The sequence below is a fragment of the Melampsora larici-populina genome, assembly GCF_000204055.1.
Source record: "Melampsora larici-populina 98AG31 unplaced genomic scaffold MELLAscaffold_26, whole genome shotgun sequence".
NCBI lineage: Eukaryota > Fungi > Basidiomycota > Pucciniomycetes > Pucciniales > Melampsoraceae > Melampsora > Melampsora laricis-populina.
In genome coordinates this window covers 396758-528257 of record NW_006768790.1, presented here as the reverse complement: position 1 = coordinate 528257, position 131500 = coordinate 396758, and the positions used below count along the sequence as shown (strand labels likewise).

The following is a 131500-nucleotide window of genomic DNA, read 5'->3' as shown; positions in this document are numbered from 1 at the left end:
GCAAGAGTTTGAGCTCTAAAAAATTTTTCCGTCATGTCACTGTAAAGTTTAACAATGTTAAGAGCCAATTTCCCCCCTGTTGAGATGCTTCAACTATCCTGAATCAAAATTACCGTGTGGGACATGCAGAACAACATGGCCACCATTTGAGCCTTGGAGGACAAGATTCTTGAAGCTGGTAATTCACCTGTCATGGCTTGCCACCACAAAATTCAGTGGTATCTTGGCGGGGAATTTTGAACACATCTACCCCATCACAATGTGGCAAACAAAGGAAATCACTGACTAAAAAAACAAGACTCACCACCTATTAGGTGCAGTCGAACATATCAGAGCAAAACTGTGCCTCAAATACTAACATACCAGAGCGTATGAGATCACTATTCAGACACTCACATGACCTCTACGGTTCGGCCCTGCATTGATGCCTGAGAGCAGATAGAGATGTTCAGCAAAAAAGAGTTATTTTCATCATCACCATTGAACACCAATTCCACTGAAAATGGTGCAGCGCTTCTATTCAAGCCACACTAATGTATCATTGTTTGAACAACTCACACTCACTTCTTTTAATTTGTGTCAACCCGTCTGCACATTATGAATACAAGACCAATCACAATAAAAACAAGCCCAATCATCAAAATGAGACCAATCAGAGTGAACACAGGACTGAACACAATGAAAAGAACAAGACCAATCATCACAGTGGAAGGAACAAGCCCAATCATCACAATGAAACCAAGCGCAATCGCACTCACAACAAGAGCAATCATGGAAAGAATCCATCTTAGCCATAGATCAAAGACAGGTAAAGGGTAAGATCCAATCTCTGAAGTAATTCAATTGATTCTACAATGGATTGTGGCTTGGTTACAAAGGTGTTGAGCAGTACATGAAAAGTGAAACCGAAGTTCCTCCAACCTCTGAGGAACCTCTAACTCACAAGAAAGACTTACATTGTTGATGTACTTTCAGCTCAATTGAAAATTGATGAATGTGAGTTCTTTCTTGTTCTCATCATCTCATTTGCACCTGTAGTGTAACCAAATGTTGTTATTCCCGGCCATGCAGTTGAACATATTCTATGTCTGAACCCCTTGAGAGCACTGAGGATTTACCTCAAAGATGGTTTTACATTTGTGAGTGGTCATCAACGTAGTGTTGCTAGGTTGATGAACCCCAAGAGAGAGATAGAGACATTAATATCCAAGAATTGAAAGGTTAGCATTGTCCTTGAGTAGGAGCACGAAACAGTTAGGGAGATAACAAATTTTGGAGTGGAAGATGAAAAAATAGAACCACAGTGAAGCCAGTGAAAAATCAAATGATCTAAGAATGGTGAAGTTGGATTTTATATAAATAAGCTGGTCAAACAAATCCAAATGGGAACTGTGAGAAGCAAGATCACAAAGCTGGTGAGCGGCAACTGGTGATACGTAGTTGTGCGGCATGCCAACTCTTCAGACAGACTGAGTGCGGCACCTGTTGACACTCCATGTGAAGCTCTGGCCCCGGTGCAAAGCGCTCCCATGACGCTGTAGTGTCGCCCCCTTTCCCGGGGTGACAGGCAAATACATTTATGCTTCATTTGTTGGAACTGGCTTTGAATTAGTAGAGGTTCCAGAGTTGCAGTATCAGAGTGAAAGTTAGTTCAAAGATTCTGGTGAGTTTGAAAGCTTGGGAGTTCTTTGGACCTGTCATAAACTTCAGAAGATGACCCAAAACCTTGATGGTCAACCAAAGGGGCTGTTCGCTGTATAGTTGGACTAGAGAGGAGAGATTGTCGAGATTGAATGAGATGAGTCAAGGTGATTGTACAGGCAAAATGTTGATCTGTGGGGCTTAAAGCTTGTGAAACGTTAATCAAAAGAATCCCTAGTAGATTCACCAGCGCGTTGAATACAAGATTCTTACACTCTTTGGCTTTGCCCTTAAACCTTGAGACAAGCACCTCAAAAAACACATCAAAGGTGGTTTGTAGGAACTTGCAGATTTCAACCTCGGCAAAAATTTGAGTTTGGTTTAAATATATCCTGCAATTATTATGGCTGATCAAAAAGACAATTCCACCTGATGAGCTTGAGTGGGGCTTTGTTTTGAGTATGTGGGTTGAGCAGAAGAATGATTAAACAACAAAAGTGATTGTCAGTGGAATCAATTTTTCCCAACAAGAGTACAGAAAATCCAAACAAACATGAATTCAGCTTCAGATCTCATGGAGACACCTGCAGTTTAACCATACTTAGCACAGTTCATTCTGCAAGCTACTGGAAGATTCAAATACTTGAGTCCACAACAGCAATGTGGTTACAAATCTATGTCAATTTATGCCTCTTGATTCCCTTTGTGATGTTTCTACTTGAATGTTAATTTTTTGAGTGCTCATGGTACATGAGGGTTATGATAAAGGCTTGTTAGTCTATCGCAAAAACAAAAAAAACACCTACCCTCAACCCTGACCCTAATTCAAAAGCAAGAGTCAAATATAGCTGAATTTGGGTGAAAGAGGATACCAAAATAATGTGAGGTGGATTATGAACGGTGTGGTGTGGCTGCGGCCAGCAAACATAAACCAGTCATCAGATTGTTTTGCTCATTTTGGGGGCCCTCCTGTCACTTAAGAATATGTGCAAGGTTATGGACAATTATGTTCAAGCAGAGCTAAAGCCTTCCTGGTGTGACTACAAATTTTCCTCAATCTACAGCCTGCGCTTGTCACATACAGGTGTTGCCTGTGGTAGTCCAAGATATAAAATTTGTAAAATGTGTTCTTTTTATAATTTTTGCCCTTTTTGAAATCTACTGTGGAATAACTTTATTCCATCAAACACTCAGCATCTTTCAACAAAAAGAAATAGATTATTCAAGTTAAACCTGAACAATAGAATCAAATTAAACTTCAGGCAGCTCCATCCTTGCCTGAAACTTGATAGTAATCACATTTGCCTACTGGATGTTCTGCAGGATCTACCAAGTTATATCGCTTTTAGGAGCCAGCAGCCGAAGACACAGCAGCTCTATTCTTGCCTACATATAATTTACATTTGCCTTACTGGATGTTCTTCAGGATTTACCAAGCAACTGACCTCTTAGTACCCAACAGTCAAAGACACATACGCTCGGAGTAGTCCAAACCTTGCCTACTGAATGATCACACTTATCTTGCCAAATCCTTTCCACAACTTCCGAAGCTACGAACACATTAATTCATCAATTTGATGATTTCACTAATATTCCCTTAGCTGATTTTTCATCGCTTGCTGCTGTTGCGATCCACTACTGCCACCACTTATCCGCTTTACGTATCTGGCGTGTTCAAACAATTAGAAATGGTCAGCCCATTTGGTACTTTGCAAATGACATTCACGCTTGATGATTTTGCTATTAAGTTTAGCTAGATGACGCTTTAAAATACATCACCACCAAATTCTGAAACTATCAGTCCATCTCCTATTTCCAAGGTCTTACCTGATGATACTTGCAGGAGTTCATTTAGCATTTTTTAGTTGATATGTGCGTTTCTATGATGCATCAATGTCATATTTACTCGTGAAATTGACAACTTACCCCAATATACTAACACATTAGCATTGTGCCCCAATCACCCTGAACGTAAATGTTTGCCACTTAACCAGGAATTGCAGGAAAATGCCTTCAAGGGAGATCCAGAATTGCAAATCTGTTGGTACTTTTCTAGCTGAATATGTCACAGCCAAATCGAGTGTTTCAAATGACCGCTCCCCTTTCACACGCAGTCCAAATTATCTCAAGTGCTGTAGATGATTGATCAGTTTGATACGAAGATTGTTGAGGAAGGCTGTGTATTTACCGTCAATCGTTAACAAACAAATAGACCGTGAAGCAATTTGTTCACTCCGAAACCGCAATTTTTCTATGGTGTTATTCTATTTAGAGCGGCATGATTTTATACTGCTGCTAAATGCCGGTCCTTGTCATTTGCAGAAACATCTTGAGCATGCAGGCCAAAGTCTTCCAATTCATAAGCACTGCCAGCATAGATGCCTCGGGTTGAGAAATCCGAGGCATCATCGGAGGCAAATCCTTGGACAGACCTTGTCCGAGGTTTTCGCCCGAGGTATTTTTTTGCCCTGGAAATAACCTCGGATCAAAACCTCGGGAAGCTTCTGTCCGAGGTTTTGCATCCGAGGATACCTCGGATTTTGTAATCCGAGGTAAATATGTTGGCGGTGAAGGCACAAATTGTAATGAATGTTGATTTTGTTCCTTTTGCCTTTGAGGAATGACAATAGTGACATACATCCTCAATCTGCGGATGCCGACGTGAAGGCGGGTTGCGTATCATCAATTGCACATCCGTCTGGCGCTATTGATGGTGAATCAAGGCACATCTCTGGAATCACAGCTTGCGAAAGAAGCCACGCAAGTGAAGCTTGGCATGAGGCCCTTGTTGCCGCGCATCGCTAAGGGAGGCAATTTGTGTGGCTCCCAAACAAGTTCACTGTTGCACTGCTGTTGAAGATCTCGGCTTTTGAAGATTGCCGTCAAATGAACTACCTTAAAGGGATCCACTCCTCCAGAAAAATGATTGTCTTATCCTCAATTGTTTGTCGCTCAGTGACATTCTTATTCCTTACCCTGTAGACCGTTAATTGACTACCTTGCCATGTGATCTTTGAAACCTGGCTAAACACCAAGTTCAAATCTCAATGGTCCGTACGCCAATTCACCAAGACTTGCCCGCACAACACTGATGTTTGGACCTACTCACCTGGATCAAGTTGCTGCTACGGCCTTCCCACCAGTTTCACCCGCTCAGCAGCATCTTAAAACTGCTTCATTTCACTCAAGCCTTCCTCTGATTTTGTTAAGTCTCAGATTTCAGTTCTGATGAAACAGCATCAGGTTGTAAATATAATGCCATCAAGCTCACACCACAGGCATCAACCTGCCCCCTTCCCTTCCAACAATCAAATCACAGTCCTTCCATTAAGTTAGTGTCGTCCCGACCCCCTCAATTACCATCCTAACTAACCACACTCTTTTTTTGGTCTTCCGCACCGGATTCGATGCAACCCAACCCTCCCTTTGCTGTAGGTCAGGCATCCTGCGACGACGCAATGCTCGGTCCAATCACATCCATCAGTGTTGTATCCCCTCCACCCTGTCCTTCGCAACTACATGTGTAAGTGACATAATCCACTGACGCCGGCCATGTCAAGGATATTCAAAGCACCTCACGTGTTCATGACGACTATGAGATGGACTGTATGGAACAGCACTAGTCCACCGTGAAAGGTAATGTGTTAAGCGTACCAACCCCAACAATATTCAGTTTCTCTACGAACACCAGACACTCAACAGCACCCCAGATCTTGCCAAGGAGGTAGAAAGTGTTACACTCAAGTTCCTAAACTTGCTTTTTGGTTGATTGTCCGAAGAAGCCGATGTGCTTTCACTTGTAAGTACGTTATGATCATTCCACCGGGCTCATATGCGCACTTGGTAGTGCCCTGAGCTCAGACAGTGTTTGATGGGCCGTTGCCGCCTCATAGCCTTCTGTATTCATGTGATTCAAACTCAGGCAATGAAGCCCATATCTGTAGCTCTAAAAGTTCAACAGCTCATTTGATACTTGTCACTTTTATTTACTTCCACTTTTGCATCAAGCTGATATAGACTCCTCGTACTTCAACTTCTCTTACTCAAAGTGATATTGACTCCTTGTCTCTGTTTTCCATGTCTTTCACCTCATTTAATTCATCAACTTCAATTATGATTTCTTCGTAAAACACTTGAAAAACATATTAGCAACCAATACCTGTGCAATTACTTTTACCAGTGTATCAAGTGCAATACTCAAGTGAGTTGATAAACTAGAATAAACAATTTGCTCTTGTGTGTATCTGTCGTGTGAATACAAATGCAATGGATGTGCCACTAGATGGGTTACCCGTGCTGGCCCATTGGGTAAGATACACGTCGGGTATTCCACATTACCTGGGCAATGGGCGATGAGCATTGAACGGCGTGCTCAAATTGGACTTAAGTAGAATCAATCACCTCCATCATCTCTGCCTGACCTCAACAAGTGGAAGGTTTAATCCAGGAAGGTATGTATGTGTCTTCAAGTGTTTGCGTGATGTAGAAATCACCGTTTAACATCCAATCCACATTGCTTGTTTTGCAATTTCATTTTAAGATCCATCATGTCATCACAAGTGTCTGACCAGGGATCAATGGCCTTCAAATTGGTCTTCTTATGACTAGAATTAATCCCACTTGAATTTTCAAGATGCTCTCTATCAGTTCCAAAATTTATCAAACTTACATCCTGTGAGCTTTTGATTGTCTGAGCCATATCATACTGAACCATGTTGTCATTTGGAGCATCAGAGTTCTTTAAATAGCTACACTGATTCAATGAACCTTGCACCTTATTAAAGGGACCCTCAATCATGATACATTCTATGTTACAATCTACATATTTTTATAGCCCTCATCAAACAAATACTTTGATATTGACTTTCAACACAATCCAAATCACTAATCATCTACAATCAAATTTGATTGAATAGTCTATTCATTATCACCAGTTTGATTAAGCCAAACTCCAGCAATGAGTTGATAAAGATTGAAATTTATATTTTCTCGTTGCCAAAGATGACTATAATCATCACATTGAAAATCAATATTTTTTGACTTCAAACATCAATCATAATCCACTTTCATCACATTATAAAGCAAAATCTTCAAGCTTACAAACTCAAAACAGGAACGACCAACAGACAAAACAAAAATCAACTGCACAGGTTTGTTCCTCCATTTGGCTTTTTGATGATGAGGATGACACCCTGAACTCTATGATTCTCCTCTATATGTTGAACGGAATTCACTTAGAATTGCACACAATTATATTCCAAGGTTTTAAGGATGTGATGCATGACATTGTAACTTAAGCTCCGCATCTTGGTCTTTCTTGCAGGTTACAAGTGCCAAATTTCGACTCATCATTCTTTGCTCTCTTTCTCCTCTCTATGCTCACTGTCTCATATCAACTGATATAACTTGATCATCAATCAAGATCTTCTGGATGTCTTCATTCCCAATGAGATGAACAACTCATGTTACAGAAACGCAATCAATGAAATAATTAGGAGATATATTGTCAAATTGATTGAATTATGAATTTATGAATAGATACTCCTCACATGAACATGATTAAAGAATACAAAGATCCTATTGCAAGAGAAATTAACAAAATAGTACAAATGGTCCATGTCTTTTGTTTATTCTCAACATATTTGTGTCTTTGTTTCTATAATCAAATTTTTTTATGGTTTTCATATTCATAAACATGATATGGGAGATGACTCTCAAAGTTTTTTTCATGTATACCCTGTGAGCATTAATTCTGAGAGGTCATCATTATAGTGTGATTGATCCTGTGTACTTCAACAACCTGAGTGATATTAGACTGACTGAACATGAGAAGACAGCAGTTTGAAGTCTTCAATGAACAATTGAACTTTTTATCATCACCTTCTAATCATTTTTTGATCAATATTTGTTTGTTTGCATCATCTGAAATTTTTAGTGTGAGAGTTTTCAAAAAGAAACATCATCTTCATCAATTGTTATCTTGAAAGATTTTCTTTGAAGGATTGTGAACCTGTTGCATATACAGCTCAAACTGGAGTTGATTCACTCCAATCTCCACTCAGAAATTGGAGCTTATTGAGATCAGACATGAACTATCCTCCACAAATTTCATTCTAGGGACATACTACTCTTGAAATTATTATGTATTCTGTTGTTTAGAAAACTCAAGGTGTATCAATTGGGAGTGTTCCCAATCTGGAGCCGCAATCCATTGATTTCTTTTTTTGGCATTGAGCTTGACAGATAGGCAGAAGGACTTAAAGGCAGAGCTTCATGAAGTCTTTGAGCTATCAAAGGTGTCAGTCAATCCGCCAGACAAAGTTGGTCATTGTGGTGCACACCACCAATTGGCTATACTGTTCTAAAGACTGACAGGTAAACTTATAGTAGTGGTATATGTTGCACATGAGGAGCGTGAGGGATGAAAAATAGCAAAAAGCTTGAAGTATCGACAAAAGTATTGTGCATAAGTTGAAATACTGTGTGTCTTTCAAATTTACAAAGAGCCATATATTCAAAGACAGCACAAAATGTTTTTCTGTCAATGAGACAAAATGATACTTGATGCACTCTGATATTGAAACCATTAGGAGGCTTAGGAAGTTAGGCTTAGGGCAAGGATATCTTCACCCCACTCCAAGGGTATTTGATATTAACTCTGCTCCAAATCACCATCATTCCTCTCAGTCCTGGATCTCACAACAATCAGACCTCATAAGCAGCATGGCCACCATGCACTTCCCTGCCCCATTCCTTCCCTGTTGTGTGCTACCAGCAGCAGCAATCTAACATGCCACATTGGATTTCTTTTATTTATTTTAGTTGCCTAAACCATGAAATCCCATTCTGCTACTGTTACACAGTTCCATGAATATTGCCTGAGTAGCCATTGTGATATATGTAGTCAATATTTTGAAATGTGTGTCTCAATCTGAACAAAGTTACAGCATGTATTACACATGATTTCCTTATCTAGATGAGCAGATAACTGAGCGGACCTGTATGTAGCTGATAGCTAAGGATTTACTCAGATGTTTGCACATATGTAGTGTATGCTTTATGGCTCAGATGTGCAGTGCGAGATGATTTGATGCTCCATTCTTCTCTCAATGATATTCCCAGCCTAGGTCATGTTCCGACCAGGGAACCTATTTAATGCTGGGCAGTGTAAGCTCATTTTTTTTGGTCAATCAATATCCCCAGAAAACATTGTCATGAACAAGAACAAATGTATCAATAATGTCTCAGATGCAGTAGACATGGATACAGTGATCTCTAAGGGTTTTTGACACTGGCAACCTACTGACCAGAAATCACATTCTGTGAAATTTTTGATGCAAAAATGGAACAGTCGTACAAGCAGGAAAACTTTGTTAACATTTGGTTGGATGTAAATGCAACAAAATGCATTTCATAAACTCTTAGGGTGCGTTCACTTAAGGAATTTCTGACCAGAAATCACATTCTGCAAATTTTAAAGTGTCCATTTGGTGGTGCATGTTTCATTTTTGCCTTGAAAACTTTACAGAATGTGATTTCTGGTCAGAAATTCCTTAAGTGAACGCACCCTAAGAGTTTATGAAATGCATTTTGTTGCATTTACATCCAACCAAATGTTAACAAAGTTTTCCTGCTTGTACGACTGCGGCGCCCGCCACCCAATTTGGCTAGTGCTTGTAGATATAATTAGGTTGCCAGTGTCAAAAACCTCTGTATCAGAAAACTGGATGAGGTCTACTGCATCTGAGACATTATTGATACATTTGTTCTTGTTCATGACAATGTTTTCTGGGGATATTGATTGACCAAAAAAAATGAGCTCTGGTGTTGTCAGTATTGGGGTTCATCAAGTGTTTTTTCTCTTGATTGCCCAAAGCAACTCTTGGTGCTTTTGGATTTGGTGAAGTTGGGTCTTGTGAAGCGCTCTTATGTTTACCCTCAACTTCCTCTTAAGCCCAATGATCAATTTGTCAAAAGACCTCAGACTGCCCCTCTCAATTGCCTCAGAGGAGAAAATATTGAAGACATCCTCTAAGTGTTGCGTTATTTGGCACCAAACATATTTGTACAATCATTGGCAATGACCAAGCCGTGCCTTGTTGATATCTGCACCAAAATTGTCCACAATGAGGAACCGAGTACTCCTCTCATACCTGGGTTCCATTACACCATTTTGCAGCTATCAGTCGCTCATTTTGAACAAACGTGACATCTTCATGTACAGCAGAATTCTTTTGCATTCATGCTTCTTCCTTTTGATATCTGTATAGTAATTTCAAGAAGAACTGAGTGATTCTTATTTCAGAATAACCAAATAGGCATGTTACTCTGATGTGCCACCTCAGTTCTCCAACTGAGTGGCTTAGGAGTTACTCAGGGGTTTCGAATTGGTCCTCATACTTCAACCCTCTTCCAATTCAATGTCTCACCTACATGTCGAACCAAACACATGTGTATTTTTTGTATTTCTTCTTCTAAATTCCTTTTAAGAGTCCTCTTCAGTCATTGGTGAATTTCCAGATGCCTCCGGAATTCACTGTTTCCGGGCAGCCTTTTTTTGACTCAATAAACACACTTTATTCTTTGCATATCTTTTTTCTACTTCCTTCTCAAGTATCTGAACAACTCAACAATAGTTATATGAATTTTCCCTTATCGCAACATCAGCTTTGAAATCAATATCCTTCATTCTCACTTTTGATTGTGCCATTTGATGCCTCAGCGTCAAACGCAAACCAAACAAACACATTGAGTAGTATGCAACATCGGGCCAATGCTTTGCTCCCAGTGAGCAACTTTGGGCAACACAAAGCAACGGCCATGGAGGGCAACATGGGGCAAAGCAATGGATCGGGCCATTGCCCAATGCGTTGCCCCATTTGGCCCGGATTCTTGTGGCGTTGCAATGTGTTGTGGCCCCAGTACCAGCAATGCAACATAGCAACGGGCGGGTAAGGGTAGGTCCCCTCGCTTTCTTCCAATCTTACTCATGAGCTCAGCATTTCCCAATTCAATCATTGACCCCTTGCTTCAATGCAAATATGGCCTGGACCAGCAGCCCCTTACCTCGATCTGGACTCAATTACTCCAATTCAAGTACTCAACCCAATGGAATCCTTTGAATACACAGCACAAGTCCAACTCAACACCGATTCTGTTCCTTCAGTCCCGACTTCAAATTCACTCATTATTTTCAATCTATATCTTCAGTTTTGTCATTTTTTTTCCCGCAATTCCATCAAACTCTTTCTAATCTTCTTTATTTTGATTGTTTACCACTTTTCTTAATCATGCCTAGCAGTCCCAATTCAACCTCCTATTCTCAACAACCAACTGACTTGGAGTCATGCTTGTCCACACCACTCCGGCGCTCCACTAGACCACCAACTCCTTGTAAGAACTTACTAGGAATGGTCAATCCTTCCTCTGATAGCCGAAGAATGATACCTCTTCCACAAGCCACTGGTTCAACCCAACAAACGCAAACATTGTCCAGAACCTCACAGATTCAGATTTGCTCAAGCTCTCCTGGACTCAATTGTTTGAAAGAATCAGCTCCAGCTCCAGCACCTTGCAGGAAACGGCTGCAAGGCCATCACAGGTGAGTAGCAGTAGTAGTAGTACTAAGTGGCTTATCAACATACATATCACCAATCCCACATCAATTTCTGATAGCCTACTTGTGACAGTTTGCCACCCAAATCCAAAATGAATCAAGATTTGGATGATGACCTCACGTTTTGTCAAAAGGCCAAGCAAACCAAAGTACTCAAAGTGAGCAGCGATGATGGACACCAGGAGCAAGAGTATACTCCTGTGCCTGAGTCTTTCGGACCACCTGAATCTTCAAAATAAGATGTAGGTTTCTTCATTTCCACTTTTACTTGTCATAATCCACACTTGAGTATACTTAAATTATTAAACTTTGACCACTCAACAGTTAGAGAAAGGGTTACCGCCGCTTTCATACCCATGTCTTTGGTGTAAAAATTTTTTTCAAGTCGCCCCTGATTTGCTCGGAAACCTCAAAATCCATTGCGACGGACATGGCATAGGACATCGTCGATTGCCATGTACTAAGCGTCAGGAGCCAATCAACAGTGGTATGAAACTTCCATACCTTGGAATCAAGTCAAGGATTCCTTACTTCGCCTTGCATCTCAATATGCTCAGCGGGATGCAAAGGTATTGAACAACTTGGGTTGCAAGAGAGGCCGCTGGTATGTATGCCTCGTTTCAAGACACAGTGTTGAAGGAAATAAAAGTAAGTCATTTGTATTATATCAATACCTATCTATAAAAGAATTGTAATCTGACACCAACATCTCTTGTCAAGGACAATGCAGGGAAGTTTACTTTAATACACAACAGTTGGACAACACACAACAACATTCACACCTTTTTAGGGGCCCCAGTCACCTTCATTGACGCTGATTGGAATTACCAAGTTTGCCATTTGACCTTGGAACTTACCGCTTGGCATTGTAAGGGTGTTTGGGTAGCTCAGGCATGGGTGCACTTTATGAAAAAGCACCAACTCCAATATAAGATAAGTACATTTAATTACATGTCCTTTTGTTTAAGTTTTTTTCTTTTGTTCTCTTAATTCAGCTGTTCTTGGAGCTGACCAAGCAGATGGAGGGGGACGGTCCCACCAGCTGCTTGGTCATTCCAGAATTTTATCCTCTTAAGGTTCATCTGGCTTCAATGCTCAGCAAGCTATCTTTGGAAGAACCATAAGCTACGTTGGTTCTTAAGCCCACAGGTAGCAGCAAGAGGTGGCCGCTGATACCGACGGTTCAAAATACTGGAGGGAGAAATTTCCCTCACAAGAATTTCTCCCCTCCTGTATTACTCAGTCCACCACCGAACAGCTGCAACACACCACTATCTCACGTAATCATATCACACATATCTTTTTGTCTCATAAATATTTGTTGAAGTGATATTAACCTTGTTGAAGATAATCATGGAAGGAAGACTAGCAAATGCAGACACAAGAATAACAAGAGCGAGATCCACAGCTTTAGGCGCACAGCAGGGACAAAACCTAGAAAACCAAAAGAGAAGCTGTAGAAGAGCACCAGGACTAACCGGAGACGTAGAAGAAGAGAACAATGTGGTGAAGGCAAAAGAGAAGAAGAAGAAAGAGGTGGAAATGGTAGAGTAGGAGAAGGAAACCCAAACGGAAACCGAGGAGAGGCAGGGGACTTGGCACCAGAATCCGATGACAATGACAATTCATGGAAACCTCCAGCCGGCGAGGAGGACCACCAAAGCGGAGATGAGTCCAGAGAAGGGGACTTCACGACCCAAGGCGACGGCAGCTCAGGTAAGGCTAACGTTTTCTACCCCACACTCCAAAACACACCTCCTATACGGCCAAAACAGAAGAAGATTCAGTCAACAAAAGAGAAGAAGCACCGCACAGAGGGGAGAGACCAGATCCCACACCAGAAAGGTGCAGCTCACCCAGCTAGTCGAATAGGACAGTCTCAAGACGGGTGATATCCCGTGGCCTGCGTTTGCGGGTGCCTTGGGACCTATAGGGTCCCTGGAGGGCATAGCTTCCCCTGGCTAGAAGAACAGGGTGGCAGAAGAGTTAAAACGGACCTAGAAAGGAAGACACAAAGAAGCATGAAAGACAGTTGCTGACTCACATGCGGTCTTATTTCCAACTGACAGTGGTTGATGGGGATTGGATAATCAACATCCAAGCCCAGATTGACGAGCTATACCTCAGAGGAGACAACACAGACGCGGCAGCACTCCTAGCCCAATTCATGGACTCTTTCATGACTTGGGAGAGAACGGTATCAGTTGCAGCGAGAAGCAAAACCTCAGCGCAAAGACCAAGGACCGGAGATGCTCCTCCCCTGGCAAGAGCAGTCCAGGCTCCACCACGGCTGTCCACCCCAACCCCCTACCGACTCATCCAAGACAACATCACAGAGTCATCAGTCAACGGAAATGAGCGGCAGGACCAAGGAGGACCAAAACGGCCAAGACCAACATCCCCGTCCAAACAACCAGACAGACCAAAATCGACACGGACCACAATAGATAAGTCAGAAGTGGAACTGGTGGAAGCGCTACTCCTGTCTGGGAAACGAAGGATGGAGTTGGCCAATGGAGATGTAGTTGAGAATGGTTGCCTCATAGTCCTCAACGATTTGACACAAATGGAGAAGTCCCTACCTGAATTGTCACCAGTGTTGACAACGTACATGCAAACATTCAAGGCATACGTGCCGTTGACGGTCTTCAAACGTGATTTCTTGAGACAAGACGCCAAAGGGTGGAGCACGAAAGAAGCCCCAACGACTTCAAAGATCCTAGAGGGAAACGGAGTACGGGTGTACGGCGGCGAACCTCCCGCGGAGGAACTCACCATGCAATACGAGCAATGGCTAGATACCATAACCCTCTTCATCAGATAAGTTAAGAAAGCCAGATGGCAGACACAGTCTGAGAGATTTGAAGGACATAAGATGGTGGTGATGGAACTCAGGGAAAATGTTGGCTGGATGGTGGCGCTGCGTTACTGCCAACAAGTGCAACAAGGGGTGATGCGCTCGACAGCGGACAACAAAATCTACAACATCACAAAAGTGCAGCAAGTTCTTCTCGACAAAGTAAAGCTGATCTGCGAACACTTTGGCAAGAGGGCATACCAAACAAATCTGGACGCACCAGACGGAAACTGGTTTAACTAAAGAAAACCAGTTTAGCAAGAGAACGTTTGCGCCGCAAGGAAACACCCCCTATAACGCGGCCTCGACATCATCCCTGCACACAAACCCAGCGAGGACGGAACCCTGGCTTCCAAAGGCCGAATACAAGGCAAAGAAGGCTGCCAAAGGGCAAGCAGCGAGGGACCAAGGAAACGATTGAGGCAGGAGCCAAGAGCGAGGCTATGATCTCCGGGATGACCGTTGAAGAGAGAGAGGCAGGATGTGAGCCTACTAGCGTCTGTTGGGCTAATAGATTGAATAAAAAAGAGGATAGAAGTTTAAACAAACTTCTACTAGACTCGTGGGGATTAGTATCCACAAGTTTGAGCGGGTAAAGACGTGGGCGTAGGAGCTTTACTTGGAATAAACAAGTAAAGACTTCAGTTAGTTGACCTTTAAACAAAGGATTTAGCCCAGGAATTTTGGGTTAAGTATTGTCCTTGCAATAATTAAAAATAAGAGCAACTGACGCGCAGTTCTCAATCCTAAATTGATCCTCTTCTTATTCAAAGAAAGGTCAAAGAAGGTGGTGTTAAAGTCTTTTATAACACCAGGAACTTTACACTCTGACTAATAGAGATTTCCCCGTAGATTAAGAGTTTCTCATATCAGATGAATCCCAAATCTGATATAAGCAGCACTCAAGGACTACTTCCTTATACATAATTCCACTGTATGGTTATTACAAAAACTACTGATTAAGGAATCTAATCAGACAGAAACAAGGGTTGATGTGCACACAATAAAGTCAACAAGACACAAGGTTGAGGTTTCAAGGTTTGTAGAATCAAGCTTTTAAAGTTTGTAGATGTTAAACAAAGTTTAAAAGTTCTAGGAAGATGAAGTGAGCAAATTTTAATGATTGTTGAATAATAATGTGATGATTCAAAAACTGGTGGGATCTTCAGGGTTTATATAGTCTGAACCCTGGGAATCTTTGGACTACAAGTGCGCACAATTTGTGGTTCTAAGGTTAGGTTGATTACAGTAACACGGTTACTATTGGGTTAAAGTATATTTCACTTGTTACTTACATGTTACATCTGTGAAACATATGTAGCTTTGGTTCACATCAAAGTTGTGTACGTACACACTCTTTGATGTAAGTTTTGCACATGTTACATATGCCAAATCATACGTAACTTGACTCTTGAAACTGAGCCTTGAGTTGTAATTGTTGTTTTTAAGGTTTTTTATTGTATTTGTCGCCCATTGGTACGCTGGTTTAGTACTCAGGGCTCACCCAGGAGCCCGGAAAAAGGCTACCATGCGAGGAAGTTTGAGAAGTACAAAAAGTACAATCAAGACAATAAGCGTAGCTAGTGAGTGTGAAAATAGACATCCTACGCAATAAACCGGAAATTACAACCATGTGCCCTGAAATTCAGAGAGATGTACCCATGTTACAAGGGGATGAGATTGTACCTTGACCTGACCTGAGTAAACACTTGCCCTGTTTTTGTACCTGTTTGTTGCAGTGGAGATGAAGTACCTCACAATCCTATGAGAGACAGCCCGGCCACAAATGCGCCAAAACCAAGATGGTGCCTTGTACCATTGTCCCCACTGAGACGTTGAGATCATGAGAAAGAGAAGAGAGAAAGCCTAGACAAATACCCACTGAGAATTACGGCTAGAGAGTCGAGAGGGCCAAAACAGGTGAGATGTGAGATGAATATATATTGATGGAGGCCGGATTTAGAGAGAGCAGTCATCTTGAAAGAATCCGAGAAGATATTAGCCGGTTTCACCCATGGTTTCCATCAAGGAATACCCAAAGAACCAGTAGAAGGACATAGATTCTTTTGCCCACCGAATCACTCATCAGCCCTCTCCGCCCGGGAAAAGATAGAAAAGAGTATGTCGAAAGAAGTAGAAGAAGGACGCATGTTTGGAGGAAGTATACCGGGAGCTGGGTTTCTTTTCAAGGAGCCCATTGGGAGCGGTGACCAACGGATATGGATCTCTCAGACCAATAAACAATCTATCCTTCCCTAGAAATGATTTGATGATAAAATCTGTCAACGCAAGAGTCCATAAAAACAAGTTTGAAACATCATGGGACAACTTTGAAAAAGTTGCGCTGTTCTTACTAAGTTCAACAGGACCCGTCCTTCTTGGCATATACGACTGGGCCCACGCCTGTAGGCAAATCCCAACGATGATGTGCCAATGGCCTTACTTGATGGTCCTAGGTTTTGATGGTGGAGTCTACGTCGATACTAGGATAATGTTTGGTGGGGTGGCCGGATGCGCAGTGTTTGGGCAGGTGGCAGATGCTTGGAAGCATATCATAACAAGTCAAATGGGTTTCTCAAAGGCATTTCGTTGGGTAGATGATACCCTATTTATGAATCTGGCAGACGGATCCAACAGAACTCAATGCAAGATGTAGTAAAGCTGAGTGAAGAGCTAGGCGTCGTGACAAACTCAAAGAAGTGGAAAGAGTTCAGCTACAAACAGGAATACCTTGATTTCTTATGGGATGGCCTCAATAAAACGGTGCAAGTCCCGCAGGAAAAACGACTGGAGCGGCTTGAACAAATCAAGACATTCAGAAGTCAGAAAAGAGCTTTGCGGAAAGCGGCAGAGAAAATGGTTGGTCGGCTTAGTCACCTGACCTTGGTATATCCACAACTAAAGTGCCACTGTATGGCCATCTACCATTGGCTTGCTGAATGGGTGAACCATCTTGCCTTGAGAGATATTCCAGAGGAGATATTTGAGGACCTTGACACCTGGACCAAAGTGCTCACGACTGCCGAACCGAGACGCCTGATCCCGAGACCAGGAATAAGAACCCTCTAGGATCTTTGAAGTCGTTGGGGCTTCTTTCGTGCTCCACCCTTTGGCGTCTTGTCTCAAGAAATCACGTTTGAAGACCGTCAACGGCACGTATGCCTTGAATGTTTGCATGTACGTCGTCAACACTGGTGACAATTCAGGTAGGGACTTCTCCATTTGTGTCAAATCGTTGAGGACTATGAGGCAACCATTCTCAACTACATCTCCATTGGCCAACTCCATCCTTCGTTTCCCAGACAGGAGTAGCGCTTCCACCAGTTCCAACGTGGCATGGGTAGGCAATGCCTCATTGTCATATGGGATAGAAATAGTAATAGGCAAGAAATGGTCTTGATGCCGGTCAAGAAGAGGTTGGGACCTAGAAGAGAGAGATGGCTTGAGGAGGGAGATCGGAAACAGTTGCTTTAAGACTTGGGTTACTGATGCTAGAATCACTGATGGAAGTCAGAGGATCAGAATTCCTAGTCTTGACGGATAACGTAGTAACAGAAGGAGCGGTTAGAAATGGAAAGTCAAGGAATAGGTGGGTGAATAGAGAATGGAAAAAGATACAGGATGAAACATTCAGACTCAACTGTAGGATCAACCAGAAACAAGTGAGATCTGAGGACAATACCGCCAATCGGCTGTCACGAGGGTACGACTCTTCGAAACGAGTCAGAGACCTAGTGCAAGTAAAGATACCTGCGGACCTAGAAAAGTTCATTGTCCAGGAATGAGCAGAGAGTCACTCTAAATCAGAATCCATCATTGCAATAATGCCACCGGCACTTCCAAAACATTTCAAAGTAGCTAAGATTAAATCAAAATTGCAGACAGGACATCATGTAGCCTTGAGTGGATGGGCCGCAACAACACTGAAGGGATATTCAAGTGGAATGTCAAAATTTATAGAGTTCAAAGAAAAAAACCTCAGAAGGTTTTGATGAAGACGTACCAATCACAGACAAAGATATCTATGATTTTATTGCATGGGCAGGACAATCAAAATCAGAAAAAGAGAACGGCCCAAAGAGAGAAGTGTCAGCGGTGACTATAAAGAAGTACCTAGACGGCATTTGAGCCTGGCACATTGTCAAACACACGACTTGACCAAACGTAGACAGAGAAAGAAACAAAGAAGAAGCGGCCTTGGTAACAAAGAAGCAACCGATTATGATCAGACAACTTTCCAAACGCTTACGTTATGCACACGGGAGATCATGAGAACATGAACTCGCAGCAGACATTGCTATCATCGCCTTCTGGGGGATGGCAAGGCTTGGGGAACTCCTTTGAGAAAAACCAAGGGACGGCGCATTGCTGAGGTGACATGTAGAATTTGGCAAAAAGAACGGGTCCAGATTAGCGGAGTTGAAGTTGAGGAAAGCCAAAACAGCCGATCGTAGTGAAATCCAAACTATCCGACTGCAAGAACAATTCAACGTTCTAGACCCAGTAGCGGCGCTAGAAAGAACAATGCAAGCCAACACAACAGCTGATTGAGACAACCTTTTATTTGCTTGGGAAAGTCTAAATGGAATTCGACCATTGACAAAAGGGAGATTTGTAAAGTTACTCAAAGAGAGCTGGGGAGGAGCAGGCATAGGAACTTGGTCAGGACACTCTTTCAGAGTAGGAGGAGCATCAATTTGTTACAACCTAGGAACTCCAATGAAGACAATAGCAAAACAAGGGAGATGGAAGTCGCTGACTTACCTGAGGTACCTGAAGTCCTACACTAAAGAAGAGATAGAAACTACTGAGAGATTCTTGAGAGTGATTGACGAGAGAGGCGTTGCAGAATGATAAAAATAGAAACGATAATGGCAATGCAAGTGATAAGAAAATAGAGGAAACCAAGAAAAGCTAGAGCCATTGAGACCACAACAGAAAGAGTGAGTGTAAGAGAGCTGAAAAGGAGAGTAGTGAACCCGTGAGCAGGGGCCAATAGAAACAAGGGGGATGATGATCTACACACGAGTGGCGACGCCACCAAACAAGGTGGCGTAGATCAGCAGAACCTTAAATCCCCCCCAAAATCCGTTTCCTACCTCACGTTTTTTGTCCCTCTCAGACTACCATCTACCCGTTGAGAATGGGGAGGTTTGGGCGTGCTAGGGTGAGCCTGGAAGGCTTGGCGCCAAACCCGGCAGCCAAGTGATGGGTTCCCAATCTCACCCTGGTAGACGCCTGGCCCCAAAACCCCAGGAGGGTGGGTGGGCTCTGTAGGGCAAGGCCAGTCCAAATCTCATTGGTTCAGAGAAACCAAGTTTGGGGATGAGGCTTTGCCACTCTTGCAAACCCGCACTTCCTGACCTGAGGGTGAGGAAGTGCACAAGGTGGAGTTTCACGCACGCCCTCGTGCGTACCAGGTGATCAAAAGATCACCAAAAGACATCCAGGAACGAAACCACCCTCAACACCATCAGCTGTGAGAGGAGTGGGTTGGATGATGCTCCGTTCCCTATGATCCACTCAATGCAAGTCCGGGTAGATAGATATTTAGATGAAGCTCTGCAGTGCGACACAACTGTCTTGGCGACCATCCTCAACCCATTCTTCCGATTGCAATTTTTTGAACATGCTTTTGGACCAGATCACAAAATCACCGGCCAAGCACAAAAACTCCTTCAAGAAACTTTTGCTAATTGCAAGACCAAACTGGACGCTGTTACAGTAACTTCAAGCAAAGAGTCTCAGCCTCCATCAAATTCAAATCAGCCGAGTGCTAACAATCTCTTTCAGCTTTTCAAGGCTCAAGGACCCAAGGTAGAGTCCAATGAAGTTGCTGCTTACCTCAAAGGTACACATCCCTGTCAGTCAATGATAATGCTTGAGAAACCAAAGCGGTGTTGCCATGGTGGCGGGTATGTATCAGCAACGCTGCGAACCACAACAAGCACATCCAGCGCAGCGTTGCTCCACAAAAAAACCCGACTTTTTCAAAGTCCGGTGGCGTAGCAGGCTTCAAAACCAAAGAGCAACGCTACACCGTCAGTGTTGCTTTTTGATGCTGGGCAACGGGCGCAACAGCAACGCAACTCACTAAAACGTATAAAAACATGAAAAACAAGGTGAATAAACAGATACCAAAGATAGTTATGAATTGGATTGATGTTTTTTAAACACTGTCAAATATAAACAAGAGTAAGGAAAAAACCAAAAAGAAAAATGAAAAAAATCGAGCAAAAATCGAGTCATGGTCAAGTCATGGGTATATCTATGGCTTGTACTTAACCAAACCCTGCTCAATGCCTAGTTCAACAATCAAAAATCTCAACCCTATCATTCAAAAACAAAAAACCACATACTTTATGTCAGACCAATCTCACAAACCTTTTTGAGCTTATAAGAAGGTTAAAGAGGTTAGTTTTGAAGTCAATCCAACTTACATACATTTGTTTCTTGGTTTATATTTCCAACTTCTTTCTCTATTTCACCGACTTTATTTTTGTTCCTTTGGCAGCTCTTTCAATCTTGTGTTCTTTCAATTTCTTTATCATTCTAAATTGATCTGTCTAACAAACCAAAAAAAACAAGTCAAGAGATGAGTTATTAAAGAGAGTCAAACAATATTGGTAAGATGGTGATAGGCATTGTTTTGGAATAAAAAATTGGATGAAGATTATATCAATAAGACGGTTAGAGGAAACAAAAGAGGGGATAAAAAAGCAAATCAAACACAAATTGGGAGGCCTCCAACTTCTAAATGTCCGGGGCGAAGGGTGTTTTCAAGTTTGATCTGAGTTTGGGTATAGGCTTTTGATCTCCTGTGCTGTACTTGACCACAGCCATTGTAAATTGTCCAGATACGTCGATATTGTTTCCAAATTGATTTGTGTAGTATGTATAACAGAGGGTCAAGGAATGATTGTGTGGCGTAAATGTTCCAACAGAATGAATAACCTTCATGGCCCCGTAACACCCGCAACAGTTGCGGTCTGCAGTGCTACAGAGGCGTCTGCATTGCTCTTTTGATAAAACCTACTTTTACAATTGTAGGAAGCTCTGCGGGGTCTTGCACCCAGAGTGCTACGCTGCACGGAAGCGCAGCTCTGTCTGGAAACCGCAATGCCGCGTTGCGCAACAGCAACGGTAAGCGTTGCTTACCCAGTGTTGATATCAGTCTGACTTGTTTGAATCAATGTTTTGTGCATTCACTGATCATTCTCGTATTTATAGATGCACGCAAGTCATCTGGGATCTTGTGTGATTCTCCCTGTGAGTATACATCTATTATTTGTGGACGCATCGGAGTATGGATCTGATTTGATTTATTAATCATATGAACGATGTAGCAAGCCGCCAGTTGACCCATCACCATCCCAGTTTACTTATGATGAGATCCATTTATTGGCTCAAGCAGGTCATCCTTTGAGGTAAAATGGAAGAACCAAGATACAAACGGTTCTTGTCCACCCTTCCATACTGCAACCACGCTTAGAATTGATATATATGGTATGCCTTTGTGAGGCTATGCACATATCTTGGATCCGATTAGATCCATCTGTCAGCAAAATCAGGTAACCCTCCGAGGTGAGATAGAAGAACCAAGATGGAAACCTTCTTTTTCCAGTTTCCCCACTCCAACAAAGCTCAACGTCAAGATTAATGTTATGCCTATGTGAGGTACGCATTGTCAATGACTGCCCGCTTGACCCCTTGTCTGAACTACTTGAAATTCACACTTATCTCCTTGTACTTGACCATTTTGTATTGTCGACAAGTCAAATTAATTTACAACTATATAATCTGATCAGACCAAGTATCCCGTTTTGATCACTCACACCAATCCGCACTTTCTAGATTTTACGAATATCCAGTAGCTTCATTGTACCGACCTTTGATTATATAACACTTCAGTTATCTCTTCATGGACAGGCTGGGATCTAATGTTTCCGATGTAAGCTTACCACAAGCTCAGAATCTTGGTGGGTATGTTCAATCTTTCTTCATTGATACACACCTTTTGATGAATTTCTCCAAATCAACTTCAGCAAATTCTCAAGATAGTTTGGCAGTTAAGATTCACGAAAAAGCCTCCACTTCACCCACCAAGAGCGGCGAAGATGATGTGAAAACAATTTGCACACTTGAAAAACATGGTGGGTTGACATTCAATACCCCGTTTGTAATTTGTTTCAATCAATTAATCAAACTTGCGATCTAGTTTCAGATATGACCAAATTAATCTTTTGTACCAAAAGGGTGATGGAGAATGGTGAGGAGGTTTCATTCTTACATGGCCCTGGATTTTCTGGTAAGGGAAACTGAAGATACTCCACCTCTCTTCAAAGCAATGATATACGTTGACAGAATTCAGAAAAAGTTTGAAGATTTGGAAGTAGATGTCATAGATGTTCAGCTAAACTCAGATTCAAACCGAATCAATCTCAGACGCCATGAAAGAGTGCTTGAAAAGATCTTAGGTCCAGATAGTCATCTTCTTCATGATCACTATGATTCTCATTCTGATGACAACACTCTGCAACAAAATTCTTCTCAAAATGATGAAAGTAGTGTTGTTAGCCAGGACTTGAATTAAAATACTTGATTTGAAATGTGTTTACAACGAATTTCCTGCTTCTCTATTTGCCCTCTCAATACTATATCTCTAAGAATTTCAGTTTGTGACAAACAAATGTTTTGGTATATATTTACATCCACAGGATTCCCACTGTGTACGGATAAATTATCATAAAGCTTGTATCCTCAAATGATTTGGTATAGCTTTACATCCTAGGGTTACCTCTGTAAGGATATATCATCATAACCCTGATGTATCATAGAGAGAGCTGCAATTTGTTCCTTTGGGTTCAACCTGCCATGCGGATTTCAACCCAATTAAAACATATCTGATGTCCTACTCAACCACACTACTTGCGTCAAATCAGAGTAACTATCAGTGATTCTTTATGGTTGCTAGCACGCTTGGTAATCAAAGCTTGTGCCAAATTATACATGTATAGATTGCAAAATGATTTTAGTTCAAGATATGAGGCTTGTACTCTATCTACAGATGAATGGCCAAATCCACGACACCAAGATAGCTCTCAAGAAGCACAATGCGTTGGTAAGACTTCTTGGAAAGATATCAAGACGATCCTCTGGGTTCCTCACTGTGATTTCCTGAGCAGTAGGTCAAATTTAAGCTCAATCCAGACAATCCTGCCAAGAACTGTACCAAACAAGGTCATATTGAATGGATGTTACATTGAGTTTGGATAGCAATTGGAACTTGAGGCGGCTGGCAGTCCAAGTGTTTGGGCTTTGAGTGGACTGGATCAAATTCAGGATGCCCTGGTATCTTGGGAAGTGATTGGGTAGCTGGCAGTCCAAGTGTTTGGGCTTGGCGTGGACTGGCTCAGATTCATGAGGATGCCCCAGGTGTCTCTGGAAGTCATTGGGTAGAGGGACGGTGGGGAGTCGGGACCTGTAAAGCTGTTCAGCCCTTTCTACGGTATCAAAAGTGGAGCTTGATCATTTTCCTCAAAACTCCATACCCTTGTTGTTAAATACGAATGAATCACTCTGTCAAATAACTCAAGTCAGATCTTGTACTAGGACCTTGAAGCCGCTGATTGATCCAACAAACTTCCATCACGAAAATGATTGTTCCTCCCCTTCTCAAGATTCTTTCTCACCATCTCTGGTTCTTGATACCTTGTCCCTTTTTGCGCTGGGTCTCTGTTTCCCTAATCTCGTCTGTTTTGGTCTTGATTTATTATTTCAACAACAACTTAAAACATTGTTTGAAATAAATCAAGATAGTATTATAGTTATCTAGTTATCATAATACCTTCATCGTTTAAACTTTCTTGAAAAGCCTTTTACAATCATCAAATTCTTTGTTTTGTCCATCCTCATTCAAAAATATCAGACAAACCAAATAGAAGTGGGAAGAAGACCAGCAAAGGTACCAACGGATTGATCATGGACATGTTAACCAACAATCAAGAAGATCAATTCGATTCTGCTAATCAGTCAGGCCAAGGAGGTTCATCTACAAACCTTGGCACCGATCGGTCCTGCCCAGGAGGTTCATCAACAAATCTCACCACTCATCTGTCTCAAAAAGGCCAAGGCGATCTATCTCAAACTCCTGACATTGCGATTCTTTTGAACCAAGCAAACTCAATGAATACCAACAGTTTGGGTTCTAGTCATGCCCAAGGGGATCCTGCTATCACTGCAGGTCCTGGAGCAAACCAACCAGTCACTCCTCAAGGAAGTTCTGTTAAGGACCTCGATAAGTCAACAAGCAATCAACCTTCAAGTAAGTTAAGGAATCTGATATCAATGATTCAAATGTGGTATTGAAATTTTTTCCTGCGGAGCAAGATTCGGAAATCAGCCTTTCAAATCCGCCAAACCTTGATGAACCAAATGGCTTCTTTGCCGCAAAACCAAATAGTGTTGTGGAATCAACTACCAAATTGGCTAAAACATCACTGAACGACCAACAAGAACAAGCCCGTGATACAAATATCAATCAGGATAGTTCTCAAGATATCAGCTCTTCTCATACAAATTCTCTGAACCGGATTAACAGTGTTGTGGAAGCAACTACCAAATCCGCTAAAACATTATTCAACAGCCAACAAGAAGAAGCCAGCAATACAAATATCAATCAAAATAATCTTCACGATGTCAGCTCTTCTCATCCGAATTCTCCGGACCGTATTGAAAAGTCTACTCCTTTCACCAGTACAACAGATGGAAATTAGGACAAAGATACCTTTATTTCAGACAGGCTAGCGTATGAAATTGAGAAAGCTGGGAAGTCTCTGGCTCACTCAGATTTTTCCTCAGCGGATACAGGAAACATTAACTCTTCTTCTTTGACCAACAACTCCAATGATCAAGTGGAAACACCTTCTCAATCTCATCCAGCTTCAACACCTCAGGCCAATCAGAAGAGCAGTGCGACTGTTGAAGACACTAGTTATCAAAGAAATATCAGACCAAGACTAGCAACGTCTGATACCCCAATTCCGTCTAATCAGCACTCTGATGCTGCCTCAAAACCCCATTTGCTCTCTGAAACTCTGACCCCGGCAAAAGCGGCTTCTGACTCGACAGCCACAATTCCCAATACTATTGAACAAGCAACAAGTCATTCTCTTGGAAGTTGTGTCTTAGATATCAGTGAAGACTTGAATCATCAAGAAGAAATCCAGAGCAACCACAAGCAATCACAATTGACTTCTTTTGACATCTCTACCTTAAAAAGGGATGTTCGAGCAAGAGTCGAGGTTGATAGTACTTCTATTCAATCACCGCAGCAGAGCTCAGAGAAGAAACCTTTGTATGCATCAACTGCCATTCCCATTTACTCTAAGCTCATGGCTGCTTTAGAAGAAGCAAAGCTGTCCAATTGTTGGACTGCTCCAATTGCAATCCAACTGGAGGAACTTGCTTCCAAGTGTATGAAAACCGGCAATGGTATGTCTCTTTGACTTTGAGGGTATTAACTCATTTACTTTTACTAATTTATTTGTTTTGTCAAAATAGCAATAATACAGAAGAAACCCCTTCCCCCCAAAGACGAGGTGATAATGATCCCGGACAATGAGGACGAAGACCTACTCACAAAATACGGAATTTCTCTTCAACTCTTCAATATTGACAATGGCCAACTCAATCCGATTGCAAGTACCAGCCAAAATAATTCAACATACAACGTGACGAAAGGGCCACTTGGAGGGGAAGAGAATCACGACCGCCTGGTCGACTTGAAGAATGTAGCGCTTGAAAACAAGGAGATCCTTGAGGATAATCATGACACGCTTGAAGTTTCTCAGACCGAAGTTATAGGCGATAAGAGGAAGGGTGGGAAAGATGGATTTGCGGTCTCAACTTCACCTAACCCTACTTGCGAACATCAGATTCACAACGTCAATGATATATGTAGTGAACCTAATCAAGCTACACCGACAAACCTACCTGATAAACAAACTCAAGAGTCAGCTTGTCTGTATGATCAAGCCTGTGATCAAGACCCACCAAACACATCTGACAAACGAACTGAAGATTCAGCTGCTATCAACGATCAAGACTGGCCAGCCCTATCTGCAGAGCAAACTGAACAGTCACCACCTGTGGATGATCAAGCACGGTCCACCCTTTCCAAAGAACGAATTGACAATTCAACTCCTATGGACAATCAAGGTAATCAGTCAAACAATCAAATAACCAATTCAGAGGGTCCGGTTGAAGAAGATGTTCACCAAATCAATAAAAGAAATTTGTGAACAAGAAGAACACCTTTTGTTGTCGTTGTCATTCCAAAAGCTAGCGATAGAAACAAGCCCGCCAAGACTTCAGCCGTTTTAGAAAACCAACAAAACCAGCAACATTCAACAGCAGTAGGTGTGAAAGAGAAAGAAGTGGAAGTAAAAGGAAAAAATAATGTAGGAACAAAGAGAAAGAAAAATGAAGTGATAGAGAAGGAGAGCCTTGCTCCAGGTGAGATTCAGTTCAGTTCATCTCATTCACACAATTGTTTTCTGACTTGTGTTATAAAAGGAAACAAGTTTTTCCTAGGAACGGGGCCAATGGAGAAGGAGCTGAAGGAAATGTTATCACCGTACAACAGTAATCAAACTAGTAAGGTAGCAAAATTGGCGGCCTGGGATGCATTGATTTCCTTATTAAATCATAGACGGTCAGGCAAACCGTTGGATCAAATCTTCTTAGGTTTTATTGAAGGTGGAACAAGCAATGTAATCATAAGGACACAATTCAATGCACAAACACTACACAAAATATAATATTTTCTGGGCAGAAAATTAAATTATTGATACACAAAAATATTGAGAGGCCAGGAGAAGGGCAAAAAATAAATAAAAATATGCATCTTGTTCCCTGCGGTGAGAGCTTCACTCTCCATATTTTTCCATATTTTTACAGTCCGTATTGATAAGTGTACTAACAATAAACCTTCATAATCATCCAATTACAACCTGTAACAAGCACTGAAATTTGGCTCATTAGTGTTTAGAGAAACTTTTGATTTCTGAAAACACCTATAGCTTTCTCAAATCCGCCTCAAAACACTCGATTTTGAGTGCATTAGAAAGCTGAACTCTTCCTCTCGAACTTTCATAAGATCAAGAACTATGTAGCTAGTATGACAATCATTCTATGGATCTGTATGTACAAATGTATAAAAAAGATGATATCTTTTTTAGCAGACCAGCATGCTGTGTGGTCCAAAAAAGATGATATCTTTTTTAGCAGACCAGCATGCTGTGTGGTCCCATTATGAATTATTTGGAGGACAATTCCAGCTTACCAATGCACCCAAAATCGAGCGTTTTGGACCGGAATTGAAAAAGTTATGAGTATTTTCAGAAATCAAAAGTTTCTCTAAACACTAATGAGCCAAATTTCAGTGCTTGTTACAGGTTGTAATTGGATGATTGTGAAGGTTTATTGTTAGTACACTTATCAATATGGACTGTAAAAATACGGAAAAATATGCAGAGTGAAGTTCTCAACGCAGGGAACAAGATGCATATTTTTATTCATTTTTTGCTCTCCTCCTGGCCTCTCAATATTTTTGTGTATCAATAATTTAATTTTCTGCCCAGAAAATATTATCTTTCTTGTAGTGAAAACTGGTTCCAGACAGTAGGCTTGACAAGTCAGTTTCCACATAGTTTGATTTATAGATAACAATAATCAGAGATGCTAATACTGTGCTGGTGTAGTGCCCAAGCTTTTCAATTCTCATGAGGGAGAGCCGGCTCACGCATTGGGAATTTTCAACACCGTACATTTGCAGAATGAAGCCCTTGCAGATAAAGTGCCTGAAGGAGTACCAGCGGTCTGGCACCAAACCTGGCAATCTATGCGGATGTTGATTCGACCTTCATCAAACCGAGTCGCTGTGTTCCTCAAGATTTTGCTTGACTGTTGTCTTCTCACTGGAAAGGCATTCTTCAAGGAACCTCCTGCATCAGAACAAGAGATGGCAATGACCGGTTTAGGAGCTGTTTGCCAGGCAATACAATGGCTAGATTCACAGAGAAGTCTGAAAGCTCCTAATCCTGGCACTGTCCACTTTCTTGAATTCAACAATTCCCACTCCCTTGTTGATATTGGTATGATACAGCAATGGCAAGAAGTTTTCTTCAAAGTTCTTGATGCGTACGTTGTTGAGTACTTTGAAGCTAATTACATTCTGAACAAAGATGAAAGTCCAGAGGACAAAACAGCGGCAATCAAGTTCAAGAAGAATTGGAAAGGGGACTCAATGAAAACCCCAACACTGGGATATTTGACAATTTTTGCTTGTTGTGGAATTCGAGGGCTAATCTGTTGCACAAATGATGTTGACATCACTCCAGCCGGTCAAATGCTCAGTTTCACGGTCCTTTCAGAATGGGTCTGTCAACAACCTCCAAATTTTCAAGTTAAGGAGCCAGTTTTCAAGTGAAGCAATCAAATGCTCATGAAACTTATTGACAGGCTCTTTGATAAAGATGGTCATTTTGTCAAGCCAGAAATTACAGGGTACAATGCAGCAAAAAATTTGTGTTTTGATTATCTATCATATTGGTTTCTGGTGGCTGGCAAACTTTCAGCGGGGGGGAGCTTAGTCTTCCCAAAGTCTTCTGTGTTTTCTGGAAAAAACCAAATCATAAAGTTTTCATAAGATTAACAAATTTTGTGTCTTTCACTCCCACTTTGAAATTCTTGTTTTAACTCTACTTATTGACGAGAAACACACAACTTAGATGAGATTTGCTTTGATCTATGTGTAGCTACTGCTTGGATTGGCTTGAAATCATCTGTATAAATTTTATTTGTGATGAGGATGTTTGAACCTTGATGTAACATGTTTCAAAGGGAATAATATTGAACATTGTATTTTGTCCCTAAATCTGACTTTTGTTTGACAATAGATTTTCTTATCATGAACGTTCAGCTGCTGTCTCTGCTGTTGCTCAATACAGCAGAATCAAAGGTTTATCAGCTGAATCAACAGCTAGCACAAGCAAACTGCAAAGTTCAAAGGAGTAGCCCTTTGTATCTTATCTCAGTTATGTTCTAACTAAGGCGCTCATAGGACTATGTAATCCTTTCTCAGCACCATCTGAGCACCCTTGAGCCTCAGTTTACACCACTGAGGGAGCGTATGGGTATCAAGGTCTTGATACCCATATATATAGAGGCAATTATCTCTCATGTGCTTCATTGACTTCTTACAATATCTATATATCGTGTTCACTTTTGATTGATCCCATCCAGCAGAATCTCAGACATAAACCATCACTGATCAGATCCAACATGAATCAAAACAAACTCCTATGTACACCTAGCACTCAAAAGCATCCAATGACTATTAAACTGGAGGAAGCAAGGAACTCAAAGCATTTACAGAAACTGGTTGCGCTTGACAAGGATGTGGATTATAACCATATCCTCTGAAGTAAAGGAAGGCTCCGGGAAATGATGGATGATTAGGTGTTGGTCAAGGAGACCTTGTGACGAGGTCAAAGAAGGACGAAATAGTCAGACACTACAGACAATATGCTTCACCTTTGGTTGATCAATATCTCCCCAATACACCAGCTATTCCAGTCTCATGTTGAAATGAAGATATTACAATGAATGAACCTTCCACCTTCAAAAAGAAAACAAAAGAACCTTCCACCTCCAAAAAGAAGATGAAAGAACCTCCCACCTCCAAAACAAAAATATCTAATGCTACACCTGAATCCTCCACTGATGATCTACAAACACCATGCCGTGTACCAAAATTGAAGTCAAATGTTACTGAGCTCCGTGAAGGCCTTGTAAAGAGCTTCGACAAGATGGCCTCTCGTCAATTCACCCAGAGTCAACTTGTTAAACTTAAATCACATGTTACGGGTAAACAGAGCAAAGGCGTCATGCAACCCGGAGATTATCAGAGACCTCACATAGTTTCTTTGGAAGAAACGTCGAAAAAAGATCGTGACACCATCCGAAAAGCCTTACACTGTTACTGTCCCCAGTTATGGATCCCCCTCAATGTAGCAGAAAGTCGTCCTATGTTACTGGCTCTCTACAATCATTGTCTCCTGGATGAGGAGGAGCCAACCCTATGTCAAGGAGTACATTATGATATATTTCCAATTGAGTAGCTGAACATGGACGGTTACATCAGTTTCTGATTAGTTATCATTTAATTTGTATAATTTGCTTTGTTTATGTTGTCAAAGTCAGTCAAATTTTTATTTTTGTTGTATCTGTTTTTCAGAAGATCAGTAAAGGATCTGAATTCAGTGCTCTGGGACAAAAGAAAGACTTTGTATCATATCTAGCCACATAATTCAAACCATGTACACAATGGTAAGTTTTTGCTTTTGAATTTGCAATATTCATCTTATATTTCAATCTCTGAGGATCTGGTTCATGCTCAGCGCTGAATTCTCCATCCATACTCTTGTTCAAACTGGTTTTATGGGTTAGATTATAACATGACCCTGATCCCTGCAGGTACTCTATAATTTGAGTACTAGCATGATTGTTGTTAATTTTTTACAATCAAGGAATTGAATTTGCGCATCTAATTGAAGCATTTTATGATTCTCATACCACATGCTTTCATTTCCCTTCAAAAATGATAAATTAAAGCTGTTCATAAATGTATAATCTTCAGTGATAAACAAGTACTATCATCTTCTACATTAATCCCACATTTTAAGGTCGAAACAGTCCCTTTTCCCATCAGAGCTGCTTGATTGGGAATTTTACAAGTTCTTGTTCTAAAAGAATGACATGCTTGTCCAAAAACGTGTGGTTTATAGCTTGGGAATTGGGTTATTTCAATTTAACTGTAATTTAACCTAAATCAATGATCAGTAATCATATTAATTTGTTTGCTTGATACATATCCTTTGCACAGGGGCCAAAATTGATGCTCACATGTATGTGAGCGTTGTAGACTTTCTTGAAGTCTCCAAAAAAGATTCATTTTCTTTCAGATTCATTCAATTCACAATTTTGGTTGTGTTCAGGTGATCAGCCTGTTTTGCTCACATTTTGCTTGACATTTCTTGAGAAGGCTCATTTTGTGAGGAGTCAGCAACTGTTGGGCTGACTCTTCACTAAGAAAGGTAAGGAGTAGTCAAAGATTAAGCCTTCACTTGTTACACCCAAGTGAAGACTACAGTTAGTTGACCTCTAACGAGAGGATTTATGGCCAGTGGGATGGCTGAGTAGTCCTTCTAAGGATCTTACTCTGAGCTTGGGTTGATCTTACAACTACCAAGCCTGCAGTACTTTAGACTCTGAAGAATCAGAGGTGCCACTGGGTACTTTAGACTCTCTAATGAGGTGCCCTTTGTAAATTCCAAGCTTGTTCTGTTAGCTATTGATCCCACAAGCTCAGAACACTACTTGAGGTTTTACAATGACCTGGATGAAAACAGAACTATAATAATCAAGATACAACAAAATGACTATACTCAATATTCTATGTAAACAATCAAGTAAGATTGTGATGAGTAGTTGTGGTATGATATGAAGTTGTTCTTCTTCCAGAGTGGGAAGAAGAGGGTTTTATATATTCCAGACCTAGGCGTCAACTTGTGGTTGGCACTTAGGTTTGCTTTTCTTTTGAGTTAGGTTTGGGTTAGGTTTACTATGAGGTTAAGTCGTAGTAAGTCTTGTTACTTAAGTGACTCTTGAAACTGAGCCATGAGTTGTAATTCTTATGGTTTTAAACAAGTTTCATATATTTACATATTATTTACATATGTATTACATGTGTTTACATGTGTGTTTGTTAGTCCGTGGTCCTGTACACAGGGCTCAGGGCTGACATTCCCCACCACCAGTGAAGGTTATCCTTCTACTGAATTGCTGTATCTCTCTTAGCTGCTCTAAAAGCTCTAAGAGTTACTTTTGAGTTAGGTACTTTATCTCCTGGGAGCCATTCGTCTCCATCAGCTCCTTTACCTTTATATCTCACCAGGTATAAGATGGTGTCCTTACCATCCTTGTCTTTGACCCTTTTATCTTTAAGTATCTTTAGAAATTCTTTCTCTCCTTCTGGCTCATACGGAGGTATGACCACTACTGGTACTGTCTTCGTTTGTCTAATATCACTAGCCTCAGGTGGAGTGTACTTCTTAATCAAGGACACTGGAAACCCAGGATGCCTCCTTTCCAACTCGCCATGTAATATCAGTTCAACTGCATTTGTGCCAACTAGTTTTGATATCACAAAAGGTCCCACAAATTGATCTCGTAATTTCTTAGGTCCCTGGATATTATTGAAATTTACAGTGGAAAGCAGGACTTGTTCCCCAACAGAAAATTCAGGCTCTCGATGCGACTTATCCCATCTCTTTTTGTTATATTCTACTGACTCTCTGACACACCTAGTAGCATATTCCCTTGCTCTATTTAGCATTGTTGCAAAACTTAAAGAGGTAGGGTGAATATCCACATCCCTACTCCGAAATTTGTCCCTGGGAAGTCTAGGACAGAACCCTCTTTCCACTTCAAAAGGACTCTTTTTTGTGCTACTGTGTATACTGCTGTTGTAAGCTATCTCCAAGGCAGGCAGTAAGCTTTTCCAGTCATGTGTAATCCCGTCTTTGTCTTTGTATTCGAGTCCAAATGCACAATACCTTCTTACCATTTCTGATAAGGTCTGAATCATTTTCTCTGCAAGCCCATCTGTTTGTGGGTGGTGTGCGGTAGAGAATGCTAATTTGGTCCCCATTAGACTGTAAAGTCCTTTCCAAAATTCTGAAGTAAACTTAGGATCTCTATCACTGATGATGACTCTTGGAAGTCCCACATCACTTATCAGTCTTTCCCAAAATAGAAGCGCAATATCCATTGCTGTGGACTCCTTGTAACACGGCAGAAATCTGGCTCGTCTTGAAAACCTATCAACAATAACCAGGCAAGCATCATAGTTCTCTACTCCTGCTGGTGGAAGTGCTGTGACGAAATCCATATTAATTATCTCCCACGGGTATGTTGGCTCTTGGATGTGTTGTAATAGGCCATACCTCTTTCCAGTAGCTTTATTAGCCTTCTGGCATCTTTCACAGCTGTTAACATACATCTTGGTATCCAGGTTTCTCTTGATCCACCATGCCGTAGTACAAACTTTTTCTAGTGTTTTATCTTCACCCATGTGTCCTGCAAGTATCTCATCATGGCATACTTTGAGCACTTGTTCTTTATGAGCTTTATCCACAAGTACTATTACAGAGGTATGCTTTTCTCTGTAATAGAGTAATCCAGATTGCAAAGAAAATTTTCCTTCAGCGTAAAGTTCCTTCCATGGAGAATCCAAACTGGTAACTAAAGACATATCTATTTTATCTTGACTCATAATCTTAATCAACTGTGTGGTGTTAGGATCGTTATTATAACTCTTCTGAATTTCTTCAAAAAATTCATCACTAAGTTCAGCCAAACTCAATCCCATCACTGGGATGTCAAGTTCTACCTCCTCAGGCTCCCATGCTGGATTGGATTCATCATTGGGTAAAGCCATTCTGCTCAATCCATCTGCATTGTTGTGCATTTTTCCAGGTCTATGTGTAATGGTCATATAAGGCCGATATTCCTGGATTGCAAGCATCCATCTAAGCATATGCCTATTTGGAGTTTTGATATTCATCAAAGACCTGACTCCTGTGCAGTCAGTGATGACCTCAAAGTACGCTCCATCCAAATAATAGTGGAGTTTCTCAAGCGCCCAGACTAATCCCAGAGCTTCAAGTTGTGGAGACCCATATCTGGTTTCACTGTCTTTCAGTTTGCGTGATATGAACACAATTGGTCCCTCTTGCAACCTCCCATCAATGATCCTGGATTGATGAAGTGCTGCTCCTAAACCATCAAAAGAAGCATCTACATAGAGTTTGAAAGGTTTAGTGAAATCTGGTTGCAATAATAGTGGAGCACTACTAATCATCTGTTTAATAGTGGCCCACACCTCTGTCCTTTCCTTGGTCATTTCAAATGCAACACCCTTGCCTAAAAGTTTGTATAAACTACTGGAGATTTTCCCGTAATCTTGCAAGTAATTCCTATAGTAGCTTGCAAATCCCAAAAAGGCTTGCAGTTCACTAATATTCTGTGGACATTGTTTGTTCAGAACTGCTGCTACTCTGTTCTGATCTATGGCAATCCATAAACCAGACACAATATGGCCCAAAGCTTTTACACTGTTAAAACCAAAATGACTCTTTTTAAGGGAAATAGTCATACCCATCTCTCGCACTTTCTGTAGAATCCTTTCTACTCCTTTGATATGATCCTCCCAGTTATCATGAAAGATGATGATATCATCAATGTATATGATGACCCAGCCTTCCCGTAATTCTTGAGAAAACTCTATGTCCATCATCCTCTGGAAAAATGCTGGTGCATTCTTGATTCCAAATGGCATCCTCAGATATTCGAAAATACCTAGATAGCAGATGATTCTCAGGAATTTTCTGCTATCTTCTGCTACTATATTCTGATGGAAACCTTTCATTACATCCATGAGTGTAATATACAAAGCCTTTCCAAGGTTCGTGAGCGCATACTCAATACAAGGAAGTGGGTATCTATCTGGCACTGTGTATGTGTTCAATGCTTGAAAATCACCACATAGCCTTGATTTACCGTTATGCCAGGCTATTATGACTGGTGTAGTTATATCTACTTCTTCATCCTCTCCTACTTTACGGATAACTCCATATTGCAGCAGCTCTTCAATATGCTTTTCAATCTCTACTCTATTCCTGGGGCTAGCGGGATAAGCTGCTTTCCTCAGAATAGGCGGGTAAGGCTTCTCAATATTGAGTTGAACATGGACAGGATGGCTTTTGATGCTTCCTAAAGGGGAATCTCCTAGCCCAAATTCTTTACAATACTCATGAATAAGCTTTACAAACTTTCCTTTTCGCTCTGGCTCAAGCTTAGGTGAGAAAGCTGCTTCTTTGATTCCTTCTTCAACCTTCTGCATTTGAGACATCTGTGTCCCCACAGGTTCAATTTCAGGCTGGTCTTCAGACTGAGTGACCCTTAGTCCTGCTAAGATTGGTCTTTGGAGTGGTAGTCCAAACTTCTTTTTCTTAACATCATTTCCAATGGTGAAATACTTTTCTCTGCTGTGGAAAATATCAATACCATATGCGCCAAGGTAATCATCTCCAAGGATGAAGTACTTTGTGTGTGAGTTTTCCATAACTACAAACTCTGCGTCAATGCGGACCCCTCCTTGTTTATGGGGAAATATTGCTTTCAAGTTAATAACACCTAAAGGAAACAAACTTCCTCCGCATCCGGTGAATTTCATGTTATCATTACATGGCATAAGTTTGTGTTTCCAATCAGGAACAATGGTGCCCAGATAAATGCTCCCCACCACAGAACAAGATGCTCCGCTGTCCAAAAGCATCTCCGCTTCTACACCTTCGACAATCACTCTTGTAAGACTATGGAAGCCTAATGTGTGAGCTCTGCCTGCTGATGGTTTTGATTTGAGCAACTTAGCATCTGAGATGTGTTGTATACCATCTTTAGTATGGCCAATTATGGGCATGTCTGCTTCCACTCGTAACTGAGAAATATCTACGTCAGTGCAAAAATTACTTTCAATGACTTCCACTTCTCCGTCCTGGAGTAACCCAAAGATATCTTCTTCGTCACTAACATATTCCACAAACTCCATGCCTACTTCTGCAATGTCTTGATCATGTGTCTCTTCAGTATCAACCTCATTTATAGCTTTGTGTTTACCTTTACAAGTTTTCCACACATGTGTAGGATGTGTGCTCCCACATGTGTGACATGCTTTACCGCTCTTCTTGTCAGCTGATCCAACAGTTGCTCTGGCACTGCTGTTGGTTGGAGGTTCAGCTGTCCTTGGAATAAAGGGTCTACCCTTGATTACTGCTTGGGTATTCCTTCTTTCTGACAATGTTTTGCAAATGTCCTCTAAAGCCAGCAAAAAGTCAGTCCATCTGGCTGGCTCTTTAAGTTTGCTTGTGACAAATATCCTCATGCTTCCTGGTAACTGCCACAAGACTTTTTCAACAAGCTCTTCTTGTGTGGCTGTGGGCAGGAAAGCTTGCACCCGCTGCTTCTGTTTATTTGCCCACTTAACACAATCCACATTTGACCTTGGTATAAACTGGTCAGACATATATAATTTTTGCATTTTATTCTTCCACGCTTGATTCCCAAATCTTTCATGCATGGCTGTTCTCCATTCCGCCCAGGTATGAAGATCTTCATCTTTTGACAAATCTATGAACCATTGTCTGGCCACTCCTTGGAACACAATGCCCAGTTTAGCTACAATAAGCTCATCCGGCGTTTGCATGGCTTTGGACGTTCTGTCAACCCAATCAATAAATTCTTGATGGTTGTATTCACCTTCCCCATCAAATGTGGGCCAGTCTTTAGGCCAGTCCCGGCGCAAAGCTTTGCTGATAGCTGCTTTGTATTCCTGTGCCTCACTGTTCTCTTTGACTACCAATGAGGGTTCTCTCCCTCCACGCTCAATAGCTGCAATCTGCTCTTTCAGATCACTGAGTAAGTGTCTCACATCCTCAGGATTCTTCCCCGTTGCAGGTGAAGCAACCATCTCCTCATCTTTTCTCCAAAGACTTTCTTTTTGAAAGTTCCTCGAAGGGGTCTCCCCCAACACCATATCTTGTGCTTTTCCTGCACTAGGATTTAAATTCACAGCATCTTTAATCTGCACAACTTCCTTTAATATATGATCTCTCTGGATCTTTCCTGTTTGATCCATATCCTTAAGATAATTTTCCAAATAATCCAACCTGGAATGTAAAATTTTCTCAGCTTGCAATTGTTGTTCAAGCAAGTCTTTGTTCGTGATTCCCCCTTCCAATTTATTGCTCAAATTTCTGATCAAGTGTTTCTCCCAACAACGAGTCAAATTTTTCATCAAGGGCTTTCTTCATCTGATGACTTAACTTACTCAACACTTCTTTCTCCAAGCTATCTGGTGCTGATAGTGAAGGACTGCTTCGGTTTTTCAAAGCAGGTCCGAGTTTCTCCTCCAGTAGCATTCCAATCTCACTACTTACCATGTTGCACATCTCAACTAAAGATTCCCTATCTAAAGGAATTTTTTGGATGTCAAATAAATCCAATAACTCACTGTGGCACTTCGCATTTTCACTAACTAAATCTTGGTGTTGTATTTCAAGATGATGAACAAGGTCTGACAGAATAGAGTTATAGTTATTTAAACCATAAGCTACTTTACTATGGACTACTTTAACATTCTCATGTACTTTCTTCACACATTCAGTAAAATAAGCAATGTGCTCCTTATCCTTAATGGACCTATGCACAACGGGTTGACACTGTGAAAATAATGTGTTTCTCCCTGGTGAAAAATGATTGCATTTTTGGAAAAATGATTGACAAAAAATTGTACCTGGAATTGTGGGCCCAGTTGTGGCCCAAAACGCTTGGGAAAAGATCTGGAGAGAGATACAACACTCTTTGTCCTGCAACATTTTTTTGGGGTTGCTTAGAGCCTCATACTCAGCATGAACCCAGCAAGCAATTTTTCATGTTTTTACCAGCTTTTTCCCTCTCAAAGAAGTTCAAAAAATCCAGAAAAATCAGGAGAGATCAGAAATCCCCTTTGTGATGTGTGGTGTTTTTTTCGGATTTTTTGATGCCTTTGTCTTGGATACATGCAGGTTAGAACATTAAAAGTCTGCCAAATAAAGTTCAAATGCATTTTGGTTCACAGGGGCATCAAAATTCCACACACTGTCTCCAAACCATGTACAGATGATCTTGCATCCTTTGTTGTGCTGCAAAATTTTTTTTGGGTGGTTTTGGAGCCTTGTACATATGGCAGTAGCATTCAAGTACCTAAAATTACACACATGTGATGACTTGCATACTGAGCCAGAAAAATTCTGAAAAAAACGTTCAACAAAGGGGATATTGTCCTCCACTTGTAGTTTTTTTTTCAGATTTTTCTTGTCACTATTGAAGGGTGAATTTAGTGCTTCGGTGCTTCATATTTATGTGTTGTTCCACAAAAATTTTGAACATCACCAAACTGAGTGCTAGAATTTTTTTACAATGACCAAAATCTCCCAACTGGGAGAAAATAGCACATTTTGCCTTACCAGATTTTTTCAGATTTTTTGGGCCAATATCAAGCAAGGCATTTTAAATGCTAGAATCAATCATTTTTTGCCATGGAAAAACACATTATTTTTGCAGTGTGAATGGCCAAATCGATCTTATTAGTCCATCTTTCCACTAGATCTCAATCAAGAATGGAACGAAATAAACTTACTAACCTCTCATCTTTGAGAGTTAATTGCCGTGGTTGAAGCGGCCGCGGGTTTCTTGCCTGATTAGGTAGTGACCCATAGCTGCTTGAGCCTTCATCACAGCTTCGGAGTTTGAGACTGACGATCGCTTCTTGCAATCGTTTTCCCAATGATTGGATCGATTGTAGGATCGTCTCTTCTTGTTGAGGTGAGTCGGATTGTTTTGATGAGGTTGGAGTTTTTGAATCTCCTCGTCCGTTGACTCCCTGAATTCGAAGGGGTTGATCCAAATTGGGCGCCATTGTTGGGTACCAGGGCGTAGCCATTTGCTCACCTCCATGGCTATGACCTCGTCCGAGTAGCTGTGGTTGAACACTAGCTTTCGCCAAGCTCGGCGAGCCTCAAAAACCGACTCCTTCCAGATGCGTTTCGTGTCTGGAAGGGTTCGATCCATCGCCTTCGCCCCTTCCCACCTCAGATACTGAGCGTGCAGGGAATTCCAGAGGTACGTGACCTCTGGATCCAATCGCACTGGTGCTCGGGGCTGGGGCACTGGCTCGATTGGTACGCCCTATAGCAGGATAGTCAGTTCCTGCACGTAATGGGGTTGAGGTAAAAGGACCTCTCCTCTTACTTCGGGTCGTTGACCTGCCGCGCTCGCTGGTTCTACCACCATCGGTTGAACCTCGACCGATTGGTTCACTTGCTCGGGTGGGATCGCTGGGGCGCTCGGTACCTGTGGTTGGTTGATTTGCACGTTTTCTTGATTCACTACGTGTACGAGGTTGATCAGACATGGTTAGATCTCGTTTTCAAGTGTAAACAAAAAAAATACAGAAACAAAATAAGAAGTTAACTCTTACTTTGGTTTTCCAAATGATGAACTGCCTCTATTTGATCTGGGATTCAGAATCAGAACAAAATCAGAAAGAGAAAAAAAAAATTAGGAAATTGGATTTGAAAAATAGAATGTTGTATTAATGTAAAAGAGCAATTTACCCGGCTCTTGAATGTAATCTAAAATGTTACCTAAAGGTGTTGGTGTAACAGGTGTTGCTTCCGGTTGGAATCTGGGTGGCAGAGGGGTAGTCTCCGAAATAACAGACTGCCCGTCGATTGATGTGATTGTTCCGTTGATTGCTGGACAGACATTCCCTGGTTGACCACCTACTTCACTCGCAACGTCGTGAATTCGATTCGCTAGATCTCAAAACAAAGATTGATTGTTGCAATCTAATGGATCCACTTGAAGATGACAAAAATTGAGATAAAATAAAGGATAAAAATGATAATTAAAGCTCAGAGAAAAATCAAAACTTGAAGTTGAAAAAGATCAAACCAAAGTTGACTACTGACTGTTGTAACTACTTGTAGTTCTGCTTTGATGGCTTGTAGGCCAGATTTTGATTGCAATCTAAAGGAATTAAATGATCAAAAAGGAATTGAAAAGTAAAAAAAAAATCAAATAGTTTTAATATAACGATTCAAGTGATTGTTAATTAGGACAATCTGAGAAACACTAACAAGTAAGGAAGCCTGTTGGTTGTGATGTGATTCAAGGACCAAAATCTCTGGCAAAAGTAATTTCTATTGGGGATAACCAACAGGCTTTTTATATCTTCTGAGTGTATTGTTCAGGGTGTTCTCGTCTGGAAACTTCCAGAACAAGTAAAAAAGGTCCCTAAAAGAAAAGAGAACAAATAGAGTGATTTCAATTACTTCTTCAATAATGAGAGAAGATAATAATAAAACTAGATGATAGTCGAATTGTTTCCTTACTAAGCTTCTTTGTTTTCCAAATTTTAATAATGAGAAAGGAAGATTGACCTGTTCTGTTATGATACGTATTGTTCTCTATGTTGATTTGATACGACTTGTTGTTGACTTCAATTGTCCGATAATTATCGGCTTTGTATGTCCGATAATGATGGTAGTGATGCGTAAGGGAGGTCGACGTCGTGGTTTGATGATTACCACAATGGTTTGTTGAGTTAGCGGGCTAGCGAAGATTACCTTGTCCTCCTAAGACACAAGTTTGTGACAATTAAGTCAAAGCTGTCAATTGTTGACACTTGACACTGTTATAAAGCTACTATGCTTATGTAAGTTGCTATCTCGACTTCTGAACAGTCTGAGAATGGAATTTCAAGGTGTATGTATATTACACTACACTTCCTTGACCCGCTGTGTAATAAACCACACACGTGCTCTGTCTACTATATTGGACAAGTAATTCAACAAAATGGGGAATTACTACTGCCCACAGACTGTAATATATATGTAGCACAATTACTGAAAGACAAAGTAGTATAAAAATGCTATATATGTATGTAATGGCTTGTTGATTTTCTTCTCTCAGTGTGTAAATAAGTATCCCACTGATTGATTTCAATTAAATCAACAAATGGGGTGTCTTTGATGGTAATTGAGTAGTTTCCTCTAAAGAAGAATTTTGATTATTTCAATTACAATTTGAAATAAAAGCTTGGTCAATACTTGTGATCTCAATCAAATGTGATCTCAAAAAATAGGAAAAGAGGAAATTCTAAAATGAAAATTTGAAAAAAAGGCATAGCTTTTTTTTTCTTTCTTAATTTTGTTATATAAAATGGAAGTGGAGTAAAAAATAAAAAAATGAGAAATGGACAGAAAAAGGTCTGTAGGAACAAAAAACCGGATGAGGCCCCCAAATTGTGAGGAGTCAGCAACTGTTGGGCTGACTCTTCACTAAGAAAGGTAAGGAGTAGTCAAAGATTAAGCCTTCACTTGTTACACCCAAGTGAAGACTACAGTTAGTTGACCTCTAACGAGAGGATTTATGGCCAGTGGGATGGCTGAGTAGTCCTTCTAAGGATCTTACTCTGAGCTTGGGTTGATCTTATAACTACCAAGCCTGCAGTACTTTAGACTCTGAAGAATCAGAGGTGCCGCTGGGTACTTTAGACTCTCTAATGAGGTGCCCTTTGTAAATTCCAAGCTTGTTCTGTTAGCTATTGATCCCACAAGCTCAGAACACTACTTGAGGTTTTACAATGACCTGGATGAAAACAGAACTATAATAATCAAGATACAACAAAATGACTATACTCAATATTCTATGTAAACAATCAAGTAAGATTGTGATGAGTAGTTGTGGTATGATATGAAGTTGTTCTTCTTCCAGAGTGGGAAGAAGAGGGGTTTATATATTCCAGACCTAGGCGTCAACTTGTGGTTGGCACTTAGGTTTGCTTTTCTTTTGAGTTAGGTTTGGGTTAGGTTTACTATGAGGTTAAGTCGTAGTAAGTCTTGTTACTTAAGTGACTCTTGAAACTGAGCCATGAGTTGTAATTCTTATGGTTTTAAACAAGTTTCATATATTTACATATTATTTACATATGTATTACATGTGTTTACATGTGTGTTTGTTAGTCCGTGGTCCTGTACACAGGGCTCAGGGCTGACACATTTCCATCTTGGATGAGCAATAACTGAGTCCAGATGAGTACTCAGGATCAGCTCATGAGTCACTGAATACTCAGCAATTTGGTCAAAATTACAATGAGCACATGAACTACACCTTCCTCAGGCTTCATTTCTTAGTGAAGGCCTGCACAGGGGCCGTCCCATTTGATATGCTCAGGAAATACTCAGTATCATCCCCTGGCTGGGGCATTGATGGGCCAGACTTCCTTGCTAAGGAACGAAACCTCATAAAAGAGCCATCCCCCTGCTCATTTTATCTCAGCCGCTCAGCTAATCCTAAGTGATGTCCCCTGGATAAAGCTGCTCACACTGAGGGGCTGAGATCAACTGAGCAGCCCCTCAGCTAGTCCTCTGTGACATCCTTTGGATCCTTCTGATCCCAGGAATGCCCCTGAGGACTAGCTGAGAAGCTGAGCAGCCCCTCAGCCAATACTCAGTGACATCCTTTGGATCCTTCTCCCAGGAATGCCCCTGAGGACTAGATGAGCAGCCCCTCAGCCAATGAGCAGTGAAATCCTTTGGATCCTTTTGATCGAGGAATTCCACTGAGGGATAGCTGAGCAGATGGGCATCAGGCTTCATTCTGGAGCCATGAAGCCTGAGGAAAGGCTGGACCTATGTGATCCATGCAAGGGATGCTGCAGAGAATTAGTCAAGAGGATACTCAGGTCAGCTCAGCCCCTAAGCTAATCATAAGTGGTGTCCCTTGAAGCCTACTGAACCAGGGAATGCCACTCAGGATCAGCTGAGCAGATGGATCAGCCCTTCCTCAGACTTCTTTGCTCAGGAATAAGGCCTGAGGAAGGCTTAGTTTGTCTGCTCAGTCCCTGCTGATCACATAATCAGATGACAAGCAGAAAGAAATTGGAAAGAAAAGGGAAAGAAAAGGGAAAGAAAAGGAAAGCAAAATTGAACAAACATTGAAGAAAACACAAAAATTTCAACGCTCACACCTATGTGAGCATCTACTTTTGCCCCTGTGTTGGTTTGTATCTATCCTTCTCACTAAACCATATCCTCAGCACTGATTAATCAAAATTATGTGTGGTCCTCACCTCAAAAGGCCTTGGCACAAGTCACATCAAGTGTAATCATATTGAGATGGGTTTCTTTAGCCAATACAAAAAAGGAAGCAATTACTCCCTGCCCTGGACTCAGTGGGTCCCAGGAATTAATCCCAGCCTTGTACTTAGTGGGTCCCATAGATAAAATCATGATTGCAGGCTGGACAGGACCCCGGAGAGCTCATATGAAGGCACACGATGTAAAAATCTATAATTTCATGGGTTTATGATAGTCCGTGACTCGGGCAAACACAGGTATCTACGACCTCGGTACATTTTGCTTGATTGTAAGTTTTATTTGTCAAGACCGTTCATCAAGTGCAAGAATCCAGCAAAAATTATAATGCAATGAATCACAATCCATCAAGAGAATTCAAAGCACTCGAGCGTCTCAAGGCTCAAATCTTCTCAAACTGTCCCTTGCAGACCGGCGATAATGAAGGCTGTGGTCGATGTCAAATTAAAATCAAAGACTCTCAAAAGCTACTCTTATGTCATTGTGGAAGGAAACTTAAAGTGGAGATATTGCAATCGGCCGATAGGCATTGGAAAACAGGTCTGTAATTTGAAATGACATAAGATGAAGGTCAAAGATTGATGGTTTTGACTTGAGCGTGTTGAAATTTTAGGGCCATGTAGTCATGATACCGAGCGAATACGTTTGAGCGATCGATTGATTCAAGATAACGATAGACAACAACAACTAGTTTATGAGATCGCATGTGCGGGTTTGAGTGATGAAACTTGGCTTCAATCTCGATCTTTACAACCCCTTTCTGTCTGCATACAGCATTCACCAAGCACATATCACGGACATCCTCCCCGACATGAAGTTTGTAATCAACTTTTTGGGACTCAAAGTGAACTTCTCCTTTCTGAAGATCAAAAGAATCAGTTACACAGGACTCTTCAAGCACAGTCAGTCTGGTTTATCAATCGAGAAGGAAGTAACCAATCTATTCACTCAACAAAATGCCAGGGTATGATTCAAACATTAATCAAAGATGACCTAATTACTTGTACTGAATGTCTAGCCATCAAAACTGTATCTAGTCTAAACTCAGCTATTAATCGCCAGTATGCAGATGAGAAAACAATGAAATATATATCAAATAATACATTATCTGAAGATCAGTTCCAAGTGACCCGCGCCAAGATCCTCGGTGAAAAGCTTGCTAGCGAGTCGGTCGAGCAGGCAGCAAAAGCAGGTAGCCCAAAGCTCTGGGATATTATAGCCGAAAAAGCAAAGCGAGGATTATTTGATGATCATGCTGTATTCAAAGCGCTTGTTGAGGCTATGAGTAGCAAAGCCGAGCGCCTATCTCATGGGCACAGTTTGGCTGGGATCATCTATCGACCGGAGCTAGACAATTGGTTGATTACAGCTGGTGCATATAGCAGTGGAGTTGTGTCGTTGGTCAGAGATAATTTTGCCGGTAGATCACCCCGAAGCCAGTGAGAAGAACAAAGGACTTCGGGATCTCAGCTACTTGACGGATTACAGCTGGCAAACATGATTCCGGTCAAGAAGTGGATTGAAAAGCTTGGTTACAGCGGCCCATTAGTAGCAGGGACCGATCAAACTGTCTGTCTAAAAGCTCTTAGACAACATGATGGTTCAGTTGTAGGTGCTCAAGGAGGTGATATCAAATTTGTGACCACTGCTGATTTGGAAAATGTGGTAAAGGATATACTAGCACATGGAATTCTGTGTGACAAGGTTTGTTTTATATTTCTCTTTGTGATATAATCCTACATCAATCTGATTTTTTTGATGGATATTCATATCTAGATACGTTGTTATACGGTTCAGGTACCATTACCAAATATGCCCTTGTTTATAGTTGCTTTGATTGCAAGCAAGAGTAAAGAGAATAGCAACAATATCTTGGCCCAACACTTAAAATTCATCGAGCTCTTGGACCTAGCAGGTCTTCCAATTGTCTCCTTAGGATCGGATGGGGCTGCAAGCGAACTCTCAGCTCAATTGAGCCTGACCGCCTCCACTAGTAGATATCTAAAATACGACCACGGTGATCTCAATGTACACGTCAAAGTAGGACTTTTTGGCAAATCAAATCTTCCAATTGTCACTGTGCAAGATCCCAAGCACGCGCGCAAGACTGCAGCCAACCAGATCCTTTCTGGAGCTCGGCTTCTTGCTTTTGGAAAATACTACACAAATATTGAGAACCTACTCTCGTTACGAAATCTAGACAAATGTCCATTGGGCTTGAAGGACATCAAAAATGTAGATCCTCATGATGATGGACGTGCACTACGCACCTTTCATCATAAAACCTTGAAGCTGGCTTCAGAACTAAACGATGTTGCTTCGAATTCCGATACCACTGGTCTCACCGTATACTTATTCATCATGGGTGAACTGAGTGATGCTTGGCTGAATCCTACCATGGGTCATTTTGACAGAATCATCTGTTCCTGGAGGACTGTCTTCTTCATACGCGACTGGAACACTTACCTGATTCATCAAAAAGAAAAAACAAATAATTTGATGAATCCAAATCTCAACTTTATCTCTCATCAAAGCTTCAAGATCTTTGTCCAGCTAGCGGAGAGTCTGATTGGTCTTGTGATTGCACATCGAGAGTACTGGCCAAAACATCCATTAATACTCTCAAAGCACGGAACTGAAGCATGTGAGCATAGTTTTGGGTGGATGCGGGTCATATCACCCAACTTTACAGTTTTAGGTGCGCGTGAGATGATGCCAAAGATATTTGCAATTGTCAAGAGTATAACAAGTGGTACAATCAAGGTCCCACAATCTGACAATTTACACTCAGGTAAGCAAGTTTCTTTCTTTCAAAATACAAGGTGACTCATTTGGTTTTGCATATTTTGCAATTGGATAGGCTACCAGTACTTGTTTGCCGATGAAAACCCCAATCCAAATTGGGCATTGTTAACCAAGTTTCCCTCTGATGAGGAGATAACTTGTGCTCTCAAGATTGCCCGTGTGGAAGCAGATTTTTGAAAGAATTTGTTGGGAATGACGTCCCGCACAGTCCGATATCTTCTACAACACGCATTCAGCATGTGAACCCAGCACTTTGGACTCAGGAACCCAAGCAATTCTATGACGATATCTCCACCAGCATAGATCATGATTATCAAGAGACCAAAGTACCTTCACTCACAGTTTCAGAAGCGCTTTCAACCGCAGCCAAGATCCATGCAAATGATGAAGCAGCGAACTCAATTGTTGGCCAGCTCTCTCAGAGAATCGAAGATGAATTATACTCATCTTTCCAACTTCCGAACTTGCGAAGTTATCAAACCAAATCAACACATCCTGAGATCACAAAGCATCAACCTACGCAATCTCCACTGATAACTTCTAGCTCCACTTTGAACTTCAAAAACCTTGTGAAGCTCCGACACGAACACAACAGTGCTGTCTCTCGACATCACGGAAATGAGCAAATGAAAAACAAATCTTCTGATTTCCCAGCACCTACCATAGATGGCACCACCAGAGTCAGCAATATGAAACCAAGTCAATGTAGCAAGATGCTATCTATGTTGTATCAAGAGAATTGTGTACAAGTTGAACCTCTTTGTTGTCACAAACGTTGGAATATGACGGCAAAGATTCGAGCAGCAGATATCATTTGTACGGTTGGCTCAAAGATACCGGTCATCACTACTGAATGGCTTAAAAGTGGACAGCTCAGCGAACTGAACCCACTGAAGCGACATAAGTGGGTCATCATAATCAAAGATAGTACCCTATACATTGGTCGTATCTTAGCCATATACGAAAACTCCAATTCAAAACATAGTGTAGTCGAAACCGCCGCAAGTCCTTCAAATCTATCGTTCATCTCAGTGGTGATGGGAAGATACCAACACGGCACAGTTGACGTTTCCTGGGATCCAGACAGTCACAATTCATATTTCTATGTCCATATCTCTCCCAACCGCGTGGCTCACATCTTCCAAGAGAGTAAAGATGAAGAATTTAAGTTCTTACAACCCGGACATCACTCAATCTCACCAAAAGTCCAGATGATTCTACAGTCAATCAGTATAAGCACTTGGGCTGTTTCTTTTGAAAAGACTCTCTCAGCATTGAAAGCAGCCGGAAAAGATCCTCTCACTTAATTTTTACATCTCAATCGGCAAGTTTCTTCATTGAATCTTAAGATTTATGTATGCATCTTCCAGAAACTGCTCGTCTCACGCATCATCTTGGCTTGTCCTTTCTTATTTCTTTGTCCAGTCTTTCAAATTGTCAGACCGTCAGGAATGCAAGAACCCAAATTCAAAGATGATCGATTTCATCCTTCTGATCACAAGGCAACAAAGAATTTGTAAATGTACAAGTTGACAGTAAATACTTTGTACCAAATCATCATCCAAACATATCAATTGTAAATGATCGAGAGCATCCAAATTCTTGATCAATCCATATGGATGAGATGCGATCTCCTTCAAAGGATCAAAAGTGTATAAACAAGATTGAAATCGATCTCATCCTAAGATCAACCAAATCTTTTGACCACAATTGCGACAATTGAAACACGACTTGGATGAAAGCAGTGATAAAACCCAACCCCGGAACCGTTGTTAGCTCTTAATTATCAATATGCCAAGTCATCGATCGATCATTATGTGATCTCTACTCTCCATTTTGAGATCGATGCCCATGCCAATTTGAAAGGTGTTGAAATTTGAGATTACCCGATGTATTGGCCGGCAGACGGTACATGACCATCAAACCGGGTAATGACATGGGTTTATACCGACTGAATTGTATGTAGGACAGATTTTTACATTGTGTGCCTTCATATGAGCTCTCCGGGGTCCTGGCTGGACAGGTGTTGGCATAGTGTATATTTGACTGTGGTGCTGGAAGGATAAGTGAATTATAGGGAACATTTGGCATTCAGTGATGTGACTGGTAATCAACTCCCCTGCACTAAATGTGATGGTACAAGTGCTAAGCTCTTAAACTACACATCATATTATTGAAGTACCTGAAGTCATTCAGGGGTTCATACATACTCAAACTTGATGAGATAAGAAGGTAACTCTAGCTGTAATTGAACATAGAGCCTCATGCAGTACCTTGAATACAGATAATTAGATTGTGTATAAGCGTAAACATTAATGTATTTATGCTTATGCTTATATACACAATTGCTCCTCCAGAGAACTTTCATAATCTTGAAACAAATGTGTCAGCTTGTCACTCACCAGTGAGACCTGCACCCTGACCCAGTTGCAGAGTCAAACTTCTGGTCTTTGCTCTGTACAAAAAACCCTTACATTTTCTACATCTGACACACCTATTTTGGACACGGCAGGACTTCCCCTGGGCTGAAAGCAGCTCACTGAAGGTTGAAAATGTATTGGTGTTCTTTCCAACGATTTACTCAAAGCAATAAGTGTCAAAAGGGGCATAAGCTGCCTCAATGACATATCTCCTGACTTACAATGCACTCATTAAATATTAATAACCTTCCTGTAATCAATCAATTGCATGCAGTAATTATAATAAAGAAACATGTAAGACATATATACATACAAATACTTACATGTAATGATCAATGACATGTATGGCACAGAAACTTTGAAGTTCCATGGTTACTGTATGTTCAATTACTTTAAGATAGCTTTGTAATAAGCTGCCTCAATGACATATCTTCTGACTTACAATGCACTCATCACATATTAATAACCTACATGTTAACAATCTATTGCATGTAGTAATCATAATAAAGAAACATGTTAAGTTACATATGTAAGGTACATGAAAGCAACCTGTAACAACTTACATATGTATGTAAGGCATATGAAAGCAACCTGTAACAAGCTTCATCTTATGTAATGATCAATTCCATGTGTGGCACAGAAACTTTCAATTTCCATGGTTACTGTATGTTCAATTACTTTAAGATAGCCTTGTAATGAGATCTTCTGACTTACAATGCACTCATCACATATTAATAGCCTACATGTAATCAATCAATTCCATGTAGTAATCATAATAAAGAAACATGTTAAGTTACATATGTAAGGTACATGAAATCAACCTGTAACAAATTACATATGTATGTAAGGCATATGAAAGCAACCTGTAAAAAGTTACATCTTACATGTTTCATGTTGTTCCCTTGTCCAATAACTTTTCTCATTGACAGGAAGAGGCTGTAACCCATGCAAGGTGCTCATGGACTTCTTGGCCCCAGTATCCGCCGGGCTGTATGGCTCAGTAGATGGGCCTTCCACCAGCATATATACAAGTATCAACCTGAATTCATCTCACTCTCACAAAGATTCAAACATATTCATTGGCATACAGAGCTTGGGAGCCTGTCTATTCAGCAGATTCAACCCTTTGTTCTGCCTCAGTGACTGTGCCCTCTAAATAAATGTTGCTACTAGTTGTTACACATTTTCCACAATTTCATCACAGCTGTGATATTGAATCAAAAATCTGGTTTTGACTATAGTGCATTGTGCCTCTTGTACATACATCTCACTCCCACGCAAAAACCAGCCTTCAAGCCCTGTTCAATAAACTGACTTCAATTGGTATACCAGCATTTTTTCAGTCCCATGAATATCCTACTACTTTCCAAAGCCAGGATAATTTCAATTCATTATACCATAAAAAATTCATTATACCATTGGGGATTATGTATTATGCTGGCAGTGTTAATGGTGCGGTAATCAGGTGGGACAGTAGTAGACCTATTAGAGCGGTAGTTGCAGATTATTCCTCCCAAGTGGAGCAAGCAAAGAATGCAGCAAAGGTGTCACAATACCAAAGTGCACCTCCGGCGGAAACAACTAAAGGTGTGGACGTGCCAGAAAAGACAGTTGTTACCGGTATATTGACTAAAGGTGGATCTGGCAGACCTCAAATTCAGGAACTTAGGGCTAGCTGTGGCATATTGGAAGAATGGAAGGCTCCTGGAGTTACTAGTAAAGGATTTAAGGCTGCAATGGCGGGAGCGGGAACTAAGGTTTACAATGTAGAAGTGAAAAGAGGTAGAGGTAGAGCTGAACTGGCAGAGGCGCCAAAGAAGAAGAAGGTTACAATGTCAAAGGACAATGAAGATCAAGGAGATGAAATGATGGAGTTGGCCAAAGATGAAGATAGTAGTGAAGACATCCCGTTGGCAGAATTAAAAGAAAGGAAGAGGCCAACTGTAGTAGCACCAAAGATTCAGAAGAAGGATATAGTTAAGGGAAGATTTGCGAGACAGGTGGAGCAAGGTTATGAGGGGGTGATGGATAATGTGGTGACAAAGATAATGAGGACCAAGATAGAGGCAGAGGTAGGGGAACTGTGTGCTATCCCACCAGCATTGGTGGAGCACATCAAGAAGCAGGTTTCTAAGTGGCGGGTGGTGCATCCTAGGATCATCAAGCCCTTAAGAGCAGCCACTGGTGGATTAGATGAAGAGGAGTCTAGTTCAGAAAGTGAAGATGATGAGGAGAATGTACTGTATTCTTGTCCTTCAGGCTATTTGGACATTATGCTCGGCGGAAAGAAGAAAAGGGTTAAGGCCTTGGTTGATTCTGGCTCACAAATCAACATCCTTCCGGAATCAGTAGCGGAGGAGTTAGGGTTAACAGGGTTGGTGTCTATTAGATCAGGAGATTGAGGCATTGGAGGACAAAGGACAGAGTTAGTTGGAATTGGTGAGGCTATAGAGGTGGTAGTAGGGACTAGAGTACAGGGTGTGGCCCACTTTTGGATAGCCAAGGAGAGTAAATGTCCAATCTTATTGGGATGGCCCTTCCTTATGGACTTTAGGGCGGGAATGGAGTTTGGGAAAGCAGTCGGGGAAAGGTGGACCTTGAAGGATGAAAGAGGTATCTGGACAAGGTTTACCATCTGTCAGTCACATGAAGGAGACTGAGAAAGAGAGTTGGATCTTGGGGAGAAAAGAACTGCTATGGTGGAGGTCAATTTAGCTAGGTTGCAGCAAGAAGTTCAAGAGGAGGATTCAGGCTCCGTTCCAAGTTATGTGTAAGAGGTGTCTGGTGAAGACAAGTCTTTTTTGTAGAGGACATTGGCAAAGACATGGGCGGTCAGTATATAGCAAATCCAAGTTACCTTGGGCATCCATCACCAACTGTTGAAGAAACAGGAACTTGGGTGTGTAGGAATAATGATTTCAATTCTCAGCCTCATTTTCAGTCTCAAGGTTCTCCTCAAGTTTCTTATATTTCATCATCTTTGTTATCAAGGGAGGAAGAGCAAGTGGGATAAGTTTTGGAGGATAGTATATATTTTGGTTCAGAGTTTAGTTCTTCTTTTAGTTTTATTGAATATTCTTTATCTCAGTCTCAATTCTCAAGTTGTGGTGTACAATTAGAAGATTATGGCGGGAGTATGCAGGAGTTAGAAAATGGAATCAGAGGAGGTTTATTGAAGGAAGAAGAATGGGAGACAATGAAGGCACTAAATCAAGGTTTCAACATTAGGCAGCAAGCGGAGGTTTGTGAGAGATGGAGGAGGGGAGAGTTGTTACGTTGTGCGGCAAAGTACAAGTCAGTGGCCAAGAAGGTCCGGCCGGTCAATGCAGCTATGGCACAAAGTCTCAATCCACCCTTACAAAGACCACCAATGTCAAGGGATCCATATGAAACACCTTTGTCAATGAATCCTCCGGACTTTGGGGAGACAAAGAAAACTACTTTGGAACAGTTGAAGATGTGTAATTTTGGGCCCCAAGATTGGTTAAGTGATGAAGAGATGAAGTTATTATTACATGTAGTAGTATTAAGGGAAGGGGCAATGGCTTATTGTGAAGAAGAAAGGGGTGTTTTGGAACATTCTTACGGATTTCCCTATGCCATTCCAGTGGTAGACCATCAACCATGGCAGAAGAAGCCAATGCCAATGCCAGCAGCTATCAAGCCAGGATATATCAAATTAATCAGACAAAGGCTAAGGTCGGGATTGTATGAACAGTCAACTTCAAGTTATTTGAGCCCAGTATTTTGAGTCAAGAAGCAGGATGGGAAACTAAGATCAGTGGTTCATGTTTTACAAGAATCAAATTGAGGTCACCATCAAGGATGTGAGAATGCCTCCGGCACCTGAAGAGTTTGTGGAATCATTTGCAGAGAGAGAATGTTATGGCTTAGTTGATATTATGAGAGGATATGATGAAAGAGAGTTGGCAGATTTTTCAAGACCCTTCACAACTTTTGAAACACCATTGGGAAGATTTCAACTTACTAGATATCCTCATGGTGCAACAAATTCAGTAGCAGTATATCAAGCTCAGATGATGTGGATTCTTCAAGATTAAATCCCACAGATTGTAGGTATCTTCATTGATGACGGCAGAATCAAAGGTCCTGATTCTACCTACAGTGATGCAGTGCTGAAAGAAAATCCTGGTATTACACTGCACCAGATAGTAAATTTACCATGGAGTTTAGAAAAATGGATTCACGTAGAAAATTGATTGCATTTTTCTAAACTCAAGTGATGCACATAAAAAAAAGGTGACAGAAGCAAGACCCTTGTCCTCTTCCGCAATACTTCTTACAAGTGATAAACTTCCATCTCTTACTACTCTTACTTATTGTGCATCTGACACATTTCTGACACATTTCTGGGGAAAGTTGTGATCATTACCTTGAATCAGAAAGTTCTCTGTCTTGTTTCCTTTCATTATAGTTGTACCTTCATGAACATTATAATCTTTGAGAAAGATAGATTAAACAGAGGGATAAAAGACTTGCCATTCACACAAAATGCACAATATACTATGGTCAAAATTGCTCAAAATGATTGTCTCATTGCATATTTGAACCTCACATATGCATAGAACTAATGTGTGATAGTGATTCTAGAGACGGTGAAGAGAAATCAATTGCTCATTTGGTGTCCAGCACAGAAAAGAAGAACAATAAATGACCAGCAGGAATATAAAAGAAAGAAACATCCTGCATGCATAAAAACATGATATGACCAGCACAAATATAAAAGAAAGAAACAGCCTGCATGCAAAAAAACATGAGATGACCAGCACAAATAAAAAAACAGGAAAAAAACTAATGAAATCACATCTCAAGATGAATGCAGGGATAATAAAAGTGAGGGTATGATCACAATATAGAAACTTGATGAATATCAAACCTTTAAAACGATTCCAAAGTCTGCACAAGCTGATCCAAAGCAGGCACTGGATTGACTTGGAGCTGCCTATATGCCATCGGCTCTTTATCTTTCAGACGTTGAAGCCAGGTTGAGCAGTAGCAGTCAATAGGTAGTCCCGGTGGGGCTAATATAGTGCTGTTAGGCGCATTTTCTTGGCGGACTCGAGGTCGTAGAGGGCGACCAGGCTTCTTTCCAACCACCTTGGGAATACTAGCCTTTCTTTGCTCCACGTATTCATCTAGGAGAATACACAAACATGTTAACTTTTTGCTACGCCAATTGAGAACTCAAACTAGGCAGCCAAGTCCATTCCTTTGTTGCCCTTTGCTGATTTCTTCCTGGTCAGTCTCGTCGTCACTGCAAGCATCTTGCATGATTTTGGCGAGCTTGAAAAGCTGATCCGGTTTTGAGAAGATTGCTTTGTCTCTCAATTTCTTCAGCTTTATTCGGGTATGCAGAGGATGTGTACAACTGATTAGTTATTCGGAAAATGAATTGAAGGTGAAGATACTCGCCTGGCAGAGCCTAGACCATTATTGCACTCTGCTTTGCGCTTTTGTCAGTCGTTCAGCATCCCAAGATTGCAAACAAAATCTAGAAATAGGACAATTGACACCATATGTCATGTACAGAGTAAGCTCCACATAGAGGCCTGGGAATATTATAGAGATTATGAGCTTACCTCTTAGATAGCAATTGGACATAGGTATACAAGCACTTTTTGATGAAGGTCTCATTCTTGCCACCGACAGAAACACCCTTATACTCCCCACATTAAACTAACTTATGAAAGATAATTAAGCAGACATTCCACAACCATCGGTTTTCCTGTGAGGTGATTGATTTCTTGAAGTCAGGACGGAAACTTGAAATGCCAACGTCTGTGAGCATTTGGTGCATGATCTGAATGTGACGGATGCCCAAAGGCACGACAGTATCCGTTAGTTCCATGAGGACTGAGGATGAAAGGCCCCAAGGGTCAAAGACTCGAAGGCCCGGGCCTAGCGGGAAAAGTCTAGGCCCAGAGAGAGAGATCACAAACAAGAGAGAGGAAAATCTCTGATCCAGAGTCTTTTCCACCATCCCTCAGGACTCTCAACACAATAGGCAAGTTCAGCAAGTTCAGTAGTGACTAGAAAGAGATTATGAGCTTACCTCTTTGATAGCAATTGGACATAGGTATCCAAGCACTTTTTGATGAAGGTCTCATTCTTGCCACCGACAGAAACAACCTTATACTCCCCACATTCAACTTATGAAAGATATTTAAGCAGTCATTCCACACCCATCGGTTTTCCTGTGTGGTCATTGATTTCTTGAAGTCGAGACGGAAACTTGAAATACCAACGTCTGCAAGCATTTGGTGCATGATCTGAATTTGCTGAGGAGTTGCGTCTTTATGCCCAGGCCTGTACTTGTGTGGGAAGCATGGATCGAGGTTTTCTTCAGTGCCGCTGGTAGAAGGTTCTTCTGGTGAGGTCGTTGTACTGGTCTGTGTTGGATTTGCTGCAGATGGAAGTTTTGAACCTTCCGGTAGTCCAATCAAAGTATCAATGTGAAACCGCATAAGATCCTACAAAGATCAAGAAAAAACTTATGTGATCAGATGCTTGATGCATTGATTAGGTTCATGTGGTATACAGATCAAGAACTTACCGCTGTGCGGCCACCACATCTTTTTGGTTGAGGAGTACCTTGTTTGGCATACACACCAGCTAAATTGTGTACCACTTGAGTCAAGGCTTTTGAGTTGGTCTTGAGCGATTCCACCTTCTGGTTACTTTGTATCAGGAGAATATGAAGAGTGTCTAAATCCAATGGTCTGTTGTTGGGAGTCGTCGAGCTTTGTGGGGAAAGTTTTGAACAATTCAATTCATGTTTCTTCAAATATTCTTCAAGGGCTGAGTTTGAACAGAGTATTCACTTACCTGTCTTTTCGGGTGTTGTCTGCGGGTCTATGAGTGGAAGACGTGGTTTGTTCTCCGAAGTTTGGAGCTGGGGGAATTTTGGAATCTGAGTCACAATCGAAGTCGTTTGCAATGCCCTCTGATGGTGCCCAATCAGACTGAGAAGAGGTTGTTGACTTTGCTTTTGACTTCCCTTTATTGCAAGCTGTTTTCAACAGTGAAGCGGTTGATGGAAGGTTGGTAGGAAGTGGTCGAGGGTATAGAAAACGGCGATGTTCTAAGCTTGGAAGGAAGGAGACTGAAGGGCCAGCTTCAGTTGTATTAGTCCTGGTGTTCTCGGGTATGTGTGTAGATGTCTCTAGTGAATTGAAAAAAAAACATTAAATGGTCAACTACTCTACATATTCAAAAGTTGTATGTCGATACAAACCTACCCTGTTGGATAGTTATATCAAGAGTGGTTTTTGCTGGGGTCTTGCATGAATAGTCAAAAGATTTTGATGTATTGAAGGTTGACCAAAGTTCAAATTTGCGGGGGAGGGAGGAATGACTAGATAAAGTATATAGTTGAGTCGTTAGCAGAGCTCACGTTATAATTACGCATCTTGCTCACTTAAGTCGGTGTATGAGTGGCAACTTTGCAAAAGGTTGCCTTGGTCAAAACCTCTAGTATCTACTCCTACGGTATGTAGCATGTCAATTAGCTCGGTACTGGTGTATTCACTGTAGTCAACCTGTTGATTTGAAGGACGGTTGATTATGAAATCTTCAGGTAGAGGTGGTAGTGTCAGTGGCTTCCGGAAAGTTGAAAGCCGCAGTTTCTTCTTCACTTTCTTGCCAAGAATTTCGAGCAACCTGGCCCGGGTCCTTTTGTGACATGGCACCGCCACTTCTTCTGCGTTCTCGGAAGCTGTGTCACAGCAAAACAAATTAGTCTTGAGCGGAGAGGAGAAACATGGGAAAGTGGTATGTATGTACATTCATTAGATTCTGATTGTGAAACACTTTCATCTCTTTGCCGGACTGGTGTGACCTTCTTAGCCTTGCGAGGAGCCCTAGGAGCAGCGACATCAACATGTTGACTGCGGAGGACCCGTGTATTACTACTACTAGTTGGAAGCTTGGGACGTTTGGGCGGCATGAATGATCAGATAATTTGAAAATGAAAAGGAGTGATGATTTTTCAAAAAGCCGGTGGAAAAATGATGAGACTTATTCTTGATGCGGAAGTTGAAGTGATCATACGAGCAAGTTGAAAGATTGTGTATCTATATAGTCACCAGGGTATGAGATTTGTGCACAACCGGCTTGTAAATATATCATTTGATGTATTTATTGGCAGTATACAATATCCTAGGAGATCATCAATCCTTTTATGACATCTGGGTGATGTGAGGATGGAAAGTCACACAGGCCACTTATCAATGGGATCGTGTATTTTTCCGAACTATGTTTTACGTACGTCAATGTTCGCAAAGAGTGATGTTCGCAAAAATGTACTTTTGCCTGGAGAAAGTGAATTTTTACATACAATCTCAAATTTTAGGTTGTATGTAACACAACAGTCGGAAATTAAAGTCCTGAAAAATTGATTACATGTGCATACAGTATATACTTTTCCATGCTTACACACCCGACCATCCGAGATCGCACAAAACATTGTCCGGAATTGTATCACAGACCGGCACATTGTCGAATTTTACATCCGTCACTTCACAGACCACCAACAAGGTTGCAAACCACTCATCGTAAAATTGAAAACAACCGTGCGGATCCATTACTTATCCAAACAAACTCCCATGGGCCACTGAAGGTGGCTTTACTGGGCACTTTTACGCAGTTTTGCATGCCACTGAAGGTGGTCTTGAACGTAGACCGTTACCGGCCTTCGTTCGGTTTGAACATCCTGAGGAAGACCGTTAACCGCCTTCGTTTGTGGATTAATGTTGAGGAAGTCTTGAGCCCCACTAAAGGTGGTTCACGGCGTTGTAGAGGAAGTCTTTGGGATGAACAACTGGCCATTATCAGTCGTTTTTGTTGTTTCTCTGGTCATATTCAAGCAAACAATCTCTTCTCTTGTTATAATCAAACAAACTACCTCATCGCACATTTATTCACATTATCAAATCTAATATAAATCATTCTCTGCAAACGCAACACTAATATTTTAAATTTCCAAAACGCTTGCTTCAAATTTTCTTTTTCCTTAATTGGTTTTCATCTTGATTTTGAAAAAAAACTCTCTAATTCTCAATCGAATTGTTGAAAGAATTCTCAAGTCATCTCAACTCATCTCACAGATTTTTCAAAAAACTTACATCCGACATGTCCGAATCCGAAACCGAGTGGCCGAGCGACTACTTTAAAGGCTCTGACTCTGAGGAAGAGGGCTCTGAGACCCACGACAAGGACGACGACGGCTACGATTCCAAATGGTCTGCTATTGCAAGAGAACAGGACCTTGAATTACGTAAAGGGCAATCTTTATCCGAAAATCACAAAGATGAAGACGAACCAACTGGACCCTCTTCTCAGACCAGCAAGAATAGTAATTCAAATAGTAATTCAAGTAGTCAACGTAAGAAACATGGCAAAAAAGGCAAAAAAACTTTTGGCCTACCATTTGATCGCCCGGGCTTTCAAACCTTCATTGATCACGGCACTACTCTCGATGCTGAAGGTTACCCTCTACTTCCCAATGGCTCGACTGTCTTTGTCAAACAACCCAACCGAACGTATACCAACTGGTGTTCTTTCGGTTTCTCTAGTACTACTTCTGGCGGGGGTAAAAAGGAAGGATTTGACTGGCGAACTGTCCGGTTCACCTGCCTAGGTGTAACAATGTGCAATAATCGCGACTGCGACTTTCTTGGCGCGCCTCCCACATCCAATTCCAAGAGAGCCGAGTGGGAAACCAAGTGAGTACATTTATTTAGCGTCAGACTTGGTTACACACCACTTACTAATTGATCAAAATCTTTGCAAACAGATCCCATAAATGCCCGGCGGCGATGTGCCCAGATTATCTTCGCCTGGTACCATGCGTTGGTACGATTTGCCGAGTGGACGAGCACCTTCCATCTGGATGGGTCATCGTCCGACACTCAGGTATTCACAAGCATCCATGGCCACGGCGTAGCAAACCCGACAAGCTGGCCTTAGCAACCTTTGCACTAAAGGTGGTTGAGAATCCCGATCTGGGACCATTACAACACAAGGTAAGTTTTATGTTTCTAAGTTGTTCCTTTCCATCTTTCCATCGAAAAGTAAATAAGTAACTTATCATCTGCATGTAACATTCAGGTTGGGCAAGCTCCCGCAGGAAAGACTGCGATAACGACATCTACCGACATTCATCCGGCACTGAGCAATTTGCATCGCCTAGGATATTACCGCCGTATTCTTTTGGTGCAGCATGGCATAATCCCGGTGGAGGCGACAGCTTTGTATTAGACATGATTCACTGGGTCGAGTAAGCAAATTGACGTTCACAACTGAATGAAAAGCAATTCAATTGACTTTTCTTTCTATTGGATTTTTCTTCCTTTTTCAGACGAGGACTTCGTGTGATTTCAACATCTTTTATGCCCAAGATGACTCACATGACATTCCAAACGGAATGGATGGCGGAACAGCTTCTCACACGCGTCGACGGTGGTGTGTACAAAGGCGGCCTACTGTCGGACGTCACGTACAAGTTCTTTGTGAACGGGTACCTTCTTTCGACTTCAATGTACAATGAGGTCCTCCATCGTTGGATTCCCATTCAACTCACGTGGATGAATGGGCTGACAGATGACCATTATCTGGCGCATTTCACCACCCTCTTGCAACAAATCAAAGACTCGCAATTTTCCATTTCCGAGTGTGACACACTGGTTCGACAATGTGTTGACTTTTCTATGGCACAAAAAAATGGTTTCATTGGGGCTTACATGAAGGTCTTTAATGAGTCGGACCGTAATGTTGCAATCTCCAAGTTGACCGGGTGCAAGGAGCACTTTTGTGCTCAGGTCACTCGTGTGAAGAGAAACAATGCCATCATCGCAAGGGGATACGAGGTTGGTTTTCTTTTTAATTATCTTAATCTACAATTTTCCGGATCCTGACTAGGCCACACTGTTCGCTCCCATTACAGAGAGAATTCGAGGATCTCGCCATGAGTCTCTGTGACCCGAACACATCTGGAGAAGATTCTTTTGATGTCAAGGTTGATTTATTACACCGCAAGTTCCCCAAAGCCAAAAGGTGGATCAATTGGTGGCAAGCATCCGACGTGCAGGCCATGCTGTTCAAATCCAGGCGCAAACAAATCGACGATGACGACCTTGACAATGATATGGCTGAGACAACCAACGCGCAGGAATCAATGCACCGGGTTTATTACATGATTTCATGCGTCTTTTGTCCTCTTTAACCACCTCATTGTTCTTCCGTTATTTATTCACTTATTCAATTGTAGTGAAGGTAATTGTACCATCCAAGTCGGGCTCGTCCAGCTCTACGCTTTGGTCATGAGCCTCGAGAGAGACTACCATGACCTGTGACGAGGAGTTTCAATAGCTTATGGTTTGACTAAGAACTATGAGAAAGTCGCACAGATTCTTGGGTGGGCCAAGAAAGCTCGAAACCGCTGTGAGACCAAGAATGATGGACGACCACCGGACACCACTGAAGCTTTGCTTGGAAAGAAATCTAATAAAGGTGGCAGACCTAAAGGCTCTGTCAACGTGGACCGTAACCCAGTTACGACTTTTCAAGGCTTCCAAAGCTCCTTGCTTCCCACTCGAAAGAACCGGTGCTGGATGAATTCAATGTCCGAGTGCCTGTACGCGTTATACACTCCATATTGGTTCACCGGGTCCAAGGGGGTTTCAGTTCATATATTCAACAAGTTGATGAATATATTTTCCTCACGAGCGACCTGGGAAGTCCATCAGTCCGGCAGCATACGGCAAATTCTCTCCTTGGGTCAAAACAAAATTCACGCGGCGATCCAGAAGGTTTACCCTGGTGGATTCAAGTATGACGAGTATGCTTCTGCTATACAATATTTTGAAGCCTTATTTGACATTCAAGGCCTACAGTCTAAACCTCAAGCGCCCGCAATAACTCAGAAGCTATTCCGAATCGCACGTCAACGCAAGCTAGTCTGCTCTGAAAGTTTCGCGCATGTTACCAATGAGAATATTCCATTGGATTGTATTGCTCTCACGCCTGAATATTATGGTGTTGGTGGTTGATATATTCTGTCAATTGCATACTCAGATACGCCGGAGCTTCTACAGCGTTTGACATCTGAAGAAGGCCTTCGACGTATCTCCGCTCGTCACTGTCTGACCTGCCCCGTCAATAAAGACGCCAACTCGACTCAACCACGACGAGCACCACCCTTGTTTGAAAGGACACGTATTGAATTTCAACCAGCACCACCTCATCTATACTTGCTGATTGATGTGCTTACCTTAACAGCCTCGCAGCCTGAAGAAGCGAAGAAAATGACTGACGAATGCTATCTACCTTACGAACTCACGCTGCACGGTGTCACCTACTGGATGCGGGCTCGTGGATTCTATGCAAGGGGACACTACTGGTGCAAGGTAGTGCGTACAGTTGGGGGTCTTTCAGGTGTATGGTATCACAATGACCTTATCAATGAAGGCATTGCTACATTGGAGAGTCGGGAACTGACATCTATTGGAGGGGCAGTGGCTGATACACACTGGGTAATGTATTCTCAAGCTCCAACAACTGCCGAGGCATTGATAATAGAAACAGCCAATGTCAAGATTCAAAAAGAATTCGGGGACAACCACGAAGGCGACCTGCCATTTTCTCAGAAAGGATTGGAGTCAACCGCACCGGAAATTCAACATAGACTTTGAAGATTGGAAGATGAGCAGAATCAGGACCCTGTCGGTGTGAGCGAGGAACTTCTGAAGGGAGTCGATTTGGAAGATTTGTTTTTGTCCGACGTAGAGGTACAACTTCCAGATGGACAACCCCAGATTGGTAGGCTGTTTTCATTTTCTTTGGATTTCATGATTTAATCTTAATCCGTGTTTTGTTTGTAATAGGAATAGGGACTTTGAAGGCTAAAGTCAAGGTGAAGAAACCGGCGCGCAAGATCACCAAACAAAAGGCTAAAGACAACCTGACTGCGGAGGAACGCGGCTTAGATAGCTCCTCCGACGACAAAGCGCGCGGTACTCACTCCACTGTAGCCAAGAAGTTTAAGCAGAGTGTACGTAAGGATTGTTTGGATGGAAACGCAGAATCAGGTGCAACACAGAAGATGCGTAAGGCTGATAAGTCTGATGGAAAGGATGAAAACGTAGACGAAGAACACACAGGTCGGTTTTTTCACATTTCTTCTGTTGTTGTTGTATTACTTATTTTGCATCAATTCACATATATGTAGGGACTGTAAACACTGTCAAGCAGGTTACGGGGAAGAAGCGTAAAGCTGATGAGGCTGCTGGCACCCACCCAAGTGGCAACTCTGGCACCGATACTGGTGTGCATTTGTAGAGCTTGATTTTGGTCCTTCTTCCGCTCACCATTTTCTTTTTTGTGACCAGAAAAAACCAAAAAAAAACGGAAAGGTTGGACAGGTTGGACCATCGTTGATGTGAACGAGGTTCAGGCGGAAGACTTGGATGAGCCTGTCAAAGGGAGCAGCCAAGAGTCAAAGGCGAGTGGCAAGGTGCGGAAGTCAAAGCGTAAGAAGCAGAAGATGTAGTCTACCTCTTTCTTCTTGCTTTTTCTTTGTTCTTGTTTTGGGTTACTTTTCCGTCATTTTCCCTCTTTGATTATTCTTGCTTTCAAAATATCATTATTTCCCTTTTCGCTACAGTCATTTATAGTCATACACTGCAGACATTATTCGGGTTCCCCAAGTGGGCAGGGAAAAATGATTGGGAGTATGATTTGTCATAAAATGGTCTATCACTCCACACCTGAGCCATAACACCCACACTACATATGTGTAGCAGGCTCAGTGAATATGTGGTTATCATGTACATACAGTTCTGCTCAGTTATCTGCTCATCAGGACAAGTTATTCATATGTAATACATGCTGTAACTTCTTTCAGATTGAAAAAAGCTTCCAAAAGATTGACTACATACACTGACTCAATGTTTTGGTGTGATCTCATCAACTCAACTGCATGTAACACACTTTCTGTTACTAAGACATAGCTTCAACAATATTGCCTGAGCAGCTACAGAATTATATGTAGTGAATTTTTGGGAAAAAAAATTCAAAGTCGAAAAAGTTACATGTGGTATAACATGTGATTTATTTATTCTGATGGGCAAAAAACTGAGCAGACCTGTATGTACATGATAGACAACTATTGACTTAGCTTGCTGCACATATGTAGTGTGGGTGAAATGGCCCAGGTGTGCAGTATTAGATTCTTTTATGAAAAACTGTACTATTAATCATTTTCCTCTGCCAAATTGGGGAAGTTGAATGATGTTTACAGTGATACATACGTGTTTGTTCTTTCAATTTTTTCCCCTTTTTTTTTACCCAAGTTCAACCTGTAAAAATTGTCCGTGACCGTAATGAAATAATGTCTGTAAAAGTCTTCAGATAATGGCCCGGAATTGACTTTTCCGAACACCATTTTTCACAAACCATAATGTTTGTGAACGAACGCTCGGGAAATTGTACTTTTGGGAATCATTATACAGTTTTGCGTGCTTCACTTTTTACAAAATATAAACGTTGGTTGTTAAAGTTTGGGAAATTCCACATTTAGGACTCTCAATATCCAATTTTACATACAATATTTTGCGTAACTTCCTTTTGCGGACTTCTGAAATAATGGAATGTCTGTAAAATTTCACTTTGTCCGGGGGAAAGTGGAACTTTCCGAACACCACTTTTTACGGACATTGTTGTTCGCAAAATGATGTTCGGAAAATTCTCACGCCCCCTTATCAATTCAGGATTTCCTGGGAGATCTTCAACCCTTTGATGACATCGGACTCCCATTTTCTTATTGCGTAAGACCACACGTGAAATTCATCTTTTTCAGTTCTTGATTGTACTATTTCCATGCCTCCGTGCCAAAGTCTGACCCACCAACCCCATAGAGTTGTATGTCTTTGTACAACCTAACACTGCGGTGAGCAAGTATACCTGGACGCCAATGGAACCTACCAAGCAGGTCTTGAAGTTTTACCGGAGACTTGTGCTGCCCATCAACGAGCCGACTTTTGCAACAATCTAACTGAGCCACCTCATTCAACTGGTCACTTATATGAAGCCTCAAGCTCTTCTACGCAAGACAAGAGGTCTTTTGCTCAGGAAGAACTGCTTCTTGCGTTAAAACAATTAGATCTTGCATCAACATATTCTCCGGGTCTAAATTCTAAGTCACATCAACAAAGCAAACATTGGACAAATACAGATACCTCCGATCACCATCCTCCAAGCCATGCCAGTCCATCCAAGCATCAAGATCAATCTATCAACGCCTCTGCTGAATCTTATCCCATCAATTCCCAGCAAGAGTCTACTAAAACGTGCAGTGAAGCAGTTTTAGCAAAAGTTTCTGGCCAGATGGTCTTTGATTGTGGTATGTGTCCATTTGAATACTTATTTTTGCCGTCCAATCTTCGAAGTCTTGTTTTTGGTTAATGTTTGATGTCATTATCTTCAACAGACCGTTTCTATACTTTTGAATTGAAACACATCAATCCTCTTATTCTTCATGTGGCTCTCACCACAGCAATTCTTGACATATTTGGAAGATCTTTGAATTCAATAACAAAGTGGATTCTGGATGTTCAAAGCGTCACAATTGAGCTTTTGACCATGTATGGAATCTTGCGAACTAAGTCTCAAAACCGTCAACTTTTGCTGGAAGAAGCTAAAACTCTCAAGCATATCCCAAGCTCAGTCACTACCACATTTGGATGGTTGGAGTTGGATCCAGTGCTCACGTTTATGAATTGCTGCAATTTGTGTTTTGCTATGTACCCGGAGGCGCTTGCTCCAACTCGATGTCAACATTGTATTGCAAAAATCCCTGGAGGTCCTCCTGAGTCTGTCAATCCAAACAACAACAGTGACTCCTTACCATCAGAAGACTTGGTCTCTGATCCCGATTTTATGGAGACAATTTGCGGCGAGCCTCTTCTGAAGTATGTCCGTGGCCACGAAAAGCCAGCTCAACATTATGCATTCCAGAAGCTCTCCAATTGGATTTCCCGTCTTCTTTCCCACCCGCAGATTCAGGAATTGCTTGAAACAACATTATCTGGATCTTCCAAGCCGTATGATCCAACGGCTGAAAACCATCATATATATCAATCCCGGCTTTGGAAGGAGTTTCTTGGTCCTGATGGGACACAATTTAAGGCGAACGCTAGCCATTTGACATTTGCTCTCTTTGTTGATGCAATCAATCCATTTGGTAATAAGCAAAGTGGACATCACACTCCAATCACCTTTGTTATATTAGTTTGTCTTGGCTTGCCTCCTGAACTCCAACATCAACCTGAAAACATCTTTGTGGTTGGAATTGTGCCTGGGCCTTGCGAGCCTTCTCTTGAGCAGATGAACTGGATACTTCAGCCACTTGTCACGGAACTTCAATCGCTATGGTCTTCTGGATTGCTCATCTCTCGGACTCACAATTACAAGAATGGACGCCTTATATGAGCAGCGCTATTGATATTTGTAGCTGATATACCCTCTCTCCGCCAATGCCTTGGCTTCCCTAGTGCAATGGCTACATTCTTTTGTTCGTTTTGCCTTCTCACCAAGAAAGATATCAACAACCCTGACAAAACTTCATGGCCGCCTCGTACATGGTGCCAGCATACCCAATGGGCACGCAAGGCTCGAGATGCAAAGACAGTGAAGGAGCGAAAGAAGATCTTCAAGACCCACGGAGTACGCTACTCTGTACTTATATAACTAGACTACTGGAACATCATTGAATATCAAGTTTTAGACTTGATGCATAATTTACTTGAGGATTGGTGACGCTGGAACGAGGAATCGATTATGTCCATCCCAAGTCTAGAAATCTCTTAGGAACACCGGAGCAAGGAAGACAACCACAGCCTGCGAGTGTAATAGGAGACCGTGGCAGGACGTGATTAGTCCTGCCCTGGATTAGCTAATTAGTCTTAGATGAGTCTGAGTCCTAGAGAACCTCTTCGGAGGGATCTCCTCTTGAACACGGGCGGAGAAGAGGTCTTAAGAGGAAACAGTGAGAGTGTGAGGAGAATCTCAAATTATCAAGTAACGGAAAAGAGGAGAGAGAGTCATCTATAGAACTCAGACTCATCTAAGACTAATCAGCTAATCCAGGGCAGGACTAATCACGTCCTGCCACAGTCTCCTATTACACACCACCAACATATTTACCTCGGATTTTTCAATCCGAGGTATTATTGGATTACCAACCTCCGACAGAAGCTGTCCGAGGTTTTGATCCAAGGCAATTCCCAGCGCAGAAGATTACCTTGGACAAAAACCTTGGACAGACCTTGTCCGAGGTTTTACCTCCAATGATGCCTCGGATTCCGCAACCCGAGGCATCTATGTTGGCAGTGACACTCGCAGGTTGTGGTTGTCTTCCTCGCTCCGGTGTTCCTAAGAGCTTTATAGACTTGGGATGGACATGTTTGATTCCTCGTTCCAGCGTCACCAATCGTCAATCATCAGATTCTTATTTTTAGATGATATTCTTTTGTTTCTAGAGAGAACCATTCGGACTAAATCACGAATTACATCCTGGAATAAATCACAGAATAATTGGAATATATCATGACTGTTGTTCAAAAGCTTTGCTAGATACTTGTTCGGAATAAATCTGTGAAATGTTTTGCTTACTTTGGTTGAACTTTATCGACTTGTCTTTTGAACCTGATGATGAAGAATCTTCTTCATCTGATCACCAGTTGATGTCCTTAATTTTTGATTTGTTCTTCACTATTTTAATTTCTTCACCTTCTGAATCATCAATCGCTTCACTGCTATTTCCTTTTTCATTTAATTGTTTTTCTTCTTCATCTTCATTTCTAATTCTTTCTTCTTCTTCTAAAGTATTTTCTATGTTCCAATTACCATCTGAATCCAGAACTAACATGTCTGAGTTTGGTTGTGTTGGTTCTGGACTATATTCTGGTCTTAAACCTAGGTTTTGCCTATTTGATCTCATTTTTGTTTGATAAAGGCTTGCAGTTCAAAAAAGGCTTGTAGTGCTACAACGAGGCAGAGAGAGAAACTGAGGCGGATGAGGAGGCGAGAGGAAGCGGTGGAAGATTCTCAGAAGAATTGTGAGCGCGGGAGGGACTTGTGAGAGGGGGACATAACCTCTTTGAGGAAAGTCCCTTCTCGGGACAAAAGTCGGTGCGCTCAACCGTTCTTGAGTGATTACTCATCACTGACGACAACTATGTGCTGTCAGGGCATCCGCTGGTTTCCTATGAAATAGACCACGCTTGATCCTTGTGCCTGCGTCACAACCACACATTCTTTGTAGGTGACTGGGATTAACTTAACCAGCGGTCAAGAATCATCCAAAGAATTGTCTTCCGTTGTTAAAGTTGAAGACATTGTACAAATGCCCTCAGGGAGACCTAGGGGCAAGTTGTGAGCATTGTCATACTCTGGAGCTGATCATACCTTGTTTGGCAGCTAACTATCATGCCTCTCTTCAGCTTCAAAAAAGGCAAGCCCAATGTTGCAACCGAAAGCAAATCCGCTCCCATTCAAAAACATCTCCTGCCTGCCGATGTACCCAACAAATCAGTATTGGGAAGAAACATCAAGAAAGGCAAGACAATTATGTAACTTGTTTTATTTACCATGCGTGATTTGCAAGAATAGTACACCTTTTGAGTTTTAGTTGTTGTTGTCATCTTCACCTATAGATTCCCTCCTTTATTGGTATCTGTGTTCAAGTCAACATTTCCTTTTAAATTTGGTGCAATGCCATACACAAGTGTACCTCCTTCCTCCTTGTTATTTACTTTGAGTTTTATAGACTTCTTGCCCGTTTTAGAATGTTTTTAGTTGCAAACACAGCTTCTGGTGAATTGATTTAGAATTGCATTGGAAAAATTTCCTGTGGCTTTTAACAGAGAGCCGTAGAACCTTGCGATCAACTATAGACCACGCCTGCCTTACCGATAGTAGTGCGTTACTTTGATCACTACCCAATTGTTTGACTGCAATCTTTGTGCGGGAGATAGATTGTAGATTCCTATTGTATCCTTAATTATGCCGTTGATTGAGCACTGAATATAATGACGTCTCTCACAAGTTAACTGAAGAATGCATGTTTGATATATGGCACGGTATATACAGTTTCGTGAGCTTGCTTCAGTTGTTCGGGTAGTACGTAGTATAAACGTATTTATCCCGTTCTTTGGTCCTATTTCCCACATGACGTGGATGGCTATTTAGTTTGGGCTGTTGAGCAAGATCAAAACAAATTGTCTATTCCCTTACTTTGATTTCTCTATGCTTACCACAGTTTTTTGAATACTGGACGCCATATTCAGATCTAGACTTGAGTATGTAAAATGAAAGCAGGCGTCCCCGCTTGTTTTTTACTCCCATAGTCTCTGAACGCTTTCCGTTCTTGTTTTTTACTCCCATAGTCTCTGAACGCTTTCCGTTCTTGTTTGTAAATTCCCTGTCTACAGGACGATTTGCGAAGCATTCACAACTCAACTTGGGTTATCAGCACTTCCTGTTTATGTCTCCCCAAGTGATATTTGTACTTGTTGAATCATGCCTAGCTCAGGCCTATACAACAAGGGACATGAAACTGAAATACGGCCATATTCTATCGTAGGCAACAGTGAAGACTCACTTTGCTCCACGTTATGAACTTACATAGACCGATAAAATGAATAAACAAGTCATGATTGGGTTGTGCAGCATAAGTTGCTATGTGAAGAGAGCTTGGAATTATAAAACACCACACCTTGTGTACACTAAAACTTCGGCCCCGACCCGAAGATACAGCATGTTGTATCATCCCAGTCTCTCTGTTCGCACTGCCAGATGTATCCCAGATGCATGGGATGCATCTGGCGTCATCTAAATAGCATAAGTTCCCCTCAACTTCACGCTCACAAACCGTTCACAAGCCACTCACAAGCTCACAATGGCTTAGATGCACTCAACCTCAGATACACAAATTCACAACTTCACCACACAACTTCACTACCAAATCTCGATCTTCGATTCTCGTCCCCACTTCATTGATTACAAGTGCTACGAAGGTCGATACCAAAACAAAGAAAATCCAGGAACCTGTCCCTTTTACGCCAAAGCAACATGCGAGTTAGACTCAGAATCAGAAGAATGGACACTTACCATTCATAACTCTCATCATGGTCACCCCCCTAGCACTCAGCAGCTCATACCTCCTTTGAACATGAATTTACCACCACCACCACCTGGATTTTTTCAGAACATTGAAGATCTCATCAAAAACCTTGATAAACATACCGTCTCGCTAGGCTACACCATCTCGATTCTTGATTCCCGCCCAACCTATGTAGATTTCAAATGTTTCAAAGGCCGGACTCAACATAAAACATCACCTGGCACATGCCCATTCTACACTCAAGCCACTCGCACCTCCGAAAATGCCCCATGCACATTTACAGTCCATGAACCTCGTCATGATCACCAACCTATCCATAAGCGACCTTCCGTTCAACGCCGAGCCCAACCTAAATCAGAAGCTATCATCATCGAGTCTCCTCCTCCATCAATCACAACTCCAGCTACACCGATTGCTCCAGCCGTTCCAACTGTTCCAACTGTACACATCACCCCAGCTGCCCCAATCACACAAATTGCCCCAACCATGTTCGAGCAGATGAACTTATTCATGACACGCATGCAAAGGTTAGACAAAGCTACCCGCAACTCACTCCTTGATAGTTTTCAGCAGGAATTAGAGCTTGCTGAATTGAACACAATCACAAATGACCATTTGAACACGCCCAAACACACTCTTGACCCTCACGAGGGTGACCTTACTAACACACACAAACCAAAGTCCAGCAAAATCGACGCCTCATCAGTTATCATACATCATCACCCTGAAGCTGCTACAAACACCAACAAACCTTCCCTTCAAATTGTTATAGCAAGATCATCAGTTCCTGACTTGTTACCTCCCACTCTGACTACGAAGGTGAGCATATCTCACTTTTAATCGTGACATGAATTGATGTCGGATCATTCTATCACCTCCTTTCTCTGCATTAGACCAACAAAGAGCCACCTCCATCCTTACCACGCAACCCCCTAAAGAAGGACGAAGCTGACAAAACCTCAACGACATCACCAATTGGCAGTGAATCAGCTAACATACATCATCATCATCATCCAGAAGCTGCTACCCTCACTGAAAAATCTTCCCCTCAAATTGAAAGATCCCCAGTACCTGAATTGTTACCTACCACTTTGACTGCAAAGGTGAGCATATGACATGTTCAATCGTGGATCAAATCGATTTTGGATGATTCTAACACCTCCTTGCTCTTCCTTGGACCGGACCAATGAAGAGCCACCTCCTTCCTTACCACGCGATGCCCCAAAAGAAGACAAAGCTGACAAAACCTCAACCTTATCACCAATTGGCAGTGAAGTTTTTTTCGACACTTCCATAGGCCATGCCATCGACGACGAAACAACCAAATCCCCACCCCAAACACAAAAGCCATGCACATTCTCCACACCCCCACCTTTGGATTTCGAATGTCCAAACAATGTTACTCAACAAGATGAATTGCCTAAAATAACTGACCAAGTACAACAAGATGAATCGCCTAATGCAACTGAAAATGTAGGAGACGTCAATCGTAATACAGCCAACTCACAAGAACCACAGCCCCAAGAGAAAGGTGGTCGACACAAAAACAAAGAAAATGAACCAGTGACACTTGAAAATATTCAACCTACTCCAGCGTCTCATCCAAAGAAGGACAAGAAGCGCAAGGCCTCGGCTCAACCTCCGGCTGCTCGATCCTCAGCTCGACTCAAAGACAGAGCCCAACCTGCAAAAGAAGCTGTGACAAACATAGGCAAGCACAAATCCGCTGCCAAACTTGTCAATCCTGTCAATGGTGAAACATCTACAGCTACAGCTTCCCGTTCCGGCAAGCGTCCAGTCTCAGCACGCCTCAAAGCAAAGTGTCAATCAGGAGATACCTACGACGTACCTACTACAACACCTCCCGCTACAGGCCAGCCTACAATAACCGACCAGCCACCATCTACCATTATTCCAAGCCTTCCCTCAAAGCCTAATAGTATGTCACGATCCTCTTCAGATCTTGATCTCACAGCTCCACTTCCTAATGTAAGTTTTTATCTCAATTAATTGCTGATTTCGATCTGTGAATGAATTATCCCCAATTTAATTTCAAACATGTATATAATTTGTAGTCGCAACCCGGCTCCGCATACCCAGAGAATGATCCTGCAGCAAGTTGTAGCTTGTCACAACAGGTATGCGTCAATGAATTGTCTCAATCGATCACTTGTCCCATGGTGACCCGTCCCACGATAGTAGCCTATCCCTTGTATAGGTGAACTCCCTTCCTACATACACCCCTTCCTAATTGACGTCACAGATGTCCTTGGCGATGATCTATGCGTGTTTCGTTCCATCGCTATCTCTCTCGGACGCCCACAAGAAGAACGAATAATCATTCGCAAGGAGATGGAAGCTGAGCTCACATCCAGATACGAATGGTACAAACAACACCTTCCAACACTCTGCCCGAATTACACCATTACAAGATTCCTCCAGATACTCCAAAACCCACGCGACACAGCAGGGCCAGACCTATACTATCCTATGCCTGGTGGAATGGCACTCATTGCCAATACCTACCAGCAACCCGTGCTCTTTTATACCAAACTAGATGCCGCCACGTCGACCACATACCCATTTTTTGCTCCCCGACAACCTCAAATTAAACCAATTGTGATGGCACATGTCCGCACTAACCATTACGTATCCGTCAAACTCAAATTATCGCCTTCTCTCCCAATACCAACTTTATCTGAAGAATGGACCTCCTTACACCATGAAGCGTCATCGGCATGGTCATGTTTATATGAAGACAACCAGGCAATTTTTTCGATACTAGCCAGGCAGCTCAGAAAAGAAAGATATCAAAGACATGATGAAATGCGTGGAGATGATTACGAACCCCTCATCATTGAAATTGAAAGTCATTCAGAGTCTCAAGATTCACAAACGAGCGAGTCTTCATCTTCAGGTTTGCAAACCAGTAGTGAATAAAATTATTGTATGTAGCCATGAAATCCAATATATATATATATATGTTAACGTTATTTATAAAGCTCAGCTCAAGGATAATATTCCCTGGTGAGACTCACAAACAAAACTAGACGAAACAGATGTGGAGTTTGACTTCACCATGAAGTCATCTGCCACAGTGATCCGTTTTCTTCCACACTCAAACCTAAGTCTGAGCTTAGAGTGAACTTTGGCGATCATCTCCGACGTGTTTTTGACCTTCAAGACCTAAGTAGGCACACCCCTATGGAAGAACAAAAGTTGGATACTCATATCCATCCTTTGTTATTTGAGACCAGTCCTTTGACAGGCCAAACTGATGACGCCGGGTAAGAACTTCACAGTCTACGTAGAATGCTAAACTGACTGTTCTCTTGTTTAGTCCTTTGGCCAAGTTTTGTTACCATCAACATATTGGATTTTGGGATAATATTTGCTATGTATGTCGAAAATCAAAAACAGCCAAAGAAACCGGGAAAGTCTACAAGGAACTCCAAAGATGTATAGAGTCAAGATGATATTAGACAAATTAAGATCAAAAAGAATGTCCAGCGGACTCAGTGACAACTATGAAACCCAGCTATTATGAATGTATTGTTCTCTCGTATCGTTTGTTACATGCCATAATGTCAAAGAAATGGGGTTGTGACCTTGTGAAAGTGTGAAGTCAACGAGTAGTCAAAAATGAGGCTGTGAAGCTGTGAAGGCTTGGGTTCACATTGTGAACTTGTGTGGTGTGAAGTTTGACCTCAGCTTACCATTGTAAATACGGGTGAACTGGTGAACTTGTGAACATGAAAACATGACCTCGTACGCTTGTGCACGTCCACAACTGTACACATGTACAGGTCAATTGGTGAACGTGTGAACGTGTGACGTTGTGAACTGGTGAACGTGTGAACTTGTGAAGGCACGTGTGAATTTGTGAAGGCACTACTTGTGCCCTGGTGAAAGTGCTGTCCATGTCCACAACTGCGTAAGTGTCCTTGTGAAGGTGTGAGCTTGTTAAGGCATCATTTGTGAACGTGTGTAAGTGTGAAGACACTACTTGAGATCTTGTGAAGGCCCTACTTGTGAACTTGGCCCCAAACACACTTGTGAACTTTGCCGGACTGGTGAACGTGTGAACTTGGCGTAAGCGTCCTTGTGAAGGTGTGAGCTTGTTAAGGCATCATTTGTGAACATGTGAAAGTGTGAAGACACTACTTGAGATCTTGTGAAGGCCCTACTTGTGAACTTGGCCCCAAACACACTTGTGAACTTTACAGGCGCAGTTATAAACTTATGAGTTTGTGAGTTTGTGAGTTTGTGAGTTTGTGAACTGGTGAGCGTGTTAATGTGTGCACCTGTGAAGTAGTGGACACCACACACGTCCACATTATAAGTTGGCTGTCAGTAATCCGTATGATGGTGAAGTCACAATCAGACAGATTACACCCGGTTTCTGCACGACAGAGCAAGCAGAATTATATATGCTTGGGCAAATAAGAAAACACATAGCTATATACGTATATAAATGATCAATATAAAACACTACCATTGTTTTGGATTGGTTATGATGAGACAAACGGGTTAAATTTTTTGTTGGCAAGATACAAAAAATATGAAACTAAAAGTCATCACGCCATATTCCCAATTTCACAGCTAAAGCCTTCATCTTTTTATGTGCCTGTTCCTTGTAACCAGTCAAAACAGAGGACTTATATGATATCCAGTCTTCTTCACCCATCTCCGCACACAAACACCTCACTTTATCAATTCGGTCAACCAGCGCTTGAGAAATTTGACAAGAGCAAGCGAATCTTGTTATTTCAGCCTGCTCCGGAGATACTTGTGCACGGCTGGCATTATAAGTTCTCGAAGGGGTTGTGTGATGGTGAACTTGTGAATTCCACACCATCTCGATAACCCCATCACAGGCATTGAGATTAACGTCAAAGTTGTAGTCGTCCAATACAAAGCGGGATCCAATGGTATCACCTCAAGGTGCTGATGAGCCTTGTTGGTAAAGATCACCGGTCAATCCATCGACCAAACCAAAAAAGCCAAATGCATATTTGGATGCATCTCGATCCTTATGTTTCTTGTTTGCAAATTTGTCAAAGGTGACAGTAATATTCGATCCAAATACTTTGGCGTTTGGTGAGACATAGAAGGAATCGTTACCCCAAGATGGCGCTTGAACTCGTGCAGCAATTGTAGCATTTGATTCAAAGGCGGATAACAAGAGGCCACTGAATTGTTCGGCAAAAAAGGATTCGATTTGGGGGAGGTTGCCTTGGCGCTTCAGGTCAGCTTCCATCTTTTAGAGGTCTGAGGCTGTGGCTGTGTTCCACGTATACTGTCCTGTAAATCAATCATGAGGTTCAGTGGTTGGTTAGATGATGATGAGAATGGCTGCTCACCTCCTTTCACATCAGGTTCATATCCCGGACGAAAGCCTGCAGCGTGCATCCTTCCAAATTTACGACCTTGTCTCCTCGCTCGGTAAGTTGCCGCGTTGATCTTGATTTCGCCTCTAGCTTTGGAATGCTGGTAAACGGTGCGGATAGAATGATTGTATGATTGAAAGAGCTCTTGATTGTTTGCATTCCTCTCCACAAATCGTACAACAAGAAGTAGTTCCGATGTATCCAGATCCAGGCATACCACCGTCCCATAGGATAAGCTGAAGCGGGGCTGGCCAAATCGACGACCCTTCTTGAAGAATAGGAATTTCGCGTCGGGTGGAAGGCCATATCGTTTGGTGAGCTCGGCTTTCTTCGCAGCTCATGCATTGGGTAGTCTTGATTCACGTTCATCATGCTTCGAAATCGAACAATTAAGACGTGATTTCTTAGTACTTGGAGACTTGTACTTGGGTTTACCCATCACAACAATGCTAAATCACAGTCAAATACGCTCTGGCAAGATCCAATTGGGCAACCCTTATGTTGCTCCCTTCTAGCTTCTGAATTGGTGTCGCGATGAACTCGGTCCGAAGCATGCAAGGGAGGTTCTAGGATGTAGCAACTGAAGATGCTGGAAGACGTGATAATGACCGGAAAAAGATTAAAAGCTGGGAGGAACCAGATGAAAGTGTACACAGAGTGGGATGAATGTAAGATGTTGTGCTTGGATGATTAGATATGAGAAGGAGAACAAACGAAAGCGCTGATTGGTATTTAGTTTATAAGGAGATAAGTGATCAACTAGTTATGTCCTTGGTTGCAGAGAACTCACCAGTGGTTCCCCTTGCATCCTGGGAAAGACATACATGTAACAGTATGACACTACCGACGTGTGACGCGTCAGGACATTCTAGGTCCAAGTCAAACTGATACCTTGTACACTAAAATACACGCAACATCGACGCTAGAAGTTCTCATATTTCAATAGATCGAATGTTTGATCTGTTGTGGCATCTGTTGACATGATCGAATACATCTGTCCTACCTAGGAAGTTAATTTATTGTACAGGTGATTATTTCATAGATAATATGGTGTTTCATTGGTTCAAAACGCAAAAATTGTTTCCTGGTGGGGTTTGCACACCCCAGCAGGGTCCAATTTTCATGGGACCTTGCTGGGGTGTGCCCCACGAAGTACCACCCCCTGAGCTTTGATCCTGTGTGCAGGAAAGAGAGCATGTCAACTAAAGGTACATAGTTCTCGTAGTATGGCAAGTGTTTTCACCTGACTACCACAAACATTTTCTCTTGCTGTCACTAAGTCTGTTTACACCTTGGGCACGGTGTAAACAGACTTAGTGACAGCAAGAGAAAGTAATTTGACAAGTAATAATCAGTGGGATTAGAGGGTACCCTACTCTTAATAGGTCCAAAGCTGTAAATCTCACTCTTTATAGGTCCAATCCTGATGAAGTTAGAATAATTCTAAATCATTGATTTGGATATTGGATCAATGATAGATGTTCAGATTCAATATGGGCTTTATGATGTTCAGATTCAATATGGGCTTTATATCAAGACATTTGACCGTACCCCACTCTCTATAGGTCCAAAGCTGTAAATCTCACTCTTTATAGGTCCAATCCTGATGAAGTTAGAATAATTCTAAATTGTAGAATTAGATATTGGATCAATGATAGATGTTCAGATTCAATATGGGGTTTATATCAAGACATTTGACCAAAGGTGTGATTGCAGTAGAGTTTACTGGCTGAAAGGTTAATGTGCCCCCATGGTACAAGTAGCACCAAACTTGCATGGTCCACACAATCCTGATCATGAAATAATGTTGGTATGATGTTATAATGTTTAAATTTTAACATCAAGAAATGCATAACTGATTGTAATAACACTTTGGACCAAAGTGTTATTATGGGGTAGAACTGACTGATAGTGGTACAAGTTGCACAAAAGTAGCATAGTCCACACCATACTTATCATAGATCAATGATGGTTGATATAATGTGAGTTGTTCAAGTGCGGAAATATATATATATTTGTGATAATAATTTTGACAAAAGGTGTCATATTGTAAGAGTTTACTAGGTTGAGGTTAATGGAGCGCCCGGGTGCTACACCTGAATCAAACCACAAATATACTCATAACTCAGTGTATAATGTGACAGATGGGTTATCTGTGATGTAGAAATATCTGCCAGGTACCATAAATGACTAATAAAATCATTCAAACTTCCTGCATCATAGTAAACTCTGAGTTCAGTGGGACAAGGTTAATGCAGCAAGCTGGTTGCTTCAGGGGATTAAAGCAGGTAATTCCCTCAGAAAGTAGTGGTGGTAAAGTATTGTGGGATAATTTTGATGTGCGACTCTCCACAAAGTACCACCAATGAATAAAAACAACTTTCCAACTTCCTGAAATGCAGTGAAAATTCCTTGATGAGTGTTATGTTGTTCCAATCAACGTGAAAATGACAAATATGGTCATTATTGCACACAGAATTTCAAGAAATTTCAAAGTCATGAAGACCCAAAAGTTCCCTAATAAAGTCCCCCTAAAATCACCATAAAAATTCACTGGAACAGGTCCTGAGGTCGAAATGCAAAAAGTTGCCGAGTTATGGCCATTTTGAAATGATGCAATATTTTTCAGTTGGCCAAAGGGGTGAGAAGACAGTGTTTATACAAACAATTCTCTTAATAAATGGAAAACGAATTCCCATTTAGAACATATCTCATTATTGAAATTTTTAGTTTGGGGCAAAATTGAAAGAGTTATGCGTGTTTTGTGACATTGGAAGCCACCCCCAGACATCTCATAGCCCTCTATTACGCCATCAGGAAGTGCTTACCTTATTCTTGAGCATTATACAACTATGGTTAAAATTCATTTTACCAGAAGTTTTATTATTCTCAATTTCACATTGAACCACAATTGACTGAGATATGCAAACATTGTGCCGTGTACTACCCCCCCTAACTTTACAAAGTCCTATACATGGCCGTTAATACTTGGACATTATCATGATTGGTATTATGAAACTCTAGGTAAAATGAAATTTCCTATAACTTTGATTATTTGACCCTGCAGGTAGAACAAAAATTGAGTGAGATGTAAGGCCTGGTTGACAATTACCACGAAGCAGAACCGCACGCAACCCTTTATTTGAGCATCAAGAGTTGGATAGTTCCTTGCGAAGTGCTATAAAACTCTACTTAAAATGTAATTTCCAATAACTTTCATTGTGGAACCTTGATGTTTTGTTAAAAATTGAGGGAGATATGAGCATTATGTGATGATTACGAACCACAAAAACCCAAGGGAAAACCGGCCAACAACATCACCAGCATGAAATGCCGTCTACTCAATTAAAAAATGAAAACAATTTCTAATCTACAGATTCTTGCATCCCTTCTACATCGTTTAATAATCTGAAAAGACTCTCTGAATCATGATGTAAACTGTTCATCATGAGGATTGATCTTCAATAATATTCAGCGTGATCATCAAGATACTTCATGTGTGAAAGGATTCGCATCCTGACAAGTACAAACGCCCGATGGGACATCAGTGTCATTTTTTAGTTCAGTGATGTCCCAATTGATCTTAGCTTAGATGAAATACACAGAGGTGGGGGATGATGAAATCATTATGAAATGGTAGTTCACCCCTGGCCAAAAGATACTATTATGATTGTAATCAGGGGGTGAATTAAAAGAGAGCAACCATTCCATTCATACCAAAGATGTTCGATTTATACCAAACCGTAGTTCATTCCTCACCAAGAAACCTTCAAGACGTCACTGATAACTAATCTTTCACTGAAGTACCCGACCTAGATTATGCAACCATGGCCAACAAGAAGAAAGATCGCCCTTGCACCTTTGAAAGTCTCAATCAGCGCCCCCAAAACCCCCTTGACGCTCGAGTGCTGGCCCTGAAACGTAAAGCTCGGGAGCAGACGCTGCAACGGCATGGTCAAGAGCCTTTGGGGCCACCTCAAGTCCCCGTCAACACCACACCAATCGCTGATCCCACTCAAGTACTTGATGACGACGACAACAATGACCCAAACGACGAAATGGATGATCACATGAATGCACCGCCTCTTGATCCCTCCATGGATCCTCCCGAAGTTGTCCTGGTGGATGATGATGCCATACATGCTCTGAATAGGGGGTTCTACTCCGGTCGTAGGGCCCATGAAGAAGTGCAATGGCAAAAACAACACCCTGCCATGTTCCAAGCTTACCTTCAGTTGCAGTGATTAACACGTGATTGGTCAAACCAATTATTTGATCATGACTTCAAGAAGACATGTCAATGTGAAGGTACCCCACGTACTTTGGATGTTTTGGATCTTTGTTGTGAGTCACCATTGTTGTACATAACATATATAACATATATATACACTGACCTTGTAACCCCAGATCGCAAGCAGGGGTCAATCCTGTTTTGCAAGTGCTACGCGAATGATCAAGCAAGGCTCATCTATGCTGGTTATATCAGTGGTACCCCAGATGTCCCAGTCTCAGCAATCAGTATCCGACTCCTTTGATTTTTTCACATCCTTTGGAAATTCTGCAGCATTGCGTTTCAGCCCTTCGCATTGGCACTAGCAGAGTTTCTTGATCCTGGCAACCCCTTATTCCTTGCGAAAAGTGGTGAAAAGGTCAGGACACATTTCATAATGCGTAAAAAGTAGAGAAAATATGCTTATTACATATGTGGGAAACTACTCAGGCACGAGAATGGCATCGTACATTGTCATCAGCTATGGAGGGGTATCGACAAATGCTCATCATGTCTGATGAAGGGTTATTTGAAAAGGCTACCGTTCCAAAATGGCAATAAAATGTGTGACTCAATTGTTAATAGGTGTAGTGCATTTGCCCCAAAAGTTTCTTTCCATGGCAAAAGCTCTACCTTCAGCCAAGAAGTTTTGATGTTGGGCTACGGTTCTATCCTTTGACCATTTTCTAACTTTTCATCAAATTTTCATCAAAAACACAACTTTCAACACAATGTTATAATAATAGAAAAATTGGACTTTGTCGACATTATTTGTTTCATCATGGACTCCATCATAAGAGGTCCAGTCTCTAGGTCAGAACAAGCATTAAAGGAAAAATTTGGTAATTTCCGCATATCTAACGTTGGCAAGTGCGAAAGGTCTTGTGCAACCTGTGGTGCCTTGAGATGGGGGAAAGAAAGGACTAAAAGGTATCAGAAAAACAACAAGGATGAATATACAAATTGTTGCAAAACTGGCCAAGTAATGCTTCCAATTTTTTACTTTCCCCAATGCAGCCCTCCCGAATCAATTATTTGGTTGTTAACTTCCATGGATCCTGGTTTGCATAATCTTGTTTCAACCAGAATTATCTTACGCAAAATGACATAACATGTTACAGATGCCATTGCTGCTCGATATTGGATTCGTGATTACATTAATGTTCTCTCATTCACCTCTATGTCCGCCAAACACAATTGGTCTGTGCGTGGTCAGAAAGGTGTTTACAGTTTCCGTGTTAATGGACAGCTACATCATTGGGCGGGTTCAGGGTTGCCGGTATTTTATAAGCTGTGTTACTGGAGTGCACGGCATGAACGCGCGCACAGCACTCGCATGCGCCTCTCCATTCCTTTACTTAGACCCGTTGTATTCCACGTATCAATCCTCACACTGCAATCTAACTAAGTAGAAGAGGACCCTGCTCGACAAAGACCTCCCCTCCAGGCCCCCGGCCTACAACATATTGCAGTGTCTTTCTTAATACCAGACGTCCAGCGGGAAACCAGAAACCAAAGATCAATCATTATCAAATCATCAGATAGAACTCAGAACCGAAGTTCTCAGAACCGACAAAGCTTAAATTGATAAATCATAAACCCAATAAAACCTTGAATATCAGATCTACCAAATTGACAAACCTTATTGCGCCACAATGGAACAACTTGAAGCTAAGTTTGCAGAGCTTGCAGCGGTATTAGAAGAAGAAAAACTCAGATGCCGAGACACTGAACACCAACTAGCTATAGTGGAACGCAAACGGCAACACGCCAAAGAACGACTAACCGCAATCGAATCCAAACGATTGAATCAGACCCAAGGTACTCAAAGTACCTCGGCCCCACCACCACCTCCTCCTCCCCCACCTACCTTCCAACAACATCCTACCACCACCGTTCAAACCCCAAACCCTCCCGTTGACCTACCTAAGATCTTGGTACCAGACAAGTTCGACGGCTCACGCGGCACGGCAGCCGAAACCTTTGCGAGCCAAGTGGGACTGTATATGATGGCATACGCCACCAAATTCCCTTCCGACCGTTCTAAATTCGTCTTCGTGCTATCATACCTCACTGGCGACGCAAGCAAATGGGCGCAACCCTTGATTCGCAAACTGTTTGACAAAGCCACAGCCGATAGAGTCACTTACGCCCGTTTCTACGAAAACTTTGGCGCCATGTACTTCAATACCGAAAAACACAGCAAAGCCGAGCAAGCCATTTGACTACTGAAACAAACTTAATCCGTTGCTCACTACGTCCATGAATTTAACCTTCACGCTGGAGACACCGGATGGGAGACACCCACTCTAATCAGTCAGTTTCGTCAAGGTTTGAAGAAGGATGTCCGACTTGCGATTGTACTAGCCAGAACCCAATTCGACTCAATCAAAGACTTAACCCGACTAGCCATTCAAATCGAAAATGAGATGCCCGGTGTCCAAGAGACCTCTAACCGCCAAGCCCACGTAGTTGAACCAGCACAACCAGCACCTGACGCCATGGACCTATCAGCGACCCGAGCTTATCTTACGGATGAAGAACGCGCTAAACGACTCAGACAAGGGCTTTGTTTCAAATGCAACTTACACGGTCATCTTGCTAGAGAATGCCCAAAGCAGATCAGTAGTAGTGGAAAGGGTAAAGGGAGGGGTCAGGCAAGGATAGCAGAATTAGAAGAGAGGTTGGCTAGGATGAAGATCGAAGATAATGATAGCGGCAGTAGAGCTGATCAGGCAAAAAATGGAGGTGCTCAGAATTGAAAGATTTGCCCATTCTGAGCAATATTTGTGAAATTAAGGAAGTGGAGATAGGAGCAAGCAAATTTGTAGTGCGTAATGAAATAGATCCCAGAGTTTTTTCGTGTACTACCCTATCCGTCCTTAATGACCCCCGAGCCACATCAACTGCCACAATTCCTGTCACCTTACTGATTGACACGGGAGCAACTCATAACGTATTAGGTGAATCCGTAGCCACGAAAGCTGGATTCATTAAGTACTGCATGAGCACTGAGAGAGAAGTCTCAGGATATGACGGATCTACCAGCAGATCAGTGTATGAGATTGACCTTTACATTGACCACGACCACCAACCATCAAGATTCATCATTGCAAGAGTCAAAGACACCTACGACGGCATATTAGGAATGCCTTGGATAGAAGAACACGGCCACCTTATTGACTGGAAGACCAAGACCAACCAACTTATGACCAACATCCACACTGCAACTGTGAAGGCAGTTTTGTTGAACCCGACAACACCCTCGCCAACCCTGGTACAGGAGCCCGTGAGGGAAGCTAGGAAATCCAACGAGGGGGTGTGTACTATAGCCAGTACAATAACGCCCCCGCAATGTGAGCATGATCCTGTTTTTTTGCCTTCAAACCATGAAACAGTAGGCAAGTTGATATGCCCCTTAGAACAGCATATAATTGACAAACATCAGGACACCAAGAAGACCACCACAAGTAATCAGGGAGAAAACACTGCGGCTGAAGTATCAGCCTTGCCAGATCCAAAAACACCCTCATCTAACCAGGAGAAGGAACCTGTGAGGGAAGCTAGGAAACTTGGCAAGGGGGTGCGTACCTATGACAGTACACTAACACCCCCGCAATGTGAGTGTGATCCTGTCCCAATTCATTCATCTGTTGAATCAGCTGGCAAGCCTCTTCATCCCATGAATCAGTCTCAGACAGACCCAACAACAACAGCAACACCACCTCAATTAATTTAGCAAACGCTTCCTGGTCAACATTGGCACAAATTGCTGCTGAGAAGAACAGCCGGACACCCAAATCCACGGCTGAGGAATTGGTATCTTCATACTATCACCGGTATATCCACATGTTCCAAAAATCGAAGGCAAAAGGTCTACCTCCTCGACGCAAATACGACTTTTGAGTGGATCTAGTACCTGATGCTCAACCTCAAGCTAGTCAAATAATACCACTATCACCCGCCGAGGTCAGCACCCTCAAAGAAATGATCAGAGAAGGCCTTGAAAACGGAACTATTAGAGGCACCACATCACCGTGGGCGGCCCCAGTATTATTTACAGGGAAGAAGGACGGTAAATTGAGGCCCTGTTCCAACTATTGCAAGTTGAACGTGTAGACTGTCAAAAACAAGTACACATTGCCCTCGACAATGGAACTTGTCGACAGCCTACTCGACGCTGACCGGTTCACCAAGCTTAAGGAATGCCTACGGGAACCTACGAGTTGCGGAAGGTGACGAGGACAAATTAACATTCATATGTAAAGAAGGACAGTTCGCACCACTCACCATGCCCTTTGGACCAACGGGCGCCCCCCATTCTTTCAATATTTCATACAAGACATCTTACTAGGGCGCATTGGTCAAGATACAGCGGCTTTTCTGGACGATCTCATGATTTATACCAAACCAGGGGTTGATCATGAGGAGGGGGTAAGGGGTATACTGGAAGTTCTCAATAAGCATCAATTATGGTTGAAGCTGGAGAAATGTGAGTTCTCGCAATCAGAAGTTGAATATTTAGGCCTGCTAATCTCATGCAACAAGATCCAAATGGACCCTTCCAAGGTTAAGGCAGTTAGTGAGTGACCGGCTCTCCGGAATGTAACTGTCAGCCCTGAGCCCTGTGTACAGGACCACGGACTAACAAACACACATGTAAATATATGTAATACATACGTAAATATATGAAACTTGTCTAAAACCATAAGAATTACAACTCATGGCTCAGTTTCAAGAGTCAATTAAGTAACAAGCCTTATTATGACTTAACCAGTAATAATAAACCTAACCCAAACCTAACCCAAACCTAACTCAAAGAAAAGCAAACCTAAGCGCCAACCACAAGTTGACGCCTAGGTCTAGAATATATAAACTCCTCTTCTTCCCACTTTGCAAGAAGAACCAACTTCACATCATACCACAACTCCTCATCACATTTTACTTGATTCTTTACCAAGAATATTGAGTATAGTGATATTGTTGTATCTTGATTATCATAGTTCTACTTTTATTCAGGTTATTGTAAAACCTCAAGTGGTGTTCTGAGCTGGTGGGATTAATAGCTAACAGAACAAGCTTGGAATTTACAAAGGGTTCCTCTTCAAAAGAGTCTAAAGTACCCCGCGGCACCTCTGAATACTCAGAGTCTAAAGTGCTGCAGGCTCCAGAGTTGTAAGATCAACCAGAGCTCTGAGTAAGATCCTTAGAGGGATTACTCAGCCATCCCACTGGCATCAAATCCTCTCTTTAGAGGTCAACTAACTGCAGTCTTCACTTGGGTGTGCCAGTGAAGACTTCTTCCTAGTCCTTATACACTTCTTTTTAGTGAAGAGTCAGCCAGAAAGTAGCTGACCCCTCACAGTAACAGAACTCCAACGATTCATTGGATTCTCAAACTTTTACAGACGCTTTATCAATCATTTCTCTGCGACAAGACCCCTCCACGAACTGACACAACACAACACGCCTTATGTGTGGAGCAGTGAATGCCAGGACGCCTTTGATTCCCTGAAGAACTCTTTCACAACAGCCCCGGTATTGAAAATTGCCAACCCCTACCGTCCGTTCATCCTTGAATGCGACTGCTCCGATTTCGCATTAGGAGCAGTACTGTCTCAGAAGTGTGATAAGGACGGAGAGATTCATCCAGTTGCATACCTATCTAGGTCTTTGATCCAAGCCAAAAAGAACTACAAATTTTTTGACAAGGAGCTGCTTGCCATTGTTGCGTCCTTCAAAGAATGGAGGCATTACCTCGAAGGTAACCCCAACAGACTACAGGTTATTGTTTACACTGATCACCGGAATCTCAAAACTTTCATGACAACAAAACAATTGACACGAAGACAAGCAAGATGGGCGGAGATACTAGGCTGTTTTGACTTCCTCATCAGATTCCGACCAGGCCGAAAATCTGAGAAGCCAGATGTGTTGTCGAGAAGACCGGACTTAAAGCCATCAAAAGAAGAGAACATGACATTTGGACAACTGATTCGCCCAGAGAACATTGACAACAACACATTTACAACAGACATAGCAACTTTTGAGTCATTCTTAGAAGACGAGACAGTTCACCTGAAGGACGCGGAGCACTGGTTTGAAGTTGATGTATTGGGAGCAACCGGGATTCAAGAGATTCAGGCTGAAAATGACGAGATTTTAACTGACGAACGCATTATTGAACTCATCAGGTTACACACACCCAAAGATGATTGCCTCAAGGATATCACTGAGAACCTCAACAATTCAATGGCAAGAAAACTCAAGAACACTCACCAATTCACAATGAAAGATGGCATTATCTATAATCACAGCAAGATAGAAGTCCCAAACAACGGAGACATCAAAGCTCATATTCTGAAAAGCCGACACGACAGCAGATTAGCAGGCCACCCAAGAAGATCAAGGACGCTGAACTTAATCAAACAAAGCTTCACGTGGCCTTCTCTTAAGGCATATGTCAACTGGTACGTCAACGGTTGCGACTTGTGCCAGAGAGTCAAGCCATACAATCAACAACCATTTGTTACATTGGAGCCGCTACCTATACCAATGGGCCCCTGGACGGACATCTCCTACGATCTCATCACTAGCCTACCGCTGTCCAATGGTAAAGACAGTATACTTACCGTAGTAGACAGATTAACCTAAATGAGTCATTTCATACCCTGCAACAAAACCATGACGGCTATAGAACTCGCTGACCTGCTCTTGAGACAAGTTTGGAAATTGCACGGCACCCCTAAGACTATAATTTCTGACAGGGGCAGCATCTTCATATCTCAAATCACAAAGGAATTGGACAAACACTTAGGTATCCGACTGCACCTGTCCACGGCATACCATCCTCGCACCAACGGGCAATCAGAAATAGTCAACAAGGCAATAAAACAGTACCTCAGACATTTTGTTCAGTACCAACAAGACGATTGGGAACAACTACTCCCTATGGCCGAATTTGCCTACAACAAAAACAACCACACGTCCATGGGAGTTTCGCCATTCAAAGCAAATTATGGATATAACCCAAACTTTGGTAGAGTACCTCTGAATGAGCAATGTGTACCTATAGTGGAAGACCGGTTGAAAATCATAGAAGAAGTTCAAGTGGAACTAACAGAATGCTCAAAAAATGCACAGGAAGCAATGAGGCAAAATTTCGACAGGCATGTGCAAGAAACACCAAACTGGAACGTGGGAGATCAAGTACGGCTGAATAGTAAGAACATCTCAACCTCAAGACCCAGCGCAAAATTAGGACACAGATGGCTGGGACCCTTTAATATTTTTCGAATGATCTCTAATTCCGTGTACAATTTTACATTACCACTGACAATGAAGGGTGTGCACCCCGTTTTCCACGTTTCAGTCCTATGAAAGTTCAAACCTGACACTATAGAAGAAAGAAGGATACCAACATCAACCACAATAGAAGGCAAAGGAGTAGAAGAATGGGAAGTTGAAGAACTTCTAGACTGCTGAAAACGCTACAGGACAACTGAGTACTTAGTCAGCTGGAAAGGCTTTGGTCACAAACATAACTCATGGGAGAAAGCGGCAAATTTGACAAACTGCCAGGAATTGAGGAAAAAATTTGACAAAGCATTTCCAAACGCTGCAACTAACTACAAGAGGACAAGGAGGATGTAGAGGGCAAGCTTTTTTTCCCATGTGGTTTTTTTTAAAGCTCCCCGGGGACAGAATGCAGAGCCAACAAGAGGGAGCTTGGGCGTTAATTGGGGGATAATGTTATAAGCTGTGTTACTGGGTTGCACGGCATGGACGCGCGCACAGCACACGCATGCGCCTCTCCATTCCTTTACTTAGACCTGTTGTATTCCATGTATCAATCCTCACACTGCAATCTAACTAAGTAGAAGAGGACCCTGCTCAATGAAGACCTCCCCTCCAGGCCCCCGGCCTACAACACGGTAGGCGATGATGATCCATGTTTCTCACAAATCTATACCATTGGGGATGGTGGTACGGAGGAAGCCGCAATGCAACAAAAGCATTATAATAATGAACTCGATGACGCCTTTCTTCTCCAGTTGCAATCCGATATAAACAAACGTAATTCTTGAGCAAAATTGTTTAAGAACGCCAAGGAAATTCTTCAGCGGGATGAAGGTGCAAAGATAGTTGTCAAGTCAATCAAGTCTGGTAGATTGCATGATCTCAAGCGCTAAAATCTTCCAATGGTAGATGAGGTGGGCATGGTGGTTCCTGGAAACGGATCACTTGAAGGAAATGAAAGGAAACTTGTACTAGAGCGGCAAGATGGTGAATTAGTTCCAATAAATGATATGCACACCGGTTACTTGCCAATGCGATATGTCCTATGTTTCCCAGATGGAGCTCAACAATGGTTGGAGCATTACAGACAATTGAAGCCTATCAATAAGCAAACATTGGATGACATGGAAGAACAAGGTACTTACTCCTATTACCTTGCCTGACCTAAACTAATGTTGCCTCTTGCAGTCTCCAAAAAACAACTATCGAGTTTACAATGGTTTGCGTGGCTCCTCTTTGAAAGAAAAAATACATTTTCCCCCCTTTTACATTGTAGGAGTTTACTTCAAGAGTTAATTGTAGACTTATACTTGTGTGTTGAAAGGGGGAGACTCTGTTATTTCGACATGAATCAAGATAAGATGAAAGCGGAAAAGAACAAGCACATTGTCCCAGACCTGGATCAAAACTTTGAGGTTGTAGGGCGCCAAGTCGTTCTACCTGCATCTTTTATTGGTGGTCCACGGCATATGAGAGGCTTATACCTAGATTCAATTGCTTTGAGCAGAAAATATGGGAAACTGTCTCTCTTCCTGACCATGACCGGAAATCCAGATTGGCCCAAAATTATAGATGCTTTGAAGTATGACAAGACCGCATCAGACCGGCCTGACATTGTTGCTAGGGTTTTCAAAATGAAGCTAAATGAAGTCATGGAAGATTTAACAGTTCACCACGTACTTGGCCAAGTTGTATCGTGGGTCTATGTTATTGAATTCCAAAAGAGAGGCCTTCCTCACGCGCATATCATTTTAATTTTGTCATCACAATACACCCCCAACACGGTTGAGGATGTAGACAATCTTGTTTGTGCTGAAATTCCTGACCCTGTGGAAGAGCCTCTATTGCACCAACTCGTCACAAACGCAATGTTACGTGGTCCTTGTGGGCCCGGATTCAAGAGTCCATGCTGGAACAAGGAGGAAAAAAATTGTGTCAAGAAATTTCCTAAACCTTTCCAACCCCAAACTTTGCTTCAAGAAAATGTGTATCCCCCATATTGTTGTCGCGATAACGGTCGACATTGGATAAACCAGGGATTTAGATTTACTAATCAACATGTCGTTCCATATAACTGTTTTCTTTTGATGGAGTACAAATGCCACTTCAATGTTGAAATTGCACAGGGAAGCATTGGCTTCAAGTATAGTTACAAATATGTTTCTAAAGGACATGATCGAAGTCATTTTGAAATGCGCCAGGCCAACGACTTAGAAACTGATGTCTTTGAAAGCCTTGACGGAGCTGGAGTTGAAGAGCCAAACGAGCTCATGAATGGTCAAAGAAAAAAAATTAAGGGCTGTAATGAGGTGACCGAATATACGGACGGACGTTACATTGGTCTGGTAGAAGGTAAGCCCTTCTCTATGTAATGATTGAGGATGCTTCTGACATCATTTCATAGCCGCATGGCGGTTATTTCAGTATGATATGCATGGTCGCTTTCCTGGAGTATACGCACTTTTGGTACACCTTCCGGACAAGCAGGACACTGATTTCTGGGATGCGGGAGAAGACGAGGAACACATCAATTCCAGAAGTGGGAATACAACTATGCTAACAGACTACTTTAGGTTGAATAGGGAAAATGTAATTGGTGGTGAAAGAATGAAAGCAGTACCTGATTACTTTTCCTGGTCTGAAAAAAGTTGGAAAGCAAGGGTTAAATATGTACCGTGTGGAAGTCGACTTGCGCACGCCGGGCCAAAGGAAGGAGAAAGGTTCTTTCTTCAACTTTTTTTATCCCACTTCAAGGGAGCTACCTCTTTCCTCGACTCAAGGACAGTCAACGGCATAGTCTTCAACTCATTTTGAGAAGCAGCAAATCAATTTGATTTACTTGAATCTGACAATCACTATAACTATTGTCTCAAGGAAGCTGCTTTCTGGATGACTGGAAGACATTTACACTACACAAAATATAATATTTTCTGGGCAGAAAATTAAATTATTGATACACAAAAATATTGAGAGGCCAGGAGAAGGGCAAAAAATAAATAAAAATATGCATCTTGTTCCCTGCGGTGAGAGCTTCACTCTCCATATTTTTCCATATTTTTACAGTCCGTATTGATAAGTGTACTAACAATAAACCTTCATAATCATCCAATTACAACCTGTAACAAGCACTGAAATTTGGCTCATTAGTGTTTAGAGAAACTTTTCATTTCTGAAAACGCCTATAACTTTGTCAAATCTGCCTCAAAACACTCGATTTTAAGTGCATTAGAAAGCTGAACTCTTCCTCTCGAACTTTCATAAGATCAAGAACTATGTAGCTAGTATGGTAATCATTCTATAGATCTGTATGTACAAATGTATAAAAAAGATGATATCTTTTCTAGCAGACCAGCATGCTGTGTGGTCCCATTATGAACTATTTGGAGGACAATTCCAGCTTACCAATGCACCCAAAATCGAGCGTTTTGGACCGGAATTGAAAAAGTTATGAGTATTTTCAGAAATCAAAAGTTTCTCTAAACACTAATGAGCCAAATTTCAGTGCTTGTTACAGGTTGTAATTGGATGATTGTGAAGGTTTATTGTTAGTACACTTATCAATATGGACTGTAAAAATACGGAAAAATATGCAGAGTGAAGCTCTCAACGCAGGGAACAAGATGCATATTTTTATTCATCTTTTGCTCTCCTCCTGGCCTCTCAATATTTTTGTGTATCAATAATTTAATTTTCTGCCCAGAAAATATTATCTTTCTTGTAGTGTTAAGGGAGTTGTTCTCAATGATCCTGGTACATAATTCTCCTTTGGATCCAGTCACTTTATGGGACACCCATTGTCATAACTTGACTGATGATTGCGAGTATCAAATGCTGGAAAATGGATATGATGGTGCCATTTCAGAAGAAGATTGTTTATTATATGGTTTACATTTAATTAAGATCGAAGTTGAAAAAATGGGTGGAATATGGGGCTCTTTCAACTTTGAGTCCTTTAACACAGACGCAGTCAAAGAAATACTAGCAAAGATTGATAATGACAAGGCGAAGGAAGTACTTCGACTCGAAAGGCACCTAGACTTCATCAACACAAATCTTCCTTTACTGAATGATGATGATCAACGCAAAATCCACTCATATGTCATGGGTGGAATAGACTCGCAAAGCCAAGTTTTATGTTATTTGGATGGACCTGGCGGAACTGGTAAAACCTTTGTTTTGAACAGTATTTTAAATCATCTAGAAAGTAAAGCCATGAACACAGTCGCGGTGGCTTCTACTGGAGTTGCGGCGCAACTGCTCCTAAATGGAAGAACAGCTCACTTTGCTTTCAAGATTCCTTTCAAAAACAACAAAAATTCTGTTCGCAGCTTGTCAGGAAGGGATGATGTGAGTAAATCCTTGAAAAAAGCGACCTTGATAGTTTGGGACAAAATTTTGACACAACATAGAAATCATATCAACTGTGTCGACCTTAGCCTGAAACACATACGCCAAGATAGCCGCCCTTTTGGTGGGGTCTCCGTGATCTTTGCAGGAGATTTTCGCCAAACTTTGCCAATTGTTCCTGGAGGTGGCTTACAATCACAATTCTATGTGTGTTTGAAGTCAACACCTCTCTGGGAAAACTTGAAGAAATTTAAATTGAGTAGAAATGTTAGGTTGTTAGGTGCTTCGACCACGCCAGACCTTGCTACAGTTACTTATGCTGATTGGCTTCTCTCAATGGGATCAGGAGATTTACAAGGGGCCGATGAATGCAATATAAAGATACACCATGTGAAGATAAACATGGTATCGCCAGGGGTAGACATAGAAACCAAGACTTTAACATTAAATGAATCTGAATCTGCCATGATTTGACAAAAAAATGCTTTCCAATTTATCTTTGTAAAGCCTAGGCAATGTCCTCCGCTGGTGTCACAACAGTAACTCTTGGCAAAATAGTAAGTTGCAAGCCTATAACTGTTGATAGTGAGACTGGAGTTAGTGTAACAATCCACGCATGACCAGCACTTGTTATAACATGACATCATTATACAGGACAGAAAAAAGGTTGCTTGTTAGAGGACATTAATGTCAGCAAGGTGTCACAAATTAGGTTGTTTCAATTGACTTATAAGGGTGGTTGTCATTGTCGTTCAAATCTGTTTGTGTGTCCTGCTTCATTTCACTTGGTCCCACTCTTTTTGATTGTACTGCGCGCTATGTTATTTGATTCTGTTTCTTAATTTGTGGTACAAAAAGTTACTCTCGGTATAAACATGAATCGTGTACTCTTTGCCGTTTGACTCCACTTGATGAGATTTTTTGAGGACATGTGTGGGATGCACCTTGCCTGTTTCCACTTTGCTTTGTTTTTGTTGTTTTGATGCGCGTATAACGGTCTTACTTATTGAATTATGTAAGACTTTGCTAGATTATGGTTTGGTCAGTAGTGTTAAAAAACATTACGGAGTAGATAAGTTGTTTGTATTTCAAAACTGTGACTAGTGTAACATATTGTTACTGTTATCTAACTAATGGTAAAAATGATTGGACGGAAAACTATGTTTGTACTACTAAACTATCATTGCAATGGTTTGCATAAATCATGATCATTTCTGGAGAGTTACTTTTGCATGCGTTGTAGAACTCCTACGCAGTGTAGCGTAGGCTGAGCCGGAGAGGGGATGAAGTACCGCCGGAGAGAAGGGAAGTACAACAGATGCAGTTAAGCTGCCCTCAACCTTTTAGAAATCTCAAAAGTTCACGCAGAGGAGCACAATTCTAAACAAATCTTTCCTGCTACACACAATCAACACCTGTAATAATGTTATTTTATCCTTTCTACTGATAAAATCAGTACCGAACCTGGTCCAAAACAGCTCAGACAAGTCTAACGACTGTACTAAGTGGTCACCAAGGCCCTTAAACACTAAAAAGTGTTTAAGCTAGGGTTATAGAAAGTCTAACACAACACTACACAAATATGTAATTATGCTTCACAGTCAAAATTGCTTTCGAAATACACAACTGAGATGTTTATAGAGATTTGAAAAAAAAATTATATTAAAAAAATAGAAATATATTAATATTAATGCTGGAGTAGAAGTTATCTGAACTTCTCCCAACGGCGATGAATTAAAATAAATTTAACGACTAATTTTACTACCAAAAAAGTAGTTTAATATCTTGAAAATTGATGAAAACAGAAGAAAACTACTGTAGCACTTTCACTGGTAGGACTTTCACACACTCAAATTTCACACGACGGATTCTTGACTGTTATAAAAAAATTAAATCTAATACCCTTATAAGGTATTAGAGACTCTAACTCAATAACACCTTTAATAAAGCACTAACTCAATAAAGAAACTAACACAACTCTCGATGCACGAACGGACTTTCAACCTCCTTCAACTCTCCTCTTTATACTCGATTCCTCCACAGCCACCTCTTCTACTTTATTCAAATCAAAACCCTTACATCACTCTCTCCTACTCTGTTTCAAATCCATCAACTCGATCTTTAATTTACTTGTACGTCCTTTTTTTTTCCTCTTCTTTTTCTGTCCCCCATCTGTCCCCCATCTTTTTTACTGTTTTACCTAATCCTAATTACTAATTTGACTTCTTTCTTCTTTTAATATTTTCACTTCTTACTTTCTAGATCGATAGAACCTCTAGTAACCCAGCCGATTTGATTCCGAGACTTGTATTATTACTAATAATTCAATTTGTTTATTTAAAATTTGTTTCTTTTTTTTAATTCTCTTTGTAGACACAGCGGCTTTCCTAGGAATCCGATCAATTCGATTCCTAGACTTGCCAATTAATTTAAAATTTGATTTCATTAAATTTCTTTTCAATTTCTTTTCTAGATCGAATGCTTTCTTAGGAACCCGATCGATTCTATTTTGAGCTTGTTAACTTAATTTACAATTCGATTTATTTAATTTTGATTTCTTTGATCTATTTGTCTAGATTGAGTGATTTCCTAGGAAACCGATCGATCCGGGTTTGAAACTTGTTAATTTAATTTTCATTTCATTTGATTAATTTGAATTTATCTTGATGCATTCTCGATTTGAACCCTTTCATCAATTTCCAACTCTTGTTTTGTAATCTCTTTCTTCTTTTGATCTTTCTTCTTGATTCGATTTTTTTTTCTTTTTTTTTTATATGATTCTTTATTTCTAATTGTTGTAACTTTAATGTTTAGTTGATGTACTTCTTTGAAGATGCGTAATCAGACCCAAAAGAGCTTGCTGAACTAATATGAAAAGTGAGAGGATTGAGAAAAAACTGCCCATACGTGAGAATAAAAAAAAAGAACCAAAACAAAAAGAGAAGCAAGTTGCTCTCCACATCCTCCCCCAACTCGTATCTGTCCTCAGATACCTAAAGTGACTGTTTAACAACAAATTTCCCTCTTTTCCTTCACCGTAAAAGAAAACCCAAAGACTGCAGTTGATATTCATCTCTTTCATCGATTCAAAGCCCACGCATCTAACTCGCTTTCTAAACTCGTTTACAAGTCGATCCAATCAAATTCTGATTTGAGACTCGTAGGTGATAACACTTCTCCATCTATCAAGTCTTCATGCTCGCTGATTTCTTCCAATGCTGACTAATGATACATCTGGACTGGTTGATTAGATTTTTGAAGTATAATTGAACATGCATCCTACTGGACATCCGACCTCGTGTGTAAACTGTGTTACCGCTGGAGCATCCTGTACCTGAGATATTGTTGATTCGCAACTGTTGAGGGATCGATACCAGTGCGACCGATGCGATCAACACGAGATCCACTGTGGTAAGAGTTCAATTTATAAAGATCCTTCTACATAGCGTAATCAAACTAAATCTCCATCATTCCTCTTCAGAATGAACCACACCTACTCCTCCACCCGAAATTCCCTCGGAATCGAAGTCCAGCTCATATGGACACCCTCCCGAGACCAAAACTGATTCTGAACAACGTCTTCGCATCAATTCTTGGGTGTGTAAACCTGATAAACCCAGTGATCCTAAGCTTCGAGCGCAATGGATGGCCGATGTTTGTCTCTGGAACAACCAAGGAAATGCACCTTTACCACCTCAACACACCCCTACTGCTCCACCTGTAGCCTCCACATCCTGTACTACTCCTCGCATCAAGACTCCACCTATCACCACACCTCCTGAATCAATTCATACACCCAACAACACACCTCCTCCATTCCCATCTCCGCCTAAGTCCTTCAACACCCCAGCTTCACCTCCTTCTCCACCTGCCATCTCTTCTACTTTTAATTTTTCACCACCTAAAACTCAAAAGAACTTCATTCATAAAACAAACACTAAAAATCAAAATAAAAGATCAAAACTTAAAAAAACTTTTCAACATCAACACTTCTTTCCTTGCAAGCCTTCTCCTATCATTGTTCCTGATTCACCAGTTGATGTTAAACCTAACCTGAACACTACTGTTGAAGATTTAATTGAAAAACCTCCTGCATCACCTCTTCCTGAATTTAACCACCCTTTCGTCTCTACTCCTGAAAAAACTGTAAATCCAACTTCTGCACCGGTTCCTTCAACTTCAATTCCAAATGATTCTTCTTCAACTGAACCAAGTACACCCATCACCTATCCTTCAATTACTAGAGACGGAATTGACGCCTTCGAAGCTGAATTTAAAGATCTTTACACAAGTATATGGTTTGGTAGAAAGTTATCACAAACTGAAGAGTTCATGCAAGTTGGTGGTATTCCCAAGATGATAAGTCCTCGAGATCCCACCATAGCTTTAACTGAAACAATTTTTAATCTTCTTTCTTCCCATTGGAAAAATTATACCTCTAATGTTCCAGTTGAAGTGACTGCCAGACTTAATCTTGTGAAGGCTATCAAGAATATAGTAGCTCTTGATGCTGTCTATAGAGCCCATCCTCGTCCTGAACTTCGTCCTCCTCATTATGATGGTATAACTACTGGATTTCCTCCCTGATGAAGTTGCTGAAGATAATCTGAAATTTTCTGCTGAAGAGAAAGGAAAGAAACGTGCTCATACATATATTCTCTTGTTTTTTTTTGTTTTTTTTTCTTCCTGATGTAGTCTTTTGTTCACCGCCCTTTACTTAATTTTTAAAATCCTCAAAAAAATCTTTGTATAATGTGTTGTCAAAACCCTTTTCAGAAAAAATCTTGAGTAATAATGAAATTTTTTGCTAGTGTTGTGTATAACTTAAATCGTGAGTAGCCTCCCCCAACTTAAATTGAAAATTACCACTCTTCCAAACTTTGATTCTGAGTATTATCCACCTTCATACTAATTCTTCACTTCCTACTAAACTTTAATCAATCTTCCACTAATTTCTTCATTCAAAATATTAAACTTCAACTTATTAAATTTCTTCGATAATGATTCTTATTCCCATAATTCAAACTAAAAAAAAAACTTCTAAATAATCCAAGTAACCATTATCCTAGGCCTTGACAATATAATTTTCAACAATCTCACAAGAATTCATTCCTCTAAGTATTCTTCAAAGTCTAAGTTAATTTTAAGTCTTCCGTAAGTTTGCATCTGTTTGACTAAAGTTTTGTTCTTCTGCCTTGAATTAGCATTCCAATATCCAATAATAAGTACCAAGTTTTCTAGTAATGAGTAATTTTTAATGTTTAAATTTTTGAGCTTCTCTTCATAAGTTGTTTTGATGATAAAACCCTTTGCCAAAATCCAACACCCCCAACACACCAGTCACGTCCCCATAGAAAACAAAAAAAAAGGAAAAAAGAGAAAAGAAAAATTTTTAAAAGATGTATGCTGTAGTAGTAACCATTTAATTGTTGTATTGTAATTTATTGCCGCCTTGATTTTTTTATGATAATGTGCAGCCTCTCCCCAAACCCCCTACTACAGACTCCAATTGATGTAATTTTAATTATGATTAATTTGATAATTTGATTTGATGTAAAATAAAACACTGATATTCTCATACCTGCCAGCTAATCCAACACCCTCATCTATCCCAACCTAACCACCATAAAAAAGAAAAGGAAAAAAATAAAGAAACATATCCATAACATTTGATGAGATGATAAGTTGAATAATTTTAATGTATGTAATCTGATAATTGTAATGTGTAAATTTTTGATTGTATTTGTTGTATGTAGTAGTAATCCGTATTGTTTATTTGTTTGACTTGATTGTAATAATTGTTGAGTCCCGCCGCAGTCCCCCTACTACACTTGTGATTTGTTTTTAACTATCCTACCAGCCAACTAATCCTCCATTCTCATCTCTCCTGACCAATCCCCCGTAGAAAACAGAAAAAGAAAAAAAAGAAACATATTCCTAATTTGAACCCTAATATTGATAATGATGATAAATTGTATGTAATTTATGGTGTTTGATTGATATTCTTTGTTGTATATATTTGTTATGTGATTTTGATTGTAATATGTATTTGTAATTGTATATAATGTAAATTTGTAATTGATGTTGACTATTCATGCCTATCCTCCATCCTCAACTAGCCATATCCCACCACCATAAAAAGAAAAAGATAGAAAAAAGGAAAAAAACTTGATGAATAAAATATGACTTGAAAATGATTGATTTGCTAATTTTTTTTAAAAAAGAGTGTAAAGAAGAAAAAAAAATGAGAGAAGTGAATTAGAGTTTCTTTATAGCAGTAATCCATTGATATTTTGAAGTTGATTTAGTGTTAATTGTAACTTGTGCTTGTACCCATCCCGTGCCCCCTGCTATTGAATTGATAATTTGAAGTATATATAACGAGAGAAAAAGAAAAAGAAAGAAAAAAAATGATTTGAAGTAGTATTCCATATTCAGCTTGATTAATTTGAATGTTGAATTTTGATTTGATGATTGTTATGCCCGCCCCGTACCCACTACTTATGTTGATGTTTGATTGTTGTATTAACTATCCATTCCTGCCATCATCCACCATCCTCAACTTCCTATCCCACACCGCTGAAAAGTAAAAAGAGAAAATGATAACTAAGAAATCCAACCTAATACACCCCACCAATCACTAAGTCCACCAATCCATTATAAAAATACAGTCCTCCACCTGAAACAAAGAAAAGAGAAACAAATATAACACAAGAAAGAATAAAATTTGAGAATATAAGAGATGTTTTTATTTTTATTTTTAAGTTTTAATTTGAGCTACCTGAACTACCTGATTCCTCCTCTTGAAAATCTTCTTTCCTTGCCGCTTCTGAAACACCCCTTGGAAAAAATCTTTTGATATGTTCTGCTGCCACTCGTCTGCTTAATACTGTTCCGTCCAACTCTTCTAGAATATAAGATCCCCCTTGATATTGTTCCCGCACTCTATAAGGTGCATTCCATCTATCTTTAAATAATTTGCCCCATTGTGATTCCAAACTTTTTTTATAAACTAAAACCAAATCCCCTATTTCTAATGACCCTCTTAACCTATGTGAATTTTTCCTATCCCAATATATAATACCTTCCATCCTTGATTTCATCATTCTGCCATAAGCCTTTTTTAACATTTCATCTTTCTGTTCCAACTGTTCTACTCTTGCCATTAATAATTCTTCTCTAGTTGTCACCTTATCCCAATCCACCCCAAGGAAAGTCCCTGCCTCAACATCTACTGGTAAGATTGCCTTTTGATTAAAGAGAACTTCATAAGGTGAAAATCCCGTTGTCCGTTTGGTTGAAATTCTATCTGAAAATAACACTAAAGGTAATTTCTCTGCACACTTCCTTCCATCTTCACCACACATTTTTACCAAAGTATTCTTCAAGGGTTGATGTCCTCTTTCCACCATTCCTTCACCTTGTGGCCAGTAGGCAGTAGCCTCCCCCAACTTTGATCCTGACATCCTCACCGCTTCTCTTAATTCTCCCTTAAACTCTGGTCCTCCATCTACCGTAAAATACTTCACCGCCCCATACCTCCAAATCCATTCTTTTAAGATAAAGTCTGCTACTGCTTTTGAGGTTAATTTTTGTAAAGGTTTGGCTTCTACCCATCCTGAAAGATCATCCCTTGCTACTATCAAATACTCAAATTTACTAGTTTTAATATGTACTGCATCTAAACTGACCCGCCCAAATACTGTTGATTCCCCTGTAGCATGACCTCTTTCCTTTTGAGTATTAGGACTTCTTCTTTGACAAGGTTCACAAGACATCACCCATTTCCGCACATCTTCCTTCATCTCCGGCCACCAAAATCTAATTAAACATCTTCTGTAAGTCTCTTCTACTCCCCTATGTCCCATCTCTTTGTGTAACCTTTGTAAAACTATTTCCTGTCCTTCTTTCCTTGAAACTACCAATCTTCCGCAGGGTACCCCTTTTTTCTTTAACCTTCCACGCTCCATAAAGAAGGTCTTTGATCTATGTTGTATCCATTGGAAGTCATTATCTGAAGAATTTGATGGCCTCTGAAAATTCTTCAAATATTCTTCAAGTTTTGCCCATAATCCTTCTTGAGTCCAAGGTAGATATTCACCCTGATTATTTCTGGTAGAGACTGGAAAACCTTCATATGGAGAAATGTCCTTCTGTTCTTCATCAAAATCCTCTCCCTCCAAGGTAGAATCTTCCCCCACTGGTCTTCGTGAAAGTCCATCGGGCATACCAAAGTTCTTCCCTGATTTATGAATAATATCAAAGGAGAATAATTGAATAAAAGCAACCCATCTGGTCATTGGAGCATTTGGTAGAGTTGGTCGGTTAATCATTTCTACCAAATATTTAGCATCTACTTGAAGTTCAAAATGTTGACCCCATAATTTACTTTGAAACTTCTTCAATATTCTTGCTACTCCACATAATTCTAACTTTGGTTGAGAGTATCTTGATTATACTGGTGAAAAGACTAATGATTCATAAAACACCGGCCTTGCCTTTCCTTGTTTATCTTCTTGCATCAACACTCCGCCTGCCGCTATTTGACTTGAATCCACTGCTAATATAATTTTACCTGCTCCCTCTCCATACTCTAAACCTTTCAACATAATGTCTTCTCCTATAATCTTCTTTAAGATATCCAAAGCCTCCTGACATTCTTCATTCCAGTCCCATTCAACATCTTTCCTAGTCAATCTTCTCATAGGTGCTGCTATTTTTGAGAAATCCTTGATGAACATTCTAACGTAAATACACAGCCCCAGAAAACCCAAGACCTCAGTAGTGTTTCTAGGAACAGGCCAATTCTGAATTTCGTTTTTCTTCTTCCTTGAAATTGTCCTGCCTTCTTTACATACCACATGTCCCACAATTTCTAATGCCGTAACACAAACTGCAAACTTCTTTCCTGAAACTGTAAGTCCCACTTCCTCAATTCTAAACAAGACTCTTTCTAAAGTGACTGCATATTCCCAAATGAAACGCCTAATACCAGGATTTTCTTCTAGTACTGCATTGTTGTAAGTAGAATCAGGACCTTTGATTCCGCCGTCATCAATGAAGATACCTACGTTCTGTGGAATTTCATCTTGAAGGATCCACATCATTTGAGCTTGATATACTGCTACTGAATTTGTTGCACCTTGAGGTAATCTGGTAAGTTGAAATCTTCCTAAAGGTGTTTCGAAAGTTGTTAAAGGCCTTGAGAATTCTGCTAACTCCCTTTCATCATATCCTCCCATAATATCTCCTAACCCATAACATGACCTTCCTGCAAAATATTCTACAAATTCTTCTGGTGCCGGAGGCATTCCTGCATCCTTGATTGTAACCTTGTTCAATTCTTGTAAGTCGTGAACTACTTGTAACTTTCCATCCTGCTTCTTGACACAAAAAACTGGGCTTGAATAACTAGATGTGGATTGTTCATATAATCCTGTCCTTAGACGTTGTCTTATTAATTCAATGTATTCAGGTTTGATGGCCGCCGGAATTGGAATAGCTTTTTCTGCCAAGGTTGATGATCTACTACTGGAATAGCATAAGGAAAACCATAAGAATGCTTCAAAACCCCTCTTTCTTCTTCACAATAAGCAATTGCTCCTTCCCGTAATACCACTACGTGTAATAACAACTTCAATTCTTCATCACTTAACCAATCTTGAGGCCCAAAATTACACATTTTCAAACGTTCCAATTTTGTCTTCTTTGTTTCCACAAATCCCGGTGGATTCATTATCAGAGGTGTTTCATAAGGATTCCTTGACATTGGCGGTCTTTGTAAAGGTGGGTTGAGATTTTGTGGCATAGCTGCGTTGACTGGTCAAATTTTTCTTGCTACAGGTTTGTACTTTGTAAAACATAATAATCCTCCTTTCTTCCATTGTTCACAAATCTCTGCTTGCTGCCTTATATGAAACCCTTGATTTAATGCCTGCATTGTTTCCCATTCTTCTTCCTCTAATAACCCTTCCTTGATACCCCTATCTAGCTCCTGAATGTTTCCTCCGTAATCTTCCAATTGAACACCATGACTTAAAAAATGAGACTGAGAAAGAGAAGCTGAAGCAAAGCTGAAAGATGGATGGAGATTAAAATTATGAAAACTGCTATCCTCCATTATCTTCCCTTCTTGCACATCCTCCCTTGATACCAAAGATGAAATATAATAAACTTGAGATTGAGATTGAGACTGAATTTGAGAGAAAGAGTTGAAATTATTTGTACACGACCAAGTCCCCGTTTCCTCCTTAGTTGGTGATGGATGTCCAAGGTTACTTGGAATTGATATATACTGAACATCCATTGCTCCACCAACATTATCTACAAAAAAGACTTTCCTTCACCTGAAACCTCTTCCACATAACTTGGAATTATTTCAGCATTCTCGTCTTGTACCTCTTGATGTAATGAAGCTAAGTTAGTTTCCACCAAAGTTGTCCTCTTCTCCCCCAAGTCTAGCTCCCTTTCCCAATCCCCTTCATCTGGCTGACATATAGTAAACCTTGTCCAAATTCCTCGCTCATCCCGTAAAGTTAACCTTTCCCCAATAGCCTTTCCAAATTCAATTCCTGCTCTGAAGTCCATAAGAAAAGGCCGTCCTAATAAGATCGGACATTTACTTTCCTTAGCTACCCAAAAATGAGCTACGCCTTGTACTCTAGTTCCTACCACCACCTCTATTGCTTCTCCAATTCCTACTAACTCCGTTCTTTGACCACCTATACCTCTAACACCAGACTTAATGGATAATACTCCTGTTAAGCCTAATTCTTCTGCCACTGATCTGAGAACCTGAATCCACCAAAGCCTTGACCCTCTTCTTCTTTTCCCCTAACATAATGTCTAAATAACCCAAAGGACATGAATATAAAATATCCTCTGCCTCACTTCCCGAATCTGAAGCTGAATCATCTTCTTCTAATCCTCCTGCTGCTGCTCTTAAAGGTTTGATAATTCTAGGAATAACAACCCGCCGTTTTGAAACTTGCTTCTTGACATGTTCCGCCAACGCTGGTGAGATAGCACATAATTCCCCAACTTCTGCCTCTATCTTAGTCTTCATTATTTTAGCTACTACATTATCCATAACACCCTCATAACTTTTCTCTACTGGTCTTTCAAACCTGCCCTTAATTATATCCTTCTTTTCAATTTTAGGTGCTACTACCGTTGGTTTCTTTCTTCTGTCTAATTTTGCTAAAGGTATGTCATCGCTGCTATCTTCATCTTCTGCTAATTCCATGGTATCATCTTCTTGACGTTCATCTTCTTTCCTTATTGAAACCTTCTTTTTCTTGGGTGCTTCGACTGGTTCAGCTCTTCCTCTTCCTCGTTTAACTTCAACATCATAAATCTTTGTACCAGCTCCTGCCATTGCAGCCTTGAGTCCTTTGCTTGTAATTCCTGGAACCTTCCAATCTTCTAATACTCCACAGTTAGCTCTAAGTTCCTTAATTTGAGATCCACCAGTTTCATCTTTAGTTAATATACCAGTAACTACAGTCTTTTCAGGTACTACCGCTTCTTTAACTTTTCCTGCCGGAGGAGTATGTTGATTTGCTCCATTCTTTGCTGCAATCTTTGCTTGCTCTACTTGTAAAGAATAATCTGCAACTACTGTTCTAATGGGTCTACTACTGTCCCACCTAATTACTGCACCATTTGATAATATGTAAGTGTTATTATGTTCAGTAACAAATCCATCATTTATATCCCTTTGTTTATCCGGACATCTATTATGACCATGACCTTCTCTTGCACAATAGTAACACATCAAAGGACCGTCTCGAAAAGTTGACTGTTGAAATTCTCCTCTAGGAGGCCCATTGTTGGGAGTTGGCCCAAATGGTTCGTTGGCTGGTTGCTGGTTTCCATTGTTGCCTTGATACTGGCCAGCTGAAGTATTCCATTGAGAATTGGAATTGTATCCTCCTCTTCCACCTTGATTTCCACCATATCCTCTTCTATTTGCACTAAAACCGCCTCTTCCTCTATTTGTACTGAAATTTCTATATTGTCCACCATTGTTATTGTTGTTGAAACCTGGTCCATTGTTGAAATTCTGTCCAACCCCATTCTGACCTTGTTGCTGACCTTGTTGATTGTTTCTAAAATAAGTAGCTGAATTGAATGGTGGTACTGGTCCTCCTCTGTTTTGAGCAGGTGGCCTGTAATTGTTTTGTTGTCCAGAGTATGAGTTGTTCTGGAAACCTCCATGGACTTGTCTATTGGTATTCATAGCCAAAGGTCTACTTATTCCCTGCGCACTCCATGCCGCAAATTGCTTAACTAATTCATTAATTGTTGCTTCATCTGCCGACTTTCCTCCAATCTTCTTATTTAAACCTTCCATTTTCAATCCTCTTCTCTCTTTATCCTTCTGTACTACTTTTTCCTCAAGTTCTTCGTCTTTCTTAATTTCTACATCCTTCTTTCCTCTTAATTCTTCAAAGACTAATTCCACCTCTTCTTGAACTACCGTATGTATAGTCTTCTTAAGTATCTTCCACCCAGGCAACCGGTGCCTTCCATCCTTCGTCTTTCTTAAATCTCCATCCCTCTTGAGCTTCTCCTTGATTTTCTTCTGCATACCATCTGAAAATGCTCTATAATAATAATTACATATCTCATCCTCAGAGTCAATGTAATCATATTTTTTGAGATAACCTAGTATACTATCAAACTTGTGTCTGAAACCTTCAAATTCTAATTTTGAATCAATACCGCCATTACTTTCACAATCCAAAGCTAACTCCTTCAAGTCTTCCACCATGTACTTAGGCGCTTCTCAAATTGATGCATACCGGTCCTTCATTCCCATTTTTAATAACTTCCAATCCCACTCTCCTTCTCCCCAACCTTTAAGCTTCTTGATTTCCTCCTTTAAGTCCTTTCCATCCACAAATGCACAAACTTGTTTTGCCATGTCCGTACCACTAGCTCCATCTACATCCGCAGCAACCTCAAAGTCCCTAAGAAATTTTTGAACATCATTGCCTCGACCAAACCGTAATGCTAAATCTTGAGGTTCAATCTTCACAACTTTCTTCTTACTCTTTTTACTCTTCTTCATCTTGATTTCTACTTCACTTTCATCCTCTGAACTTGAGCTATCTTTGCTACTACTGCTACTACTACTATCACTGTAATATTTTCTGCCTTTTCCTTTTCCTTTAGTTTTACTCTTGATCTTCTTTTCCTTCTTTTCTTCCTGCTTAGCCTCTTTTAACTTTGCATCTTTCAACATCTTCAATACCCTTTCCATATTCTCTGCTTCAAGTCGAGCTTCCTTCAAATAATCCTCTGCTTCTTGAATTGTAATTCCCCCCTCTTTAACCATTCCTTCTACCTCGTCCATTGACACTTTCTCTTCTACAATTAATTTTACACCCTTTGCCGTACCATCATCATCTGTATCTTCCCCACTTTCCTCCTTATCCCTATATAACATCTTCTCTCCCCTTTTTGATCCTTCTTGACCTCCACTACTACCACTATTACTTCCAGTAAATTCCAAAGGCTTTGAGACTGTCCCTTGACTAGTTTGAATTTGAGATGACATGATGAGAATTAAGAGTTTTATGAAATTCGGAGATGTAAAGTTGAGATGTAATTTGTTGCAATGAGTTTAAGAATTTGAGGCGTAAGACTAAGTAGCTTGTATGAAAGTAACTTTGATAGTCTTGAGATTTGAATAATTAAAGTTTTGAATAATTAAGGTTGACTGAAATCTTGAGATCTTTGAAAGAAATAAACTTTGAAGGAAAAGCACCTGCGAAGCCAAAAAGGTTGTTTCGAATGGCCCCAGTGGAGTCACCAGATGTAGAACTTCTACGCAGTGTAGCGTAGGCTGAGCCGGAGAGAAGGGAAGTACAACAGATGCAGTTAAGCTGCCCTCAACCTTTTAGAAATCTCAAAAGTTCAAGCAGAGGAGCACAATTCTAAACAAATCTTTCCTGCTACACACAATCAACACCTGTAATAATGTTATTTTATCCTTTCTACTGATAAAATCAGTACCGAACCTGGTCCAAAACAGCTCAGACAAGTCTAACGACTGTACTAAGTGGTCACCAAGGCCCTTAAACACTAAAAAGTGTTTAAGCTAGGGTTATAGAAAGTCTAACACAACACTACACAAATATGTAATTATGCTTCACAGTCAAAATTGCTTTCGAAATACACAACTGAGATGTTTATAGAGATTTGAAAAAAAAATTATATTAAAAAAATAGAAATATATTAATATTAATGCTGGAGTAGAAGTTATCTGAACTTCTCCCAACGGCGATGAATTAAAATAAATTTAACGACTAATTTTACTACCAAAAAATTAGTTTAATATCTTGAAAATTGATGAAAACAGAAGAAAACTACTGTAGCACTTTCACTGGTAGGACTTTCACACACTCAAATTTCACACGACGGATTCTTGACTGTTATAAAAAAATTAAATCTAATACCCTTATAAGGTATTAGAGACTCTAACTCAATAACACCTTTAATAAAGCACTAACTCAATAAAGAAACTAACACAACTCTCGATGCACGAACGGACTTTCAACCTCCTTCAACTCTCCTCTTTATACTCGATTCCTCCACAGCCACCTCTTCTACTTTATTCAAATCAAAACCCTTACATCACTCTCTCCTACTCTGTTTCAAATCCATCAACTCGATCTTTAATTTACTTGTACGTCCTTTTTTTTTCCTCTTCTTTTTCTGTCCCCCATCTTTTTTACTGTTTTACCTAATCCTAATTACTAATTTGACTTCTTTCTTCTTTTACTTTCTTCTTTTAATATTTTCACTTCTTACTTTCTAGATCGATAGAACCTCTAGTAACCCAGCCGATTTGATTCCGAGACTTGTATTATTACTAATAATTCAATTTGTTTATTTAAAATTTGTTTCTTTTTTTTAATTCTCTTTCTAGACACAGCGGCTTTCCTAGGAATCCGATCAATTTGATTCCTAGACTTGCCAATTAATTTAAAATTTGATTTCATTAAATTTCTTTTCAATTTCTTTTCTAGATCGAATGCTTTCTTAGGAACCCGATCGATTCGATTTTGAGCTTGTTAACTTAATTTACAATTCGATTTATTTAATTTTGATTTCTTTGATCTATTTGTCTAGATTGAGTGATTTCCTAGGAAACTGATCGATCCGGGTTTGAAGCTTGTTAATTTAATTTTTATTTCATTTGATTAATTTGAATTTATCTTGATGCATTCTCGATTTGAACCCTTTCATCAATTTCCAACTCTTGTTTTGTAATCTCTTTCTTCTTTTGATCTTTCTTCTTGATTCGATTTTGTTTCCTTTTTTTTTTATATGATTCTTTATTTCTAATTGTTGTAACTTGAATGTTTAGTTGATGTACTTCTTTGAAGATGCGTAATCAGACCCAAAAGAGCTTGCTGAACTAATATGAAAAGTGAGAGGATTGAGAAAAAACTGCCCATACGTGAGAATAAAAAAAAAAAGAACCGAAACAAAAAGAGAAGCAAGTTGCTCTCCACAGCGTATATTAGAAGAGTTTGCTACGCAGAATATATGATTCCTACTAATCATTACTTCAGGATACGAACCAAGTGGTTAACTAATTTTGTAAGTGTGCGGAAATAAGGTATTGATACAATGAAAGATGAGTACAACACTTAAAAATCACATTTATGCAAATAAGTTTAAAGAATCAAAGAGCGACCACATCTCAACAATTTGAATGGAACTTGATAAAGCCTGTTACAACTCGAGTGGCAATGATATTTCATCTAGCAAGACCCTGGGTATAATGACGTGACCTTTGGTACGGCAGGCCGACATGTAGACGTGGGGTAGACCGCAACATTGATATTCACAACCATATTGAACAAAGCACGAAAAATGAAAAGGTCAGTTATATAGAAGATTACCATGGCCATATTCAATTCCACGAACTTTTGCTTTGGAGTAGCTCGGAGGAATATTTAAGTCAAAAAATTTCACAACATGCTTCAGCAGAGCCAAAATTGTGAATTCGAAAGGCGTAGCTTTTCCACAAATGGACTACCATGCAGGCACCGTTGGGCAATATCATTGTAGTACTTGGTTGGATAGCTATTGAGAGTGGAAGCATCAAAGTTTAGTTTGAGAGGTGGAAACCACGGCCATGCTAATAACTTACGGGTGTTAAAGTGCCAATAGATGAGGTTCAAGAAATCTATAATATCAATGTCAATTCCAATTTGGCACAGTTGTTTAATGATAAGCATGATGCACAAGGACCGCCAGATCCCCCCTTGACATCCAGGGGGGTCAGAGTCTTGCAGTTGTCTCCAGCCTGCATCGCAATTGATTTCCATCTGAGCAGCTCAGATATGCATGGTTTCACCACCTTAGCACAATAAGTCCCAATGAACAGCCCTGCACGTTCAGCCAATCCTCTAAACTTTAGGGAACATAAGGATATTGAGAGGCCCAAGAGTCAAGACTGAGTCTCAGATGCTGAGACCCAGACATCTCACAATATGACACACACATAACACTTGTGTCACACCTTTAATGTCACCCAATTCATACACATCCATTATCTAATTGTACCAAATCCTGATGAACCGCGAAAAAAATTCCCTGTTTCTCCTCATTTGATACATCTTAAATACGGTTCGGTGATCCATCTAACAATCTGAATCACGCTACCATCACATATTTAATCAATGGTAAAGTGGTGCTTTTGAGACCTGGGAAGTTGGAAGCAGATGAAGTCAAGTACGACTTCCAGATCTTGGTGGATCACATCAAATCTCATTGGGCAGGACGACAGTCGGATCCAAATAAAAACACATTCGCCAATTTGCTTGGGGGATGGGATGATAAAAAGATTTGGGTTCGTTGAATGCATCAAGGACCGAAGACAACTCGCAAATCATTCGACTTTGCAATGTTTTGAATTACTGCAAACGTAAGTTGAACAAATCCCACCGACTCTCTTAGTGCATCCTGTGATCAAAAGCTAGTCATCTTTTCATGCATCACATCTTTTGATTCCATTCAACTCGCACTGAAATGCCCGAAGCAATTTGTTTTGCGACTTACTATTCATCACTCGTTTACTTTTCTCATTCACTCGAGGTTCTATTACATGCGGTTTTGAAAGACAAAGCGGATTCAAACCCGGTTGATACTAAATCAAAATTCGAAAGATCAAGTTCAAGAAGTAAAAAATCGAAGTAAAAATGATGAGACTGGCGAAAATGACGAGGCCGAGGTTCTAGAAGAACCTTCATCCAAGAAAGCCCGTAATTTAGAAAACTCTGATGACCCTGACCCAGTTAGTAATGATCCATCTACAGATGCGTGCTGCAACACCACCACCACCTCCTCCGATAGCTAGACCACCACCTTTACCACCAATGAAGATGAGTTTGGATACAATTACACGTGTAGGTGAACCAAGATTGGTGATTCATCAAATTGTATTAAAATCTTCAAAAGTTATGCTGGGAGACAAGTCATTGGACCATTTCATAAAGTTTGTGAATTTGTGATTTATATTTGATCAGGAATTGGGATAATCTGACTCACTAGTGTGGATTTTACCTTGTGTTTAGGCTTTTTCTGCTATTGTTGGACTCAACGGATCCGGTAAATCTAAGACTATCAACGTGTTATGCTTTGTCTTTGGATTCAAAGCTAATAAGATGAGACAAGGAAAACGTTGAGTGCAATCTACACCTGCATATGAATCTATCAACAGATCAAGATGGTCATTGAATTCCACTCATCGGAATCTATTCATTTCGATCCTTAGTTTCAGAACTGATTCATAATTGTTTGGCCTCTCCGAGTGGCGGATTTGAATCATGTTCAGTTGAAGTTTGGTTTTGAAATATTATTGATCGGGTAGGCTTGAAAGTGTAATCAACTAGTGGTGTAGAAAGAAGTTTTAATTGATGATGCGCCCGTTTTTTTAAACACTTTGTTGCAATAAGAAGGAGCAGATGACTATACTGTTGTTCCAAACTCTGCATTGGTTGTGGCTTGTACTGCAACACGGTCTAATCACTCAAAATATACAATAAAGTCAGTACACAAGCTTTAAGATGATAACTTATACTTGACTGATTTGTGAGTTCCAATCTAAAACACAGTGGACTTTCAAATTTCACCGAGGTAACGACTATGTTGAAAGACAAGGGAATCGACCTCGACCACAAACATTTCTTGATACTACAAGGTGAAGTGGAATCCATTGCACAAATGAAACCAAAGGCAGTCACAGAGCATGAAGAAGGTTTATTAAAATACCTAGAAGATATCATTGGTACTAATCGATTTCAAGAACCGATCAGTATTGTCGTTACTGAGCTTGAGTCTTTACGTTCATGACGAGCTCACAAGTTAGAAAGAGAGATCCTTGTAGAACGAGGAAAAAGAGCACTTGAAGCGAGAAAGAAATTAGCCAAAGATCATTTAGCTACAACAAATTTACTTATTCAAAGACAAAACAAATTATGGCAACATTATGTATATTGTGCAAAAGAGAATGTAGGATCAATTGAATTATCAGTAGAAGAACATTCAAAAGAGATTGAAGAGAATATTCAAAAACAGTTGATCTATTGTACCAGCCACCTCGACCTCAGAATCAATTTTATTGAAGATTTATGAAGCACTTAAATAGATGTGTTACAGGACTGTATATTTTAATGTGTCAAGGGCTAGAGTTGAGGTATCTAGGATTGAAAAGACTGAGACTGTTTATTGGGTCAGGTATACAATGTTAGATGTATCATTTTTGATTGACTCTGGCTGCATTACCTTACTCTTTGTAGTTTACATAGAAAGTGTGTTAGTATCTGTCCTTTGATGTTGAGACTTGAATTGATGCTTTGAGACAGGCTTAGCACGTAGAAAACCTTTCCGTTCTTTCTGTTTACTTGAGACTCTTAAAACTTGCGAAACATCTTTCCATCCAGCTCTTTCAGCAATCAAAGATCCAAAACTTGTTAACGGTCTCTTAACATTATCTTAGATTTAGGTTGATCATTAGGTTCATAATAAGCTGTCGCGATTTAAGGCTAGCGTTATCAAAGCGTCACTTGTGACAAAAGCTGGGTAATGCCATTAATATCATTTTGATCGTACAACTTGTGATTTTCTTTTTTAACATCAGTATTGTGTTTATTTGAACAGAAGAATATGAATTATGAAGCTTATTTTGAATCGATGTGTCTCTGATGCAAATCAAAACATAAAGTGTTATAAAGAGACGATGGGGAAAAAGAGAATGATTAAGAGGTGAAGCCGTTGTTGGTACAATAATTCTGATAGCATAGGGTCTGATTGATAGCACTGGTGCTTCTCTTCAGTCGCCTCTTGACTTTTCTGAATATGATCGTAATATAGAATCATTCCAAACAGAGACAAGGGTCAGCGAGGTGACGTCCTCAAGACACTGGAATCTAGTAACCTTTTTTGTCATTAACTCAGCGTGTTTTGCCCTGAGACACTTATCCGTCTCAATATATTCCGCGATTATTCCCTTCATCTTGTCGTCTCTCTCCTGAAGAGTGCTGAGGTCTTTCTCCCCCTTGGCGATAGCAGCGTGATCGACTTATATGTCCCAAAAAAGCAATCGATAAGGAGGCAGCGGTACAATAACAAGTGAAACAAGCTTACGAGTCCCTATGGTGAGCACTTTGGGTTTATGAAAGGAACTCGAACCAATGCTCTGCTCTTGATTCCCGTAATTTGAAAACGAAACATTGAATCGGGTGTCTCCAACAATCCATGATTTGAACGGACAGCTGTGATCCTCAAGGCAAGATACATTCAAGGAAGATCGCGGAGCAAGCGTGATTGGCTGTTTGATAGGAACACCAGAAGTCAGCCGCCCCGCAGGATACCGACATGATCCATTTCCAACTCACAATCTGATGGAGAGCTGCCTGAGAACACAAGTACGCTAAAGGTGGATCTGGTCCAACGATTAAATTGATGACGTATCCCTCAAAGCCAAAGCTTTGTAGCTGTTGGAATTATCGTGAGATCAAGTAGAACACTGTAAGGATGATAGACAAGATGTCTTGCATATGATACATACTACATATGGGTTCTTGGAGGTATGTTGACATCTTCCCGCATGAAATGTCAAAGTTCAGTTTTCCAGATAGGCTCATCCAGTTCTCTGAGCGGAATTGTTGAATGAGGAGTTCAGCCCGAGCTGAGAGCTCAAAGATGGTCAGGCCTCTGATCATGGAATTTTTTCCTAAGCGCTGCCTAAGGCTAGGACACACAAAGGCGGGTAGGATTGGACACATTTGCAAAACATTTGCAAGGATGTCAACCCCCCTCGACGTCGAGGGGGGATCTGGCGGTCCTTGTGATGGTGGCAAGTATGAATATTGATGTGTGAAGTAGAGTTCAATAGTTCATTAGCTAGGGAAAAATAATGTCCTTCTTATATCTTTGAGTTTAATGGGAAGTCAAATGAGGGACTAAAAATTGTTCGAATATGGAATGGACAACTTTTGACCAAAGTCATGGTCATAAACTGTGTTCTTTTATTTATGTCATAAAAATTATTTGACCTAGAAAGGGTTCAAGGCTTTTGTGGTCTTAATGCATTTGAGTTTATCAAAGTTTCTTTGTTGATTCTGGTAAGATATTATTGAATGAGGAAGTACAAGTCAATCTGGACCGCAAGTATGAAAATCGTTGGATCAAAAGGCTCTTTTGCAGGAACAATCACTATAAATATAGAATTTGACCACGTTGAAAGCTTATTGTCTATTGCATGTGATAGTGTGAGCACAGGAATTGCGGAAACAATAATTTGTTTCCTTTGATCAAAGAAAATTTGTTGATTGTGGTAAAAGCACAAAGACCAAGGTGGGTGTACGTGAACAATATAAAATATATATCACCGGTTTTGGATAGTAAAGTGCACCAAAAAGTCTTATGTTAAGATTGGAAGAAAGATTGTTTCCGGGCGCGGCAAACCCCCACGGATGTTGAACCAAAAACCTTCATACTTGTTACTCCTTCTCACTTCATTTGCCTTGAAGAGCAAGCTTCATCACAGTTTTACACAAAAAAGAAGTAACAGCCTTGATTCAAACTCTTTGGTCTTCAATTGAACTGACTGGAAATTTGTTTCATTATCATTCAGGAAATGTGGATTTATTGGTTGCATTGGCCATTTGGGTACAATAAGCGGTGTATAATTTAGGCTTCTAAATTCTTATGGGAAAATAATCTTTGTTTGACTCGAATGGAGAACAATGGAAGACAAAAACAGCAATAATGGATAGTAAATAATTAGGTGTGTAACTGCATCACACGAGTAGGTGCATCATTCATATAATTAAATAATTGCGCTCTTTCCTGTCTCAGGTTGAATTGAACATCTTCTTCCGCTTGCACCAGATTCACCCGCCTTCAACTACCGCAAAATTGTATAACCTCGATCACAACACTACTCAAAATTTTGAATATCTGGCAAAACCAATAAAAGCCAACTGCAGGATCTTTACACAAAATCGAAAATGCAGCAAAAAAACTACATCATCGAAGATCGATTGATAAAGTGGGCAATGCAACCTCTTTGTGAGTACGTGATCAATGACTTTGTATTGGCTAAATTGGTAGACAACTTTATACAAGGTTTGTCTTTATAATTGCACTTTCTTGAATCAAAACTGATCATGTCTTTGCCAGAAACAAAGGATCATACTTATCCTCAGGTTAGGCGTGGAACTATTGAGAACCGACAAACACAAACCAAGTACAAGTTTGCAATTAAGATTGATTTGCCAGGAGACTTCAAGCTCATCATTAGCCCAAACTAATCAAGATTGAACTTTTCAAGGCGATACAGTGATTCAAATACATTTACATTATTGCTCTCTTGTTTCGACTTCACCGACAAATTGTAATTTGTGTAGCGGTTCTCATGTTGTAGCGCTATTAGCCAGACATGCATTTGCGTATAATAGCTATTGCACTGATGTGGGCAGTGGTAGTGTTAGAGTTAGGACTTAAATTTAACATTAAGGGGTTACAAGTTACAATTTTTTATACAGTTTTTTTAAAAATCGGTCAAGTTTTATACAACAGCGTAAAAGTTTAAACTTGACCGTTTGTAAAAAGTCAGCGTGTTGGATGATTATTGTCGTAAAAAGAATCAAAGCGGTGAACCAATTGTTCCAAGCTTTGGCGACATTCCCTTCAAAGACAATGACAAGATGGCCTTCTTGACCAATCTCATGTTTGATGAAGTGGGCAATACCATCATTGAAAAGGTCAAAAGGTTGACTGGATACTTTTTATAAGCGTAAATTTACGCTAATTTTAAAACGGGAGACATAAAAAGGTTGTCCGTTTTAAAAATATTTTATGTAAAATTTATGACTTTGTCCAAGTTTTTAAAACGTAAAATCACATAAAATTTTGAACTTGAAACCCCTTATTGAGCAGAAAAAAAGATTAAGGGTACTCAAAGCAAGTATGTGGTGCTACATATGTGGCACCACATACTTTCAAATTTTGTTTTTGACAGGCAAAATGACCTACGCTGCCATTACAATTTGCCAAATATAATTCAATATGTCCTTTTCTTCAACTTGTTATGGTAATTTCCGTGTCAAAAATGAAATTTGAAAAGTATGTGACACCAGATATGTGGCGCCACATAGTACTTTGAGTACCCTTATTGAACATTGTGGTTGATATCTCCGTCAATTGTAGGTTACTTAACTTGTTTTCAAAATTCCCCAGGTGCGCGCATGCCCGCATGTTCTCTAGTGAAATCATAAATCTGTACACACCTGCTCCTGTATTCACAGAGCAAGAATATATAGTCTATTAAACTTTATCATGTAAATTGACTGAGTTATTGAGGTTTGAAAAAAAATCACGGATAAAAAACACTATTTTTGTACTATACATAAGACTTGGATCTGGGATATCTTCAATCTTTGTCAATATACATATACATTAAATTTGATAATATTTTCTGCACTACGTTTCTCCACATTTCTGTTCCCTACAGCCTTTGTCTATGGGCAGTATTTTTATATGTAATTGTGTATTATATACAGAAGTTGGATTTTCTGAAGTTCTTTGACCTTGAGGCAAATTGTGATGAAATGCAGGGCACAAATTAGGCTCAAATAGACCAAGATGAATGTAAATAATGATTTCCAAAAGTTTCTGCCATCAATGTATTCTTATCCTTCCTACAATCAAAGAATCAAGGAAATATTGGACTGCTCATGTAGAATTCACAATTACATATAGAAATATGCCTTTTGGACAAAGGCTGCAAAAATCAAAAATGTAGAAAAGTGTATTTTACAGTGGAATATAAAATTTATTTTATATGTATATTGATAAAGATTTAAGATATCCAAGATCCAAGTCTTATGTATAGTACAAAAATAGTGTTTTTTATCCGTGATTTTTTTTCAAACCTCAATAACTCAGTCAATTTACATGATAAAGTTTAATAGACAATATATTCTTGATCTGTCAATACAGGAGCAGGTGTGTACAGATTTATGATGTCATATGATGACATCAGAATTTTGGTGGTCTGACAGGCAAATGGCCCCACATGATATTACGTTGAAGTCATTTTGAAATCTTCCTGAATCTTTCATGAATCTTTCATGAAGCCGTGGTAATCTCTGGCCTGCCAGAGCCTAGTAGCTGGGGGCTGTGATAGAAGACTTATTGTTTCATCAGCGGGAAACGGCAAGCTGATGTAATTTACATAGAAGGTCCATTGATTCATCAGCCTAAAACCACAAGCTGATGAAATTTAAATAGAGGATTTATTGTTTTATCAGCCTAAAACCACAAGCTGATGAAATTTACATAGAAGATTTATTGTTTCATCAGCCTAAAACAGCAAGCTGATGAAATTGGTTGGGGGTTTGAGCCTATGGCGCAAAGTGTTTGTGGAGCAAAACCTTTACACAATGACAAACACCCTCACATACTATTCCAACAATATATATATATATGATAAAAACATATAGCACATCTCTATTACTCAAGTCTCACAAGTTCACAAGTCAAATAAAAAACCTTGTAGCATGTTGACAAAGTGAATAAGAATCATAAGCATTTATTCCATTATCAAAAATTGCCACAAGTTTAAGGTTTCAGATACCCAGTAAATATCATGAACCCTGCCTAGTCAAAGAAGGTTAACATTCAGACAAAAAGCAACCTACACACCTGATTAATCTAACTATCAATACTTCAAATGACATCTATTCCCAAGGGTATAGAAAAGTAATATGTGCATAGAAACCTATGGGTAGGGTAATTTTCTATACCCATAAAACATTTATTTTGATGTATGGTTGGTAGTGCCAAGAAGTGTCAGAGGTCAGACCAGCGGGTATTACTCTGCCAACTTGAGGCCAAGCAAGAAAACTCACTGAATTTGTGAGCCAAAGATACTGTTGGACTCCTGACATTGATGGCAATCCAGATATGCCATTGTAAATTCAATATTTGAACTTCTTGTTTTAGTTGGTTTCTACAACATAACTAAATCTTGTCTGGAAGTGTAGTTTTTGAAAAATATCTGGTCCAAGATTTGATGCTTCTCGGCACTAGCAACCATACCCATGTAAAAACTTTGAGTCGTGCAATTGAGTGTCTTCATTTGAGCCAGTTCAGCTTCATGTATTCAGACCCAAAAGAAGCCACCACAGTGCCCAAATTAACTAATTCCCTTGCCAAAGGCCCAAGGCTAGGGACTAAGTGAAGTTTGCCACAGTGCACAGGATCTCGAGTTCCCATTTTTTTGACATCTGATTTATGCTCATAGAAGATATTCTTATGAATTCTCAGCAGTGTATGTGAACATGTTGTACAATCTTGCACAGGTTGACAGGTGCCATTTACATGAATTGTCACTGGTTGATCATGCTTGCCTGTTGGATGAGGCTTGAGAAGCAGTTTGGTTATAGATTCAAATGTATTTTACATGGGTATAGTAAGTTGTTATCTTTGGGTATAGAACAGAATGGTTTGTATGGAAATGGATGATTTGATCTTTATGGGTATAGAAAAGTACTCTACCCATAGTTTTCTCTATACACACCACTTTTCTATACCCCTAGGAAAAGATGTCATTTGGTGTAGTGTATGCAATTACGCAGGCAGGTCAGACATGCAAGAAGCCATAGCATCGGCGGTGTTGGTAGCTTTCTGGGGCATGATGCGCCTAGGAGAAATTACGAGGCAGTCCATGAGTGAGGGAGTGTTAACTTTTGGCAATCTCAATTTTGAAGGCTCAGGAAATAAGAAAATTGCAATACTCACCCTGTGGAGGGCCAAAACAGCAAAACCAGGAGACGTCCAAATCATTTGGATCACATCACAACCATCAATCCTAGACCCGGTTGCAGCCCTAGAAAGACTGATCGAACAAAACCCATCCCACAAACCAGACAAACCACTGTTTGGTTTTGAAAGAGGAAAAACACAGGTCCCTCTCTCTAGACGTCGTTTTGTAAGCAAATTGGAAACACTTTGGGGCGCAGGAGGAGTGCAAGTAGGAGGATGGTTGGGACATTTGTTCCGGGTAGGCAGGGCGTCACTGCGCTGGAACCTAGGATGGGAAAAGGAAAGAATCATGGAACAGGGGTGGTGGAAGTCGCAAGCAGTTGAAACATACCTGAACGATTACTCCCCAGCTGAGCTGAAAGAGGCAAAAGACATCCTCTGGTTGATAGACAGACGGAACGTTTGAAATTGGTGCTCTGATGCCAAGCCGCGGTTGCTAGTAAGTGTTTGCGTTTAAAGTCAAGCAAACGAGTTAGACCATTGTACTCACTGAAGTAACGCATGATGCAGGGAAAAACCAAACACGTACAGGAGAACAATTAAAGTTCCAAGCCACTGAAACCTTGTGGTTTTTCAGTACAGACCGCAGATCTATATACTTAAACAAATGTTCTTCCCGACCATTTCCAGTACTCAGCTGCATTACCTGATACTTGATACCGTTACTTTTACCCAGCTTCTGATACTCTCTACATGATACTGATACTCAGCAATTTGACCAGTGCTTCTCCAGCCCATTTCCAGTACTTAGGCTTATTACTTAATACTCGAAACTGTTACCTTTACTTAGCCCTCTTTTTTCTACACACAACTTAATACCCTTAACCCTGGTCGCACACACTTACGTCTTGACCAGGACATGACACCACCGTCATTCTTCCCAACACTCCGCTCCGCACCGTCACTATATTCTTCATACAACTCCATAGCTCCTGCCACCTTTTACCTGCTATCAACCTCTTCAGTCCACACTACAGGCTCGCATCAACACACATCATGCTCCTTTAGTGGCTCCCCCCTCATTGTCGGCCGCGTCGCTATTAACCTTACCGCTGTAATCGTATCTGCTTACTGCTCCCCGAACAGTTCACTTTGCCCAGCCCAGGCTGATGCCGCACAACCCGTTCCTGCGATCAGCAAACAGCCTCCACCAACCGATCCAAATAATTAGGCCATGTACCATATCTCGCCGTGTCACTCTGCGCTAGCAACCTCAAACTGGTTCAACACCCTGCAATCATCCTCTTGACACTTTGCCCTCTTTCATTACCACCACTGCTCGCCTTTTCAGCGCATAAATAGTATTCACATGCTCATCGTATCGTCACAAATCACCCACCATACGTACCCATCCACTTCCATATTTCCATCTCACATCGCGTGCAGCACATTTTTCTTCTATCAGCCGATTCATTTACATCTAGCACTCCTAACTACTTCTCCGATGTCCGGTTCAAACATTCCTGTCAAACAATCCCACACTGTTACCGTGTCTGGTGTGGTCGAGAACAGTGCAGTCGTGAGTTAATCCCTGTCCTCCCGTGGTGCAACCTGCTGACTTCTTCACCAGCTCCCTCCCTCTGATACTCGTAACTACTCCTACCGTTTGTGCACTGTTGCAATCACGTGCAACGGTTGGAATGACAATAATAAGAAGGAATATGATGGAAAGTTTACCGCGTACTGTTCAGCCCTTGAAGTACCACACGTCGCGGAGTGTTACGTTATGAAAGCTCGCTTCCTCGCCAACAAAGATTCAGCCGACTTCAATATGTATTACGAAGCAAATCACAAGATATTCGTTGGGACCAGCAAAACTTTCACAGGCGTACTCCATAACAATACGGCCATCTCAGGATTAGGTGTTGTGTCCAGTCGATGGAACATTCCCGATGAGGACGATACAAAGTCAACACTGTGTTTCGTCATGAAACATGTTGATTACCAACCGCAGGTACGAGTGTCTCTCATTATACCCATTGATTCACTGCTGACTGTTAAAGCCAACCCCAGCTCCGTAAAAACCAGTACTTCAAAATTGAATACTGTATCCGTCCAACTGGCAACATGGAAAAGAGTCAGAATATTGTTCAAGCGGGTCGCGAAACGCTTATTACTGGCTTCATCGTGGACTGGGATTCTGACCACAACCGCTGGATAGTTGAGGTTAGCCAACCGCCTGATTCCCCTCCTTTCACAATCCAATCTGACTGACTTTAATATCTCAGGTTACCGGTGTCAGCCCCTGTACCGGTAATGAAGGCATTTCATCAACTAAAGCGGACCGTGCTGGCTCAATTACTCCCGCTGGTCGGGTTCGGCCCGCTAAGTTAGTCTTCAATAGCACACTCCGACCAGATTTTGTACTGACTATGTATTCAGACACGTACCCAGTTCCATTACCTCTACCAACCCAACACCTGGTCCAAGTTCAACACCTGCTTCCAAACGTAAATTACCCATTGTGGAGGTTCCGTTGAAGTCCCCAACGCCACTTGCATGTAGGACCCGGCCTGCTAAGTACGTCATTTCTCTCCAGATTCTTTTTCTCACGTGCTGACTTCGACGCTCAGACATGTCCCAAAGCCTTTAGCTTCCGCCAGCACCAAGGCCGTCAAGGCTGTCCCCAAGGGGAAAGGCAAAGCTTCTGCTACAGTTCAGTCCGAGCCCGCACCTGACGCCCTTGACGAGACCATTTCTGACGAGGAGTGGCCTGTTTTGCCGGTTCAACCACTCCCAAAGAAAACTACTACTAAGAAGGCACCTGCTACCAAAGCGAAGAAGGCTAAGCCCATTCCTAAGGTACCTGAGGTAGAAGAGGAGGTTATCGAAGACGGCGATGACGGTGAAGAAGTCAATACTGAAGACGACATGGAAACGTAGAGTGTCGCCTCCTCTCGCACCTCAGCTCACACCAGAAACTCATATCTCGCTTTTTGTTCATAATGTGTAACAGTTGTACAATAGCTTTCTTATAGTGTACATGATGTCAATAAACAATGATGTCTTGGTCATATCCTTTCTTTGTGCCGCTACCTCTGGTATCCAAATGATTTACGTATGAGTTCAATTCGGCGACTCCCACTTGATTTGGTGTTTTACCATGAATTCGCACGCCACTCGCTTTGTTCAGCACTCACGAGCATTTTCAGGACCTACACTCCCCGCCGCCTTGGCAAACGACTACCTGGACATTCATTGTCATAACCGTTTTGACGCCGCATGCAGCAGTTGTTGTTGCTACCACGAAATTAACACCGAGAAAATGGATCGGTCCATAACAATTGCAATCCTCCCCATAAATCAGACTACATTCTGCAAACAAAATATCGCTTTGCCTTCAGAACATCGCCCTTTTTATTGGCCTGGGCGTGGTTCCAACCAGTTCTACACATTTCCAGGCTGTGACCATCAGTTCCAACCGTACCACCCGTTTCCCGTAAGTCTGTTGCCGCTTCATCGTGATGCCTGGACTGGTTCATCTCCTATTTGGACGTGGACTGCTCAGCAGCTTTTCAGCCATTCACCGTCTCTCATACGATGTGTGTTGCAAATGGCGCTCCAGTTCTCGCGCTGCCTTATATATACACGCTACCCACGACTTGACTCCTGCTCACGGTGTGCATCCATACTCACAACCCAATCAACTTGCCACCCCTTTACAGGCAGCTTTACCCACAATACAATTATCTTCCCCTCTACCTTTCACCACACCCTTGGTCGCCTGTCCCGCTCCGCACCAACATTGTAACACCAACAACCGCCCAAAGCTCACTCCTGCCATACTTAGCGAGTAAATCCCTCAGCTCACCCCTGAACCGCCAGTCCTCCAAATACGTTTCGACATTCACAGCCTCCACAAACACTGGAAACTATTCTCTATCAAGTCGAACGGCGATCTATAGTTCATTATCAGGTTCATTCGTTATTATTCCTCCACTCCTTGCCCATAATTATCATAGTGCTCACCAGGCCTATCTCCCCTCGCCTGTTCAACACAGGTCCAGATATCCGAACATAATCAGTATACTCAGAACTATGCCTAGCCACGGTCCGGCCGTCACAAATGCAGATGACAATACCAAATCTTCAATCAAAAGACGCTTCGGCGAAGAAATACCTTACAATATTGGCCCTTGTGACGACCCATGCGCGTACTGTGCAGCTCTTCATTGGACGTTGGAGAGACAACCCGGGACCAAGACCACTCTGAGTACTGTCTACGCGGCGTGCTGCCAGCAAGGCGCAGTCAAATTACCTAGCACCAATTTTGAAAATGAACTAACGCCTGACTTCCTCAAGGCATTATTGTCCGACCAAGATAGAAGTGAGTCAGCTACTTACCACAAGTCAAGTACATCTACCTCCTAACATACTTGATTACAGTTTCCAAGGAATTCAGGCAAGATATCCGCCGATACAATAATTCCCTGTCTTTCGCTTCAACTGGGACGAAGCAAGACGTCAGTGTTGCAGGCAACGGTGGTTCCTGGACTTACAAAATCAAGGGACGTTTAACACATCGCATTGGCTCACTTTTACCCGCACCGGGCATACCAAGGAAATTCGCTCAAATATTCATGTATGGGGACCAGTCTGACGAAGAAGCACACAGCCGTAACGAACGCGCCGGCGGCGGTCTCAACACCAATATCATCAAAACTTTTCAACAATTCCTCTATAGGCATAATCCGTTTGCTAAGTTGTACAAGTCAGCCGAGGAGGTTCTCGACGCAGGCGGTGTCAAGACCATAAAGATCAAATCCATGTCTTTATCAGGCCGCGACCCCAACCGTTATAACTACCCTACATGTAATGAAGTCGCCGCTGTGATCCAAGGCGACGGCGACATTGGATCAGAAGACCAAGACATCATACTCAGGCGACGGGACGGCCCACTCAGACGTATATGTGACCTAAATACCAACTACTTCTCACTTCGTTACCCGATTTTTTTTATGTTTGGGTTGCACGGATGGGACAAGCATTACCGGCATTTAAATGAACGTCATACGTAATTCTTCTTGCTTACTACTCTACTCCGCTTACATTGCTTTACTGCAGGCAAATCAGGTCGTGTTTCAAATCTTGAATGGGCGGCTTTCACACTCTTCAGCCGGCCAGGAGTTTTCTCACCTATACTGTGAGGTGGCAGACTTTTACAAGAATACATAGTCGATATGTACGTTTGTGTTGAGAATGCTTGCATGAAATATTACAAGATGAATCAAAAAAAAATTCGGGCAGCATTTTACAACGGCGCTGCTGAAGCATTGAATAACAATGACGCTACGGTCGGAAAACGGATAATACTACCTTCTGGCTTCATAGGCGGTCCCAGTGCCATGCATGAGCTCTATCACGACGCCATGGCGCTGGTCAAAGCGTATGGGCCGCCAAGTTTCTTCGTCACGATGACTGCCAACCCCAAGTGGCCCGAAATTACTGCTGCTTTGCTGCCGGGCCAGACAGCTGACGATAGGCCGGACTTAGTCGCTCGCATATTTGAACTTAAGCTTCAAGAAATGCATGAGGACATTTTTAAACGCTCTAGACTTGGCTACAATGTTTCATATGTCCACACCGTTGAGTTCCAAAAGCGACGCAATCCTCACAACCATGCAGTTCTAATCAACGACGCCAGCTCCACACCAAAAACCCCTGCCGCTGTTGACCTATCAGTGTCGGCAGTCCTGCCTGACCCTCAAGAATCACCTGACCTCTACTCATGTGTTACTCAGTTTATGCTTCATGGACCCTGCTACAAGGGAAAAGCATGCTGGAATGGCCTCAGGTGCAAATACGGATATCCCAAGGAATTCAATTCACAAACCGCCATCACCGAAGATGCTTACCCAGCTTACCAAAGACCCGACGATGGTCGCTTTTTTATGAAAAATGGGTACAAGTATACGAATAGGGATGTTGTACCCTACAACCCCTTCCTACTACTCAAATTTCGATGTCACATTAACGACAAAGTGACCCTTGGAATGAAATCAATCAAGTACCTTTATAAATACATCAGTAAAGGCCACGATCGCAGCGCCGTCAGCTTAGAGGTGGAGAATGAACCAAACGACTTTGTTGACGGGCGAACTTTAGCATCCCCTGAAGGTAATTATTCGCTCTCTACCCTCTTCAATTTTATTTAAAACTGACTATCACTACACCAAATGTAATCTTTACCGGGCGGTAAAGAAAACTACTGACATAGAAAAGTCCTGAGGCAACAGGAAGAGAGCTAAAAATCTGAAAAAATATGCACCTTGTTCCTAGATGTTGGGGCGTCATGATGAGTAACTTTTTGTATTTTACACGCAGATATTGGTTAATGTACTAACAATAAAGGCTGAAAATCATCAAAAACCCACATGTAACAATACCTGAAATTTGGGTCATGATTATGAAGACAATATTTTGTGGTCTAAAAACTTCAATAACTTTTGCAATTCTGCTCCAAATAACTCGATTTTTGGTTCATTCAAAAGCTGAACCATTCTGCTTTACACTTCATAATGTCAGCAAGGTGCTATCTAGTCATTTGAACGCTCTACATATGTCCAAACAGTTCTGCATGAATAGCTCCGTAGGACCTTCTTCAGACGGGCTACAGATGTGGTGTCTCAATGAAAAATGTAGAGGAAAGACTCACCTTTTCAATGAACCAAACATCGAGTTATTTGATTCAGAACTGCAAAAGTTATTGATGTTTGAAGATTTCAAAATCCTGTCTACAAAATCAAGGGCCAAATTTCAGGTATTGTTACAGGTGGGTTTTTGATGATTTTCAGCCTTTATTGTTAGTACATTAACCAATATCTGCGTGTAAAATACAAAAAATTACTCATCATGACGCCCCAACATCTAGGAACAAGGTGCATATTTTTTCAGATTTTTAGCTCTCTTCCTGTTGCCTCAGGACTTTTCTATGTCAGTAGTTTTCTTTACCACCCGGTAAAGATTACATTTGGTGTAGTGTATGCTTGACTAGCTGTATGGAGATTGTACAAGTACGCTCTGTCAGGTCGCTATCCGTCGATCACTCGACTCATGCTACACTTGGAAGATTCACATACTGTTTACTTTCATAACACAAATACACTTCGCAACCAGATGGAATCCGGCACAGCCCAGCGTACCACCCTTACTGAATTCTTCTCCATGTGCGACGCGGGTGGTTTGATAGCCAATACCAACATACCAATACGGACACTTCTTTACGGCGACATGCCCGCTTATTTCTGGTGGTCCAAGACCGACAAAGCTTGGCTGAGGCGTATTAACAACACGATAGCCGTCAGTCGACTCCACTTCGCCATGCCAAGCCATGGAGAACGATATTACCTTTGGCTTCTCTTAACAGTTGTTCGAGGCCCAACCTCTTTCCAATTTCTCAAGACTGTCAATGGAAAGTTGCATAACACTTACCGCAGTGCGGCTGACAGTCTCGGTCTGTTGCTTTCCAATACACATTTTGACGCCTGCCTCAGTGAAGCAGCCACGTGGAAGACAGGAAGGCAGCTGCGGGATATGTTTGCGCTTATATTAGTCCACAGTCCTCCAGCGAATCCTGTTCGCCTCTGGGAAGAACATGTAGAGGATTTATGCGACGATTGCAAGTACCAACTGGCCTTAATTTCGCCTGAACTCCACCCGACTCAGGCTCAACTCAACAATTATGGCCTATCTCTGCTAGAAAGTTGCGTATTGAGCATGGGGAAGACGCTTGGGGAAGTTGGACTTCCTGATGTAGACATCCAATTGTTGTTCGAAATTGGGGGCGGAACGACTGACTTTGACAACGTAGACGACAAACCGTTAACTCATGAAGCTATGGACCAAGCAGTGAAAAGTCTTACGCTAGAACAGGCGGAAATCTTCGATCTGATTGTGGATTCAACTCGATCCAAAAGTGGTGGAATGCTTTTTGTTGACGGACCTGGGGGGTCAGGTAAAACTTACTTGCTCAATACTTGTCTCAACTATTGCAATACAAATGAAATACCATTTGTATCAGTTGCTTCATCCGGAATTGCGGCTCTTTTACTAATCCATGGAGGCACCGCTCATTCGATCCTAAAAATACCACTCTCTGCCGACCCTGATTCAACGTGCAACTTCACTCGGTTAGATGCGACAGGTAAATTGCTAGCCCATGTCCAATTCATGGTCTGGGATGAGATTTCTATGATGAACAAGGATTCTATCGAATGTGTAGACAGGTCCATGAGAGACCTCCGTGATTGCGACCAGCCATTTGGCGGTGTAACCGTGCTTTTTTCAGGCGACTTCCGTCAGATTCTGCCTGTGGTTAAATCCGGATCACTACAGGACTCAGTTAGGGCGTGTATCAAAAACTCCTACCTCTGGACCAACGTAGTACAATTTAAACTGACAATCAATATGAGGTTGAAAAGTGATAGCATGGATCAGGCCATTCAACGCACCGCAAAGGAATTCGCTAAATGGCTTCTCCAGGTCGGTGCAGGGGCACTCCAAACCGCCCCAGTCGAAAATGTTCAATTAAAATACGTCAAAGTAGCCCATTTCAGCACCAATGCCTCTTTTGACAAAAGGACAGTGGACAACTTTTATTCCAACACAGCCGTTTTATTGCGAAGCCAGGCATGGCCTGACCTCGGCCACGTCTATTCGGAACGCGTGATTATCACTCCGCTAAACAAGACGGTGGCGAAGATCAACCAACACGTTCTGGATAGCCAAGCTGGAGTACTCAAACAATACAAGTCCGTTGACGCTTTGTCAGAAGACTGGGCTGAGCAAGTCAGCGTCTATATTCTGAACACATTCAATATGGCCAATTTCCCGCAACACAATCTCAAACTCAAAGTTGGCGCAGTCGTAGTTCTATTACGCAACCTTCATCTCAGACGCGGCCTCTGCAATGGGACGCGCCTGCTTATACTCGGAACCACTGACAACGCTCTTCGTTGCCTAATCATAACAGCTCCGAAGCAGGGTTCAGACATCTTTCTCCCACGGATCAAGCTCCATCATCCTGGCGATCCCAACGTACCCATTTCTTTCTACCACTTGCAGTTCCCCGTGACCCTGGCCTACGCCATGACCATAAACAAGGCTCAGGGTCAGACCGTCAACAAGGTTTGTCTGGTACTTCCCACACCGGTATTCGCACATGGTCAACTTTATGTCGGATTTTCCAGGTGCACCTCTGCAGAGCAAACCACAGTTTCTTTAGCCAGCCTTGAAGAAGGATATACAATGAACGTAGTCTCAAAGGAGGCCATTGCATAAGCCCGCCACGTAAGCATCTCAGTGCCACGTCTCAGTCGCAAACTCTAACTGATGTAGCAGTCAGCACCTAAATGCTTTTCGTAGTACAACTGGATATTGCATATGAACGTTGGTTAACCAGCTGTAGTCCCTTCTCCTGTACTATTCTTATCCAATTTTCCCATTTCTTCGCAATGCATACATGGCTTCTACCAGAAGTAGTGTCAAACCAAAGTTTTCAACCCGCTGCAACAGGCAGAGTCTGCACGTTTGCTCTGAGCAGCCTGGTTGACTAAACAAGATTGCTTCTCTTGAAGTGACAGTTCACCGAGTTTCAACTGAGTCAATTAAAAGTTTATTACCGACAATGATACTCAAATCATTACAGGCCATCCTTACAAAACGTGCATAGCACAAGAGTTCGAAACATAGACACATCAGATCCGTTGAAAGTTGTTTAGTCACGTCCTGTACTCATCAGTGCCGCCTCAACCAGGGATTCTTAAACTATTGATTCCAGCTGAGCCTACAGGCCAGCAAGGTATGCAGCCAGTAAACGGCCTTTTCAAGCAGGCAGTTCTATGAGCATGTTGTTTATCACTACATGATACCATAAGATTATGCTAAGCCATACAACTACAACTCAAGTCAGTTTGAACCTATTCATCTCTAATTTTGGTGCATACATAACCCATTTCACTTGCTCCCAGTAAGTTCTCATTGCCTAACTCGGATCTATAAAGTAATGTACACTCTGCTGAGACACCGCACTAGTACTGACCATTTCTCTCCCGCTGTTAGCATTGCGCACCCGATTTTAGCCTATCATACATTGGGAGTGGTCTGAACCTGAATGCTTGTGCTGATTCAACAATTTAGTTAAAACTGCCCCCACCATCTTCATAACTCTTCACGCCGCTCCCAATTGTACACCCGAGAATGTCATGCAGCTGTAGATCAAGTGCTGAAGGATGCTCGACGTTTAGAACTGAGCGTGGGGGGTTGAGCCGACGCGATTGCATCTGCGGCTCGGAGCTGGGACCAGTCAGCTTAAGTCTAATTCAGGCGAGCAAGAACTCACCTCCACAACCCATACTCTACCCCGGGCCCAGTAATTCTTTACCACACCGCTGAAATCTACGACATTGCCCACGTTCAAATTCCGGCCCCCGATTGAGTCAAACAGCATTGGAGATGCTTCGTATACCGCCGTGAAATGGACGAATCTACCCAACTGTGACTGTGTCAGGAAGTGCGCAGGGAAAACATTTAAGTCACTTACACTATCATCCCAGGCGTTGTGCATCACCGTAATGGCCCATACGCCTTCCCCATGCCCCACGGTCATACATCGAACACATCGTACTATATGGCCGCGAGCAGTAACTGTAAGGACCGGAACAGGCGCAGGCTGTTGAGCGGCATAGTCGCTGAGCGCAACTACTGAACTGGACACTACCGAGAAAATTGTATCGTCTCGGTTGCTCCTTGGTAAAATTGCACCCGTTAGGTGGTAAGACCGGTGCGATTCAAGAGCAGTCTGGGTAGATTGAGACGGCACAAAGAATCTCAAATGCGAACGACGACCACGTAGTAGTAACACAGTGCTCTGGAGGCATGGTCGAGGGGTTCCTGCGTTGGACAGTCGGATACACTGCAGGTGAAAAGCAAATTCAGCCCTGGTTAACTGATATCAATACTAACTTACTTCACTGTTCATTCGAAAAACGCCGGTCCAGTTCATAGGTAAGGGGGAATCGGCTACGTTGGTCATTCTGACCTAGAGAAGGAGTGGATTGTATTGTGGAGATTTGGAAAAGTTCCATTCGAAGCGATGTTAAATCGTCCCGGGTGAACTCAATGTGGGTCTGCGGGTCTGCGCAGGCGAAGAAGACAGGTGATGTTGCTATGCAAAGACTCATCAGGCAATCGATTCGGCGAACCGCATAACGCTACCTGAAAAGGAACAACAATCCCTACGCCGATTCCAGAACCCATTCAGGCACAAAGGTCATCACAGTTGTAATGTTGTACGCTCCTGAGTCACGGCTGGCCCTCCTGTGCGCCAATTACATTAAGGGACAGCCTGCTAACGACAACGAGATCAAATGACTAACTCACGTCATGGACTGGCAATACCACTTCATCAGTACAAACCCCACGACCAGGGAAAGAACTCAACGGCAACAGCTGACACCAAAGCAGTCTTGGTTGCGGTCGTTTTCCACTCTCGCCGTATCAGTCTGCTTCCACGTTTCTCTACCTCCATCACTTTTCGACGAACCGGAAGAATCCTCAGGCCAATATAATCTGGTGTAATCCTGAAAGTTCAGACTATTCTTAAGCGATGATGTCTGAGCGACATGAGTTACCATTAGTGTGGCGCGGCAGAGTACGAATAAGAGGGGCTGTAAGTTCAAGATTCACGGTCACATTCTGACACTGATTTCTGGTTCAGACTTCTGTTTCAACCTTTGGTGGTCCTTTGGGCGTTCGTTACGAAGTAGTTGCAGTTCACCCTTACATCCCGGATCGATACTCTCCATTCTTATTGGTTACCAGGTCGCCGGATATGCTATCTGATGGGGTTGTCATTACTTTTTCCGGTTTGGCCGTCTTCTTCGGTCCCGACAAGCCTCTAATCGTTAATGCAGAGTATGTTACCGATTGTTCGCCAACCACGGGCCACGCCACGCTTGAGGCTGGACTGAATATGGTCCATGTTACCGCTTGAGGAATGGTTATATGGCGTCAATCTTTAGGTAACCGTGATACCGTCAGCAGCTGGTGGATTCTCACTGTTCTTCACAACGCATGGGTAGACTCAGTGAGTGATGAACTCAAATTGAAGGCATTCCTGAACTGACTGGCACTATAGTTGGGGCGATATGTAGAATTCGAGGTCAAGTACGTCGATAATCAAGGTCTAATATCCACTCTACCGCACTGTGTTGGATTGAGCAACACCATCATAGACCTCGAGGGAACTGTAATGCAGCACGCCGGAGACACAGGAGAGTGGGTTATTTTTGTAAGTTGATGGAACCACTTCGTTACATACTGCGCACAACTCACTGTTGTGAATCTAGAACAGTTGAGCTCAATTAGTTCGTTGTAAGGGCGACATTCAGTACACTCCTTGTGGTGCTATTGAAGTACAAGTCAAAATGTGTTAAGTATTACGGGTTCAATTAATACTCTTGGTGTTCAATTAACCCAGTGCATTCGGCCCAATTGTAGCAACCAGGTATTCCAACCGCGATGTATTTCTCTGTCTGGCTACATGCAAGTTCTGAAAAATCCTTACATATTGAAATACTTTCCTTTATTATGGCCCAGCGTCAGTGGTCCAGTCAAAACGTAGAAGTTGTTCGCTACAGAACCTGCTCAGTCGACAGTGGTGCTTGATTTAGCTGCTTTGTTGAACCTCCTCTACTGTACTTGACTCAGGGGGTACAAAAATTACCTTTCAAGTGTGGAATTCAAACGCCAGTTGGTGCTAACTACAAAGCCAGCACCGCCTCTGGAAGAACACTAAGTCCCCTTTGCAACCGGCCCAGACTCCACTACGTATACGGTGTTAAACTCCAATCTTTTCAAGTGTTAGCATAAGCGCACGATTTAAAGATCTTGAGGTAACTCGGAAGAAATAGTAGATGCAGTACAACAAGACTAAATAGCCCGTAACATTCCAACAATCGGCTTCAATGAGGCACTGATTCTGCTTCGGTCAACTGGCGCAATATCGTCAGGTACAGGCTTGAAAACAACGAGCCCTGAACTTACGTTGACTGTCCATTCTTGACTAGACTGTGCGTAGCCCGACAAAGTTCCGCTGAGCAACACCAGGGCGTCCAGTTGGAACATTTCCAGGCCGAGCGTCCCCATGGTGTCATTTCTTATTGTGTACCGAACTCGAAAAGAAACTGTGCTGAAGGACTGTAAAAAAGTCAGTGTTGTACTTTACAAGCCACATGAGCCAACTAACACTAGATTCCCAGTCTCGATGCAGAACAATTAAAACCCAACACCTGGCAATGTCTGAGTAGTAACAATCAAGTACTCTACCAATGCTAGTTATGAGAACATGGTTCGGATATGTGCTGGACGTGGGTGAATCAACAGCTGGAACGGCTAGAACTGCCCTGTCGGAGTGAAGAATGGGTACGGAGTGGTACGGAGGCAATATGATCCGTCCATAGGTGTAGTATGTGCTACGCGTCTGCAGTTGGCCAGGTGTAGATTCAATCACGTTTGCTGGGGCCATTTGTGGACCGTCAATAGTGATGAATAGTTCAGTTGAGTATTGGCCCATAGAAGCGATTGCATTGCCATGAGATAGTACCTGTAGTAGAAGCAAATCAGTAGGTGCTTTGGATAAGTGACTTTCATTAAATCTGACCCTCTCGGCTATAACAAGTTCCGACTGAAAGCCCATTGGCAGATACTGAAGATCCATGGCGATTTAAGTGAGGTTGTTTCGATTGGTTGCTTACTCGGGCTGTGGCAAGTTCTGACCATGTCTACCAAGATAGAACGACGGTTTTTATTCAGGGTGCCTCCACGAGGTCAACGTACAATGGGCTGGAAGATTTGGATGGGCCACTTTGGTTGGCTGTGGCACATGGTCCAACGAATCTGGCCGAACCAGCTGCGTAGGGGACCAGCGTTTCCACTCCCGTGCCAGCCTCGAAGTCAAAATGTCGCCTCAGGGCAAACCGGTGGTGGACTTTTTTCCATAAATGTGGGTTGATTGATTATTTCTGGTTTTGGTAATACATTGCTTTCTCTCTTGCCAGCCTACAACCTTATTGACTCAGTCACATCAATCCAACAAATGGACATTTCAGCCACGAAGCGCACTGCACGAATAGGACCATACTGCAAACTTACAATGGGATGGAGCGCTAGAATCAACGTTCAGGCCAAGGTAAGCTGTGGTCATGCCTATTGATTGTATCACACCGAACTGATCTCGACAGTACCGCGCGAAAAGGCCCTGACTCAAAAGTACCGCAAAGTCTATGATGCGTCCGTGGTCCTGGATGAGGCAAAGCTTCCAATTCCAGTGGCCCTGGTCGAGGAGTTTGTTCTTGACAATGACGATATGACCGGAGTTCACGAACTCAGGGGAGTAGTCGTTGGCGGGGGTAGCAACGTAGGGGGACGTCTGGTAATGGAGAGAAGTCGCCACGAGCCAGGCAGCACAAACAATATTTTTGCTGGTATTGGACCAGGTCTCAACGTACGTGGCCGTGGATTGGTCCTCAAGGATTCATTGGTGGAAGCAGGGCCTTCTGGGAGTGAGTGGAGAGTTGCTGTAGTACTTCATAGAGAATGGGACATGGAGGTACGTACATGAGTTATAGATGTTTCAAAGACCGTTAGTGCATTAGCTGACCACGTACAAAATAGTTTCTTAAATTTAGAGAATTTCAGGTCGATTATATATATGATAAACTGGAGTTAGTGGCGAGCCCGTTTGGTCCAATCCGGGCAGGTCAAGTGCTTGCACTACAAGGGAACGTAATTGACATGAATCTTATGAGAAGCAAATTGATTGTCAGAATAGTCATGTAGAGAAAGGAATTGGTTGCCGTGTAGAGGCCCCGAGCACTACGTTGGTCAAACTTTGGTTACACCCTAATTGTTAACACTAGAAGCATGTCTGGATGTACAGCCATGGCAATTTACATGTTACAGCGTAGTGGTTAACCAGCTCACACTAGCCTTGCTCCAACCAACAATTGCTGCTTCGTAGTGCCACTAATACTGTTCTGTAGTGTCACTAATAGTATTTCGCACATCCCAATTCTACATTTGATGAAAGATACCCAGGACTAACCCTGTCTTAGTCTCAAAGGGTGGCTGGCCACCCAATTCCAGAGGGTGGCTGGCCATCCAGTACCTTGTCCTACTTGTATAAACAATACAGTTGATGAGCCTCAGAAGGTATCAAGCCCCACTCCAAGTCCTGAATTGTTCATATCAACCTTCCCAAGTAATTCCCAGAGAAAATTCCTTACCTTCATAGATAGTTGTTCTACTACCCTTATATTCGATTTGTCAAAGGATCCTAGTGCAAGTGACCAAGGAGCGTATTTGGACACAGGGAGAGAGAGAAGACTTAGAATCTATGCCAAAAAAGCAGATGTCGAATAGCACCCTATACAGGCTCCCCCCCTTTTTTCGAAGAACCCCGTTCTGGAAGTCAGGAAGTCAACCGCTAAATAAGGTGAATGAGGAAAAATAGAAATTGAGTAACGCAAACTGTAGCTCCCTACGAGTTTGGGACAACTCACCATGCCAAGTCTTGTTGGGAGCCACAACAAACGGGAGGTGCTGGGTCAACCTGCGAGGTTGGAGGCAACCAAACGGACTCTAAACTTCTTTCCACACCGGAAGCAGATTTGTAAAGGTTGGCGTTATATAAATCCACATAAACTTAACAAAGTCCCACGCTCGCGGATCCTTGCCAGGCGTTGAGCGAGGGACTCACGCCAAATGTGTACACTCCATAAGCTCAGAGATTTGGCTTTTTCAGGGAGCTTGCTTCAAACCCTTATAGCTTATTCCACACCAAGGATTTGCATATGGTCCAAAGGAAGAACTTGTGCGCCTGACTCTGGCGCATAAGGTACATATTTTTTTCCCCGAGGAATGTGCTGCCCTCTTGTCTAAAATGTGCATCAAATATTGGCTCTTAACAGAGGATTACACATGTAACCTCTCTCTTGAGTCCAAATTTGCTGCTAAGATCAATCTTTGAAGCACATTTTTGGCAAGAAGGGATTAACTTCCTTGGGAAAAAAAAATTGTAGTCTCAGTGCAAGATATCAGCGCACAAGTCCTCTCTTTGGACTATATCCAAATCCTTGGTGTGGAAAAAGTTATAAGGACTTGAACCAAACTCCCTGCCAAACCCAAATCTCTGAGGTTATGGAGCGTACACATTTGGCATAAGTCCCTCGCTCAATAAACTTATCAAAGTCCCACGCTCCCGCCTACTCGCGAGGCGTCGAGCGAGGGACTTATGCCAAACTTGCACAAACTCATTGCTCAGGGTTGAAGCCTTTTGCAGGAGAGCGTCTCAAAACCCCTCTACAGCCTTTTCCTTCAAACAATGGTTCTCTGGACCAAAGAAAAAACTTGTTG

General features: G+C 41.4%; 16 protein-coding genes across 16 annotated transcripts; 11 read left to right on the top strand and 5 right to left on the bottom strand.

The window, feature by feature from the left end:
* Positions 1–533: 533 nt before the first annotated feature.
* MELLADRAFT_88383 (uncharacterized protein) lies at positions 534–791 on the top strand (the record flags this gene model as incomplete). Its single annotated transcript, XM_007411712.1, has 1 exon — positions 534–791. The coding sequence occupies one exon, from the start codon at positions 534–536 to the stop codon at positions 789–791; it is 258 nt and encodes an 85-aa protein (XP_007411774.1).
* A 12188-nt stretch (positions 792–12979) lies between these two features.
* On the bottom strand, positions 12980–14035 carry MELLADRAFT_88382 (uncharacterized protein; the record flags this gene model as incomplete). Its single annotated transcript, XM_007411631.1, has 5 exons — positions 12980–13015; positions 13114–13218; positions 13302–13308; positions 13380–13564; positions 13655–14035. 5 exons carry the CDS (start codon positions 14033–14035, stop codon positions 12980–12982), a joined length of 714 nt encoding a protein of 237 aa, XP_007411693.1.
* Positions 14036–24095: 10060 nt separating this feature from the next.
* Positions 24096–26416, top strand: MELLADRAFT_88381 (uncharacterized protein; the record flags this gene model as incomplete). The annotated part of the gene is made up of 4 exons (XM_007411713.1): positions 24096–24438; positions 24504–24811; positions 24890–25607; positions 25677–26416. 4 exons carry the CDS (start codon positions 24096–24098, stop codon positions 26414–26416), a joined length of 2109 nt encoding a protein of 702 aa, XP_007411775.1.
* Positions 26417–29779: 3363 nt separating this feature from the next.
* MELLADRAFT_64462 (uncharacterized protein) lies at positions 29780–30298 on the top strand (the record flags this gene model as incomplete). The annotated part of the gene is made up of 1 exon (XM_007411714.1): positions 29780–30298. The coding sequence occupies one exon, from the start codon at positions 29780–29782 to the stop codon at positions 30296–30298; it is 519 nt and encodes a 172-aa protein (XP_007411776.1).
* Positions 30299–43332: 13034 nt separating this feature from the next.
* Positions 43333–47112, top strand: MELLADRAFT_107961 (uncharacterized protein; the record flags this gene model as incomplete). Its single annotated transcript, XM_007411715.1, has 3 exons — positions 43333–43540; positions 44019–44439; positions 46014–47112. 3 exons carry the CDS (start codon positions 43333–43335, stop codon positions 47110–47112), a joined length of 1728 nt encoding a protein of 575 aa, XP_007411777.1.
* A 7046-nt stretch (positions 47113–54158) lies between these two features.
* On the bottom strand, positions 54159–56191 carry MELLADRAFT_88380 (uncharacterized protein; the record flags this gene model as incomplete). Its single annotated transcript, XM_007411630.1, has 8 exons — positions 54159–54228; positions 54299–54381; positions 54492–54716; positions 54800–54986; positions 55072–55408; positions 55485–55517; positions 55664–55960; positions 56029–56191. The coding sequence occupies 8 exons, from the start codon at positions 56189–56191 to the stop codon at positions 54159–54161; spliced, it is 1395 nt and encodes a 464-aa protein (XP_007411692.1).
* A 1184-nt stretch (positions 56192–57375) lies between these two features.
* Positions 57376–58503, top strand: MELLADRAFT_88379 (uncharacterized protein; the record flags this gene model as incomplete). Its single annotated transcript, XM_007411716.1, has 3 exons — positions 57376–57968; positions 58040–58268; positions 58354–58503. 3 exons carry the CDS (start codon positions 57376–57378, stop codon positions 58501–58503), a joined length of 972 nt encoding a protein of 323 aa, XP_007411778.1.
* Positions 58504–61044: 2541 nt separating this feature from the next.
* Positions 61045–61581, top strand: MELLADRAFT_64460 (uncharacterized protein; the record flags this gene model as incomplete). Its single annotated transcript, XM_007411717.1, has 3 exons — positions 61045–61062; positions 61145–61403; positions 61472–61581. The coding sequence occupies 3 exons, from the start codon at positions 61045–61047 to the stop codon at positions 61579–61581; spliced, it is 387 nt and encodes a 128-aa protein (XP_007411779.1).
* A 4393-nt stretch (positions 61582–65974) lies between these two features.
* MELLADRAFT_107958 (uncharacterized protein) lies at positions 65975–66556 on the bottom strand (the record flags this gene model as incomplete). The annotated part of the gene is made up of 2 exons (XM_007411629.1): positions 65975–66216; positions 66472–66556. The coding sequence occupies 2 exons, from the start codon at positions 66554–66556 to the stop codon at positions 65975–65977; spliced, it is 327 nt and encodes a 108-aa protein (XP_007411691.1).
* Positions 66557–72992: 6436 nt separating this feature from the next.
* On the bottom strand, positions 72993–73685 carry MELLADRAFT_107956 (uncharacterized protein; the record flags this gene model as incomplete). The annotated part of the gene is made up of 2 exons (XM_007411628.1): positions 72993–73156; positions 73400–73685. 2 exons carry the CDS (start codon positions 73683–73685, stop codon positions 72993–72995), a joined length of 450 nt encoding a protein of 149 aa, XP_007411690.1.
* Positions 73686–77642: 3957 nt separating this feature from the next.
* MELLADRAFT_107955 (uncharacterized protein) lies at positions 77643–78764 on the top strand (the record flags this gene model as incomplete). Its single annotated transcript, XM_007411718.1, has 2 exons — positions 77643–77971; positions 78671–78764. The coding sequence occupies 2 exons, from the start codon at positions 77643–77645 to the stop codon at positions 78762–78764; spliced, it is 423 nt and encodes a 140-aa protein (XP_007411780.1).
* Positions 78765–116531: 37767 nt separating this feature from the next.
* Positions 116532–117970, top strand: MELLADRAFT_64456 (uncharacterized protein; the record flags this gene model as incomplete). Its single annotated transcript, XM_007411719.1, has 6 exons — positions 116532–116606; positions 116658–117041; positions 117101–117253; positions 117316–117416; positions 117470–117607; positions 117661–117970. The coding sequence occupies 6 exons, from the start codon at positions 116532–116534 to the stop codon at positions 117968–117970; spliced, it is 1161 nt and encodes a 386-aa protein (XP_007411781.1).
* A 1155-nt stretch (positions 117971–119125) lies between these two features.
* Positions 119126–120105, top strand: MELLADRAFT_37130 (uncharacterized protein; the record flags this gene model as incomplete). Its single annotated transcript, XM_007411720.1, has 2 exons — positions 119126–119418; positions 119490–120105. The coding sequence occupies 2 exons, from the start codon at positions 119126–119128 to the stop codon at positions 120103–120105; spliced, it is 909 nt and encodes a 302-aa protein (XP_007411782.1).
* A 4728-nt stretch (positions 120106–124833) lies between these two features.
* Positions 124834–126119, bottom strand: MELLADRAFT_107951 (uncharacterized protein; the record flags this gene model as incomplete). The annotated part of the gene is made up of 4 exons (XM_007411627.1): positions 124834–124968; positions 125427–125585; positions 125628–125999; positions 126054–126119. 4 exons carry the CDS (start codon positions 126117–126119, stop codon positions 124834–124836), a joined length of 732 nt encoding a protein of 243 aa, XP_007411689.1.
* Positions 126120–126695: 576 nt separating this feature from the next.
* Positions 126696–128682, top strand: MELLADRAFT_107950 (uncharacterized protein; the record flags this gene model as incomplete). Its single annotated transcript, XM_007411721.1, has 7 exons — positions 126696–126755; positions 126804–127014; positions 127108–127172; positions 127224–127376; positions 127796–127947; positions 128155–128286; positions 128574–128682. The coding sequence occupies 7 exons, from the start codon at positions 126696–126698 to the stop codon at positions 128680–128682; spliced, it is 882 nt and encodes a 293-aa protein (XP_007411783.1).
* A 182-nt stretch (positions 128683–128864) lies between these two features.
* MELLADRAFT_107949 (uncharacterized protein) lies at positions 128865–130507 on the top strand (the record flags this gene model as incomplete). Its single annotated transcript, XM_007411722.1, has 5 exons — positions 128865–129093; positions 129145–129275; positions 129342–129695; positions 130026–130102; positions 130201–130507. 5 exons carry the CDS (start codon positions 128865–128867, stop codon positions 130505–130507), a joined length of 1098 nt encoding a protein of 365 aa, XP_007411784.1.
* Between the last annotated feature and the right edge of the window lie 993 nt (positions 130508–131500).